Below are 110,287 nucleotides of genomic sequence, written 5' to 3' on the forward strand. Positions count from 1 at the left end.
ATAAATCGCTGCTGACCAGAAGGTGGTAAGTTTGAAGCCCAAGTCAGGTTTGAGTTCCCAACTGTTAATAGCCCAGCTTACTGTTCGCCTAAGCAGTTCGAAAACAGCTGAGCTGTGAGTAGAGAAATTAGGGACCGCTTAAAGTGGGGAGGTTAATTTATGACACCATAAAAATGCTGGAGATCAAAGAGCAAGGAGGAAATACTATGATCAAAGGCTCGGCATCATAGTGGATGAAGCGACAGCTCCCCCTGTGGCTGGAATCAAGCAACTTCCAGGAGCCAAAGTTGGAAAAAATTCTGAGTTACCTCTGTATGTCTGTATGTCTTGTATGTCTAAAAACGGCATTTAATGTTTGCCGTGTGTGTGTGCATTGTGATCCTCCCTGCGTCTCCTTCAGGGTGAGAAGGGCAGAATGTAAATACTGTAAATAAATAAATAAATTTGTGCTTGTCCACTCCAGCAATGAAAAAGGATAGGATTGAAATGAAACCAGGACCTTGTCACAGGATGGCACCAAAAATAAATAAATCCCAAGGAGAGAATCTAGAATCATAACATTCCACTCTTGCATCTACAGAACTAAAACTACCTAGACAAGGGCATGGGAAACTACAGGCAGTCTCCAAGTGATGAACAAGATAAGCTCTGTAGGTTTGTTCTTAAGTTGAATTTGTATGTTAGTTAGAACAAGTATGTTTTTAAAGTGTAGCTGCAGCCAAAATATATAGTTTTTCGGTTCTTGTGGGTTTTTTCGGGCTATAGAGCCATGTTCTAGAGGCATTTCTCCTGACGTTTCGCCTGCATCTATGGCAAGCATCCTCAGAGGATGCTTGCCATAGATGCAGGCGAAACATCAGGAGAAATGCCTCTAGAACATGGCTCTATAGCCCGAAAAAACCCACAAGAACTTAGTGATTCCAGCCATGAAAGCCTTCGACATTATATAGTTTTTAGCTTTGGATTGCATAAGGAAGGGTCAACACCCCTGTAGTGTTTGTTTTGTTGTCTGTGCTGTTCAGAAAATTTCAGCTCACTTTCTGATCTGGTGAATAATTAGATGTTGAAAAAATTGGCTTGATGTGGAAACAAGGATTGGTGATAAAGCTTCATTGGAGACATTTTTCCCCATGATAATGCTTTCAGGCATGAGTTCCCCTTTCAAGGGTTAAATTTGTCTCACTTCCTGTTGTCTCACCCCCGTTCTTAGCATTTTTAAGTCAGATGTTTGTAGCTCGGGGACTGCCTGTATATGCAAAAAGCAAGGGTGACAAATTATGGCCTTCTATTTTGCTGCTGCTCCTTTCAAACTAGAATTACTTAGCAATACATTTTGGACTGTGTCAGAAATGCAAAGCTTACACTTGTTTAAAAATAGATACATATTTTGCCAGGAAAGCAGATGTGTGTTCATTTGGCCTTAATTCACATATGCATTGTTTCATCTGCAGTCTTATCCAAACCTACCTGGAAATAAGCCCAAATTAACTCAGTGGGACTTATAGCTGAGTATATACCGTAAGTACCAGGCTTGGACAGGAATCCAAAACAGAAAACTGCTGAGGATGACTTATTTAAGAGCCTGTGAAAGAAATCAATATTAACGCAGTTGTCAGGAAACCAGCAGCCATAGGGGGTGATACATTAACACTGTGCAAATACTGTCTTTGGCTGCTGTCTGTGTTTATAATGTGTTCCAATTTTTTTAACACCCTGAGATACTAACAAGGAAGGCCCCAGGCGGTTTGGAATTATGTTGGATTTTTTCCCTCATACACGAGATGACCTGAATTTAGGTCCAAATTCTTGTAACTTTCATAAATTGTTTGCCAAGGCATCAGTGACAAAAATATCAGTTATAAGAGACAATCAAGACATGGATGGTTATCTTTCCCTGTGCCCACCAGCAGTCCTTGCAAAATCTTCATGTCCCAGCGCCCACCAACCACTTTCCCATTGCTATGTTTACATCCACTCTCTGAACTTAGATAGGGAACTTTGGGCTCAAGTGTCTTTGGGAATGTTTTCAGGAGGTAGTTGATAGGTTAAGCACCTGCTGTGATCCCACAATATGAATGAACAGGAATGTGAATCTACATCTTCTAATTTACTGATCCTGATAATCCTTTCCTGCTATAACTATCTTATTGTTCTATCCATGTTTGTGAACAAAAACAAACAAGCAAACTTCAGTGAAATTGGATGCTGCAAGCAAGTATGGCAGGAGCCCTGGGAAGTTGGAAATATGAGGGTTATACGGAAAGTAAGGTTACAAGATTTTTTTTAAATACAAAGAATTAATATATTTTAATAAAACTTACATGGATTGTAGCATAGGTATCACATTATTTTTCCACATAATCATCATTCACTTCAATACATTTTGTCATCCGTGGGACGCATTTTTGATGCTTGTGTCATAGAAGTCTCCACCTTTTTCAGCCAGTTTGTCACTCTGATTTTCACCTCATTGTCGTCAGAAAAGTGTATTCCACCAAGGTATTCCTTCAATTTAGTGAACAGACAATAATCACTGGGTGTGAGATCGGGGCTGTGAGAGGGGTGGCTTAAAACATCTCAGCCAAATGAAGTCAACAACTCTTGTGTTGTCTGAATGGTGTGCAGACACGCATTGTCATGAAGGAGACGGACTCCAGTCGTCAGCATCCCACAACATTTGTTTTGGATGACTCTGCGAAGTTACTTCATGGTCTCAGAATATATGCTGTACCCATTTTGTCACATGTTGTCTTGACATTACATCCTCTCCATAAACTGCAACGATTTCGCAATGAATCACTGCAGTGTTCATGACCCTAGCATTTAGGTAGCGTATCACAGCATGAACTTTGCACTTGGAGGGAAACGGAATGAGGACGCTCATCTCTAACCTTCACCACAACGCTGGTCGATGAGCTACTGACAACTGGCACTGCTCCTTCACTTCCACTGGCTTCCCACTACAGGAGGTACACAACTGATAAAATGTTTTTAATATCTTTGTATAATGCAAAGGAGCCCCCAGTGGCACAGTGGGTTAAACCACTGAGCTGCTGAACTTGCTGACCGAAAGATCGCAGGTTCAAATCCAGGGAGTGGCATGAGCTACTACTGTAAGCCTCAGCTTCTGCCAACCTAGAAGTTCAAAAACATGCAAATGTGAATAGATCAATAGGTACTGCTCCGGCGGGAAGGTAACAGTGCTCCATGCAGTCATGCCACATGACTTTGGAAGTGTCTACAGACAACACCAGCTCTTCGGCTTAGAAATGGAGATGAGCACCACCTCCCAGAGTCAGACACGACTGGACTTAGTGTCAGGGGAAAACCTTTACCTTCACCTATAATGCATTCACTTTAAATCAGCACATTTGAAACCTGAGTATAGCAGAGGCTTGCCTAACAACATAAAAGGTTGTTAGGCAAGATAAAAGAGGATAGCAGATAAAAGAGGAAATGAACAATAGGAGGATAAAGAAAGGCAAACAGTCTCGCACATTTAGGACTTGTTTGGCATTAAATTGCTACTTTATCACCTCAAAGTACCCCTTTTGTCATAAAAAGTAAATTGATTGATTACTAAGGTCAGAATGTAGGGTCAGTGTCAGTTGTCAGTGTCTTTGGCTGCACACCATTAAATAACTGACACAGCAATGAAGACATGATCAATTGGCCTTGCCCGGAAACTGCACTCTCTCCCCTTCCTCCACAGCAAAAGAGAACCAGCAATGCCGAGGCACATGCCTTGGTCTAGAGGTGGAACAAATCAGGACATTTCTTAAGACAGGCAGGAGGTCATGCCATTGTTCAATACAGATCCTGTGAAATCTGAGCCACAAACAGAGTGAAAAGAGAAATGTTTGATATCACCTTTTTGTTCTGTTCAACTATGATAGCAGATTGGGTTGGGTTGCAATTCCCATTATCCCCACTTCACATGAAGGATAAATAAAAGTGATGGGAGCTGTCATTTAATAACATTTTGGAATCCAGACTGTGAAAACTAGAGAGTGCTGACCATTATGTAAAAAAGTATATACTCGTAGTTGGCTCTCTGTATCCTCAGATTCTCCGTCCATGGATTCTACAGCCCATTGAAGGCAACCATGAGGCAGATGTAGCTGTCCATAAAAATGAATTTGACATCCCTGTTCTAGGTCCTCCAGGCAATTCTATGGAATGCTTTTGCTGGAAGATGTCATCAAGTTGCACAGGAAAATTTCTAAAAAGGAAACTTCTCTAGGAAATTTCTAGGTCCTTCAACATAGCTTAATAGGAACGTCCAGAGAAGTCATTCATTTTAATGGGGTTTGCTATTATTAATTTTGTGTGTGTGTAAGTTCTGAACCATATCCCCCATGGATATTGGAGCTGTACTTTACTTCCTATCAGACACAGCCATCTTAGGCAATGGGGACTTTTTTTTTCATGTCAGGAGAAATTTGAGAAACTGCAAGTCGCTTCTGGTGTGAGAGAATCGGCTGCCTACAGGGATGTTGCCCAGGGGATACCTGGATGTTTTACCATCCTGTGAGAGGCTTCTTGCATGAGAAGCTGGAGCTGACAGACGGGAGTTCACCCCGCTCCCCGGATTCGAACCTTTCGGTCAGCAGTCCTGCTGGCACAACAGCCATCTTAGCCAATGGGGATGAACACCCAAGAACATCGGAGCCAAAACCACCCACTCCAATCTGTGGTTTCCGCACTACAACCAATTGCACTGATTCATCCACTTGAACCGCCCATTTTTATTGTTACCAATCCAGGGAGGATTGTGTCAATAGGTGATATGGAAAACATTGCCCCAAGAAACTGGATCATATGTGTGTTTTACAGTTGCATCTGGCTCTTTTTTTATTTGCCGCAGCTGGTGAAGCGGAAGAAATAATCCTTACCCCACTTTACTAACATATGAAAATTATTGTGAACTGTAGAGCTACAAGAGATGGAAAGGAACGTCTCATCTACCTTTCCAGCAACACAGATATCCACAGCTAAAACAATCCAAGCAAATGGTCATATAACCTGTTTAAAAACCTCCAGGGAAGGAGCGTTTATTAAAAACTAGCCATCCCTTGCCATGCGTTGCTTTGGCCCAGTCTGTATATATGTATTTTGTGTGTATTTGTGTATATGTGTATATATGTGGTTTTGTGCATGTGTTGTAATGTATTTTTTTTTTGCTTTTAAGTCTCTTTTGCTGTGTTTTTCAGTGTTTTTATGAGTGGTGTTCACTTGTTGACGTGATAGGTGTATTGTGTCCAAATTCGGTGTCAATTTGTGCAGTAGTTTTTGAGTTATGATAATCCCACAAACGAACATTACATTGTTATTTATATAGATGTCTTATTGTCCATTACCTGAAAAACTTTACTTATTCTCTCTCACTGAACCTGCATTTTACATTCCAAATTGTGAATGTGTTGTCTCTTTCCATTTCCTCCTTTCTTGCCAATTTGTTGATTTAACCTTTACCTCTTCAAACAGAAGCAGTGCACACAAAGAAACAGCTGTATTTCACCGAGATGAATCTTTCCTGATTTTTTGACCAGACCTATTCTCCTCCTGTTAGGTATGATAAGGGCATGTCGTTTATTTCAATAAAAAATAAAAGCAGCCCCAGTAATAAATGGTACTGGATGTACAGCTAGCTACTCCATGTTTCTGTTACTCTATGTCCTCTGCAAGTAACGCTGGTGGGAAAAACATGTTAACATATTGATCTCTAGAACACAAAAAGGTCAGAGCTTCAGTATCCTGAAACCATCTGGAATCCATGTATTTCAGATCAAACTATTTTTGCTCAAATACAAGGTGGGCAGGTTAGCTTCTGATGTTAGTTATCCTAACACGACCGTTCACCCAAACTGGGTAAAGACAAAGAGTGTTGCAATGGAGTGAAAGCAAAGTGAAGGCAATTCTGCACAAATAAGAGTTCTGCCCCAAACATTGTGTGTGTGTGTGTGTGTGTGTGTTTTATTGTTTTATCTCACTCCCACACTCCCTTCCTTGTACATGCAATTTATGTGAGAATTTCAAAAGGGATGCCATGATGTAATGGGTTTGACTGGAAAGGGATGTGTCAGCTGAGCATTCCAGGAGTTCTGATTGGCAGTTGTCTCTGGCTTGCTGCTGAGACCAAGGGTTCTAACTGCCATTTCCACTTTCACTTTGGACAATGAAGAGTGTACTGGCTGCCAACTATCTTCAAGCCTGATAATTTTAAGGCATGAGGCATATTTTAAAGACTATTTAAAAGGACTATTTTATTCCTTGTGTTCTCTGTGTCAATTCAGAGAGACTGCTGTATATATTGTTGCCCTGTTTGAACTGAAGTAAAGATACTGTTACTTGTTACACAAGCCTGAGTGACATTTTATTATACTGCAGGGTATTGTTGGAGTTCAGCCTGTGATTGTGTCTAATGATCAGGGTACTCTGGATGTTGGGAATAACAATGAGATTCATGTACCTAATAATGATGTTTCTATTAATGAGGTTGCCCTAGATGCCGAGAATGACACTGGGATTCCTGTTCAAAGTGTCTTTTCTGATTACAATGTTCCTGAATGGTTTGGGGATGATGGTATCATCTCTGGAAAAGGGTCTGAATTGCTACTAGAGAATTCCCATGATTTTGAGCCTGTGAATAGCTCGGCACTTGGGCCAGCTGCAGAAATTAATGAGCAAGTAGATAGAAGGCATGTTTTTAATCAGTACAGGCAAACAACCCAATCTCTCAGGCGTTGTGCCAGACTCATAGACAGATTGATAACAGAGTCAAGGCTAAAACGAAACCCATTTCTGGCCGCTTGGGACAATGAGCAGATTAGGGGATAAAAGTGCCAAGTACAGAATCTGTAGTTCAGATGAAGCATCGTTGGAAATTGAGTCAAGACCTCTTTCCTGGTCCTTGGAAGCCTTGCCTTGGATACATTCATGTGTTAAGTGTTTTTTGATTCATGATTCAAGTTTTGGAGTATTACCTTGGAAGTTTCTGTACTTGTTTTTCGTGAACTCTAATGGACTAATTTCCTGGTCTATTTGTTCCTGCTTATTTTTCTATCTAATTGGATTTATCTATTTTATTAAGTGCTTTTTACTGCTACTGCTTTTAAACTATCTTCAATAAACTATTTGCATTTCTATTCAGCATTTCTATTGAAGTCTTAATTGTACAAATGCCCTTGGCCACTGCCGAAACCTGGGGTTCCAGACTTAGCAACAAGTCCAGGAGAATTCCCAAGCTGTGAAGCTGTGTCTTCAGGGGAAGTGTAACCCTGTCCAGCATGGTCTGTAACCCTATACCCAGTTTGGTCTTGCAACTGACCAGGAGTACCTCTGTTTTGTTTGGATTCAATATCAATTTGTTTGCTCTCATCCAGACTGGCACAGCTGCCAAGCACATGTTCAGGATGCATGAATGCATATAATTTGACACCACTTTAACTGCTCTGGTTGGTGGTGGTAGACCTGGCAGTTGGTGATGGAAGGGTTAATGTGAGTATTAGTTCTAGATGGTTTGGTAATCTGTAAGTGGGAGTTCATGGGTGAAGGCAATTAGGGGTGGAGATGTGCAGGAGATGGGTTGCAGCTGGGTGTTACTGGATTTAAGGAGCTAACTTTGAGACTTATCTTTGGGAGAAAAGTATTTGTTGTATTTTGGTGGTAGATGCTGCTGGTCCCCCCCCCCCCCCCCCCCCAGGTCTGTTGGATTTTTCAGTATCCTGACCTGTCTCCTGTAATCTTGGAATCCCGGAACCTTGAACTTTTGGACTGGCTTTTGATTACGGTATATACTCTGGATCCCTGAATTTTGTTTATTGAACTCTCAGCATTTGACTATTGGACAGGACCCTTTTGACTACGAAGTTATTTTTGCTATCAATTTTTGTTTATTCTGTAGCTGTGTGCTATCTTTGTGTTTTAATTAAACTGTTTGTTAAAACTGGGAGTTTTGATTCATCTCTACGTAAACAAGGCAGAGCCCTAGCAACGTGACAGTTGTCATTTTACAAGATTTTTAGGATACCATACATGTTAAATTTGGTAGTGACAGATTTAAACATTTTAAAACAATTTAAAACAATTTAAATAAATTAGCTAAGACCATATTAAAACCATTAACAAGGTAAATAGGTTTGAAAACAATTTAAAAATCATGTATAGCAACATTTAGAGATAAAAGACCTAATAAACAACCATGTGTTTGTAGTGCAAAAAAACTTTAAAACAATACAATAATTAAAATAAAGAACAATTTTAACAAATATAAACTTAATAGTATTTCAATGGGAAATGTGGACCTGCTTTTGGCTGATGAGATAGGACTGTTTTTGTTGTGTGCTTTTAAGTCGTTTCAGACTTAGGTTGAGTGAGGGCTGGGTAAATGACCTTGGAGGGCCATATCCGGCCCTCGGGCCTTCGTTTGAGGACCCCTACTCTAGATTACCATCAAATAAGAAACCCAGGTTGGAATATGGTAGGTTTTTGTTAAATCTGTAAATTCTGAATTATGATTTTGATTTGCACTTATAAGCAGGCGCCCAAATGCAGCTGACATTTGGGCTGAGTAAGCTCCATTGAAACAAATGGAAAAATAGCTGAGGTCACAAGCGGCAGAAACAGATGGTCCCTCAGACCTAAATATATTTCCAGCCGAGGGCTTCCCTTCCTCCTTCTACCAGCTGCCATTGCAAATAACTTCAATAGGGCACTACAGAAAAGAAAGGACATACCACAAAGGAGAAAGAGCAAGGGAACACGTATTAGCATCAAGTGTGCCAATGCTCATTTCTTTTGAAAAATGCACATTTACAAATATTGTCTTTTCACCAGAACTTGGTTTACTTTTACTCTTCCGTGGAATAACCAGCTTGTCTCATAAGCTACGGGTTTTAATGAACATCATAAAACATTATTTAATAAAAGGCTTCTCTTTATTTTATTTTATGACAGAGCAACATTAGTTTCTCCTGCTACTCACATGCATTTATGGAATGATATATTGTCATATGAAACTTGATACATATTTTTGTACAGATTTAATTCAACTGTGTGGTTGATTTAGATCCTCAGATGACTCACATGATTCTGTTCACAGTGCACCATTCTTCCATTTCCTCTTCATGTCAAAACCAATAAAAATTATCAAGAGAGCCCACGTGCTGTTATTTGCCACTGATGCAACAACAAAAAAATCCCACATCACATTATTTGCATTAGGATAAATTTATGTTTTCCTATACACCAGTGGCTCCCAACCTTTTTTTGACCGGGGACCACTCTCCAACATTAGTACCAAAAGGGTTACAAATTAGTTATTGGTCAACTTCAGATTCAGTTTGGTTATTTGGAGTGCTGATTCAGAAAATTGCATTGGATAGACCATATCAACTCTAGTTTGTGATACAGAACATATGCAATCCAGTAGTCACCATCTGCTTGTACACAGAAAACCATATTTAATAATCTAGAGTTGATGTGATCTATCCAATACAATTTTCTGAATCGGCACCCAAATAAGCACAGGAACATGCCTTAAAAACAATGACACTAAGAAAAAATGTTTTTTGGTTGGGCTGTGTTATTATCTGTGAATTTTGTTAATGCTTGTATAAAAAAAAGAAGGGGAGGGCACTGAGGTTGAAAATAATATAAAAAGTTGAGCGTGAAACCCAAGAAACTGTCCCTGATGGCTTTAATAATAATAATAATAATAATAATAATAATAATAATAACAACTACTACTACTACTACAACTAACTACACTACTTTGGGGGACTAAACAGGGTTTTACAAAGAACTGATTTCCTATTAGAACTCTTACGTCTGGTAATGGGAGCTAACAACAACAACAACAGCAACAACAACTTTGGGGGACTAAACAGGGCCTTAGAAAGGGCTGCTTACCCATGACAACTGATGTGTGGCAATGGTAGCTAACAATAACAACAATATTAATAATTACTTTGGGGGACTCTCCTTCTTTCTCTCGTTCTCCTCCAATTATGCCGGGGAAGCTGCAAGAGAGCATGGGCAATGGTGTTGGTCTCCGTTCCTTTTCTCCCTCTCCTTCTCTCTCTCCTTCTCCTCCAACGGCGGCACACACCCCTAGCCACGGACCTTATTTTAGGTTTCACAGTCCACCAGTGGGCTGTAGCCCAATATTTGGGAACCACTGCTATACACAAACTGTGAAACATGTACAAGGGAGTAGCTGCAGCTCAGGACTCTCCATGGAGAAAGCTTGGCTGCCTTTTGTCTACTTACAAATGTGGATAAAGGCCCCTGTTAACTGCACAATTGGACAATACGCATGTATTAATACCTTCAGGTATTTAAATATAAAGGAATAATTTGAGAATGAGAAAACAACATATCTAATGTAAGCTTTCATGGACTCCAGTCTACTTCATGAAATGGATAAATCTGATGGCTCAGGTGGATACCTCTCTGATAAAGTGGATTAGACTCCGTGGCAGCTTATGCTTGAAAGATATTTATTTCTATTAGACTTAAAGCTTTTCCAGGATCATAGTATCATAGAGTTGGAAGAGACCCCCAAGTACCATCCAGTCCAACCCCCATGCCATGCAGGAACACACAAGTAAAGCTTGTAAATTAGCAAGGGGAAATAATTAAAATATTGCATGTATTTTCCTCCCACGTTCTATCTTCGTCAGTTTTTTTTCTCATCTATTTAAAACGCCAGATGAAAGCTATCTGTTGGCAGGAGTCCCAATGACCCCACCGGCCAAGATGGAAGGAAAGATGAAGCCGGGGAAATCCAGGCATCTTTCTGGTCTTCATTGATCTTGAAAATGCTTGGCATTGTTTCCTCTTGCCTTTCAGTTTGGTTTGTTTCCTTTTGCGGTTCATTTGTAACCTTGACTGTGAGTTTCTTGGCAGAAGCATTCTGTTTTGCTTTCATTTCACCGAAACACGGGTTTCCTCTTTGCTAAGATCAAAATACTACTGTCCCAAGCAATTGTCTGCTTGCATTCAACTGCCAACAATTGGCTCTGCTTGCATGTCTGCCTTTATGGGGACCTTAAAGTGAACTTATGGAGACCTTAAAGTGAACTATCTATCTATCTATCTATCTATCTATCTATCTATTTGGAACATTTATATCCCATACTTCTCAACCTCTGAAGAGGGACTCAGGACGGCTACCCACAGGCACTATTCAATGCCAACACAAAATTAAACATAGCGTAAAATATAGTTAGCACAAATTAAGACAGTTATAAGTATACATTAAACAGTTCACTTATTCAAATAATCATCCTAAACAGTCCATTGCAGTCCATTAAAAACATTACATTTCCCAGAAAGTCAGTCTATTCTGCAAACGCTTGATCCCACATCCAGGATTTGAGTTTCTTCCAGAAGGTCAGGAGGGAGGGAGCATATCTAATCTAATTAGGGAGGGAGTTCCACAGCCGAGGGGCCACAACAGAGAAGGCCCTGTTTCTTGTCCCCACCAAATGCGACTGTGATGGCGGTGGGACCAAGAGCAGGGCCTCCTCAGACGATCTTAAGATCTTTAATAGAGGGAGATACTTTCAGACAGGTTAACTGGGCTAGAACCATTATCATTGGGTTTTCTTGGCAGAATTTCTTCTGAGATTTGTCCTTGCCTCCCCCTGAGGCTGAGAGAATGTGATTTAACCCACCCTTTCTCAACCTGGGGGTCAGGACCCCTGGGAGGTCCTGGGAGGGGTCACAAGGGTGTCAGATGGGTCACCAAAGACCATCAGAAAACACAGTATTTTCTGTTGGTCATGGGGGTTTTGGGTAGGAATTTGGCCCAATTCTATCATTGGTGGGGTTCAGAATGCTCTTTGATTGTAGGTAAACTATAAATTCCAGCAGCTACAACTCCCAAATGTCAAGGTCTATTTCCCCCAAACTCCACCAGTGTTCACATTTGGGAATATTTAGTATTTGTGCCAAGTTTGAGTCCACGGTGCTCTCTGGATCTAGGTGAGCTACAACTCCAAAACTCAAGGTCTGTGCCCATCAAACCCTTCCACTATTTTATGTTAGTCACGGGAGTTCTGTGTGCCAAGATTGGCTCAGTTCCATCACTGGTGGAGTTCAGAATGCTCTTTGATTGTAGGTAAACTATAAATCCCAGCAACTACAACTTCCAAATGACGAAATCAATCCCTCCCCTCCAACCCCACCAGTATTCAAATTTGGGTGTATCAGACATTTGTGCCAAATTTGGTCCAGTGAATGAATATATAGCCTGCATATCAGATATTTACATTACAATTAATAACAGGAGCAAAATTACAGTTATGAAGTAGCAACAAAAAATAATTTAATGGTTGGGGGTCACCACAACATGAGGAACTGTGTTAAGGGGTCATGGCATAGGAAGGTTGAGAACCACTGGTTTAACCCATTGTTCCACCGGTTGGATAAAACAATATTTATATCTAAAATACTTCTCCTTCCCCCTTTCTCCCCCCTTTTTTGCTGATAAAACCTTTTTATTCAGGCACGCTTTTAAAAGTTTTTAAGGTCATCAGGGTGTGCTGTGCTTTTGAATATATTTTTAATAAGTTGTAAGGAATTTTATTTATTTATTTATTTATTTACTTACAGTATTTATATTCTGCCCTTCTCACCTCGCAGGGGACTGAGGGCAGATTACAATGAGCATATACATGGCAAACATTCAGTGCCATTAGACATACAACATATATAGATAAACACAGAGGCAATTTAACATTCCAGCTTTTCCAGCTTCATGAGGGTATGCTCGGTTCCGGATACAGGGAGTTGCCGCTTCACCGTCCACTTATGACACCGAGTCCTTGATGGAGTACTCCCTCATTCTTCTGAATACTGCTGAAAGGTTTTATGGTGTCACACATTAGTTAAATTAGCCTCACCGCATAAAGCGGTACCTAAAATTCCTATTTGACAGATTCAACTGTCTTTTGGGCTGCATAGGTCAATAGCAAGCTAGATTATTAATGGTTGGGAGCGCACGCTAACCTGGGCTGGCTTCGAACTTATGACCTCTTGATCAGTAGTGATTTAATGCAGCTGTGTACTAATTAGCTGCGCCACAGCCCGGTCCATTTTAATTTTAATTTTTAATTAATATGATTAATGTTTAATTCTATTTTAATCTTTGTATATTTTTGGATTGAGATACTTTTAATGTAAGCCACTTTGAGTCTCTTTTGTGGAGACAAAAACTGGGGTATAAATAAACATAATAAACATAATAATAATAATGTTTAAATACAATAATAAAAATCCCGTGAATGTGTATCTTTTTAAGAAACCCTTTGGACAATAACCTTCTCTTCTCCAGAAATCCCAACTAGGCCAATGGTCAAGCTGATGGCGAGATCCTAGAAAATGTAGTCCAAACAGGACTTCTTCAAACCCTGTAAACTTATTTACCCACCCCTTTAAGTTGCTGACATTTCAGAAGACACTGCCCACACATTCTCCAGCAGAGTGTTGCAACCACACCAGCTGGCAACTCCTTTTGAGATTTTACTTTACTTTCTATTGAAAGATGCCAAATTCTGTTCTCATTAATTTGTACTTGGCCTTTGAAAAATAGTAGCATACAATATATATATGGCATTGCCACATGTGCCCCTCTCGTTGGAGAACAACAAAGCATAACTCCTCTCTCTTGACAAGCTACTAGCTCTTCTCACTCCCACGTGGAAGGCATTTGAGCTGAAATTCAGCTCAAATTCCCCTTAAATACTATATAGTTCCCTCCATAAAGAAGCTGGACCTTTGCTTGGCAATGAGTGAGCTCCATTGTTGCTCATGGACAATGAATTCGACATGGTACCATGCAACACTGGACATTTACAATCCCTGCAGTTTGTAACATGGCAATTGTTCTGGACCTGGGAGGCGGAAGAGCTATCAGAATAAAATACTTCATGTGTCAGTTCTCTCCTACTGAAGCAAAGTGAGACAGCAGACTTACTTTTTGGCAGGCATTTCTGGGACTTTAGGAAGTATACAAGCAGAGGTGGCCCTAGGTAATTTTCAATGGTAAGCAAACAGTATTTTGGTCCCCCGCCCCCCATTTAATCACTGATATATATTTTCTGTTCGTCGTGGGAGTTCTGTGTGCCATATTTGGTTCAATTCCATCATTGGTGGAGTTCAGAATGTTCTTTGATTTTAGATGAACTATACATCCCAGTAACTACAACTCGCATATGTCAAGGTCTATTTTCCCCCAAGAGCGCCTCAAGAGCGCCCCTGGGCAAAATCAACTATACTGCAAATGCTTACTTTGCGTAATGGGTTGAGCCGCCCCTGTATACAAGCTCCACACATAAACTTTAGATACTTGCCAAAAAGCACCAGAAAAGATTAAAAGGCACCTGACATTTTTTGGATGGGACTTCCTAAAAAGATTAATCAAGAGTGCTACCCCAGTTAAGATAAAGGTTTCCCTTGACATTAAGTCTAGTTGTGTCCGAGTCTGGAGGGTGGTGCTCATTTCCATTTCTAAGCCAAAGAGCCAGTGTTGACCATAGACACCTCCAAGGTTATGAGGTCAGCATGACTGCATGGAGCACTGTTACCTCCCCATCAGAGTGGTACCTATTGATCTACTCACATTTGCATGTTTTCAAATGCTAGGTTGGCAGAAGCTGGGGCTAATGATGGGAGCTCACCTGCTCCCCGGATTTGAACCATCAATCTTTCGGTCAGCAAGTTCAGCAGCTCAGTGGTTTAACCCGCTGCACCACCAAGGGGCCCTACCCAACTGGCAGTGAAAAGAATGCAGTGCTAAAACCACTCCATGAGGTTGTCCCAAGGAGAGATGGGAGGGCAGGGCTATGAAACCAGCTCTGCAGAACGATCTGCTCCATCCATTCCTGGAATCCACTTTGACGCAACTGGCAATCTGAAGAATTGCCTTTGTATCTGTAATAACTGGTACCATTGTCTCCACATTCCTCTTTTCTCCAACTTTAGTATAATATGTTTTAGATTAGGCATGGGCAAGCTTTGGCCGTCCAGGTGTTTTGGACTTCAACTCCCACAATTCCTAACAGCCAGTAGGTTGTTAGGAATTGTGGGAGTTGAAGTCCAAAACACCTGGAGGGCCAGTCTGCTAGTGCTTGTTTTCAATCAATTCTACTCAAAGTGGTGAACTGTGGATTGATGCCAGCTTCCGAGACATCTGCTGCCAATCCCTAAAGAGCTCTGAGGGGGGAAAAATGTAGCCAAAACTTGCCAGTTCCTCACTGTGTGTCAGGAGCGACTTGAGAAATGGGAAGTCACTTCTGGTGTGAGAGAATTGGCCATCTGCAAGGATGTTGCCCAGGGGACACCAGGATGTTTTGATGTTTTACCATCCTTGTGGGAGGCTTCTTTCACGTCCCTGCATGGGAAGCTGGAGCTGACAGAGGGAGCTCATCCACACTCTCCCAGAATTTGAACTTCTGACCTGTCAGGCTTCAGTCCTGCCAGCACAAGGGTTTAACCCTAGGCACCACCAGGGGCTTTATAAACCTAAACCTGATTATAAACCTGGAGTGGAGCCTTCAATTGTACAAAACCAGAGCATTCTGGACAGATTCTTTGCATAAGAACATTTTCTGTTTATTTTCTCTTTCTCTTTCTAAATTTCTAGAAACTCTTCTTCATATTTGTCTACTATAGAAGAAGAGAAAGCTGAGAGGAGAGATGATAGTCATGTATAAATATGTGAGGGGAAGTCATAGGGAGGAGGGAGCAAGCTTGTTTTCTGCTGCCCTGGAGACTAGGACACAATGGAACAATGGCTTCACACTCCAAGAAAGGAGATTCCATCTGAACATTAGAAAGAACTTCCTGACCATGAGAGCTGTTCAGCAGTGGAACTCTCTGCCCCGCAGTGTGGTGGAGGCTCCTTCTTTGGAGGCTTTTAAACAGCGGCTGGATGGCCATCTGTCGGGGATGCTTTGAATGCTGTTTTCATTCTTCTTGGCCGGGGGTTGGACTGGATGGCACACGAGGTCTCTTCCAACTCTATGATTCTATGAGATACAGGGGTTTTAACTACACCGAGCACAGATTTCACCAGTGAATTTTTATGGAGCTGCCTCACAAATGGGAATCACACATTCCAACTATTTCAAAAGATATAAAAGATGTATATTTGGGCTCTTTTCCTTTGTGCGGCCATCCACATTTTATTGGTGTCATTTGCATTGTTTGATTATCATACTTCAGTATGTATGTTTTGCTAGCCTGAGGACATTCACTCTTTCCAGTTTCTCTCATTTGGAATTTAAAAGTACTAGCGTAAGCAACCAATAAGGTTGTCTTCAAGCCTTTGTGCTTGTCTGAAGCTTGTGATTCTGTTTTAGTTCACAGAAGAGAGGATACAGTTATCTAACCAGTCTATCTGCTTTTCTAAATATATGAGGAAGCAGTCACATTGAATGGGAGGCAAAACACTTGACTATGATGAGATCACATTGCAGTGAGATTTAGAGTTGCATGACATCCCCTTTTCCCCATTTTTGTGGGAAAGGAGAAAAAAATAAGATTTTACACAATCACTGTTTCCTGTTTCACCAGAATACAAGAAATTGTGGTTTGTACAAACTGTAGTTGGAAACTACAGTGCTGAGCCTGAATCCAATCTCAATCTACACACTAAACTTCTCTTACGCAGAATTCCAAAGTGCTCCAAAATTAAAAATGGTCCACATGAGTGGATGAAACAAGGAGACCTTTGCTTTCTGATGGTTTATAAACAAGGAGACCTTTGCTTTCTGATTGTAAATAAATTTTGAACCATCAGAAAACAAAGTATCAAAAATATAATATATAAAATTACCTTCAGGCTATGTGTTCAAGGTGCATATGAAATATATATGAATTTTAAACTTGGGCCTTATTTCCAAAGTTAGGTAAGAGGTAAAGGTAAAGGTTATAGTTTAGTATCACTCACACCACTCCCCAGATTCAAACCTGCAAGCTTTCGGTTAGCAAGTTCAGCAGCTCAGCAGCTTTAGCAAGTTCAGCAGCTTTAACCCACTGCTACGCGAGGCACCTCTAAGATTATCCACACATTATCTATGCAAATACTAATATTCCAAAATAAAAAAATCCACCCCAAATTTGACATACTTCTGGTCCCAAGCATTGTGGATAATTGATAAGCAAACGTAAAGGTTTTCTCTTGACATTAAGTCTAGTTGTGTCTGACTCTGGGTGGTGATGCTCATCTCCATTTCTAAGCCAAAGAGACGGCATTGTCCATAGACACCTCCAAGCTCATGTGGCCGTCATGACTACATGGAGCGCTGTTACCTTCCCGCCGGAGCGGTACCTATTGATCTACTCACATTTGCATGTTTTTGAACTGCTAGGTTGGCAGAAGCTGGGCCTAACAGTGGGAGCTCACCCTGCTCCCCGAATTCAAATAGCCAACCTGTCACATTCCTTCAAATCACCTCAGTTTGTTGCATCTTTAACTGAGAATCTCACTGGATCTGAACAAAGCAATCCACAGGACATGCCCATTTGTTACTTGAAAGACCAAACTTAAAAAGAGTCCTGAGAGGTATAAATTTTATTGATTTATATCCGATCAGCATGTTATGATATGGTCACACCTGCTCATACAGCTGACATTCTTATAGCCAAAAGAGGGAATTTTTTTCCTTTTAAAAATACATTTTTCCCAGCAGGAAGAAACTTTACAAACAAACATTGTTTATATTAGGAATTAAAAACAATGGCTTTTATCAAATATGTGCAGAACAGGGTTGGTCAGCAGTGGATCTCTTAGCATTTTAAACATCAGCGTTCAGGTTTTCCCCCACTCTCTAGAAAAAAACAACTTTGGAACAAAAACCCCACTTTAATTGTGAGCACAAAAAACTCCCACAAATCGAAATCCAAACAAAATCCAGAAGAGAAATGAAGAGGTAGACATTAACCAACACACAGTTCTTGGGGCTGTTCCAGGTGCATCCGTCAGTTCCTAAGAGTACCAATAGTTTCTGTTTATCTATTTAGAGTCCCTTTGACTACGGTCCAGATGATGGGTGGCTCTATGTAAGCACCTTGAGAGGGTTCAGGGGCATCACCAGACTTGTGGCCTGGAAGGCCTCACCCTCAGGTGGCATTTCTGGGGATATCCATGGTCACTTGTTCACGGAACAGCTGTCAGTTTGCAGTATCATGGCAGCTCAAAATAAAAAGCCACACCACTGAGCAGCCATATTGGAAATGCCAAAACAGTACCTCCACACAAGTCTTGCGAGGTCACAAAAACACAATGACTGCTAATGAAGTGGCTGTTAGTCTGAACAAGGTCTTAGTGTCTCATCGGAACATCAAATGAATGTCACCTGTGGCAAACGCTTTCAAGCTAAAAGTTTCATTATTTTGGAGGCGTTGTGTAAGTTGCAACAAGTCAAAAGAAAGAAAACAGCATCCACTTGCTACATCAAAAGCTTTTGTAGTAATCTGTATCCTTAAGTATTACTGTAGTTTTCGTAACCCTAGATTGGTCTCTACATCTCTGCAAAAATATTTGTAGAGATGTTACAGCAACTTTGCATTAAAAGAGAAAGCAATCCAGTCCCTTCTTGCACAGAAAGATGAGTCTTGACGTTAGGCTTCGCCAACCAAGTGCCCTCCAGAGGTTTTGAACAATAGCCTTAGCCTACACAGCAAAGGTCAGGAATGATGTAGTCCCAAATATCTGGAAAGCACCAGGTGGGAGAAGGCAGCTTTTTGTGATTCCTGAGAGCCATAAATTGAACTACTGTATTTCACCGAATGTAAGGTGCACCCCATTTTTGATGACCCTTAAATGACGGTAAAAGTGTGCCTTAGAACTGGTGAAATGAGATATTTATAACCAAATCATATATTTATCCAATTAACACAAGGAAAAGTAGTCAATCTGATATTTTATCATATGCAAAAAACGGGCACAATTCTGTCATTCCCTATCAAACATTCTTTAACAATTACAACATGAAGCCTAAAGGATTGTCACAACGGATCAAACCTGCTAACGGTGCCATTTATTTGTCTGTGCTGAGGAAAGCATTTTTGAAATATGTATTTGTACTGAGATTTTTTTTAAAGTCTGTTAACTGTTTATGGGAAGGGAATCTAAGAAAGACATAAACTTGATTGCAAATCCAAATAGGACCAATCCTTGAACAGAACCATCCATTTTCATTCTGATCATGGCATAAAACAAAAGATGTGGAATTGAAAAGGGAGGAAAAGAACAGCTACAGAATCATACAATAGCAATGAAAATAATTCACAACCAAAATGATGGTTTCTCTCTCAACTTCATCATGTGAATAAATGCAGTTTCATACCACATCTCCACCAAATTGCAAGACATTACAATTACTATACTTTAGCAGGACAATCCTTTATCACACCTTGGTGTGGTTGAAAATGAAAACCATGATTAATCATGGAGCATCTCTCTTGAGTATCTTTTCTTTCATATTCCGTAACATTTCATGGACTTTGATTGGAATAATGTGCAATATTTTGTCTAGAGGTAAGTTGCAAATTCTGTTTGAATCCACATGCTCATTCGTTGTAATCATGCTTATTCATTATAATCATGTATTTCTGCTCACAGATGGAGTGAGCCACCGCACTGAACAATTAAGGAGGAAATGGGCAACACTGGGCCACAAACATTAAATGGGATCCTGTTCAGTCCAAAAAGAAACAAGAACAGAATGGCAACACAATACTGTGGCTGGTGGATTATGAATCCTACTTCCCACATTTGCATATTATTATTAGACTGGCCCAGGTCAACCATGCATTTTGATAATAGTGAAGAGCCACCACAGATAGGCTGTATGTTATCTTAAAAATTCAACATTTTTTCATGTAGGTATTCATATTGTACTGAGAGCTAATGAACACATATAACTTTGACAACCAGCTTTAATCCTCCTTTAATGCTTGAAATTTTGTATTTTTAAGCAATACCAAATCATTCCATATTCTATGTGTATTTTTACCATTATAGTGCTTCATCACCAAACTACTTTAATGTACAAAGCTGTTAGGAGTCTGAGCTACCCCAGTAGAAATGAATGGGAAAGTGAAGCTACTAAACACTTAAGCTCACTATGATCCCTTCTCAAAAGAGAATACAGAAGCAGTCTAGCACATTCTCCGCAGAAGGTACAGCTTTCACTTTTGCAGAATTGATTATTTGCAGATTTCATTAATATGCTCTGTCTCAGAATCTCTAGGTCCTCTAGTGAAATACTTATCTATGCATTTGTAGGTCCTGCAAAAGTTGACTATAGACTTCCACTGGAGGACCTAGAGTTTCCTACAGAGTTGTCATTTGAATGTATTAAAAGTAACAAATGGGTTTTTCTTAATAAACTTGGAGCCCATTTGAAATAATTTCCACCTATGACTTTAAAGCAATGGTTCCCAACCTTTTTTTGACCACAGACCACTTGACCATGGACTACTTTGACCAGGGCTCACTCTCCAACATTAGTACCAAAAGGGTTACAAATCAGGTTTTGGTTAACTTTAGATTTAGTTTGGTTATCTGGGGTGCTGACTCGGAAAATGGCATTGGACAGACCACATCAGTTCTAGTTTCTGGTACAGAACATATCCCATCCAGTAGTTGCCATCTGCTTGCCCACAGTAAACCATATTTAATAATCTAGAGCTGATGTGGTAGTATTAATCTTTCTTGGCTAGTCAGCCTTTTCCCTCCTGGCACCCCTGTTGCCATGGAACTATAAGAGGGTTTTGCGAGACCAGTTGCTCTCTTTGCTGCTTGGTTTTGAGGCAACGGTGAAGTAATGGTGAGGCCGTGGACCATATTTTCGTTCTTGGGGGCCACTGGTGGTCCATAGACCACTGGTTGGGAAACACTGCTTTAATGGGTCTACTGGAACATAACAGCAGTTTAAAATTGTAAAAAAACAAAACAAAGGGATAAGTTCCCTGATTATTTTTTTTTATTTCTGATGGATTTCAAAGGACTAAATACCTTGAAGAATACAAAACCTATGGCTCTATAAAGGATGACTTACTCTTGTAGTGCAAAATCCTTACTAATAGTACAAACTGTTAATGTTACAAGGAAACCTGCAGAAAAAGGAAACCTGCAGAGATGGTCAGAACAAGAAGGGGGGGGGGAAGCGGATTTGTGTGAATGATGTGCATTAATTGAATTGTATGAAGTCTAAACTAAATACCAGGGTCTTGTTTGTTAATGCTCTAAAAAAAACCACTGTACTGTATTTGCTAAAATGCTATTTATTGGGTATCTTATTTTCTTCGTATAATGTTCTTGATAGGAAGTCAAAATGCAGATTGTGACAAAATGAGCTGCATGACTAGTTTGTCACTACTAACCATTGTAAAAGGATACCCAATATCAGGTATCCAAGGGCCAATACTGACTCTACAGGTCTGAAATTGATATTACTTAAAATGCTTCTTTGTCTTCATATGATTATGTAGTTGGAAGGGACTTGGGTGTTAATCTTCTCCAAGGGCTTGCTCAAAAAAGCATCTACAATGTAGGGTGTTACCTACCATATTCCATCTCCAGTGAAGACAAGTCTACTCACCCCCACCCCCAAGGCAATATTTTCTTGTCCTTGGTAAGTTTTTCCTAATAATCTATATTGGAAATGGACAGTGCAAAATAGTCCTGTCCTGTGGAACAACATAGCAGTCCTATCTGCATCAATGTTGCATCTGTGGAGTTATCTGCATTAGCCCCACAGATATTTGAAGACTGTTGGTTGACCCAAGAATTCATGTGCAGATTTTCCATAATGACTCTGTATAAATCAAGAAATGCTCATGGTGTAAAGTAAGGATGACAAAGGTGATACCAAGTTAATATTAACTCACAAAAGTTCTGGTTGCGTCAAGACCTAGATGAACACGCTGCATAGTTAGAGGTACACATTCAATTAATTAAGAGAACACTGAAAGGATTAACTTATAATTAGTTGTGTTTCTAAGATTGCATTTTTGCTGATGAATTTCGTAGGAATACTGCATAATAAGTACATAAATTTGAAATCACAACTGAAGTTGAAAACAAATAAGTGCTTTTATTTAAGAGTTCCTAAAAACACTATCTTCTCATGGTTGCTGTGAGTTTTCTGGGCTATATGGCTATGTTCCAGGGGCATTCTACTGATATTAATGCCCACATCTATGGTAGGCAACCTCCGAGGATGCTTGCCATAGATGTGGTTGAATCATCAGGAGAGAATGCCTCTGGAACATGGTCATGCAGCTTGGAAAACTCACAGCAACCAAGTGATTCTGGCCAAGAAAGCCTCTGACAACACGGTATCTTCACAATTTTTCCTGATTCAAACATACAGAAGACACTGTGACTGAACATTTTTTCACATTTCCCAGGGCAGATATGAGAGGGAAAAATCCATCTAATGTAATGTACATCCAAACACACTGTTTGGAATTGGGTCGAACTGAAATTAATGGGACATAACCTTATACAATCCACAAAAGGTCTGTAAATCACCGCCAGTCCCTAGAAATTGAGATTTCTGCCACGTGAACAGAAACAAATTGAAATACGTGGTCCAGTTAAATTAAGTCTTATGGTAGTTCACTGCTAATTCATAAGAAAGCAAATCAATATTTACAACACTGTCTTGGACATCTTCAGGGGACTGGAGGAATATTCTTGTTATTATTTGTTAAGATGGATTCTATTTTTATGTTAGTTTTTAGCTATGTGCCAAAAAAACAGGTTTTGAAACCTGCATTAATGCTGCACTTTCTGCTCTATAATTGTAGTGATATAATACAAATGAAATGTAACTGCAAATCATCTAGAATCAATTAGAGATATTATCATCTACATGGACATTTGTTTTACGTTTAAAAATAGTATTTGACACATTTAATTTTTGTGTACATAATACAGGAAAATGCATCTATTCCCCCATCCCTCTTTCCCAGAGGAAACCAAAAGGAAAAAGGTATACTGTTTGTGGTTTTATATTTTTATTTTGTATACTACTCACCAAAACTGGTTCTCATGTGATTTGGAAAAAAAACCCAGGAGAATATAGGTCTCAAACTCAGCACAGACAACTACTGTTGGCTTGGCTCTTAGAAAAAAATTTACAGTTCATAAACAGCAACATTCTGTAATTGAAATGTAGTCTACAGGTCTGTATGTGTAAATTAGAAAACTGTTTTCAAGGAATGTTTTTAATAGATATCTTATGTAGCCATAGAGACATGATGCAAAACATTCCAAGATAAATAACAAACACAGAAACCTTTCCTTCAAAACCAACAGAAAACTGTTAACATACTTCAAATTCTGATTTAATGCCAGTCTGCCTCTTAAATTCCCTTTCTATGGCAGTGACATTTTGCAGTAAGATGACAGATTTAATAATGCCCTTCATGGTTCAGAGAATTTTTTACAATACCTCTGGATGGTAAAGCAAAAATCTTCCTATTTGTTTTATCCAATGACTAGATACACTGTTCTGTGACTATCCTAACTTCCTCGTATTTTTCATATAAAGCAAAACATTGAGGTTCTTGGCATTTTGTGTACACAAACTCTCTCACAGATGTTTTGAGTGCTATTGTGTCAAGTGGAAATAAAGGCCTTTAAGAAGTTTTAACAAGAAAATAGATCAACTTGGCGAGACTGTGGCAACCCAATACATTTTAGTGCTGGAAATCCACAGACCTTTCTGAACAAACAGTTCTCAAGAAGCAAATCTGTTAAGAACAGCACTGACACTTCGTTCAAGCTAAGCTCCTTTTCACGTTGTATTGCATTTTCAAAAGTGCATTTTGCAAAACAAAACAAAACAAAAAACCCCAGAGATACTTATAAGTTTGGGAAATGCGTTCTAAAACCAAAATAGGAAGCAGATTGAGAGATGGGCCATTTTTAAATACTCTTACAAGAGGCCTACAGACTGAAAATTTGGTAAGAATAATTGGGTCTATGAGGTATAGACAAATCTTTCAATACTTCATGACACAATAATGCCTTCTTGCAGAATAGTTTTCCACTTCTAGGTTTCCAATACAAGATCTCACTGAGATTTTTTTTAAATGTCTCTACTAAACAGGTTACATGGGGCAGTCACGATACCATAACCAAGTTTGCAGAGTACATTAAACAGATCCAGCATGATTAATTACAATACAACTCAAGTTTGTGTAGCTGAGGGATCTCTACTACAAGACTTGCAGTACAGACTACTGGAGAAAAAGTTGCTGAAGATTCCAAGGTTTAACTACAAGGCTGAATACTACCTGTGGTGAAAGCATTCTTGCTGCAGATGTTCACCGGTGGTGGCTGTATACTTGTGTCTCCTTTTCAAATTCTGAATCCGCTGACGTAAACGTATGGGGAGACACACCTTTAAAAAATATCGAGTTTGTAAAATACATCATCAGGTCTCTATATTACTGATCCTCTCTTCTAGTGGAGTTTAAAACCCTTCAAAATGAGAAAATGTCCATCCAGCATGTTCCTTTCTCCTGGCATATTCACATTTGCGCACATAACACGATGCACTCTGTAAAGTACCGCCTCTCTTGCTGTGTACTCAGGTCCCTCTCATTCACCTTTTAAAACAGGCATTGATAAAAATACTGAAGAATGCAGTACCACATACCACCTGACAAAAATGCAAAGGACTGTACAAGAACTAGCCACAAATTACTAAGGGTCATCTCCCGGGAAACAACTTCTGTCTGTCCCTGAATGGGAGGGAATGCTCCTGAAAGAGAATGGAAAAGTGTGTTAGTCAGGTGTCTGGGCAACCTTTGGTGGGTTTTGTCTGATCTGGTTGTATAAGAATACAGAGCAGATGTAGCACTAGCGCTTTATGTACTATACAAAATAATTCAAGCTATTTATCCATTGCATATAGCATGAGATTTCTTGGCATGAAGAAAATGTTTATTATGTTACTTTTGAAGAACAAATTGATTAAACCAATTGAGAGTCTCAAAATGAATTGTATTGTCAAAGGCAATAATTTAAAAGAATTGTAGCTGGAAAGAATGACAAAATAACACATGTATTTTAACCATAACCTAGGCAAATGAAGCATTTTAGCACTTTGGAGTCATGTTTGTTGGATAATTCATAGACAATTATACCTACAAGGTAGGCATTTTATGAAATTGTCAACTGAAGAGTGCAAATAATGTTTCTGGAGTTTTAGCTACCAGCCATATACAAGTGGTGATTGTTGAAGATACAAAGCTACCACCTCTGTATTGGTTATATATATTTTTCTAGCAAGGATGGTTTCTAAACAAGGAGCAACTCAAACATTTCCCCCCACGTGAGTCTGCGGTTTATAGTATTGTGGAATGTATTTGTTTCTGAACCCAACAAATTGAAATATCCTGTGAGTATTGAGCATTTTATACAGCACAAAAGATTGGAATTCCTATTGGGATCAAAAAACGTACCAGATTTAGGCATTCAATGATTTTTTAAAAAAATCTGATGGGATGAGGATTAATATACTTCAATGACCACTGGAGCATCTCCCCTCATTTCTGTGTTTCTATTTTGCACCAATCATTCTTTCAGTTAAAAAAAAAATCTGGAGCAGAAATATTGGTACATTTCCCTGCTCACACTTTTCTTTTTTTTGTTTTTGTGGATTGGTAACTGAGATGTTTTATTCAACTTTCAGTCCTTTAGATTTAAATTCAGAGTGAAGAATCTGTGATAAGCATCTCTCAAATTCTTATACAATTGATTGGTTCATTCTGCTAAACAAACAGAAGAAGCTTCTTTTTCTGCCTCTTCAGCTTGTGTCAGGAGACAGGCACATGTTGCCTCCATCCCATGATATACATGTATTAGATTGCCTACTGTCTTTTCTAGAGTTTGACCATATTTCTAAGTCAGAAAATGATACAGCATCATTTTCTTCATGACTTTTAATCTCCATATTATTTGGCATATTGATTAGTGTTTTACGCTCTGTGCTTTCTTCATAATTTTTGCAGTCAACACATTTACAGATAGATGAACACATAATTTTAGTCTCAAAGCATTCACAGTCATTCTTTAAGCACCAAGAATGCTTATAATTACATCCTTTGTTATGTCTGGGTTTGATATCTCCACTTTTCAAATGATATGAAAGAAGATGCTCCATAGGCAAGCCTTGTAAAGATTCATATACAATCCATACCAGGTCACAATTTTATTTTCCACATTTCCTCCATGTTTTACCCCCATTGTTTTCTTCATAATACAGAGATATTTGGTCTATGTTTTTCTAAGTTTACCCCTGTACCCCTCACTTATAACAAATCCTATTGAACAGAACAATAAATTGACTGAGTCACTGAATCACAGAAATTGACAACATTGAGACTGACTGTTGGGGACGAAAGCCTCACCCAGTCCACTGATGTCAGGTTTTAAAACTGACCAGTGTGATGGGCATTAGTGGTGGCACACAGTCATGTTCTCTTGATGAACGGCAGCAAAAATAAACTTCAAAGATAACCAAAAACAAGGCAAAATTTAAATTATAAATCCACCATTTTGCATGGTTGCCAATTTAAACGTATTTAAAGCACATTTAAATCATATGTATGATGGCTAAAGGAACTTTCAGATTATAAGCTTATACTCACTCACTTGTGAATAACTCCCATTTAGCTTGTGAGAAGTAAGTGCTATATCAATTTCTGTCTGACTGTGCTTTGATAAAAGATTTCTGTAAGTTTTGATTATCCTAGTGTCAACATTCGAGATATTGTTAGTAGTCTTTGAGCTAGTTTACTGCTTGGTAGCTGCTTGATAGGAATAAGATAGTGTTGTTTTTAATATTTGATACACAGGATCTGGGGTAGATTAATTCATTTTAACTGGTGTGGTAAACACCAGGCTTTAATTATCTCTGTGTTCAAACCAGTGGAGAAAAAGGCATTTATTAAGTATTTGGAAAAAGGACAGCTGGAAGAGTTAACAAGTGTGGAGAGAACATTAGTTGGTGATGTAAGGTGGATAATTGACACCAGAGTGTGAAAGTATTCCTGCACTGTACTGCTATATATACTAAGCTAGTGAAGATCAGAAGATGGGAACAGATGGTTCCACCATGCCAGGAGGCTGCCATGTAGATGATTTAACATTTTATTATTTCAAGCAGAGCTTAAAAATGAGGCAAACAATTCAAGCACAGCAGGAGGTACAAATGGAAGAGATGTGGTATCTGAGAAGGTCTATGTCCACTAGAATGACTGGCTGGGGTGGAACTTTAAGAAATTTGGCTTATGAAAGAAGTTGCCTAGAGACTTCTCAATCCTTCACAAACTACCATGAAGTACCTTTAAAGTACCATGTAAAATATTTTCTTAATTAACAGTTATTATATAATAGCTCATATTAAAACCAATATTGGTGCTCATCTCATATTCAAATCCAGTAAGAGATTTCAGGTACTCCAAGGAAATTGAAATTGTCAGATTGGGATACCCTTGAGTGACTGTGGTAAGACACTTCATTGGCCAGGGTGGATAATGTAATCCATTTCATCCATCATTTCTAGCTATGGCTATCTATACCCGGCAGCAACTGCAGTCCAAAATCATATTTAGAACCATGCATCTTTGAGCCCTGTCACATGCACCAAAATATAAATACCTGAAAAGCACAAATATTGAAAGAAATAGGATCAGAGGAAGGATTTCTCCATAAAATGTACCAGATTGTGCAGTGAGTGGCAGATCTCAGGCCGGAAGTGCAAGTTCATAGCTCAGGTTGGATTTGTGGATTACTAAATCTTAAGAATACATGCTTGAAATGAGTGATTACATTTTTATCTGAAAGAAATTTTTACCTGTTTTATAAAAGTGTGACAAGAGATCCTCCTTTTCAATGAACCTTTGATATAACCAAACAGTGAGGGCTTCGGGTTCAAGAGGTACATCTTTAATTGGAAAAATCCTGCATTTTAAAGAGAATAGAACAGTAATTAGGCCTATGATTCGAAACCTGTAGGTAAGGTAAAGGTTTCCCATGACATTAAGTCTAGTTGTGTCTGACTCTAGAAGGTGGCGCTTATCTCAATTTCTAAGCTGAAGAGCCAGCATTGTCCGTAGACGCCTCCAAAGTCATGTGGCCAGTATGACTGTATAAAGCGCCGTTACCGTCCCACCGTTACCGTCCTACCTATTGATCTACTCATATTTGCATGTTTTTGAACTGCTTGGTTGGCAGAAGTTGGGGCAAACAGCGGGAGCTCACCCCGCGCCCCAGATTCAAACTGCCAATCTTTCAATCAGCAAGTTCAGCAGCTCACCGATTTAACCCACTGTGCCACCAAGGGGCGCTTTTGAAACCTGGCATATAATAATAATAATAATAATAATAATAATAATAATATATAATCAATATATAGTTTTCTAAAATCTACAGAGACACTTGCTGGAACACCTCAGCAAGCAAGAGTCCAAAAGTGGCAGGCTCAAACCCAGAATCTCAACCAATGGCTGATACCAAATGAGAGACTCCCCCCTGGGCACACAGAAAACTGGGCGACTTGGAAGGCGCTGAACAGACTGCGCTATGGTACCATAAGATGCAGAGCCAACCTTAAGAAATGGGGCTACAAAGTGGAATCCACGATATGCGAGTGTGGAGAAGAGCAAACTACAGACCATCTGCTGCAAATCAACCTGAGCCCTGCTACATGCACAATGGAGGACTTTCTTATAGTAACACCAGAGGCACTCCAAGTGGCCAGGTACTGGTCAAAGGACATTTAATCAACTACCAAGCTTGCAAACTTTGTGTTTTGTTTGTTTAAAAATGCAATACAACTGTTTGGCTTGCTCCTGACACGATAAATAAATATTATTTATTCTATTTTTAGAAGAACTGTTTTAATTACACATGAGCACAAAGTCTTCATTGAGTCCTTATTTTTTCACCTCTTGTAAGAGTATTTCAGAGATACACGCTATATACCCTAATTATGCCACAACTCTCTTGATCATCTACCTTGATCTACTTCATAGCCTGATAATCTCTTGACACTTATCAAGAACTTGTAGAGAAAAACATTATACATTGTCTTTACACTACAACTACATACTTCAGTTAATATATTAAAACAATCATGATTAATCCCAATACTATCTTATTAACTTATTGCAAAGTTATGAACTGTGGTAGGTAACAACAGTTAAGAGATGATAAATGCAAAGCAATAAAATATACTGGTTATTAGAAACATGGAATGACCGACCAAAAAAAAAAGAAGGTACAGATAAAGACAAGCACAGCTGATAGTAGCAACCCCTCTTCCTTGTTACTAGGCATGTGTGTGTCCATTTATGTGCACTGCATCTTAAACTGAATTCCCACCATGGTTTCTCAGATGCACTTTTCTTATCTAAAAATATAGCACTAATCCACAGCATGAACACACTGTCATAGTATTAATTTCCTTCTCCCAATGAAAATACTTTTTAACATTTTCAGAATGTTATACTTGCGCCACAATGCACAGGATCATTCTTTTTGACTGGCTAGTTTTAAATGCATCTCCTTACACAATACCATAATATAATGACTAGAGGAGTGTAACTTTACTGTAGTCTAAAAAACAGCCAACTTCCTCAATACTAACCTTCCCACTCACTCTAATGACTTATTTTACTAATCCCACCAACACATTTCCTTTCATACCAGTGCTATCTTGTTTTTTTCCAGGAACTTGCAATGTCATTTCAGCTTCAACAAGCCTGGAAGATATTGAAAGGTCAAAAAATGTAGCTACTCTCCACTCTCATTAGTGAACTCTCCAATTTAAGTGCCTTTTGGCTTTTCTTATGTAAGACTGCTGTGCATTGGCCTTCCAGTTAAAGGGATGGAGAAAGTAGCTGTGGTTAACCTTTCAAAGGCAGTCTGAAGCAAACATTTTTCAAGATGTTTGCCAATGTGCCTCTTATCTGCCCATCTCATGCTGTTGTGTTGCTATTGCCTTCAGGGGATTTCTTAAGTGCTGCTTAGCTACAATTCACTCTGCTGAAAAACTTTCCAGGTAACAGGAACAATTATGACTGAGCGTGCTACGTTTAATACACAAAAAAATCCCAAGGGGACTACAGAAGATATCCAAACCACATTAAGATGTGCCAGGTACCCATTTTGCTAAAATGGCTACTTTGTCATGTGCCCTTGTGATTAATATGTTAGAGTGTTCCCAGCTTCCTCCAAAATTCAGTGCAGTAGCAGCCATGCACTGAATCAAACAGCATTTCAACCACTGATTTATCTACTTTGATTTGGGTGGGAAGAACTCCATTTTGATGGTTAAAAGTGCTGCAGTATACATGTTTGAATTGTCACTTTATTAATGAAACCGAAAAAGGTGTTGCATGGATGGCGGCCAGAAATGTGGAGACAAGTGCACTAAGTCTGAAGGTTTATACCATCTTGAATATGTACGCACTAAACTAAAGTATAGCAACTTTTTGATAAGATAGCTTGTGTTGTAAGCTGCATTGTAGGTAAAAGTGAAAATGCAAGACAGATATTTTTAGGGAAAATGCAAGACAGATATTTTTAGGGAAAATGCAAGACAGATTTTTTTAGGGAGGGAGTTCCAGAATCGAGGGGCAGCCACTGAGAAGGCCCTCTTTCTTGTACCCACCAACTGAGCTTGAGATGGAGGTGGGGCCGAAAGACAGGCCTCTCCTGAAGATCTTAGGGCCTGGGTCTGAGAGGTGATCAGGCAAATAGCTTGGGCCTGAACCATCAGGTGCCTTTCGCCAAACCTGATTTTACATGTCTATATCCTTCTTAAAATGAGGTACCTAGAACTGAGTGCAGGACTCCAGATGAAGCTTGGCCACCATAGAATATAATGGGATTATTACTTTCCTTACACTGCTGGCTCATGTTCATGTTATATCCAACAATGGTCCCCAGGTTCTTTTTGCATGAAGTACTACTGAGCCTTGTATCCCCTATCCTATATTCTTGTGATCTAAAATGTGAAATTTTGCATTAGTCTCTACCTAATTTCATTTTATTAATATTTGTCCAATTTTTGGTTTATCTAGATCCTTTTGGATTCTGTTCCTATCTTCCGAAGTGACAATCACCTTCCCAGTTTTGTGTCATCTGCAAACCTCATAAGAAATTCCTCTACCACATTTACATCATTGATTAAAAATGAAGAATCACCATGCAAGATCTTCTTCCAGTTTGAAGTACATCCATTGATGAATTATAGAATCATAGAGTTTGAAGAGACCTTGTTGGCCATCCAGTCCAACCCCCTGCCAAGATGCAGAAAAATCTCATTCAAAGCACCCCTGACAGATGGCTATCCAGCCTCTGTTTAAAAGCCTCCAAAAAAGAAGTCTCCACAACAGTCCAGGCAGAGAGTTCCACTGCTGAACAGCTCTCATAGTCAGGAAGTTCTTCCTAATGTTCGGGTGAAATCTCCTGTCCTGTAATTTTCTTTCCGCCTCCTAGTCCCCAGGGCAGCAGAAAACAAGCTTGCTCCCTTCTCCCTATGACTTCCCCTCACATATTATACATGGCCATCATGACAACTCTTTGACCACAGTTTTCCAACTAGTTATGGATCTATCTGACCGTGTTCTCATACATTCCACTTTCAATCAGTTTGCTAATCAAAACACTATGTGGGACCTGATAAGTAACATCCACAACATTCCTATCACCGTATAAACAAATTACCTGATCAAAAAAGATAGAAGATTAGTTTGGCAGGATTTGTTCTTTATAAACCCATGTCTACTCCTACTAATCATTGCATTGTCACCTGCAGACTCCTGTATAATCCGCTCTAATATTTTTTTCCTAGTATTGAGCTGAGGCCGACTGGTTTATAGTTTCCTTTTTGTCTTTTTTTGTTTGAAGAAATGTACATTTTCTGTCCTTCTCCAGTCCTTTGACAGCTCATTTTTTTCTCAAAATGATGGTAAAGGGATTGAGAAAGTACAGCAGCAAGTTTCTTTAGTACTTTGGGAGGCAGGCCATCTGGTCCTGCAGATCTGAACTTGTTGCCATAAAATAAAAGTTAAAAATTCAGCTGGTTTGATGCTGATTAACTCCATTTTGACAATAGCTGACACCTCACCTATGACATCAAACTCATTTAGGCTAGTTAGACCATTGTGTAGTTGCACAGTAGTATCAAGAAAATGATTTTTTTGTATGGATTGCTCCAGGCTCAGATTTATGGTAATTTTCAATTTCTTGAAATTCTGGTAGAACTTTCCAAATGATTGCTTTCCATGTAGCAAAATTACAAAGACGCCATCAAAAAATTGTTCCAGGTCAGTCATGAAGATCTTTGCATACTCTGGAGGCTTGCAGGTGTCCATAACAGCACCAGACTTGGAGGTGTAGATTACTCCCAAAAGTAAAGTAATTATGAGTAAGTACACAAGTTTGGTGGATAGTGACTTCATCACACTAGAGCATCTATCCACCTTAAATCTGGTTGCTGCCTCCTGCAGAATTCTGGGGTTTGTAGTTTAGTGAGGCCTAGGACCTCTCTGGCTGTGCAATTTAAAGGCACCTCCCTAAACTATAAACCCCAGAATTCTGTAGGCAGCAGCAACCGGATTTAAAGTGGATAGATGCTCTAGTGTGATGAGGTGGCAGGTCTACTGTAACTTCATTCAGGACAGCATTCTTGATGGCTGGTAATCCATCCTGATGTGGGATGTTGGTGTACAGGTATTCCACATCTACAGTGGCTAGGGTGGTGATCAATAGTGGCTAGGATGTCTTAATACCACTTAGTACTACATTTGAAGATATAAGTTTATATCCCCCCCAAAATAACATGAAAACAAAAACCAGCGAGTCTTAACAATTCTACTGCATTCTTTTTCTCCCTTCCCACTTTCTCCCTCCAGATTAATGAAAATTAACTGTACTGAAATATTCAGGTTGCAATCCTAAAGTCATTCATAAAGCACTAAGTTCTGTTGAGAACAATCTCTGATTTTATTAAGATTTACAATGCAGGGCTATATACTTAGTTGAGAATAAGCACAATTAAAGCTAATAAATAGTTCTGCATAGATCTTAACAGTTATACAGTTGTGAATGTGAATTATGTCCCAAAACATTTGAAAAAATTCTGATCTATGAATATAAATCACTGCATACTTTAAACCTCTCTGCAATAACTATACTTCTTGTAAGATGAAGTCTTGTCGCCCAGAGGAATAAAAAATTTCTGATCAGTGTCATGTAATATTTCCACATGAATTCCACTGCTGCTAAACTGCATGCTAGATATATCTTACAGAGCTGGATTAGAATGAAGAACTCTTTATTCTTGTATTCCCTTCAGAGAAGAATAACCATGTTGGCCCAACAAAGTTGTCATCATGGATTGTGAGTACGTGAACATGAGCCTGCGTTTATGAAGAGATTTTTGGCAGAAAACATAGGCAGTTTCTGCTTGTCTTTTTAAAATATGCATTTAAACCACTGGATAACATGTGTACCAGTGTGCTAAAGAAGAACCATTATACCTGCCAAGACAGGACTTGTACACAAAGCTGGCTATTTATTTATTTATTTATTTATTTATTTCAATAGACAATAGATGTCAATAGACATCCACCATTTTCTATATTTATTACATTTCTAGTTCAAGGCCCAGTAGAAAACCTAAATACATGCTGCTAAAACTCATTTTGCCTTGAGATTGCCCAGTTTCTCCTTTAGAGCCAAGTTTTCCTTCACATCACATTGGCTGAACTTCTCGTATGCTTCTGCGAAGGTGTTTAGAGTGGCTTGTAGGTCTTCTTCTGAATGAGCACAGACGATGTTGTCATCAGCATACTGCATTTCTATAATAGATGTTGTTGTAACCTTGGTTTTGGTTTTCAGTCTGCTGAGGTTAAATAGCTTGCCATCTGTCCGATAGATGATTTCCACTCCGGTGGGAAGCTTCCCGTCAACAATATGAAGTATCGTAGCGATGAAGATGGAAAATAAGGTTGGGGCAATAATACATCCCTGTTTGACACCTGATTCCACCTTAAATGGGTCACTTTGGGAGCCACTGCTGTCCAAGACTGTTGCCATCATGTCACATGGAGGATCTGCAGGATGTTCAGGAATTTGCTAGGGCACCCGATTTTTTTGGAGGATGGTCCAGACAGCGATTCACTGTGTTGGATGTCTTTGCAAGGTCAATGAATGCCACGTACAGAGGTTGATTTTATTCCCTGCATTTTTCTTGGAGCTGTCGGGCAGTGAAGATCATGTCCACTGTTCCTCTGAAGGGGTGGAAGCCGTTCTGGAATTCTGGGTGTCTTCTGAAAGGGGTAGAAAGCAGTTTGCAAGGATTCTTGCGAGGATTTTCCCAGCGGAGGTTAGAAGGGAGTTACCTCGACAGTTTCCGCAGTCTATTCTTTCCCCTTTTTTTGAAGAGGATGATGATGGTGGCATCCTTGAAATCTGCTGGGTTTTTCTCGGTCACCCACACTTTTTCTATGAGCTGGTGGAGTTGTTGTGTCAGCTCAGGTCTAACATAGAGTTGAAGCTGGGAAGGGGAGAAGCTATGTTGTTCCTCATTATGGATACCACAGACATCTTTAACAAACACTCATTTTATTTTTATTTATTTTTAAGCTTTTATCCTGTCTTTTTCTACTAGGTAGATTAAAAGCAGCCCACAACAACTTTAAAATAACATTAACAATTTATCACATCACACAATATTAAAACAATATTATAGAAGAAACCTATGGAAACAACCAATCGAACAATCAGTACAGTTGGCCCCTCATATCCACGGATCTTGTATCCATGGATTCAACCATCCATTGTTTGAAAATATTTTTAAAAATCCTAAACAAACAAACAAACTCTGATTTTGTCATTTTATATAAGGGATATCATTTTACTACCATATTGTATGTAATAGGATAGCTAGATTTCAGTATCCACAGAGGCCTTGGAACAAAACTTAAGCGGATAGCAAGGACCCACTATATGCAGAAAACATAAAGGAATTGCAATGTCTCATACTATAGCCAGTAAGCCAAAGACTGCTTTGAAAAGTAAGATTTGAGTTAAACAGCTTAAAGAGTACATCAGGACATGACAGATCTCACTTGAAAGTGTTCCCTGCAAACACTAGCAAGAAGCTCCCAGTAGCCATATGACTGCCTCTGATGATTGAGGAATTTCATCACAGTTTGAAGGGAAGAACCAGAGTCTGGAGCTTTGAGATTAATACCCTTACTCAGTTCAGAAGCAACCAATATCAAAGAATTATAAAATATTCAAAGTAGCTTGCACCAAACAACAACTTAGCTACAGTATTTTGTACAAACTCAAATGTTTCCATTTGTTTTTCAAGGGCAGTCTCATGGGTAGCATTTGCAAGAATCAGAATAAACACCACAGTCTTGCAACCTGAGGTCGATAGATATACTGAAGCTTCTGGCAGCACACTGGCAGCTAAAGAATATCCACCCACAAGTCATGTTGTGCATGTGGGTATGTTCTTTCATAAGCAATTTGTTCCCAATAATTCAGTCTTTAAAAATAAGACAGCTATCCAGCAGAGTTCAGACATTAAGGGTGTAGACTGGCATGACAACTTAGAATTAGAACCAAGTTCAGAATAGGGAACTAATGTGCACCCACAAGCCTGCAATGCAGTCAAAAACTGTGGACATTCCAGAATCCAAGTTTAACAATGAGGAAATACTACATGGCTTCCACCTGGATGTCCATCCTCCCTGCCCCCTGCCTCAAATAGGTACTGATGGTTAGAAACTCTATGTCCAATCCTTAACCAAACCAGGACAACTTCTTTCCACTAGGTCTTAAGTACCACATTTGACCACAACTAAAGCACTAGTTTTAATTCTCAAAGCTGGTCTGGGTTTTCCACTAGTCTGTTGGATTGAAAATACCTGTCTTTCTAGCAAGAAAGATTTTCAAACAACCGTTTTCACATTTTCCACATTCAAAATGATGTGCCTTCCAGAAAGTAAAAACACTTTTTAAATGTAAAATCACCAAAATATTTTATTTCATGTTTTGTTATTTTCTATGATATATTACAAAGTCCATTTTATAGGCTGAATCGACAATTAAAGACAACAAATGCATTTCCTACCTGTAATGTACATGGGTAATTGTTGGTCGTCTGTAGCCCAGAATCCAGGTCTGGATGTCTATGGGTTCAGCTTTGGGATATGCAATCGTTGTATCTATTACCCACTGAAGACCTTTTGGTTTGCTTTCTAAAAAAAAGGCAATGTGTAAAGAAAGGAAGAAAATACTAAACATTTCAATCACAAATATTCTACTTCTGTTTTAACATTTTATCTCATTAATTCTTACTAACAGTTCACATACTATGAGCATACGTATAGCATGAGATGCAGAAGTACTAAATATTACTATATGATAGGAAAGTATGCAAGCAGATTTTCAGTGTTCGTATTTTTCTAACTACAGAATTCCCTTGTCTATCTTTGATCTGAATTACATATACAGGTTAAGTCTCCTTTATCCAAAAACCCAAATGCCTTCTGCTGCCTGTTTCTGTCTTTAAGGCAGCAACTCTGGCGCTACTGCTCATCTTTCAGATCCTCAGTCTCTCTGCAGCCTCACATCTCATACACAACACAAGTAGTGACTATACAAGTCATGAGGCTGGAGAGATACTGAAAATTGAAAGATGGTGCGAAACAGCAGCCTCAAAGGCAGAAATGAGCAGCTGACAGCTTTATTGACAATATCAATAAAGTAGGATTTTAAAAATCAAACAGGCATTAAGAGACATATATTGGGAATTCTGTCAATAAATGGAATATTAATTAAGTCATAGTTTAAGTGAGTATTTAAAAGTCCAAGTAATTGCAATGTTCTGTAAGGGGAGGGGGGTAGTGTCTCTTTTAGACTGACATAAAGCCCAATGTTTGCAAACTTTCACCTTACCAGATCTGGTTCCAATAACAAGATCAACCCAAGAATAAACAAAACCGTATTCAAGAAAATACTAAAAGTCCTGTGACACACCATTAATATATTTATTTTAGTGGAAGATTTCAGTGCAAAGACTTGCCTGTCCCAATTCACTGAGTTTCAATCTTTCCCAATAAATAAATAAATAAAACCCTTCTTTCTTCATACTTTCTAAATAAAAGACTTGCCTGCTCCCAATTCATTGAATGTCAATCTTTCAACAACAAAAAAAAACCTTCTTCATGCTTTCTATATAAAAAGGGACTTCTACTAAGGATTTAGCACACAGAAAAGCAGCTATATTTAATAATGCTTGAATTAAAAATGCATTTATTAAAACATATTAAATTAAAATGCATTCGCTCAATGACATTGATATATTTTAATTTGCAACAATTCAGTTATCTATACAGAAAAAATGAAATTAAAGGATAACAACAACTCTTCTTCCACTCCATACAAGCAAGGTAATATTTTCATCAGAAAACTACCACATCAACATCATTGCTGATAAGAAATAGGATGAAATCCTAAGTTCAGAAATAACTTTGTTACTTAGGTTATCTTAGTGCAATGAAAGTACCCAACAACTCAGAAAAAGAGCTCAACTTAAGCAAGTTTGATAGCCACTCAGACTAAACAAATACAAATGAACTAAAGGTTTATTTATTTTAAAGATTTATACACCTCTCTACTATTTTCTCTGCAGGTGCCATTTGTCTTGACATTATTGTCTGCAATAAATGGGAAAGAGGGTGAAATTTCCAATACAAAACCCTGGCCAAATGCTATTTAGGATGATGTTTTAAAACTTTAAAAGTTCTAAATCCTTAATAGTGACAAAGTCCAGTTTTAACACATATTTATTTATTTATTTATTTCGGGCATTTCTATCCCGCCCTTCTCACCCTCAAAGAGGGACTCAGGACGGCTTATAGCAGGCAGACATTAGATGCCAAAAAACAATACATTAAAACGCACAGTTACAATCAACACAATTAAAACAATTATAAGCGTTCAATTAAAAGCAGTTCGCTGGTTCAAAACAGTCTACTTATCTTATACATATTTTGGTTCAATGTGCTACACACAATGAACTAAGATCCATTTAGTACCCTTGCTTTCTAAGGTGAGGTTTTGCTCTTTTTTTCCTTAATGTGATTTTCATTTTCAGTTTGTGGCATTTTTGTATGTATTGTATTATCCATCATAAACATACTCCATCTTGATTTGCACTCATTTGCCATTTTTTTTTCAAAAAAATGTCTATGAATATTCATATTTAGATACTAATTTAGCTGTATTTTCTCATACATTCATTTTCTAAATTGATTTTTATCCAAACCCAAAACATATTTGGAATGTTTTTTATATCAAAAACTGGAGCAAAAAAAAATATTGAGATAAGTGCAAAATCCAGTGAGTAGACATTTTAATATGTACATGAGTTCAAGAGATACAAATCAAGGAAGTTAACATCAGAATTCACAAAGACTGAACTCCCAAGCATTCTTGCCTTCAGCACTGTGAATTCTGGCCACTCCTCTCTGCCACAGAAGCTAGGTTACAGCCATTGTCTACTTTGTTCTTTCTGCAGTCATATCTACAAGAACACTCTGTGCTATAACATGAGCTCAAGTGATCACAATAAGATGCTTCACAACTGAAAGTGTAAATCAAGGGTAGCCAGTTCTGCAGTGGGCCTGCAGGACAATCCTATCCCTGGGACTTGCCACAGGCTATTAGTACCACAGAAGTGATCACAGAGCCTTGTTTTATAAGAAAACTGTATCCCCTAGAGCTCAGCTACCTTTTACTTTCTGTTCAAAAATTGTTGGAAGTGTTGCACAGGTGCTTCTGGGAGCTATAAAACAGGTGGAGGTTGTTATTATTATTAATGCCTGCCTTCAAGTCAACTTTCATTTATGTGAGACCTCCAAGTTCCCCTGTCCTCAACAGCCTTACTCAGGTCCTGCAGACTCAGGACCGTGGCTTATTTAATTGAGTCTATTCTGCTGGAAGGCGACCTTCCTCTTTCCTACCTTGCTATAACATGAGCTCAAGTGATCACAATAAGATGCTTCACAACTGAAAGTGTAAGGTCGCCTTCCAGCAGAATAGACTCAATTAAATAAGCCACGGTCCTGAGTCTGCAGGACCTGAGTAAGGCTGTTGAGGACAGGGGAACTTGGAGGTCTCACATAAATGAAAGTTGACTTGAAGGCAGGCATTAATAATAATAACAACCTCCACCTGTTTTATAGCTCCCAGAAGCACCTGTGCAACACTTCCAACAATTTTTGAACAGAAAGTAAAAGGTAGCTGAGCTCTAGGGGATACAGTTTTCTTATAAAACAAGGCTCTGTGATCACTTCTGTGGTACTAATAGCCTGTGGCAAGTCCCAGGGATAGGATTGTCCTGCAGGCCCACTGCAGAACTGGCTACCCTTGATTTCCTCTTTTCCTACCTTCCAAAGTGTTATCATGTGCTAGTGAGTCATGTCTTACACACACCGCACAGCAAGCTATATCTTGTTCACTCCAATGTGGATACACCACACACTAAAATAAATGGGTGATAAAATCACATTCACAAGACCCATTAATAATATAAAGTTTCTGAAAATTATTTTAATGCCTTAGCCAGGTTACCTAATTTTTCATTTCAGTACAGATATATTACTCATGTTTTGGTCTATTTGCAACAAATGGAACAACCCTGGATTATGATTTGGATGGTGTGGTTTTAATTGATGATTGATAATTTATGTTTTAACTGTTTGGTATTTAATTGTAATTGTTTATTTTAATATATGTTTCTATGGCATCAAATTGCTGCCTGTTGTAATGCCATCTTGAGTCCCTTCCAGGGTGAGAAGGGCAAGGTATAAAAATGGTAAATATTAGCAGTAGATGGCCTGTATGTGCTACTAGACAGGAAATATAGTGCTTTCTGCCTTAGAACACTGTTTACATTTTACTGAAGATGGCACATGCATAAATGATGAGAACATTCTGGTTCATTCCCACTTTTTGAAGATCTGAATCAGTCTACCAAAGTTGCCTGATTATTTCTAAATCCGAAACTCAAATTGTTAGTACTGAAGTCCACCAAACCATTGGAAAGCTCTCACATGAGAAACTTCTCATCTGATCTGTGATGGTTTTATCTGGTTGTCTCCCACATGCATCAGCTAGGTGACCCCAACAGCAGATATTAAGAAATGGATCCTTATCTATACAAGGCCAACTTCCTCAGGGAGCTGTAAATAACTGCACAAAGTAGTTTCAAGTACCAATTCTGCAGTTTTAAAACTGTTCGCTCTGATGCTCTCCTGTTGTCTGTACTTTGTATTAATTTATTACTTTAAATACTATAACTCTCACCAGAGACATTTGAAAAGCAAGATTTGAAGTGAAAAGGGTTTTTAAAATGCTCTTTGACTTCACATAAGTGGCTTCCCTGCTATAACCATGGGTGGGTCTTTGCAGATCAGATTATATAAATAGAACAATGCTTATCAGCATTAGTGCCATTCCCTCAGAGAACATAATCTGTATCTTGAAAGAAATGTAGTAGGCTGAAAGAATTACCATCATCTACCTGGCTTGGCTCCCAACAGCAGCAATTACCACAGCTCCAGGAGATGCCAGAACTACCATAAAACATTTTAAGCACATTAGAAAGCACATTAAGGAGTTTTCACAAGAGGAGATTTTGTGAAAGTGGTTGAAAGAGCAAAAGGAAGTGAGCTTGATAGGTGGATGTCAGAAATAGTTCCAGGCAGAGGAGACAAAATAGTAGAAAGAAAGCCAGCAGAAGTCAGGATATAAATACATTAAAGTAAGAAAGGCAGAAATGAAACAGCAAAAGCCTGAACCTAAGAAAAATACTGTGACTGGCTACGTAACATAAAAAAGAAAACAGGCCATTTTAAAGTAGTCCGATCCATTTTGTAACGTTTTCTCTTGTTGAACTGGAAGTCTCCACATGACAGAAATCGGACCTATGTTTTGTATCTAAACTCCTATGCAAATATAAACATCATATGTTGCCTCTAGGTTTAATGATGGTAAAATGTGGTCTGATTGTCTAAATCAGTGTTTCCCAAACTGTGCTCCTCCAGGTGTTTTGGACTTCAGGTCCAAAACACCTAGAGGAGCAGACTTTGAGAAACACTGGTCTTAAAAAACACTCAGCTAGATGATGGCACAGGCAGGCTTCAAGAATACTAAGTGAACCCTGAACTTATGAAGTATTACTGAGCATCTTAATTCAGCTTGGCATAGCAGTGGGACTGCAGCCAGAAGATATGATGTGGAAAATGAAGAGGAAGGGTTCCAAAGCCTCTCCTTGCATGCTTGGCTTATCTAATGTAACCAAAGACACTTCAGTAGCCAAGCTATTTTTATTCTTTTTCCTATGAAAAGACATTGGGGTTTTCTCTTTAGCAAGTGTTCAATTGCCAAAAAATCACTGATTCAACAGCAAGCCAGATCAATTTTTCAAAGGACTATCTCCAAAGAACTGTTTGTTTTGCATCTGTTCATCTCAACTATCCCATCTCTTCCCCCCCCCCCCCCCACACTACTATATCTATATCCAGCCTTCTCTACTCAATGTGTGGGTGTGTGTACATTCAAGTTACCTATTAACTTATGGAGACCCCATAAATTTTATATGGGTTTGTCAGGCAAGGAATTGTCAGATGTGGTTTTGCCAGTTCCTTCCTCTGAAATATATCTTACAGCACCTAGTATTTGTTGTCAGTCTCAATCCAAGTATCAACTAGGGCTAACCTTGACCCTGCTTAGCTTCCAAATTTAAAATCATAAATTTCAAGAGTCAGGCATGAACACTGGAGCTCACAGTAAAACAAACCTCACCACAGGGAACCTTGCATCACAGAAAAAAGTTTAGAACAAAGGAAGTAGTTGTTACTCTGTATCCACTTAAGAAACAAGCTGCACTGGAGCATGTTGAATCAAATCAAAAGCCCCTTTAGCTCAGTACTCTGTTCAGTGGCCAACCAATTGCCATTAGCAAGATAAACAACAGGACATGTGCAACAGTACCATCCAGCTCATTTGCCCAGGCAAGGAATACTCAGGGACATACAGTAGAACCTTGACTTAAGAGCATCTCACCTTAAGTGCACTTTTAGTTAGATACTGTTGCTCATCTCTTGTTTTGCTTTGATATACAAGCAGCACTTTGAGTTAAGAGCTAGTGCCATAGGGAGTGCTAGTGTAAGAGTATAGGGCTTTAGAGCTTCAAGGGAGCAGCCTCCGTACCTTGTGCCTCCATGCCTCATGCGCTTATCTATATTGGGAGATTGCTATCGCTTTGCTCTGTCTGCTTTGAGGAACTATGGGTTAGTTGATTTTGTGTGGTTTTTATTCCTGGTATGTTTGGCACCATGAAGAGAGAGAGGGAGAGAGAGCAAGAGAGGGAGGGAGGGAGGCAGGAATGAGTACAGTATGAAGAAAATGATGCTTCTGCCTCTTCATTTGTGCTTCCTTGCCACAACTTTGTGCTTCTACCACTGTGTCACAACTTTGTGCTTCTACCATTTTAAAGTTGGTCTTTCTTTTTTTATTGTTCAATGTGAATGTGTGGGTTTTGCCTTGCAGTTACACTGGCCAACTCACATTTTGTTGCCTCAAATGTGCTTCCTTGCCACAACTTTGTGCTTCTAGCATTTTAAAGTTTATCTTTCTTTTTACTGTTCCACGTGAATGTACATTTATACATTATTTATTATTTATAAAGTACATTTTCTTATTTAAAATCACAGAACAAAAAACATTGGGGGGGGGGGCTGTTTGGGTGGCCGGAACAGATTAATAGCATTTCAATAGGAAATTTCGCTTTCAGATAGCAGCGATTTTAGTTAAGAGCTCGGTCATGGAATGAATTAAACTCTGAAAAGTTATCACTGTACTACTTGTGAAAATGAAGGTAATAAATAAACTTTAAATTGCAGGCAATGATTGCCTTATGCTCCATATATTTTTCCTTTCTAAAGCCATACAAAAGTAATGTCCATCATATTTTGTGGAAAACAAATTCCATAGTTTAACTATATGATTCCTGAGGTACTTTCTCATATCCTGTCATTATTCTTCAGTCCTAGTTTCTATTCTTATGAGCATCTGAAAAAGTGGACCCTTATCCATGAAAATAAATTAGCTTCAATGATGTTGTTCAGATTCCATCATCACCCATTTTCATTCTATTACGATAGGAGGAACATTTCTCCATATCCCCATTTTCTCCAAACCAGCAGCCTCCCCCCTTTTACCTTTTTTTTAAGAAAAAGAAAAACTAAGAAGTCATATTAATAACCTTTATTCATAAGTAGTCATAGAATAACTAATGATGTGGATTGTGGATTTGTTTCAGAGTATACTATGAATACTGTTTTAAATTGTTCATAACTTTTCTAAACTATTTCAAATTGTGGTTTGAAATTTTAAAAATTATCTGGTGCTTCTATTGTTTGTATCATGCAATGAGCTACTGATAAAATAAATATATTTCAATAAAGAAAAAAAATATGGATTTCCCTAAGCCACTTGGTCATTCTGGTTGCCACCTTCTGCATTTTTACCAGCTCTACAATAATCTTTGTGAGGTACAGTAAGCAGAAGTGTGCATAATGTTAAAATACTCATCACATTATAGCCTTATAAATGAGTGATTGTAGTTTTATTTTAGCCCCTTTAATAATGATAGTCAACTTGGAATTTGTTTCTTTTATAATAGCTGCCCAACAGCAGTTTCAGAGCAGCAGAATGTTTTATTGAGCTATTCACCACAATCTTCAGATTGATGTCTTGATTGCCAGCTTGGGATCTAGCAGGATATATGTAAAAGGATTTTTTTTTTTTTGCCCCAAGGCACATCACTTTATACATGATGACATTACATCAGTATAAAGTTTGGCATTCGCGTGGGAGAAGGTAGCTTTAGCAACATGTTTGGAGCTCTGAAACATGCTTAGCTCTTAGCTGATAAACGAAGATCTCATTTATATTCTAATCCATATTGCTCCTTGCCAGACTGTGAAGCCTTGCACCAGGCAAATGTTATACACAAGATTAATTTCTTTTGGATATTGTAGAACTACCTAATGTGAGTCTCTAGTGGGCCCAAGCAAACCATCTTGGTGCTATGGGGATGATACTTGAGGTCTTCTTTGCAGTAGAAATTGTAGGTTTTGGGAAGTAATCCCTGTCTATGCAGGGCCTCTACCTTTGGGTATTCATCTAATGATATTTCAGGACAACTAAAAAGACAAGAGGGGATACTGAAATAGGGTGCGCAAAATAGTAAGACAGATGTCCACCTCCTATTATAACCCAAATTGATCAGAATAGCTCCTAGCCTACCTCATTAAAAAAAACTGGCCAGACAAAAGTAAAGCATGCATCAGGCAATTTTGATAAATGTTGAATGGGTGATTAGAATATATGGGCCGTTGCACCCTTCACATCAGACCAGTGCAAACATTAACTATGAAAGAATTTGGTACTAAAGGAAGTACATACAGGGTTGCCAAATCTAATATAGAACCTTACGGCTTAAGAGTGTAAATTCACCTGCTATCTTTGGAAACCCATCCCATTGTGGAGGAAATAGTCTATGAACAAGTCTGGTGCAGCATTACAAGTGTTTCTGGCTTGGAGTTATATCTGTATAGAGCTGTCCCTCGACATCTGTGGTTTTTACTTTTGAAATTTTGATTATTCACGGATTTCATTAAAATATTATCACTTGGAATCTTTAGATCCTCCAGTGTGACTCTATGGTCAACTTCCTCCAGTCATACTGCAAGTATCAGAGATTTCTAGAAAGAAGAAGTTGACCACAGAGTCATGCTGGAAGACTAAAACATTCCAAGAGAAGTTTGCTCTTAGATAAAGAAATAGCAATTTCTTTATTCACAGTCATTCAAAAGTTCCTATGCTCCAAACCCCAGCAAATGTGAAGGGCTAACTATACATTATACGTTTTTCTTTGAAAGAGCTCAGGATGACGTAAGTGGGTGTTATCCCATTCTAATACCTCCGAGGGAGCTTAAACAATAGGAATGACTGGCCTTATGACACCCATCAAGCTTCATAGAGAGGGAGATATATCTTCTTCATATAACTCACACACTATCCAGATGTTACATTGGTTCTCAGTAAGTATTACATCTTTTCAGACAAATGTGTAAAAGTAAATACTAGTAACGAGGAGGCTAACACCTCTAATCAGCTACTTAAATATACTCAGATAAGCTCAGAAATACAATATTGTAAATACTTCAGATATGGCACCTTAGACGTTTATTACGGCTTTCAATGCTGCATCTCTGGAGAACTCCTAATTTTTGATCTTCTGAAATCAAGTAAATGAGCCCACAGAGAATTGAATGGAAGCCCTGCAGACTGCAGAATGCATGTATCTATCAATCTCCACAGGCCCTTCCTTTCCTCTGGCTCTCTTGCAGCCAGAAGCTGCCAAGTACAATAGCTTGGTCAAACAGTTCTGAATGTACTCTTTAGGAGGGATGCTTTCATCCAGTGCCAGTACAAATTCTTACAACTCCTAGAACAATAAAAGGAGGGGAACCTTTTAATCATACGAACCATTCAATTGTACACAAATTCTATGGAAGAAAAAGCAGAAAATGAAGAGACAGATGTAATTTCCTTGAACCCTTTCTGTATCACTACCACTATCTATATTGTCTTAGAATTTTTGCAGCCTGAACACTAAAAAAGTGAGTAGTTATTGAACCCAACAATAGAACTATTGTTTTCTCCATCAAACTGATCTGACATATGATAAGTTAGTCACTTCTTAATAAAGTATTTGATTCAACTCAAATTCCAGCTTCTTAATACTAAAAAGTACTTTAAAACATTGTGAGATAAAACCCGGAATAAATAACTTTTGTAAGTATGTTTACAATCTTGCCTGCTTTGTTTATGGACTATTAGACAAAATTTTATTGACCTACATGGCAAAGAGGCTGCTGTCACAATGGAAGCCAAAACCTTTGCTGCTCGTCTTTCAGGGGAAAGGGAGGAACTTGTCAGAAACTAATAAATAAAAATTGTTGTCAGAGTTTGAGCTAAAGCCAACAGGATTCTTTATATCTTCCAAAACTGTGAATATCTGGCTTAATGACAAGAATCTGGAAATTTTTAAAACTTTTTTAATTTTAAATTTTAAAATTTTAAATGGCCATATTAAGAGGTACAATCTCACTTTCAGCCACATTTCCTGATCTATAGGATCAGTACCTTACTAAGACATATCATGTAGGCCCTTAAAAAAACATAGGCTTCATATAATGACCAGAATTATAACTATAACAATATATCTTGACACACCAGGAAGCACAACAATTTAAAATAAGTAGATTCATCCTTCTATGCAAACCTAACATAACATCTCCTGAGAGGTGTACTGTAATTAAAATTACAAAAGGCATTTTAGAGCACTGGCAGGCAATGCATAAACATCAAATTAATGCATATAAATGTGTTCATACATTATCCAATGTTTATTCGCCATTAAATACAAGAAATACCATTAAACCCCAAGTTGTAGCAGACTTGAATTTCAAAAAGGAAATTCACCCTGAACAGACAAGCTACATAATACATCTAGGTTCTAAAGTCTAGAAAACACTCTGGTGGTAAGTTGTTGTTACCTACAGTCCAAAATATGTAAAGGAAGAGTTTAGGTTGGACATCCAATTTATTTTCTCTGTAGGTGACCTAAGAACGAACCAGAATGCTTCTCATGTTGATCTTTTAAAAGACAGGTATTAATGCTTTAACATAACCCTACTCATGACTATTCAGAAGTAAGTCCATCTGAGTTCAGTTGATCTTAATTCATCCTTACTAGATTTTCGAGATCTTCTTAATAACCTAAATATTGTATTAGAAATAGTACTGTAAAGGTTCACATTAATCATTATCTGTGACAATACCACTTGGAAGGGTATTGGTGATATCAGGTCCAGCACTGGATCCACTTTTTGTATGTTTACATATATGGCTTTTTTAAAGGTCTTAGACTCTAACACTGGACATAATGATCAGGTGGTAAGTGTAATGGTGGTGGATAATAAATATTATTTTAGTTAATAGTCACTCTCATTTTCTGTAGAGAAAAAAGGCGGTTTATAAATAAACATAACAACAACAACATACCTTAAGAGGTTACATTAATATTATTTTTCAAGTCTCCAGCACACAAAAACATACAATTGCAGTTTCTTTTATTTTAATGAACTACCTATACAGATGCAAGTTGCATCACACATTCAGTGACTACTGTGGACAAAGAAGAATGGAGAGATACAGCTGATAGCAGAATTTCACATGCAAAACCATTACAAATGTGCAACAATGTGCATAGAATAGCAAGTCAATGTGCACTGCATAACTGACTCTATATACCGCACATTATACAGAATAATCAGGTAAGAGCTATGCACATTCACTGTTTATTATATGATGCACTATGACAGAATTCAGTAACAGGATTATGCAGTGCTAGCACAGGATAACTACCATAGAATCATAGAGTTGGAAGAGACCTCATGGGCCATCCAGTCCAACCCCCTGCCTAGAAGCAGGAATACCCTGGCAGATATGTAGACCACGGCCTATGTCTTAGCTTTTTTTTTTTTACTACTTCATATGCTATCTTTCTAAGAGAATCCCCAAGTCAGCATCTAAAAGCAGATAAAAGACCTGGAAGAATTGAAGCAAACTGAAGTCTATCCCAGTAAAATAAAAACATGCTAGTTAATGGATGAGTTGATCCTGGGTTAAGAATACAGCCTACACTACATGTGTACAATCTGATCTCTTCCCCCTTAAATAACAGGTTAATCGTTTGGACAGTTTCTTAAAAGATGTTGCTTCTTCCATGCTCAAGCAGTAGCACTGATGAACGAGCTACTTGTGTGATTCCAGTTCATGGTGCTATTTCCGAAAATTTAAAGGCCTAAAATAGTTTGGTATTTGGGACACCTTAAGGCGGGAGTGGGCAACTGGCAGGGGGCTGGTCCTTTGAAGAACCTCTGAGGATCTGGAAGGCTGAACCCTTCCTCTCTTTGAATGGAATTTGTACCCTTTTCCTTGAAATTCTAGGAGGAGATGACCTACCAAAATCTCTGGAACAATGCATTTAGTTTTTGAAAATACTTGCAAGATTTAAGTATCGTAGAAGACTTACATAAATAACATAAACAATTCAAGATAGCATCATTTTAATCATGTTTTCTTACAGCACAAACTCATCTTTAAATCCAACCACTTCTCTAAATCCTGTGCAATATCTTTTATCGTCTTATTTATAATAAAATTAATCATCTGAAATAAATTCCTAGGGATAATTATGCACATAGAAGTACCATATATATTCATGTATAAATCAATCTCATACATAAGTCAAGGGCAGATTTGGAGTTAAAATGAACACTTATTTTATCCATTCTCTATTTCTTTCACTATAAAAGGTTCAGCTTAAAATGGTGAATCTTCAGCATAATTGTAGAGCAGAATACTATAAACGTACAAGTGACCTTGAAGTTGTGTTACTATGCAAATGCACAGCAAACAGAGTAACATTCTTAAGTTAAGTGTCACCTGGATTTAGATTTCATTTGTCGTGGTATGACTGTATGAGGAAAATATCAATTGACGGTGAATGAACAGGGACCAAGGTCACCCTCCCCTTTAACTGTCTCAACTACAAGTCTATGAAACAGCAGTAAACTGTTGAGTGGGTAGTATTATCCTTTGTGACTGAGAATCCAAAACATCATTTTTGGACAGTTCTATAATAATAGACCACTGTAATTCACTTCCCTACCAACAAAGTCTTGCCTTTTGTTTTGCAGAAAAAAACCTAGTGGGAAAAACTGAGAGAGATTAATTTTTCCCACCCTCATATAACCTGGTATGTATAATACATATCGGGTCAGCACATTCATCTAGGATCTTGTTCAAAATGGCAGCTATTTTAGCATTCACCAAACTGGCATTAAGCAGCAGCATTTTCAAACCAGGACTATTGCTGTATTATTTATTAATTGGAATGGTATTTTTCAAAGTACTTCAAAAGTGACACGTTAGTAATACATTACTAAGGTGTTGTCATTCTTTTTTTAACTATTTAAAAATAAAAAGCCCTTCTGAAACCAATGTTGCTCATTAACCCAAAGCAACTCTGTTACATTTTAAGAATGGTAAAAACAAAAATCCTTGTCCCCAATGTAATGCAGTGTAACAATAAAATGCAATGTAACAAGGTAATGTGATTACTTTTAATGCATTACTTTCAAACTGCTACAGGAGAAAGAATGAAAAATAAAATCATAGAAAATAAAATAACTCAAAATGCTCAATAAATCAACAAAAACTGAATAAAATAAAGTGCTTTGTAAGCCTATGAAGACTGAATAAAATGTTCCCTAACAAAGGAGGCTCCAAGTGCTACTGAAGCAGACAAAGGGGATTTGGGGAGAACAGAAGCCATAACTTTTTGTAAGTGTAGTAGCAGGAAGGTTTAGAACCAGTATAGGTGAATCAGAGAGACCACAAATACGTAACATCAAGCTACCAAAATGGTTGCAGTGCCTAAAGACCTTGGCCTGCACTTAAACACAATCGGCGCTGACAAAATTACCATCTGCCAGCTACAGAAGGCCACCTTACTGGGATCTGCACACATTATTTACCGATACATCACATAGTCCTAGACTGTGTGGGAAGTGTCTGACGTGTGATCCAATACAACAGCCAGCAGAGTGATCTTGTCTGCTGTGGATTCATCTTGTTATGTTTCAAATAACAACAACAACAACAACAACAACAACAACGAGACAGTACAGCAGGGGTCCTCAAACTTTTTAAACAGAGGGCCAGATCACAGTCCCTCAAACTATTGGAGGGCCAGATTATAATTTGAAAAAAGCATGAATGTATTTCAATGAGAAGCGTGTGCCTGCTTTTGGTTGATGAGATAGGATTGTTGTTGTTGTTGTTGTTGTGTACTTTCAAGTCATTTCAGACTTAGGTTGACCCTGAGTGAGGGCTGGGTAAATGACCTTGGAGGGCCGTATTCGGCCCCTGGGCCTTAGTTTGAGGACCCCTGCAGTACAGTTTAATAAAAAGTTCTCCCTCAAAAAAACCTAGCAAGAAAAACACGGCTAGGAAGATCTTGTAACACAGAGAAATCAGCATGGAGATTATCAGAAATTGTAGGTGAAAAAAATGATAAGGACCGTGCTTTAGAACTATATCCTACACCTAATAAAACTGAGAAAAACAAAGACTATAAGGACTAAAACAGGGGGAAAAAACCCAGAACAACAAAGAAAGCAGACCCACACTATGATCCAGTTGGTGTCCGGAGATTTCAGCCAGTGGACCAGAAAGATGATTCAGTGCAACTCCACCTCTTCATATAGCCCCAAGCACAAGAACTACCCTAGAGGGTTGCTTCCTCTAAATCAGAGGTTCCCAACATTTTTTGAGTCGTGATCCCATTTTACAGAGACAAAGTGACCCACAACTCCAATACATTAAAAACAGACTTTTAAATAGAGTAAATGAAAACACATCAAAAATATATTTTTCAATATAATATATGCAAACAAATCTCTGTGCAGGATGTGATGACATGATTTTTTTTTCTTTCCTTTTTGACATTTTCATAGCTCACCACTGCCTGGCAACCTCAGAGAAAACTCATGGGTTGGGAACCACTGCTCTAAATCAAATACCTTTTCCTGCAGCAGAGACACAAAAAAGTATGTCTAAAGCAGGAGGACCAGCCTGAAATATACAACTGTCCAATACCAAAACCAAAATAGGATTTTGTAATTAATCAAACTTTGAACTACATTACAAAGTCTTTGCTGTCCCACTTTCTCAGAAGCTTTGCTCTTTCTGCTTTCAGGAGTTTGCTTTGACTGTACAGGGCGCAGGAAAGGGCAACAGGAAAACCCCTGAAAGTACTATATGATGTTCTTGTGTGCCTTCAAGTCATTTCCAACTTATGCAACCTTAAGGTGACCCAATCTTGTTTTTTTGCAAGATTTGTTCAGAGTCATTTGACTTAGCTTTCCTCTAAGAGAGTGATAATGTGATTTGCTCAAAGTCACCCAGTGGGTTTCCAAACCCACCTGGGAATTCAAACCCTGATGTCCAGATAGAATCATAGAATCATAAAATCATAGAATCATAGAGTTGGAAGAGACCTCATGGGCCATCCAGTCCAACCCCCTGCCAAGAAGCAGGAACATTGCATTCAAATCACCCCCGACAAATGGCCATCCAGCCTCTGCTTAAAAGCTTCCAAAGAAGGCGCCTCCACCACACTCCGGGGCAGAGAGTTCCACTGCTGAACGGCTCTCACAGTCAGGAAGTTCTTCCTAATGTTCAGATGGAATCTCCTCTCTTGTAGTTTGAAGCCATTGTTCCGTGTCCTAGTCTCCAAGGAAGCAGAAAACAAGCTTGCTCCCTCCTCCCTGTGGCTTCCTCTCACATATTTATACATGGCTATCATATCTCCTCTCAGCCTTCTCTTCTTCAGGCTAAACATGCCCAGTTCCCTAAGCCGCTCCTCATAGGGCTTGTTCTCCAGACCCTTGATCATTTTAGTCACCCTCCTCTGGACACTTTCCAGCTTGTCAACATCTCTCTTGAATTGTGGTGCCCAGAATTGGACACAATATTCCAGATGTGGTCTAACCAAAGCAGAATAGAGGGGTAGCATTACTTCCTTAGATCTAGACACTATGCTCCTATTGATGCAGGCCAAAATCCCATTGGCTTTTTTTGCCGCCACATCACATTGTTGGCTCATGTTTAACTTGTTGTCCACGAGGACTCCAAGATCTTTTTCACACGTACTGCTCTCGAGCCAGGCGTCCCCCATTCTGTATCTTTGCATTTCATTTGCAATCCAACACTCAAAACACGGGCTCTTGCTCTCAAAAGCACTTTCTACGTGCCTAGCAGGGAGGAGACTGAGCTTGGGAAGAGACTTGTCATTCCTAGTCAGAAGCAGAAACCATACTTGCAACCCTTTTGGAGTAGAACAGCCTGTGCATCTACACTTTTCATGTAAGAAAAAGAAACAGCAAAGGTGGAAAACTCAGGTGAAAAGCATGCAGAACTGCAGTTGTTCACCTCTTACTATCATTGTTTTCTGGGTACTCTCTTTGCGTATCTTTCAGCAAGGAAAAAAATATGTCTCCTCTGATTAAAATTAAAAATCAAACAAGTGAACTGTGAGAAGGTAGAACATACATTCAGGTCACATTGAGGAATAGTCAACACCCCCCCCCCCCCCCGGTCCAGTCCAGTCCTGTGCATCTGCTAAACTTCCATTATGCTCTTAACATTTGAGATTTCCAGTAAAATGACATCTTTCATTACTATGACTAGCTACATTTCTGAATGCTGTTAATCTGAGCAATGTCTGCCTCTCAGAAGGCAGCCTCCACTTTTCAGAACTGCTTGGAAATCATTGATTCATATGAAGAACCACCCAAAAATACAGATAGTACAACTGCAATTAAATAGACCTGCATACACACAAATAAACAGAGTAAAGACCTTTTCTTCTAAAAGAAGTAATGGGTACACATTATTTTAGAACTTATTTCCATGACATCAAGCCAGCAGTTTTTAAACTTTCCAGCCCACAGAGACCATAGTGGTGACGAGTGCTCTAAATGAGGAGGAGGAGGAGATGATTCCATTAGAACTGTTTTAAAAGCTATAATGCTTTCACACAGTAAGTGAGAAAGCTATATATTCTTGTTCTGGTGATGAAAGTCTAATAGATGCACAACTGGAAAATAAGTCAAAGATACAGAACTAATCATCACTGTCTCCTGCAAACTCACCATATCCCTCTTATGGAAATACATGTATGTTATGCTCTGTGATCCCAAGAACAGCTAAACAGAAGCAATTAAATGATCAAAGATCAACCACTTATTTTCAGCCATTTGAAAGAAAAAGAATCTATAAGTATTGGTTAATTATTAAAAGTGCTGCATAAGTTTGCATGAGGAACAAATTGATAAAGACATCAAATTTGTGAGTAAATTGGCCTGTGCAATACGGTCTATGGGTTATGCTATATACAAAAGCTGACACTCACTGAAATTCTGATAAGAGGACAATTAAATATACAAACATTTGATGATGAGCTCTACCTGCTTCTGCAGCATCTCCTCCTGCCAGAGTTCCATTTTCTTGCTGAGCTACCAGCTTTTTCAATATAACCTGTGTAGCCCCAAGTCTTGGCAATGTAACATGTGTGAGAAATGGCAAATTGTTTTTCTTGGCAAATGCCTGGCTGGTTTCTCTTCTTTTTCGAAGAAAACCACCCTCTGGAAACAATACAATCCACTTGCGATCACGACTCCTATAATATTTTTCTAGATGTTCTTGAAGAAGCACAAGCTGCTGGTCACGGTAAGCTTTTCCCTAAAATAGAAAAAGATACCCAAGTAAAATAAAGAAAATTATTTTTCTTAAGAAATCAACTACATTTCTTTGGGAGGTTTTTTTCCAAGAAAAATTTCCAAAGGATTCCCCCCCCCCCCCCCCCCAGTAAATACCAAATTTAGTGGGTTGAGGAAAGAAAAATTAAATCATTGTTTTTTTTTCATTTCTATAAACTGAGGTTAAGTTTGCTTCCAAAACTTTCCTCTTTTTCATCTTATACACCAAAATAAGCAATTTTCAAAATCTGTTTGGAGTAAACTCCATTTTTCCATATTTCCAAATGCATCAAACCATAATTTATAACTTATCTGAATATCAGGAAAACAATGATACCACTAATATTTTAACTTGTTACCTGTCTTATAAAGAAGTCTCCATGAATTAAAGATACTATTCCAAAGTTTGTATATTTAAAAATATGATCCATCAGCCACATCATCTGACGAACAACCTGAAAAAGATCAGATGAGAACTTGTCAGTACATAAAAAGAAAAAGGATTTCAGAGACAGGTTGCTGCAATAACATGATCATATATGTTCTACATGCATTTCATAACAAGTACAGTATAGAAGCATATAAAGAAATTGGCAGAAATCTGTTTTTCTTACTAAAAAAATGTTTAAATATAAATGTGGTTCTTTGAGAATGTTAATGTGCTGTTAGGTTTCAACAAGTGCTTATCTATAACAGCATGATCTCTTGGAAGTCAATTTCCACCTTAACCCGATATTTTCAAAGTTTTTATTTTACAGAAAAAAATAATTTGTTTGTGTTAAACATTTTGAGATAAATCCTTTTTAAAAAATTCTTGAAATGAGTTTGCAATTTTAATGGTGTTTTCTTTCAAATAGAGCAAAGCTAGTATATACGATTTTGTATTTTTATACTGAGAAGTAATAAGGTTAAATACTAAAACATATTTAGTATTTAACCTTAATCTATCTTATGCTAAAATCAGCCTCAGATCATAACCTTCTCCAAACAAATATTGTTTGCAGACCAGACCTCACAATTAATACTGGAGATACTGGGATGTATACAATTCCCATTCCACTGCCTCTTACACAGAAGTCAGACTTAAGAATGTGTTACATTAAGTGACTACATTGATATATGTATTGTCGAAGGCTTTCATGGCCGGAATCACTCAGTTCTTGTGGGTTTTTTCGGGCTATATGGCCATGTTCTAGAGGCATTTCTCCTGACGTTTCGCCTGCATCTATGGCAAGCATCTTCAGAGGTCTGCTGGAGCTGGGAAAAAGGGGTTTATATATCTGTGGAATTATTTGAGAACACAAAAATGCTGGACCACTCTCACAACCACCATGTCAGACTACACAGAGAAGCCATTGAAATCCACAAACATGTGGACAATTTCAACAGAAAGGAAGAAACCATGAAAATGAACAAAATCTGGCTACCAGTATTAAAAAACTCTAAAATTAAAACAGCAGAGAGAAAAACAGGCAGGGACATCTAATCACCTTTCAAGAAGAGTTTGCTCCAGGCACTGTCAGCCCATTGTATGCTAATCAAGGTGGTCAGTTGAAAAGATTCACACCTAGCCCAACTTACAAAAGCCTTTTGTCTCACCCTGGTCATTCCACAGATATATAAACCCCTTTTTCCCAGCTCCAGCAGACCTCTGAAGATGCTTGCCATAGATGCAGGCGAAACGTCAGGAGAAATGCCTCTAGAACATGGCCATATAGCCCGAAAAAACCCACAAGAACTACATTGATATAGTATTTTCATTTGGCAACCACTGTTTCCAGTACATAAAAGCAAAAATAAGTGTTGATTGTGTTTAAATGCCCACTGTTTTTCTTTCTGTTACTGCATAACATTTGCTCCATAAACAAGAGCTTGTCTAGCAGGACACTGGCATTAGGAAGTAAATCTTTCTTTGTGCCTTCCCCTAAGACATATATCTTGGTTTTCTTTCCTGGGCCACTCATTTTAAATTATTCCTGGCCTGCAAATACCTCACTTGTTTGTGCGCCTTGCTTCTAAGAAACTGCCATCTAGGGCATTGCTTCTCAAACTGCTGGTTCTGATCCCAAATAAGGTCCCCTTAGCTCAATGTTGGGGTCACAAAATTTTTGATAACAATAAAAGGTTTCTGAATGGCACCCATTTGCACAAATCTGTTAGCAAAAACATGCAGAGTTTACAATGGACTCTGCAGAAAATACTTCGGCTATACTCCACAAAAGGAAAATTAGCCTGTTTAGAAAGTCTTGCAAATGCTGATTTATTACCAGAAATGTTTTATTTTGATACCTGTTTCATATACAGTATCTATATAACTGGAGTCAAGTAAAAATTTCTCAGTGGAAAGGGGTCACCAGTGGAAAAAAGTTTAACAAGCCCTGGCCTGGGGGACATTAGTTCATCTGCAGGAGAGGAAAGTGGGGAAAAGGCTCAACGAATATACATTTGTGCCTTGGGGCTGGATATGAAATACCTTCTTTCTTCCAGTGTTGCAGTTTTCAGGAAGTACTCATGGAGGCTTACCCAGTACATAACAATTGTATATAAAGAAAACAGCATACCGTGCCTTTGTCCTGAAGGCACATCATTAGAGTGCAAATATCTCCTGTTGCTTGATGGTTCACCAACATCACAGCTTCATCTTCTGAGATTGTTTTAACATCATCTCCCCATTCCATGACTTTTTTCCGGGGTGGGGGTGGGGAAAGGGGGGGGGGGGAGAAAATGTATTTAAATTAAATATTTTTAATCAGCATCTACAAACCAATTCCAAGTAGTATATAAGCTACTCTAGCTGGTAGTTTCAAGTAGAATAAATCTACTGAGGCAACTGAGAAATGTTTAAGTTGGATCCTATACAAGTTCCATTTCTTTGCTAGATATTGTAGGTGAGACTGGCAATTTGATTTTGAGTGTATTTTTACTCACTGCATAATAATAATAATAATAATAATAATAATAATAATAATAATGCATAAGGTAAAGGAAAAGATCTCCCCTAACATTAAGTCTAGTTGTGCCCGGCTCTGGATGGTGGTGCTCATCTCCATTTCTAAGCTGAAGAGCCGGTGTTGTCTGTAGACACCTCCAAGGTCATGTGGCCAGCATGACTGCATGGAGCACCGTTACTTTCCCCAAAAGCGGTATCTCTTTATTTATTTACATGTGTATGTTTTTGAACTGCTTGGTTGACAGAAGCTGGGCCTAACAGCGGGAGCTCACCCTGCTCCCCAGATTCGAACCACCAACCTTTCATTCAGCAGCTCAACGGTTTAACTCGCTATGACACCTAAGGGCCCTAATAATACATACTTATTATTAAACAACACACACTCAGTATCAACATACCCTCAATAGCGCTATTACTAGTAGACCACACTAATTTGTATTTAGAAGAAGAAGAAGAAACCTGTTAGAACAGGAAAAGGTGAAATGAAACACTCCCACATTCTCTTAGTTCAACTTTCCTTAATATATTTACATTTGATTCTCTCTCAACAATTGATTTTAAAAGTAAAGATATCAGAAAGAATACACAAAAAACTACTGAATTTCTTCATTTGATACATAAATGAGCTGGAAATTAAAATGTCAAAGGGAGTGGTGACAAGCAAATGTAAATAGATGTATATGAACAAATTAATACTTTTAGGTGCTTGATTTACTGAAATGTTGCCAAAGTAAAAAAATTTAAAAGACTTCCCAGAACAAGACGGCTATGAAAAATAATTTGAAAAATAGAGAAGATGCACAACTGTAAGTGCTATGAGATAAATCTCTAAACTTAAACAAGATCAAGGGGGAAAGAAGGTATCCAAGAGACCAAGAACAATTGATGATAGTAGAACTAATTCTTTAATAAAGAACGGTAAACATTTAGTTATTATGTTTCAACCCACTTAAGAAAAAATGTATCTAAACACATTACAAAAAAGCAAACAATCCCCACCACCAATAATCAAATTTAGTATCAGTAGAACAAACCCATAAGAAAATGCATAAACAGAACTATTAAATATAAAAGCCCGATGAAAAAAGAAAAGGCTCTTCCACATGAAATTTGTTATCTAAAAAGAGGTGTAATCTTCATTTGAGAGGGCAACCAAAGAGCATACCGACTTTGGGGAAAAAACTTAAAAATGAGATGAGTATTTAAAATTTTAACATATGAACTGACTCTGAAAAGATCAGGGACATTAAGGTTCTTGGGTGAATTGAGTTATTAAAAGAACACACATTTCAATCTAGTAGAAAATTTGAGAATTCAATATGTATGTCAGTTCTGATTGTTCATCATATCACAGAGTTCATACTGCCCTTCTGATCACAGTTCAATAACTGTTTGAAGTTTGCACTTTTTTGGCATTTGAATTAAGATAACCTTTTGTCTCAATCTGAACTTGTATTACTTGTAGCACATACAACTTTTTTTGAAACTCATTTACAACAGTCCAAAGTCTAGTCACAGAGATGAGTGAATGAAAAACTACAGTTTTCTTAAACATATAAACACACATATATGTGCTATAGAGATATGTGCAGTACTATGTTTGTTTGTTTGTATTTTGGAGTTACATGTAATTAGAGTAGAGATGTACACTGGTAAGAGAAATTGTAGTTGGGTACATAATTGTCGTCCAAGATGTGTATGTATGCATGTGTAAGTTTTTTTCCTGTTAAAAACTGAATTAAAAAATGGGAAGAAATAGGACCACTCAGAAAGCACTCATAGAATCATTAAGTTGGAAGAGACCCCATGGGCCATCCACTCCAACCCCTGCCAAGAAGCAGGAAAATTGCATTCAAAGCACCCCTGACAGATGACCATCCAGCCTCTGCTTAAAATGCTCCAAAGAAGGAACCTCCACCACACCCCAGAGCCAAAAGTTACCCTCCCTGCTTCTTACAACAAACTTCTGAAACCATTACCTGTCCTGCAGAACAGCCTTTTTATGTTCACAACTATTATGTTCTTGTGATTGTGAGGATCAACTCAAATGTTTTGAATTAATAAATAAGGTTGTCACATGATCTGTCTCTTATGATACTGCAGCCACATATAGATGACTTCTATTCCCATCTCAAAGCACCCTTCACTGCCTATAGTCATGCATATGAGTGAAGCAATATGAAGTCGAGAGCAGGACCATCAAATGTTCGCCTAGAAGTTATAAAAACATGCTCTATCAAGAGTTCTAACTTTATGTCTCACTTTCTGATAGTTTGTTACTTATGTAAACATTGTATGTCTTTTTCATTAACCAGCAAGAGTACACAGATGACCATTTTGAGTAGCAATTGACTAGTTTATCAGAGGAAAGGGGATCTTTATCAGTAATAGTATTCTAGGCAATGGGAAGAAAACACAGTGCTAACATGCTATCTGGAAAAATATGAACTATGCTTAATTTGTCTGGATTCCGTATATCAAAGAGAGAAGATTCTTGCTAGCCGAAAAAGAAAAAAAATCTTTGTGCATGTGAAAGTGTCACAAAAGATTTTGGAGGTTACTTAATCCACCCACCCTAACAATCTGCAATGCAGGATCCAACTATAGCCAGGATGGACCACCCAGGAGTATCTGGATCCGGTTTTGTTTCTCATATCCAGACCTAAAGTAAACTGTATCAGCCTTTCTCCTATTGTAACTACCAATAGCCAGAAGTTCATTTTAGATTTTCTATAAACAAAAATGTCATCTTTTTTAAAAAAAATAATAAAAAGGCACAATTTACCAATCTGCAAAATCTCAGTTGAGGAAACTCTGTATTCTGTATCAGTCACAATGATACCAGAAAGCTTACAGATGCTATAAATGGGACTGATTTCTGCCTTAGACGATTTCTGTGCTATTTCAGCCTGCTTGGACTTTCATCTTCCATCACACCTACAGGCTCCATGAGTCAAACCTCACTGTTTTATTACAAACGTAGGCTAAGAGTTTCAGAGAAATTTCCTTTGAGTGTTAGCTGCCTGGAAACATATGACATCTATAATCTTTTTGCTTTAATTCAGAAGAAATAAAAACACAGCATGCAGCTAACTTCTGCAACCCTCCCTGGCTCTTGAGTTTGATTTCTATGCATGAAGCAACACTCTTAAAAGGAACTGGCTTAATCACATCTTTACTCCTACAAATAATGTCTTCAATCAACATGATGTTATTCTTGTACAGTATTTCAAAGCAGGTTTATGGAAGAGGAACAAAAATGTTGGCTCCTTTGCAAAGAAGGAGAAAAGATGGAAGAGGAAGTTTGAAAGAATGAAGCTAAGCAATATGAACGGGCTATGAGGACAACAGTCAAAATAAAATTTAAAGGAGTAATAAACATATAGAAAGGCCTTAATACCTCTGTTGCTCAGAGCAGTCACAGCATATTTAAAATTCGAAGTGTGAATGTACAACCCAATGCAAGGATAGGTAATGTATGGCTCCCTTAATGTTGTTAAATTGCAACTCTCATCATCCTTACTGGTCAGGGATGATGCCAGGTGCAAATTCATCCCTGATCTAAGAATACAGCTTGGCAAAAAAAGCAAAATAATCTTCTTGCATCTTCAACATTAACAAATGCAGGTAATTCCCGAGTTACAAGCATTCAACTTACAAATAACTATAGTTAAAAACAGTGGTGAGACAACAGGATGTGAGAGAAATCTCCCCCTAGGAAGGGAAATTAACTCCTGAAAGAGTTATCTTGGGGAAAAGGTGTCTCCACTGAAGTTTTCTCACCAATCCTTGTTTCCAGAACAAGCCACATTTTTCAAAATCCAATTATCATAAAGACAGAAAGTGAGGTGAAATCTTCTGAACAGGAGCACAGACATAGAATCAAACACCACAGAGGCGTTAGCCCTTCCCTATGTTATCCAAAGCTTGTGGAGTTACACTAAAAATGTACCTGTTCTGATTTACATACAAATTCAACTTAAGAACAAACCTAGGGGACCTTCCTTATGTGTAACTTGGGAACTACCTGTACACTGTTCAGTATTCATAAATAACTACCAACCCACACACACACACAACTGATTTTAAAACAGTCAAACATATGCTAAATATTATAATGATACACAAGAAACATCAATGCGGAGAAACACAAGACGAGAAAGTAGTGATTTTTAAAAGCTCCCAAAAAAGAAGGCCTTGTGAGGCTTTGTAGAGGTAATAGGAAAAAAAACCCACCATTTTAAATAAACTGTAAATAAGGTATTTTATCAAGTGTCAGATATTTCCAGCATTAGGAAAGATCGTCTTGTTCTCTCTCTTGTACTTCAATAAAACTCTGGCCTTCTGGCCTTTTCCTCCATGTGATCCATAAAATAAAAAGCTAGCACAGGAGAGAAACTGAACTGAAGGGAGAAAAGGGGGTTGAAGATAGTAATGCCTACAAGAGCATACAAAATTAGCAGTAAACAGCCAGTCACAGGTTATTTGGAATCTCATCACAGATTACAACTAAAAAAGAAAATAAATGAAATGGGTCTGAAGAAGGTCAAAAACAAAACAAGAGGATTGTGGCCATGGTACACATTTAATTATGTGCATTGTAAAGCAATCCAAAGCATCAATTCTACAACAAAATGCATGTCTCTTGTGATTATAGATTCATATACAAGACCACTTCTAAAACTACACTTAACAATAAATTATTACCAGAATAGTGTCTGTTCCGAAATAGAAACCATAGTGAAAATGGTTTCTATATACAGTATATTAAAGAAATATTTCTTACTGAGTATTAAGTACAGGAAGTCCCTGAGAGACAAACATCCAACTTACAAATGATTAATAGTTAAGTAAGGGAGTCAGGCAATAGGATGTGAGACAAATCTACCCCTAGGAAGGGAAATTAACTCCTGAAAGAATCATCATGGGGAAAAAGTGTCTCTACTGAAGCTTTATTACCAATTCTTGTTTCTACAACAAGTCTTTTTTTCCTTTAAATCCAATTTTCACAGGGAGAGAAAGTGAGGTGAAATCTTCTGAACAGATAGCAAACACACACCACAGGTATCAACCCTTCCCTACGCTACCCAAAAACGACTGACTATAGATAGATGGATGGACGGACGGACGGACAGACATCTGGAATTACATTGAAAAAATGTATCTGTTACATTTTACAAACAAATTCAACTTAAGAAAAAACCTACAGAACCTATCTTGTTCTTAACTTGGAGACTGCCTGTACAGTAATATTAATGTTAGCCTGTAATCAGCCCAGGACCATTATTTGGATTGGAAAACACCAATGAATAACAGGTGCTGTTATTCATTGAAGGCGCACGCATGTACTGGTTTTTGGTCTAGTTGAGCCACTGGGAGAGACAGATAATACATTTTTATAATAATTATTAGTCATCTTTATTATTTTTACAAAAGGTCAGAGCTTGGACATGTGTATATGTGCATGTGTATTTGGATTATGGCTCCTGAATCTCAGATTCCAGGAGTTATAGTTTGAAAAAGTGTACCAAGAAAATCAAAAACCTTTCTTGTTCACTGAAGAGTATTGAGTTAGTTTGGAAGTTTACAAGCCTACTACTTATTGAAAAGCTCAATTGCAAAACAAAGTTTATTAGATTTGAATTTGGCATGCTGAACATTTTCTATTAACTGAGTTTTAGAATAACAAAATTCCAGCAGTGCATTCATACTTGGGTTGCTCATCAAAATCTTGAAAGAAGTTACAAATTGGTTTTAAATCTACATAGATTACTTACTTTTTAATTTAATGTCAATGTTTTATGAGAGGCTTTAGTATGGCTTACATATATTTTTGAAAACATACATTGCAATAATGCTAATAATAATTTGTAACCTGCCTTTCCTTGCAGCTCAAACATAGGGAAGGATAAGCTGCTATATCAAGCTTATCTACAAAGCTGCATGGCTCTACCTATCCACCTGGAGGTTAATTTCGTTTATGACCTCATGCTGCTTCAATAACCTTACATATATATTCATAAGGTGAAGTGATTCTGTAATTAAAGCATGCACAAAAACTTGGCCTGGTCTAGGATATTTTCACATCTGTTGAAATGATTAATTTGCCAAAAGAGATCACAACCAAGTAGACTGTAATCTATTGGTTGGGAAGCTGGTTATATACTGGCCATAATGCTCCATTTTCTATTGCTCTAGGAGTCAGCATGGTGTAATGGTTTGAGTGTGGGGCTCTGATATGGGAAACCAAGGATCAGCTCCTTGCTTGGCCATGGAAATCCACTGGGTAACCATTGCCAAATCATATTCCCTCAGATTCAGAGGAAAGCAAAGACAAATACACTCTCTGAACAAATTCTGCCCTAGAAGAATTTCAACATTTAAATAAAGCAGGTGGGCTGGTCCATGAGGTCACGAACAGTGGGAAGCAACTGAACGAATGAACAACAACAACAAAGGCTCTTTCACTGTTGTGTAGATACAACTATGAAGTTATTAAATCCTTTCTTCTAAATGGACACTCTTTTAAAATGGCCTAGTGCACACCTGTCAAACGCAAGGGCTGCACACTGAATCCAGCCATCATGTTATTTATGTGGCCTGCGAGGCTTTCAATGCCAGGGCAACATAGTTACATTTATACAGTCTTACAATTACAAATGGCCATTTGAAGGCAACCATAAGGCTGATGTCACCCTTGGTGAAAATGAGTATGACACCCTTGATCTGGTACATGCAGATGTGTGACTAACATTAGGCGATCCTCATAAAAAAAGATTGACAGCACTACTGACAATCTCTAATTATTTAAAATAGCACGGTGCATCATTAAAATTAGGCCACGGTGAAACGATGAAATAACACTGGGGACTATGAAACCTTATTAGCCAAACTATACCATTATGTTCTAGATAATTTCTGCCAAATCACTAAGGGGCTGGTCATACTATAAATGAAAAAAAAATCATACTGTAGTATTGTCCTGAAACTCTCAAAGAGTCTTACCTAGCTGTAGTCTGTGCCATTTTAATTGACTATATCTTTAAGATCATGACTATAAATTCTCAAGAACAGTACTTCACCTTTTCAGGTTCTGTTTTCTCATTTAAACTTAGATTAAAACTTCAATTTTTAATCAGTTATGTTAGCACTTCAACTACAAATATATCCCAAATTAATCGGATACCATACTTTCCTCTTTAATATTATTTTTAATACAAATATATGAAAAGATCTATAGTAAGTACTGAAAGCAATGTTTTCCAATGTATTCATCCAGGAAGGAATTGTTCCTCTAAGATTATACATGTATGTTAGAGCAAAGTATGCTTCAGGCTCAGAACTATTCTTTTGCCCATATAGAAAAGCGTATACAGTAGACTCTCAGTTAACTAGAACTCAAACAACCAGAACTCAAGAAAACTGTCAACAAATTGAAGAAATAATAATTTAAATAAAAAATTAAAATGCATGTATAATACAGTAAAACTATGTTAGATTAAGTTAAGTTTCTCTTTGTTTTTAATTACTTTATTTCAATATTAATATCAAATAAATACAGAAATTATTGTATGGTATAGTATGAAGTACAATATTAGGCCTATTTTTAATAATAATTCTCAAGCAACCAGAAATTACATTGATTTGCCATCGATCAATCCCGATGGTTTGTTTGTTTGTTTGTTTGTTTGTTTCAAATATTTATATCCCGTCCTTCTCACACACACACACCCGGGGGGCGCGGCTTAGGGCAGCTCACAATCGGCAGCCATTAGATGCCAACACCAAAACAAATAAAAGCAATATAACAATGAGTTAAACATTAGTTAAAACATTAAATTATAAAACATCAAATAAAACATAAACCAACAATACAACCAAGTCCAAATCCAATTCAACGTCCAGAGTCACAGTCCAAGGCCTGTCCATTGTCAATTCTCATGAGTCATTATGATTATTATTGCTAAGCCTGCTACCTGAATGCCTGGTCCCACATCCATGATTTGAGCTTTTTTTCTAAAGGAGAGGAGAGAGGGGGTTGACCTGATTTCACTGGGGAGTGTGTTCCACAGACGGGGGGCCACCACTGAAAAGGCCCTGTCTCTCATCCCCACCATTGCGCTTGCAAGGTGGCAGGATAGAGAGAAGGGCCTCCTCTGATGATCTTAAGCTCTGTGGTGGATCATAAAGGGAGATACATTCGGACAAGTAAGCTGGCCCAGAACCATACAGGACTTTATAGGACAAAGCCAGCACTCTGAATTATGTTTAGAAGTGTACCGGTAGCCAGTAGAGATGACGTAACATGGGGGGTGGTTTGCTCCCTGTATGTCGCTCCAGTGAGTAATCTGGCTGTGTCCATTGGACTAGTCGAAGTTTCTGAAGAGTCTTCAAAGGCAACTCCACATAGAATGTGTTGCAGTAATCTATTCAGGATGTAACAAGAGCAAGGACCACTGTGGCCAGATCAGACTTCCCAGCTGGCGCACAAGTTTCAATTGTGCAAAAGCTCCCCTGGCCACTGCTGAGACCTAGGGTTCTAGGCTTAGCGATGAATCCAGGATCACTCCCAAGCTGCGAACCTGAATCTTCAGGGGAAGTTTAACCCCATCCAACACAGGCTGTAACCTTATGCCCTGTTCAGACTTTCAACTGACCAGGAGGACTTCTGTCTTGTCTGGATTCAATTTCAATCTGTTAGCCCTCATCCAGTCCGATACAGCTGTTAAGCACCGGTTTAAGGTCTGAACAGCCTCCTCAGTAACAGGTGAGAAGGAGTGACAGAGCTGAACATCGTCTGTGTACAGGTCACACCGTACTCCAAAACTCGGGATGATCTCTCCCAGCAGCTTCATGTAGATATTAAACAGCATGGGGGACAGTACTGAACCCTGTGGGACTCCACACAGCAAAGGCTGTGGGGTTGAACAGATGCCTCCCAATAACACCTTCTGAGACCATCCATCCAGGAAGGACTGGAGTCATTGCAAAACAGTATCTCCAGTTCCCATGCCTGCGAGGTGTCCTGGAAGGATACCGTGGTTGACAGTATCGAAGACCGCTGAGAGATCCAGGAAAACAGGGACACATTCCCCCATCTAGTTCCCGGCATAGATCATCTACTAAGGCAACCAAGGCTGTTTCAGTTCCATGTCTCAGTCTAAACCCAGACTGTGCCGGATCTAGATAATTAGTGTTTTCCAAGAACACCTGGAGTTGTGAGACCACCACATGTTCCATGACCTTGCCCAAATAGGGGAGATTGGAAACTGGCCGATAGTTGACTAATTGAATGGGGTCCAGTGATGGTTTCTTCAACAGCGGTTTTATAACAGATTCTTTTAAGCTGGCTGGAATCCTGCCTTCTTGTAAGGCGGCATCAACCACCACCTTTACCCACTCTGCCAAACCCCCTCTGGCCTCTTTTACCAGCCGGGATGGGCAGGGGTCTAGGATGCATGTAGTAGTCCTCACTTCTCCAAGGATCTTGTCCATGTCCTCAAGCTGAACCAATAGAAATGAATTAATCAAAACTGGACAAGCAGGTGCTCGTGTTACATCCTCAGAAAGTCGGAACGAATCAGAGCAACTTTGTCCACAAAGAACCAAGCAAATGCTTCACAGCGGGCGGATGAGGTGGGATTCAACAGCCCTCTGACTAACTGGAACAACTTCGGTGGACGGTTCTTTACAGACGCAATATTGGCTGCAAAGAAAGATTTTTGAGCGGCTTCTATCACTACAGCATATGTCCTTAAAAAGGCGCATAGCCGTGTTCGGGCTGACTTGCTACACTTTCAATGCCATATGCACTCTAGTCTCCTCTTCTTTCACTTCATCGCTGCCAGCTCCTTGTTGAACCAAGGAGCAGGTTTAGCTTGGTTACTCGAGACGACGTTCCGAAGCAATCGTGTCTACTGCCCTAGTCATCTCCCTATTCCAGAGTTGCTTTACATTTCTACTGTACATTTAAAGAAAAGTCAATCAGTTAAACTCTCATGATACACTGGGTATGATTTCTTAAATTATGTGATTGCCTTAACCTCTCTAAAGTGTAACTGGGTATATTAATAAACATCCAATCTCTAGCAAGGGTGTGGCAGAAGGTACAGAAATTATAAGTGTTTTCCAGTTTTTATGGCTCTTTTTCACCTCCAAGTTCATGAACTACAGCTCATAGGCAGCTCATTGTGTTTCAACTCTTCTTCCTCATCTAATATTCTATTTTGCAACTAAGGCAGACCACTTCTCTTAGAGTGGGTGGCAATGTCTGAAATAAGGTGCCTCTGTTTCTGTCCAGTATTAAATGCAGAATGATAAAGTGTAATAATTATCAGACAAAGTATATTTGCATAAGGTGTATAATTTGTAAATATGGCTTTCTAATTCAAGAATGCCCAATCTGCAGAAGCAGAATGAAAAATAAATCTTAGAATAAGATTTATGGGTTATTTTAAGCACTCCTGCTATAAGACTTAGACACTGCTGGACTTTCTACTTCTCAGTTTATCTGGCATATAAAGTATTAAAATAATTTATTTTCCCAATATTCTTACCCCTAATTCTAAATTTCCTGGGGTAAAACTAGACATAAGCAGCATACCTGTTTGTCTGAATCTTGCTCAGACTATATAATCCTTATGGGTAAAGAACAGCCTTGGGGCTATGGAATTCCAGCAACTCTGAGTTGACATGCATCAAAGACTGGTTTTGTGGGGTTCTAGGACTGCTCCTGTTCTGGCTAAAATGAGTTCCAATCTGGAAGATTCCAAGACTGGTCATTCACCCTTTAAATGTACAGAGATAGGCCTGCATGTTCAACAACCATTTTCAGCCACACCAGATAATCCCTTTGTTTGTTTGTTTTTTGGCAATCTGTGTGGCACTGGACTCACCTAGTTGCCCACCACTGATCTAAACTGGGACCAACCTGAATTTTAGAGCAAATGCTCCCTTTTGCCCCACTCTACCCATTCAATTCCAGCTTATTTTGCATATGCTGAACCATGAAACTGGAAGTGATCTTGAATTAGAGAAAAGCACCGGGGAGCAAAGCTCTAGGGAAGGAAGCACAGGTGCAGGAATTATCCAGTTTTGCTCATCTAAAAATTAGACCTTCCCAGCTCCTGCTTCAAGTGTGGTTGTAGGACAGCCAATTTAAACAGAAGGTTTTGGCACTGTCACACATAGCCCAGTTACTGAATGTTACTATTCTCAGCTATTTTCAGATCTGAAATGTACCATCAAGTAATATTTGTTCTGCACTGCTGTGTTATCCAACATCTTAAAAGACAACCTGAAAGAGATGATTACTTTCTCTGTGTGGTATGAAGAAGAAGAAGAAAATGATCACAAGTCCAGGTCACAATAATGCTCAATTGTCATTGTCAATGGTTAATAAAATGATCAGAAATTGAAAATCAAAGGAAAATAACTGAGATTGATTGCAGTTACATAATAAAGAAAGCAACTAGTTTATTTACCTACAATCTTACTAGAAGATTTATTCAAAGGATTCGCTTTCAATGCTCAAATTCAAAATCGTGTATTGAACAAAAATATTAATTACAATTACAATCGATGCTTCGAAGTCAGAATATAAAGACCACTCTTGAATTTTTTCTAGAAGTGAAGCATGACATCTCCAGTAATACTGCCCCTGGTGGTGCAATGGGTTAAACTTTTGTGGCGGTCAGCAGTTCGAATCTGGGGACAGTGGGTTGAGCTCCCTCTGTCAGTTCCAGCTCCCTGTATGGGGATATGAGAGAAGCCTCCCACAAGATGGTAAAACATCAAACATCCGGGCGTCCCCTGGGCAATGTCCTTGTAAACAGCTGATTCTCTCATACCAGAAGTGACTTTCTGTTTCTGACACACACACACACACACACACACACACACAAACTACTGTTATTGATGATGATGATAATGATAACAGAAATGTGTCTCTCCACCTAAACTCCAAGACTATGAAAGTTAAGATATTTGAGAGACAGTGTGTAGTGGGAGTCCTCCTTCATTCCAACCCAGCAGCCTAGGGAAAAGATAGGAAAAAACTGAAGGAAACAGGTCATAAGAGAGAAAATGTTTTTTTAAAAGAGTTGTCTTTTTGGTTTTTTTTTTTTTTACAGATCCTAGCTGGCCACCTAGATCCTATTTACACGATCAACTACGAATCTTTAATTCAGAAAAGTTTTGTCCCTCGCCATTGTACAATGTGAACTATAAGGTGAAACATGCATTTTTCCCTCTGGCTAACAATTTTTCAAGAAGTGAGTTTACTGCTGATTTTCAGTGCAATGAGCAATATCACAGCTGGAACTGATGTCACATTTTAGTCATTTGAATTTTACAACTGGAGAGTGCTCCATTAATCTTTGTATTGTGTGCATGTGTACACACAGGTACAATGGCAATCCACACTAAATGGCACTGCTATTAAAGTACTGAAGCAACAAACCTCAACTATAAATATCAGAAAAGCAGAGGAATATGTTAAGGGAAAGGCTAGTTTTGGTCTTCTCTTTCTTGAATGGATAGCAGGTTTTTTTGTATTTTAAACATGCCAACTAACACTAGGTACTCTATGCTGTATTTCAGAAGCAGTAACTGGCAATATCATCTGAGTATTCCTTGCCTAAGAAAACCCTATCAAATTCATGACATTGCCCTAAGTAGACAAGTGTCTTGAAGGCATCATATATGTCTCCTAGAAGCAATCCCTGAAAAAAGAATATTGTACCAGGTGGTTCCTTGGGTTAATCAATTAAGTTAATTCTTAAATTGTATCTTACAACTGATCCTAAAGGCAATTCAGATAAGGCTGCAACAGGGAATGGATAAGTCTGAGCTGTGTTCTCCTTTCTGCTCAACCTTCCACAGTTGTCACTTTACTTTCCCAAGGCTAGTGCTGTCATTGCTCATTTCTTTCTGCTTGAAAGTTAGGTTATCAAACAAAATGGCATGAACACATGCCCTGGGTAAACCTAGTGAGAGTAGGATGGGGAAATAGGCAAAGCATGTCCCAACTAACTAGTTCACCTTCAACTATTCTCACTCCTGCCCCATATTCAACAACAGCAGTATTACCCACAGAGGACATACCAAGCAACAAAAGAGAAAGATTGGGCATAGAAGAGGAAGCCAAGCATTTCATTTTCAAATGTTAAACATCTGGAATCTGAAATCTGGGTAAAATTTTTGGGTGAAATTTGGGTAAAAATAAACAGGTGGCAATTCTGATAAAGTGTAATAAAATATTCAGATATGATCAGATAAGTCTACATTGGTATTTTAATAAAGAAAATGTCAAGTTTCATTAATTTATTATCCTTCCCTATTTTGAAGTTTATGAACAAAACACAGAAGCTGAGAAATACTTTAAAGTTAAAATAATATAGTTCCCATCTTACAGATGGAAACTTCAGGACTGAGAGACAATGGTTTGCCAAGATAGTTCGGTGACTGGGCAAATGATCCATCTACAACAGACGTGGGCAAACTTCAGTCCTCCAGGTGTTTCGACTTCAACTCCCACAATTCCTAACATCCTTGTTTACCCATGTCTGATTTACAGCATTAAACAATATTAAAATATTTAAAAATATTCTCTCAAGATTTAACACGCACACTCATACACACAAACACAAAATTAAAGCATTGGTTTTGCCCAAGACATTATTCATACTAATATTCTTCTATGAGAACCACAGCATAGATTTCCTTGAGTTTCATAAAAAGATGAACACTCTTACAAGAACTACAATGGAAGAGTGTTTTCAAATGTACCCTAGAATCCTATTTATTTTCATATGTACAACAAAACAGTATCTTCTATAAAATGATACAAATCATAAATCAATGTGTGCAGAAATATACAACTGCATATTCAGAAGAAAAAGCCATTTGAATGAAGTCTGAAAGTGGAGCAAAACTATCAAGATACATCTGCCAAAGGTGTTCAGGAATATTTATTTATTTGCCATATTTGTACCCCGCCCTTCTCAACTTGGAGGGGGATTCAGAGCAGCCTATTTCTTAGCAAAACAAGAGATTTAGCCTGTGTTAGATGGGCTTACAACTCCTCCTGAAGATATAGGTTCGCAGTTGGATGCACTCCTGGACTCAGCTTTGAATCTGCAGGCCCAGGTTTCTATAGTGGCCAGGATTGCTTTTGAGAATTTAAAGCTTGTGTGCCAACTATGCCCGTCCCTTGAGATGCTGAATTTAGTGATGGTGGGATTTGCCTTCATTATATCCGATTTAGATAACTATACTGAACTCTACTTGGGGTGTTTGGAAACTTCAGATGCTCCAAAAAGCAGCAGCAAGCCTGTTAACTGGGGATCACACAACTCCCTTGTTGCAACAACTCTATTGGCTTCAGTTTGTTTCTGGGCACAATGCAAAGTTCTGGTTATGGCCTATAAATGTATGGCTCAGAAACAGGCTATCTAGCAGATCATATCTACCTGTATGAGCCAGCCTGAGTGACGAAATCCTCAGGAGAGGTACTTCTCTCAGTGCCATTGCAAGCACAGTTGGTGGGCATGCAAGAGAAAGCCTTCTCAGCTACTCCTAGGCTCTGAACTCCCTTTCCATGGCGATCGGAATGTCCTCCTCCCTGCTGTCCTTTCACTGCCAGGTTAAACCCTTTTTATTCAGACAGGCTTTTAAAATAGAATATTTTTAAAGGACAGAGTAAAGTACATTGTTTTAATTAAACCTGGAATTAAGAGCTTTTTATCTTTTTAATTGCATTTTACTTGTATTCAGAGCTGAATAGTTTTAATGTTGTGTGCAGTTTATTTCTATTTTAATATTGACTTTTTGTATGTTCTTTTAAATTGTGGTCCCATCTTGAGAGAAACATGTGGCGATGACAATAATAACAGCAACAATGATGAACTCTGGTGCATGTAAACATGACAACAAAACAATGTAGCTTCAGTGTTCAACTGTCTAGTGTGGACAAGAGAAGCAAATGAAATGCTGCTTCACAACAGGGAACTTCAAAATGTGTTGCACAGAGTATGAAATATGGCTTAATCACGGTAGGAAAAACCATGCTGAAGACACATAAAACATCGTACATACTATAAAAGATGATGTTGACATGGTACATCTGAAGACTGGAGACCAAACTATATAAGATGTCAAATGATTTCTGCCCAATATCTCAAGAGTCCATGTGTTTTTAATAGGGAAAAAAGATATGACATTGTGCTGGTGGAAATATGCTTTCCCTGTAGGCTATTTTTATATTCAAAATGCCTGCAATGTTTTCCAACAAATGCATGGAAACAACAATAAACAGCACAATTCTGACCACAAAAGCATTTTTACCTACAAAGCAGCTATGGAAATTAAATTTTCATACTGGGATTTGTGCTACTCAAAACACAAACATGCTTTATTATCCAACAGTAATAGTAATGGCTAATCATAAACCTCTGCTCTAAGAAATCAACTAAAAGGAAATAACCTCTGCAGTCTCTATTATTGCCCCTTGTTTATAACAGGGAAAGCACTGTCCATATAGTCTCTCTCCTAAATTTTGTCCCAGTGAAATAGTTTTAACAGAGGAGCCCTTCAAGTTTTCAACAGACTGGAATTCAGGACATAATAACTAAGAAGAATTATTCTTTATCAAATTGGAAGCATTTAACACATCAATAACAACAAAAATCAAAACTATACTAACCAAATATGCACATGACACAAATCAATGAGTGACAGACTTCACAGAAGGTGACTTGGATAAACTGGAGCAATTAGCTAACAATAAGTGAATCTACACTTGTAAGCAGAACAGACAAATTCATAACATGTAAGAGTATCTATAGAAAGTAATATTAATGGTTATATTTAAGCTCCAGCAACAGAGGGAATATACCTCTGTATACCTGTTGTTGGGGAATGTGAGGCAGGGGGTGCTGTTGCACTGTTATCCTGTGTAACAGCTTTTCCTAGGCATCAAGCTGACTGAATGCTGGAACTGTACAGGTCTTTGGTCTTATTTATTTATTTATTTCCTTCCTTACTATATTTATATCCCGCCTTTCTCAAACCTGAGAGGACTCAAGGCAGCTTATAGAATAGGTAATAATTCAATGCCTTAAAAACAATATACATTCAATATACAATTAAATAAACGTTTGAATTAAAAATTTAAAAAAACAAGATTAAAAAACATTAAAACATTTAAAGCATTATAATTACTACTATAAACCATGATCTCCGCAATCATATAAAAGTGAATGAGCGTGAGGAACCATAGAGATATAGGCTTTTCTACCAGGCAGCTGGGACAACAAGCTGGCATTTGACAGCCACGTTTGGAAACCTGCTTCAAAGGAGACCACAGCTTGATCCCAACCATGGCTAGAGTCAAGACTATAAAGTTCCTTGAACTCACCATGAAGCGTCTATAAAGCCTTTGTATAATTGTTTTGTGCCACCACTGTACCACCATCACAAGTCCAGTTTCCAATAGTTATTGAGGAATTTGGAGGAGGGAACTGCTCACAGTCTAAGCCCAGAGAAACTACCAGCTTCCCCTGAAGTCCACAAATACAAACACAAGAACAAGCCATTGGATGTCAACACCAGTAAACAGAAAGAGAACTTGACTTTAAGAAGAGTATTTTCCTCTCCACAAAAAGCAAGATGCTAATCACATTGTTTGGCCACTTTTCCAATGGCCTGTAATCTCCCATCCAACTAAAAGCCAGGACAAATCATGCAAGATCAGGTATGTTTAGTGTAGTATCCGATATAACCCATGACCCAGAAATTGCAATTATACCCTTAGAAGTTCTCAGTTGTGAACTTCCCAGTGCCTAGCTACCTTTCGAGAAGCTGACTTTTCCAAAATTATGTTTATCAAGGACTTTTACATTTGACCCTAACACCTCACAATATATGACCCGAATATATAAGGGAAGTCGAGGGGAGCAACAAGCAATTAAAATCAAAAAGTAACATCATACTCTGAAGATCCAAGTAATTTTTAAAGCACACGCACACATACACACACACACACGAAGTTCTAATAGCCAATAGAAAAAGGAGGAGGGGGCCCTCCTGGGAGAGATAATCTATGATTTTGGTGCTGCGCTACTGTGACAACCCTGTTCCACATCACTTTTTATAAGTCTAACCGAAAACAGAGGAAACAAAGGAAAACACGGAAGGATCTCCATAAATAATTTATGTTCAAGTAGATTCACAAAGCAGTGATCCATAAAGTTAACATGCTATACAAAGATGGCAAAGACTGCTTCTATGATAGACGTGACCTGAACAACAAATTTTAGTTGATGCTTCATTGTATTAGACATACTAATTTTAAGCATTATAGAAGATATCTGATCCCAGGTTTTCTGTTTATCCCAGATTACGTGACAGTGCGGATTAATATAATTTAGTTCAAAGCAGAAAACCTAGGATTAGATCCTGGGATATAGGGCCTGTCTGGAAGGGCCCTTAGAATTATACTTGGGGGGGGGGACCCCTATGGACAATCTATCCACAAAGGGTGCTGTTTTCCTTTCAACATCATCTAGCTGGTCAACACCCAATTGGAAGATGGGGAATAAATTTCTATTTCCCTGCAGCTGACGAGCAATGCTGAAAAAGGACAATCTGTATCAAAGTCACTTCCACAGTGATTCATACAGATCACCCCCCGCTCACCCTGCATTAAGAATGATTTCTATTAGGATCACTGTGTGCATGTGTGTCTTTTGAGGCCAGCATCAAATGCAGCCCTCAGAGTCAAAAAGGTTACCCATCCCACTTCACATACTGGTTTATCATCTGACATTATTTAACCAGGTCACAATATGTATATCATGTTCAGGTTTAAAATAAAGTTGAACTTTTGTAGTAATTGCCTTTAACAACATTTCCTTACAATGGCTATATATTATCACATCTGTTTCACTATACTGAAAGGAATATGTTCACCTGAAGAAAATGTTGCAAGCAAGAGTCATAGACATCTTGAAACCAGGCAAAGATAGAAAAGATCCAAAAAGCTATAGACCGATCTCTTTGTTGTGCCATCTTTACAAATATCTGGAGAGAATTATTTTGAATAGAATTACAGAGAAAATAGACCCATGCATGATTCCACAGCAAGCTGGCTTCAGAAAAAGAAAAAGCTGCGCATCACAAGCATTGAACCTGACTCAGAACATAGAAGATGGTTTTGAAAGGCACCAGATTACAGGAGCTGGCTTCACAGACCTGTCAGCACTTATGACACTGTAAATCAACACCTTCTCCTGAGAAAAAACTTAATATCACAAAGGACTACCATGTCACTCGCATCATAGAAAATCTGCTACAAAACAGGAGCTTTTTTGTTCAGTTCCAGGGCCAGAGAAGCACATGGCGAAAACAGAAGAAAGGCCTGCCTCAGGGGAGCATGCTCGCTCCATCAATGTTTAACATTTACACAAATGATCAGCCACTGCCAGAAGGGACGGAGTTTCATCTATGCTGACGTCTGTGCCATTACCACCCAAACAGGGAGCTTTGAAATGGTTGAACAGAAGCTCTCAGAAGCTTTAGGTGCTCTTACTGCCTATTCCAGGGAAAACCAGCTGATTCCTAATCCATTTAAAGCACAGACATGTACTTTTCAAGCATCTTGAGCTCTGAGGATTATCTGGGAAAGAATCCCACTGAAGCAGTGCAGCACACCCAAATACCTGGGAATTACCCTGGACTGTGCCACATTATCACAAGATGTCTACGCCCTACACCACTGGAGAAATTATACTGTTTAGCCAATATTGCACCACCTGACATACACCAGAAGACTGGGTGACTTGGAAGGCACTGAACAGACTGCGCTCTGGTACCATGAGATGCAGAGCCAACCTTGAGAAATGAGGCCACAAAGCAGAATCCACAACATGTGAATGTGGAGAAGAGCAAAACACCTATTACAATGCAGTCTGAGTCCTGCCATGTGCTCAATGGAGGACCTTTTTATAGCAATACCATAGGCACCATGGCCAGCTACTGATCAAAGGACATTTAGTATAATGCCAAGTTTTGTAAATGTGTTTTTAAAATACATTCCAACTGTACCCTTGGTTCACTTTCGACACGATAAATAAATAAATAAATAGAAATAAACCTGAAGAAAAGCTGAAGAACCCTAAAGAAAGAGGGGGAAAGTTATAGTTTGTAGAAAGATATCCTATGAGTTTGAACCTGATTCTCTGCAAATATTAATCCACAGACTACTGTACTTGTAACCCAGGGACTGCTTGTACATGGATATCCTATTCATTTTTATCATCATAACAGCCCTCCAAGGAAAATCATACTGAGAAAATGACTGAGCAAAGCTGAGCTTTGTGTTTCAGGAGTAAGGACATTTAAATTCCAGTCAAATACTCTAAACACAACATCACATTAGCTCTATTATAACATGGGGACCTCTTTAATATTATAGTTCTGAAGATACACAAGGGAAATACACAAGGGAAATACACAAGTGGTTTATTCTTCAATAATTTTATTAAAGGAAATGGTCTCTCTCTCTCACTGAACAGATATTATGAAATACTACAGCATATCATACATATGTTCCAACTCCTAGCTATAAATATCAGAAGCAAAAGCTGGTTGACGCCAGCACTGCAACAAACAAACAATTCTTTTCTAAAGTTTTCTCTGTATCCTTTTTCTTTCTAGCTAGCCCAATTATAGGCTTCATCTAATAGCGTGTAGGATGTTAACAGGCAGAGGAAGGGGGAACAGATCTGAGAAAAGGCTCAGTTTACCATGATGACATACTTTGAATAGACTATAACTATAGAAATGCCTTTCCTTCTTTTATGAACTGGTCGAAGACTGAAAGAAAAGAATCATATGAAAGTACATATAAGCTACACTTTTCCCAACTGTGACATTTTCCACCCAGTTACCAGAAACCATGCAGATGACAGGAAAAATCTGCAGAAAGACAGACAGGGTGCCTTGTGTGTACAATCACACTTTCTCTATGTTAGTTCCTGAATCCCAGCTCCTACACATTATGTCAATAATGGAATGTTCCTTCCAGTTCTCTTCAACACTAGAAGAATTCAGCATATTCCCTCAAGCACTTTTGCTAACCATGGTATACAGGTTGTTCTTCAGAAACCCAAGTCTAATCATTTTATTAAAGAAAAAAGAGTGTTTTTGCCCTACATAATGACAGCTAATTTTAAAAAATATATACAAATAAAACTAGGACTAAAAAAAGAAGCCCGCTGTGTTTATTAAACTACTATTCTGTGGTCATTTCAAAATACAATGACTGTATTATGGGCCCATTCACTCTCATAGAATCATAGAATCAAAGAGTTGGAAGAGACCTCATGGGCCATCCAGTCCAACCCCCTGCCAAGAAGCAGGAATATTGCATTCAAATCACCCCTGACAGATGGCCATCCAGCCTCTGCTTAAAAGCCTCCAAAGAAGGAGCCTCCACCACACTCCGGGGCAGAGAGTTCCACTGCTGAATGGCTCTCACAGTCAGGAAGTTCTTCCTCATGTTCAGATGGAATCTCCTCTCTTGTAGTTTGAAGCCATTGTTCCGCGTCCTAGTCTCCAGGGAAGCAGAAAACAAGCTTGCTCCCTCCTCCCTGTGGCTTCCTCTCACATATTTATACATGGCTATCATATCCCCTCTCAGCCTTCTCTTCTTAAGGCTAAACATGCCCAGCTCCTTAAGCCGCTCCTCATAGGGCTTGTTCTCCAGACCTTTTATCATTTTAGTCGCTCTCCTCTGGACACATTCCAGCTCTCAATAAATGTTATTCCACAACTGCAAAACAAATAATTGAAATAAAATACCAAAAGATCCCCATCTCCTACAAAGCAATACAGTACATACTCACCTCACATCAAACACCATCCACCTGGAAATTCTAATCAGTTCCTATCTTACCAGTTTTGGTAAAACAATAATTAGTCATGAACTCCTAACTGCCAAGTAAAATCAAGGTTAGTCCTGTTAAAAAAAATATGTCTGGCTTTTGAACTTGCAGCTTAATGCTCATGTTTGTATCCTAAACTCAGTAGACTACCCTATATAGCAGGCACCTATAAGTTGTGTATAAGTTTAGAAATTTTAGTCAAAATATCAATCCAAAAAACGACAACGTAAGTATTCTACCTCAACTCTTATTTTTAAAAAGAACCATTCCCTTCTCTGAATAGAATGGCAAAAGCCAGGTGCTTAGTCCATCCTGGGAGAACCTAAAAGTAGAACAGGCTCCTTATACTGTCTTCTGGCCTTTTCAAATAGTTCAGCAGGAAAATGCCAACAGTAGTCAGGGATAGCTGGCTCCCTGAGGCAGCACTGGTGCTTTCACCTCGTGAAATGGCCTTTTCGCTTATTCATGGGACATTTCAGAATCCATTATTTTGGCCCCAAAATCTGCCCTTGATTTATACACGATGTCAATTTAGACATGAGTATGTACAGCACTTCCCTATATAGATTAAGAGGATTCTTATTAGTTACTACATTGACAAAAACCTAATCTGTGACCAGAAGATCTTGGCCAAGATCCCACTACATCTCTGGTTTCAGACTGATGCATCTGAGGAAAGTGCTCCAGCAAGCAGATGCTGTGCACAACCACTTCTAACAACTTGTTTGGTGCCTATTTGCAATTGTATGGCTCATTATCTTCCTAAGTAAAACTGCTCCAATTATTGTTGGACTAAGTTCCATCCTTCTTTCCATGTATGTTTTATTTCTTCTTCTTTCAAGTATTATCATATAGTCATCTTTGGTTTGCTATTGTCTTTTTCTGCTTCTACCAACCTGAGACAGCCTTTGTGCATAATTCACCTTTTATTTTACTGGAGCTTTAGCCACCTTTTCTGAAAAAGCTTTACCTCATTTAAAGGCATTTCACTTTCTAGATCAAAGTTTCTAAGGTTACTAATGCTATGCTCCTGTATGGTTGGTAAAATGTGATCATATTCAGCCAGTTCTACTGGACTGACAGGAATCTGGCATAGGAGGCTAAAGGACAGAGAGGAACATGGTGATCACAGTATAATGATGAAAATCAATCATATGATTTGTTTTCCAGATGAACTATTTCTCTGAATACCAAAAAAGTGTGTTTGTGACATCTAATGTATAAAGCAATTATGTGATGCTCAGTCATACAAAGACAATACCCCAGCAGTAGTGGAATTATTCCCCATTATAAAATGACCACTGTCCTCTCATTCACTTTGTTTTCATTTTTTTAATGCAAACATTCACAAAAACATCACTGCAAAACGTTTTTTTTTTCCTTTTTAAGAAAATGCAAACTATACAAGTAACGATCCTAAAAATACTTTTATAAAAAATAAATACAAGTTTGTGCTACAGAAAAATTCTGTAAAGGGAAAATTGTCAATACAAGCCATTGAAGGGGTGGTAAAGGTAAAGCAAAGATGCAGCTAAAAAATGAAAGGTAGAACAGTTAGGAGTAGCAGAATCAACTCTTTTGCTGGCTGTGTGATTTAACACTACTCTACAGATGGCAGAACAATAGCACTAAGCCAATTTAGGACTGGAGCAATTTCACTGCAACTCTGTCTGAAGCTTAAGGAGAAATATCTAACCATAAGTAAACTGCTGGGAAAAAAGAAACAACAATTGATTCGGGAACAGTTTGTCTTTTTGGTTGCTTTGGATGCAGTATTGTAAAAAGCACCTTGAATTATGAAATGCAACACATTCCACTTTGTTCATTAGATATTATACATAAGAACCCACATATAATTTATTAATTTATCATTTACACTAAATCAAATGGAGTCTTGAATGTCCCTCAAGTTACAGAGTTCTTCTAATTGTCTTTGAACATTACAGGACTATAGTTATATTTAACTCAGCCCAGTCTGACACTGTTTTCTAGAATTTGCGAACATTAATAAAACAAATAGGTTTCAACATTATTTGCAAAGGCCTTCAACACTGTGAATCGTAATATTTTCTGGATCATCCTCTTGGAAATTGGATGTCCTGATAAATTTGTGAACATTCCACAGCTCCTCCATGATGACATGACTGCAGCAGTCTTGGAGAGCAACGGCTCCCAAAGTGATCGGGTGTCAATGGTCCCAAACTTATTTTTTATTTTCATCACTATGATTCTACACCTTGTTGATGGGAAGCTTTCCAATGGTGTGGAAATCATATATCCAACAGATGGCAAGCTCTTTAACCTTAGTAGGCTGAAAGCCAAAAGTAAGGTAACAACTTACAAGTATGGTGCTTTATACAACTCCAATATGCAGATGATAATATAGTCTGTGCTCGTTCAGAGGAAAACCTATAAGCCACTTTAAACATGTTTGCAGAAACATATGAAAAAACTTGGCTTTTTACTTAACATCGAAAATTCCAAAGTGCTCTTCCAGCAGGCACAAACTAATTTCTTTGCAATTCCAGCAATACCGCTTAATGGTGTAATGCTAGAAAATGTCAACCATTTCCACTACCTAAGCAGCCACTTCTCCACAAAAGTTGACATCAATGCTGAAATACAACATCATCTGAGCTCTGTGAGTGCAGCATTTCTTTGAATGTAGCAGAGAGTGTTTGGGACATTCGTAAAGATACCAAAATGCTTATTTATAAAATGATTGTCCTTCCAACTGTACTTTATGCCTATGAAACATGACCCATCTACAAATGTTACTCTCAGCTTCTGGAAAAATTCCATCAGCTTTGCCTTTGAAAAATCCTGCAAATCTCTTGGGAAGAGAGATGAACAAACGTCATCCTTTACTGGACTGACCATGTTGTCTGAATGTCCATTCACCATCTCCCAAAACAGTTAATTTGTTTTCAACTTAAGAACAGAAAACAGAATGTCAGTGAACAACCAAAGAGATTTTAAATTAAACAGTGTGGAAAAAACATATTGAGTAGTTTTGCTGCCTCTCATAATGCTACTTTCAGTCGTCTACTGAATCAGCACAGCAGAAAATTCAGGGCAGATAAAAGTAAGCACTTCACTATACAGTGCAGATAACTATAGAAATCACCATCACAATTCATAGAAATGGATGCCAAAGTGGACATCTTTAAATGAGAGAACATAAATTCATGGAGGTTAGAACCACCCATGGTTTCTAGCCAGGACAGCTACATAGTGTGTCCACCATCAAAGATGTCATGTCTCTATATATCAGCTGCAGAAGAATGTGAGAAGGAGCACTTTTTGGTGAGTACCTCACAAGCAACTGGTTGGCCATGATGTGAAAGCATGCTGATAAAAGACTACACCAGGATGTGGGCTGAGTAACACTTCAAATTCTATTGAAATGCAGCCCACAGTCCTTCTAGCTGACATCAACAGTGAGGGATAGTGGGAGTTGCAATTCAACAAGGAACACACAATTCAGCATGACTTTCCCTACAATTACTAACCTATCAACCAGCATTTTGAGCCCGCCAAACATGCTTAGGCCTTACAGAATTACTGGAAAGGGAAATACCCTTCTAGAGTAATTACTGAGTTTTGATGAAGATTTTTTTGAATCTTCAGAATTCCTCTATTGCAGGAATATTTTCCTAAAGTTACATTGTCACACAGAGCACTTAGTATACATGATTTATGATGCTTCAAAAGTAATATTTTAACATAAGCAATTACTTTACTGCATTGAAATTAATCCGAAAAGCAAGTTTAGAAGAAGCCCCAGAAAAAAATCTCTTTATACAGAAAATCTATCTTAGTCTATCCCAACTGCCACTGCCCTGGCCTTGGAGGGAGAGAAAAGCAGGATATAAATGCTCTATTAATAAATAAACATTGCCACTTTCACACAAAGTATATCATTCAGTTACAGAATTATAACATTATTAATTTTAACACACATATAACCACAAGGATCTTCCTAGTAAAGCGTAAGAAACACTGATGTTTGTCAACTGAAATGTCTCCCACCTCATATTTTTTCCCTGAAGCTATTTCTTTGCATATGTATATGCCTTCAAGTAACATATAAAAGCCTGTCAAATCCGCGAATGTCATTGTTTTAATGGCAAAGAAAATACAGAAATGGTTTTGCCCGTTCTTCTTATGAAATTTAGCCCACTTGGTATTTGTTGATATTCTGCCATCCAAGTCTTAACTAGAGTTGACCCCTTGCTTAGTTATCTTAAAGTAAATTAAAGGTTTCCCCTAACATGAAGTCTAGTTGTGCCTGACAGTGGGGTGGTGCTCATCTCCATTTCTAAGCCAAAGAGCCGGCATTTTCTGTAGACGCCTCCAAGGCCATGTGGACGGCAAAACTGTATGGAGTGCCGTTACCTTCCCGCCAGAGAGGTACCTATTGATCTACTCACATTTGCATGTTTTTGAACTGCTAGGTTGACAGAAGCTGGGGCTAACAGTGGAGGCTCACCCTGCTCCTTGGATTTGAACTGCGAAACTTTTGGATAGCAAGTTCAGCAGCGCAGCGATTTCCCCTCTGCGCCACCACCTGCCCAAATTCTCTTTTTTACCCCTTTGTCCTTCTCAACCTAGCTACAGCATCAGAAATACCCATAGTATAGCCATACCCATAGCCTGTGGCAATAAAAGGGAGATTCACCCAAAAAGCATTTGCTGACATTGCTTGTCCCTGACATTGTTGTCTCTTATATTTGGTTTAAAAATATGAAAACAAAGAAAAAATGAATAATCTGATATCTAACAGAATAATTATATTGGCAATACACATAAGAATGTCTTTTCTCCATTAGTAGAAAATATCCAATAATGAAACAAATATTAACTGGCAAGTAGTCATTCTCTACTACATTTCCAGTAATAATGGAACCAACTAACGATTGTATCATACACCCCCCATCAGTTGGAAATCATTTTGTCACTGACAGAAAATACTGATTTTTTCATTACAGCCTCAACCTGTTTTAACACACAGCTGTGAATATTGCCACCTGAGGAACTGAAGTCAAATGCTTCATAAATTGTTAGCACATAACATAGCTGCAAAGCACATGATATAATTGTAAAGTAGAAAAGTCCATTTACATATTAAGGCCTCTTTTTAAAATTACAGAAAGTATGGAGCCTTTCATTTAGGAAAAGGTAACGGGTTTCCCCTCGTGTCCGACTCTGGGGATTGGTGCTCATCTCCAAGGTCATGTGGCCGGCATGACTGCATGGAGCACCACTACCTTCCCACCGGAGTGGTACCTATTGATCTACCCACATTTGCATGTTTTCGAACTGTTAGGTTGACAGAAGCTGGAGCTAACCGCATTGAGTCGCCTGACTGGGCTGAAAAATGCGGTATAGAAGTAAACCAAGCAAATAAATAAATAACAGCGAGAGCTCACGCAGCTCCCCAGATTCGAATTTGCAACCTTTCGATCAACAAGTTCAGCTGCTCAGCAGTTCAACCCACTGTGCCACCAGGGGCTTCTCATTTAGGAAAAAGGGGATGGGATTTCTAGACCATACAACCTTAATTTAATAAACCCTCTTTACATTAAGGAGAATGTTAATTCTTTTCAGCAGAAATTTACCTATTACAATTATGTATTTTAGGCAATATCAATATCCAAGGCAATGACTACTGTAAGAAGAATGCTGCCATATACCTTTCTTTGGAAAAAGCTCTATACAAAAATTGCACTGATGATACCTGTTGTAACTTCTTATACTCATGTTTTTGTGCAGATTGTACGACTGCGTTGGCATTATTTTTTCTGACTTAATTCTGTTATTAAGATAAATTGTTCTCTATGTTCTCTAATGAATTTCTAGCAGTAAAACATTCAAGATTGACACAGTGCTATGTCCATATCTGTCACAATTTCAAAGGACACAGTAAATACAAATTGTCACAAGAAGACCTTTCAAGCAATAGATGAGGAAAATGCATTAGCCAGCAGTGAGAAGAAATGGATTCTAAATAGCAACAATCTCTCATCACTCATCAGTGGTAGCTTTAAATATCTTTCCAAGATACTACTCCAAAAGCAGGTTTAGGTCCTTTAAATTTCAGACTAAAACCTAAATCAGAATCACCCAACAATAATATGAGAGCCACAAGCTGCCACTCTAAGTCATTATAAGCAGGTAGCTTGAGTTTTAGTGCTTTTGATAAATACATTAATTCTCATGTATGTATAAAAAAGTATATTCAGCTCTACTGTTTTGTTGATATGCTTCAAATGTCTAAAAGTGCAAGAGTTCTTATTTTCTTACTGGAATAACTTTCCTTTGTTATCTACACACATATCCAATATAAGACCCAAACTATTAATACGGTGTAAGCACCTTTTAAATTACAATTTGAAAACATACATGGTTTGAATAATCCAGACTGCAACAATGACAGCACCTCTGAAAGATTGCAATACTTGAGAAGTCAAATAGACTGTGGGTGTTCTGTCATGCTAGGGGCACCTGTGAGCCACTCTCAAGCTGTTTGACTTTTGTTGATGTTACTCATGAGGAACAGACGGCAGAAGCAAAACTGAAATCACATTGCAATTTAAATTTTACATCCGCTTAAGAGACCATACACAGCTTGCAATAAGAACATCCTACAGGCAAGACAAAAACTAGAGTGATTTCATATTCAAGAGCCATCAAAATTTCTTCTTAAAAGAATCCAGTTAAATATGTTCATTTCAGAGAGCACATGAAAATGTACCAAATGTGATTTTAAAGAGTAACTACTCTTGAAATGTACTTCACCAAGAAACATGACATTCTGTCTAGAATTTAGGCCTATACTGATAACTGGATTAAATGTATATTGGTGAGGAAATAAACTTAACCAGAATAAATAGCAGATTCCATTGTAAATATTCTGAGAACGGGTTTTTCCTATGACTTTTCCTATCACTGAATCTGATTTTTTTTTTGGGAGGGAGGGGGGAATTGAGAATTTAAAAGCTTTTCTCTCGCGAACCAGCACAGCTACCTTTTTCACATGCCTCAGAAAATACCATAAAATACCAGAAGAGGGGACTTGTATTTTCAGTCACTAAGTAAAACTACACAATCTGTCTTCTACTACTTTCAAACTACTGCACAATTAAAAATAAATCCCTTTCTATCACTGTCATGTTCCTTTTTTACTTCTGCTTCCCTGTGTCCACAATGTCAAGAGACAGCCTAACCTTTGTGTTAAATCTCCCCACAACACCATTATTTTTGTATCATCTGGCCAGATAAGGAGTTTGGAAAGTGAGATCTTATACATTCTCCTGTGACAATTTGGTTGATCTTAATTCTATTTTAATATTTATATCATGTAGGTTTTTCATTGTATTGTTTTTAGGATTGTGAGCAGCTTTGGGCCTTAATCAAGAATATCCTTAGAGAGAGAAAAAGTGGGGTATAAATAAACATAAAAAGAAGGAGGAGGAGGAGGGGAGGGTAACAACAACAACGGCATTCCACAACTATGGATTTGGGACTATATATATATATTCCAGCTGGGTTCTCCTTGCCGTATGATTTTATTTGCATAAGATCCGCCTAGTCAAAGCCATGGTATTCCCTGGAGTCACCTACGGATGTGAGAGCTGGACCTTAGGGAAGGCTGAGCGAAGGAAGATCGATGCTTTTGAGCTGTGGTGTTGGAGGAAAGTTCTGAGAGTGCCTTGGACTGCGAGAAGATCCAACCAGTCCATCCTCCAGGAAATAAAGCCCGACTGCTCACTGGAGGGAAAGATACTAGAGACAAAGCTGAAGTACTTTGGCCACATCATGAGGAGACAGGAAAGCCTAGAGAAGACAATTATGCTGGGGAAAGTGGAAGGCAAAAGGAAGAGGGGCCGACCAAGGGCAAGATGGATGGATGGCATCCTTGAAGTGACTGGACTGACCTTGAGGGAGCTGGGGGTGGTAACGGCCGACAGGGAGCTCTGGCGTAGGCTGGTCCATGAGGTCACGAAGAGTCGGAGACGACTGAACGAATGAACAACAACAACATTCAATAGATGAACATAAAGATTAGCAAGAAACATAATTTAATACTGGCATATTAACCTATATAGACAAAATTACTATTCCTCTTTTCAAATTGTGAACATATAAAAGTTTGATGGGTGCAACACACTGCATTACCCTCCTGATTCCTGCAAAAAAAGTCAATATGGAAGGCAATAGCAGTCATTCAAATTTACAGGTTGGAAGTTCAATTGTCTAACAAACGTTACTTATTAAGAAGGGGGATCATGAAAAATCTAATAAAAGACCAATGTCTACCATCAAACCAGTGAATATTTTAAAAATGTATGACCAAGAGATATAAATCTGAACAAACCATTTCATGAAGTCTAACATGGTATTTTGATTTGCAAATTGATGAAATGTGGGATAGATAGAAATAAGGTCATATGGAGCTATAACCGATTACGAAAACAATGCTTAAAGAGTTGCTATCACTGGCTGCCCTTCAAACTGGAGGGAAATCTACAGCAGAGTGCCAAAGGGTTCTGTCTTGAGCACAAGAGTAATATTTTTATTAATGATTGAATAGAGAGACTCATCAAATTTGTGGATAATACAAAACTGGGAGAAGTAGCTAACACGTAAGAAAACAGAAACAGAATTCAAAAAGACATTGATAAACCAGAAAATTAAGATGAAAATAAAAAAATGAAATTAAGCAAAGACAAATGCAAAATTCTACATTTACATTATAAAACCAAATATAGAGGTATAGAATGGGAGATTCATGTCTTAGCAGTAATACATGTAAAAAGAACTTTGATATTACTGTTAATCAAAAGTTGAATATAATCTAGCAAAATTCCTTTGTAGCGGATTTTAAAAGTCTGCAAGATGAGCGGGGGACATCCGGCAGAAGTTTTTTTTAATGCTCTCTGAGATGCACTGGATCTCATATATGCTCATACAGAGATCTACATGTACACACAAGCAGATTTCTTATTCACCCAACTGTAAATTCAAGCTCTGTTTAATATTATAGAGGCCAGAACAAAGGAATCATTCCTGAGAGTTCTAATTGTAATTGTTTTCCAACTGTGCTTCCATTGAGGCACCTGGGTGTCCACGGCTCCATGTTTTGACAGCCCGATCAATTGTTTCGAGTTTTTAAAATGTGCACATGTGCTGGAGCAGTCCACACCAGGGAACTGGAAGGAAGCCACGTGACAGGAACTTTTTTGGGCCAGAATTGGGTTTTAAGTGAACCTTTTAAGGACATGCATTTCCAGCTGTTAACCCAATTCCATGCACACTTTCCTGAAATGTCATTTAGCCACTCACACACACCCCTTTTAATTCTGGCTTCTTTCGGGTTTTTAGGCATGTATAGAAGGGCCCCTCGGTAAGGGACTCAATAGTATAAAAAGCCCCTTCTAATTCTATGATTCTATTTGATTATATACATGGTCTTTACATTATGCCCTTAAATAAGTCTCTTTTTTGACACAGAACAAGGGAAGTCAGCTCCCAACTCGGAGAAAAATGTTGTGAAGCCTTCAATCCAAAAAGAGCTTATATAATAATCATCATCATCTTTATTTTTAACCCGCCCTCTCTCCCCAAAGGGACTCAGGGCGGCTTCCAAAAACAAAAAAGCAAACATTCAATGTCATGTAATATCTTCTCGATATAGGTTATATCTTCTCGATATAGGTCAATTCAGCCCAATCCACACTACTTGGGTACGAGAGATACAAGAAAGGTGGTAAAGAGAAGGTGACCTATCCTTCTACTTCCATCTTCCTGTGCAAGGAGGTTGAAGCTCAAACAATCAGTGTAAAAGATCATTACACTAGCATAATGCTATAGTAGGATCCCAGCTACTGTTTAAAATCGAGTAAATGTTGACTTTCACAGGAAGACATATAGTTATTCATACATTGGAATCTTGTTGGCACACTAGGCTAACAGCATTTTGGCTAGGGTCATTCAGCAGGAAAAAAATGCCACCTCGTTTCTCCCATTCCTAACGCTTTACATGGTTGCTGTGCCCACAAGCTTTTTCTTTTTGCTGCTACTATTTATGCCCACACAGTATATCAGCAGAATCGTAACAATATTTATCCATGAATGTTAGGAATCATAACTAAAAGGCATTTATCATATTTTATACATACACACATTTAAGAATCAGTTCTCAGTATTTCACCACAGTGCAACAATCACCAAAAACAACTAGGATAGAGCAATTGCAAGAAGCAGGTACAAAATCTTGAATGCTAACATTCATCCTGAGTTTTAAAAATGGCTTTAGAAACCTCTCTGATTATTCATATTTCTGTAATCTGTTTCACTAACAAAATAATGTTGCATACATTTATCTTTTTACATATCTCTGGTGGTTTGATAATTCATTATTTTGAATAGATTTTGTTAGCTGCCCTAAAATGTTTTAATATTATTTTAAATAATGTAAAAATGTTCATGTTCTTGGAGTCTTTGGTTGTGTTATTCTATTAAATAAACATAACTACAAAGGAGCACACAAAATATCTACTCCTATCCGTATTTTAAAATACATAATTCTGGTGAACTACAAACATGCATATTTTGTGGGATTTTGACTGCTCCCAATAAAGCCTTTGCCCAACTCTGCGGTTTATTTATTTATTTATTTATATCTACATATATATTTCATTATAAGAGTAAATATAGTTCTTACCTGTATATTCTGCCCACCAGCCCCAGGACGCCACCATAGCTAAAAGCCATTTAAATAATACTCCTTCAATATACCAGAATCGTTTACTATCCAACAATCGGAGAGGTTGCAGTACTATTAAATATAGGACGTAGGATGGAATAGCGACAAGGTTATTAGCAACCATAAAGCCAAATCTTAAGAGTGCCTTCAGAAATATATAGCCCGCCCTTTGGGCCTGTTCTAAAGTCACAGCCATTCTCTTCACACAGGAGTCGATAGTCTTTTCCTACAGGATAAGAAGGAGAAAAATTACTCAATACAAAGACCACAATTTTCTGATGACCAATAGGCAACAAGGCTTTACTAAAATCAAATGGTTGTGTACTTTGCAAATGTTAAGTGGCCTTAGCATAGATTCCCTTGCTTCTAAATGCCAGAGTTGCACACATATCTTACATGGAATCTTATCTGTCTTTTCCCTCCTGATATGAGGGATTAATTTGGGCATGTCTATCTAGACAAGTTACACAGAATACATAATGACAGTTTTCCTTTTTAGAAAAAAAAATGACAAAAAATCACCACAGGCTGTAGAGAATCACTTGCATTAATTACAAGCATATGTTTATGCGGGCTAGAGACAAATCTCAGAAAACCCTTATCTATGATTTAAGCACAAAAAGAATCACAGCACATTGAGTAAGTCATCATTGTCTTAAAAGGTCATAGCAAAGAGAAGGTACCTTCTGCATGATTAAAAACACTAAAGAGTATTTGAGGAACAGAATTCCCCTCACTTTTACCCACAAATAAATAACACTATGTGACATTATTCCTGGTTTGGTTCTATCATAAAAACATGGAAAAGGTTTATTAAACTGCAAAAACTTTGGGTTGCTGTGAGTTTTCCGGGTTGTATAGCCATGTTCCAGAAACATTCTCTCCTGACGTTTCACCCACATCTATGGCAGGCATCCTCAGAGGTTGTGAGGTCTGTTGGGAAGTAGGCAAGTGAGGTTTATATATCTGTGGAATGTCCAGGGTGGGAGAAAGAACCCAGTGATTCCGGCCATTTAAGCCTTTGACAACACACTGCAAAAACTTTGTTTTTGAGGGACATCCTTCAGAACATTTTGCTATAGCTTTTCAATGCATATTTCACTGAGTGTCAACCAACTGAGTTTCTGGATTATAACAACTACTTTCAAAGTAAGTATCACACAAACAGGAATAACATTTCCAACCCCCGAACAGAACGTTTTTCAAATTTTGTTGCTTAGTATAATTTAAGCATGATTTACTCGTAAAAGTAGGGAAATATTTAACTACTCTGTAGTTAGCAAGAATGAGTGACTGAGGGGGGAAAGCAGTTCTACATTGGCTATTTTTCTTAGCAACAGCAAGTGATAAATCTAAAAAAAATAACACAATAAGATAAACTGGCTTTCTAACAATTTACATGAGGGAAAAAGTGGAATAAAATATATTAGATGACCTCTAGTAGGAAGAACAGGGATAAATGAAGAGAGAGAAATAAAGGCAGTAAAGAAATTCTGATGGGAAATGTTAAGCAAAGAAGAAGCATCTAAAGAAGACACAAATCTACAGAAACATTCATCCACAGAAGACGTTCCACTGAACACAGTGGGAAAAGGCTGGATTAGTAATGAAGTCTGACTCCAATCTAACTCCTTTGGCTCAATGCTATGGAATCCCACAATTTGTAATTTGGGGAGGCTCCAGCACTCTTTGGCAGAGAAGGCTTGTAAAACTACAACTCCCATGATTCCATGGCATTGAGCCATGGCAGTTAAATTGGAGTCAAGCTGTATTAATTCTGTGTTACAGACCAGGGGTTCTTAACCTTTCTTGTTTCACGTACGCTTTGACAGCCATATACTGGCAAACCATATACCCCTTGGGTTGTTGTAGGGTTTTTGGAATGTATGGCCATGTTCCAGAAACATTCTCTCCTGACATTTCACCTGTATTATGGCAGCTCCCTGAGGAGAAGAGAAAGACCAGCGACATCCTCTACAACCCGAAAAACCTACAACTGAGCCATGAAGGCCTTAGACAATACATATACCCTTTTTCAGAACAGAGTAACAGATAGTTTTATGACACTTAACATGGGTGTGCCTTTAAATTAAATTTTAGTTTGAACACTTATGATCATGTTATTTAACATCCATTCTAACAGTTAATGTAATTTCAAAGTATGGATGAATGCAAATCATTTTTCGAAATATGCAACAATTGTGATGTGACTGTACTTTACTGCACAATTCATAAGTGAAGGAAATACTAGATTTCAGTTAGAGGTCAGAGGAAAATATAGTAAATTGATTTTCCCTTCAATTCAAGCTCACAGAACCTCTTCGGGCATGGGCAAACTTCGGCCCTCCAGATGTTTTGGGCTTTAAGTCCCACAATTCCTAACAGTCACGTAAAACTACATCTCCCAGGGTTCAATAGCATTGAGCCATGGTGTTTTAAAGCAGTGTCACACTGGATCCATTCCCCAGTGTAGATGCACCCATGGTGGCTCCCGCTCAGCCAGCAGGCCTTGCCTAAATCATTCATTCACCTTCTGCTCCGCAGAGGGAAGGAAGCAAGGGGGCCGAAGAAGGAACTGGGCCCGGCGGAGGCGTGTGCCTTGCTTGGTGGCTGCTGGCGAAGGCGGCGGCGGCAGCAGCAGCAGCAGCTCTGACGGGAAGACGGCGGTCTCATGGACACGAGGTGGCTGGCCCGGCCCCAGTCGTTGTGGGCTGGGAAGACTTGGCGCCGGCGGCTCCCTATTCCCTTCGCAGCCGCTCCCTGAGGAGGGGAGAAAGACCAGCGACAGGGAGTCAGCCCCAAGGCAGGCAGGCAGGCGAGCAAGAGAAGCAGCAACAGCAATAGCAGCAGCAGCACGCCACAGAGAGGATTTTCCCTGGCTAAATCTATCCCCGCCTCCAGAGGCGGCTTTCGGGGCCTACCCTTCCCTCTTGGCCCTGGGAGAAGGAGGGGACTTTCACAGCTAACCCCAACTTCTCTATTCACACCTACACACAAGGCAGGCAGAGGACTGTGTGCTTTGGGTGGTTCTACGCTGCAGAATGCATGGAGGTTGATTCCACTTTAACTGATGCCACTCAAGGCTATGGGGGTTGTAGTTTGGTGAGGCACCAGCACCCTGGCTAAGAAGTGCTTATAAAACTATAACTCCCACAATTCTATAGCACTGAGCCATGGCAGTTAGAGTGGTGTCAAACTGCACTTATTCTGCACCCTGGGAGACAGACCTTTGCTTTTGATGGTTCCACCTACACAAACTTAGTCCATGCACAAAAATATTTAAAATACAGTGTATAAAATTACATGCAGGGAATGAGTATAAAGCATGCATGAAACACAAAAGAGTTTCTATGTTTACTTCCATCTCGGACATACCTTAATATATAGATCACACATGGACAAACTTTGGCCCCTCAGGTGTTTTGGACTTCAACACCCACAATTGTGGGAGTTGAAGTCCAAAACACCTGGATGGCCAAAGTTTGCCCATGCCAGATATAGATGTAAGTATTCCAAAAATCCAAAACTCTTTAAGCATTTTGGATAACAGATACTCAATCTAGAATCATAGAGTTGGAAGAGATCTCGTGAGCCATCCAGTCCAGCCCCCTGCCAAGAAGCAGGAAAATCACATTCAAAGCACCACCAACAGATGGCTATCCAGCCTCTGTTTAAAAGCCTCCAAAGAAGGAGCCTGTTCCATAACTCCATGGATGTGCTACACCGTGAAAAGATGGGATTCTCAGGACTAAGAATGCAATTTGACAGCACATTAACAGCCATGACTCAATGTTATGAGATCATGGGAACTGTAGTTTGGTTGAAGATCCAGCACTCTGGCGTAGAAGGCTAAAAACCTTGTGACACCACAACTCCTAGGATTCAATAGCATTGAGGCATGACAGTTCAAGCGTCGACAAGCTGCATTCATTCTATGGGGTAGTTAGTAGCACCCTAGGACCAAAGATCTAATGACTCCAAAACCCATTTTTCTCCCATGAGAAGAGAGAATCCTAAACACCTCCGAGGTCACCTCAAGAACAGAGAACCCCTGAAGGGTACTGAAAAAGGGACATCTATTCAAAGACAAAAAAATCTCTGTGTCCTTTCAGACCTATAACGGGAGCATTCACTTGAACAGAACATAAAATGAAAAATGAAGATCTCAGGCCAATAAATCAGATTACCACCCCACAACCAGAGTGGGGGGAAATGGCATATATCCTCTTTATCCTTCCATCTTCCAATTCAGAGCTTCTCTCTCAAGGGCACCAGCAGGGGGGTCACTGCAGCCCCAAAACAGGGAGCTCTCAAAAGGAGCCCCATAAGGTTGCCAAGACACTTACGGGGGGGGGGGGGGGGAGGTGACAATCTCTCCACACCCCAAACTCAATCCAGGATGAAAACCATTGCGCCTCTATGTTTCCCAAGGACACTTATAGGCAGCGGGGTGACTATCTCACATCCATGAGTTCCCAACTCAATCCAGAATCGAAACCATGATGCCTAGACAGTTCCTAAAGTCACTTGGAGGGTGATTATTATCTTCCCACATCTCAAACTCAATCCAAAACGGAAACCATACTGTTCCCAAGGATACACTTAAGGGAGGACGACTGTGTTCCCACATCCCAACTGAATCTAGTAATAAAACACCATGTCTATCTAGTTCCTAAGGACATGTATTGGGGGTGGGGGACACTATCCCCCCACATCCAAAACTCAATCCAGAATGGAAAACAATATGTCTAAATGGCTACCAAGTACACTTTATAGAACCAGAGAGTTGGAAGAAACATCATGGGCCATCTAGTCTAACCCCCTGCCATGAAGCAGGCAAATTACATTCAAAGCACCCCCCAACAGATCCATGCAGCCTCTGCTTCAAAGCTTCCAAAGAAGGAGCCTCCACCACACCCCGGGGCAGAGAGTTCCACTGCTGAACAGCTCTCACTGTCAGGAAGTTCTTCCTAATGTTCAGGTGGAATCTCCTTTCCTGTAGTTTGAAGCCATTGTCCCGCATCCTAATCTCCAGGGCAGCAGAAAACAAGCTTGCTCCCTCTTCCCTTATGGAGGCGACTCTCTCCCCATATCTATGAATCCCAACTCAACCCAGAACGAAAACCATGGTGCCTATAAGGTTCCTAAGGACACTTATTGAGGGTGGTGGTGACTATCTCCCCACATCCTGAATGAAAACCTATAAGCTTCCTGGGGACATTTATTGTGGGGGGGGGGGGGTAACTATCTCCCCACATCCAGAATGAAAACCTGTAAGGTTCCTAGGGACACTTATGGGGAGTGACTATCTCCACACATCCAGATGGAAACCTGTAAGGCTCCTAGGGACACTTATGGGGAGTGACTACCACCACACATCCAGAATGAAAACCTGTAAGGTTCCTAGGGACACTTATGGGGAGTGACCACACATCCAGATAAAAACCTGTAAGGTTCCTAGGGACACTTATGGGGAGTGACTATCTCCACACATCCAGATGAAAATCTGTAAGGTTCCTAGGGACACTTGGGGGGGGGGGGGGGTGACTATCACCACACATCCAGAATGAAAACCTGTAAGGTTTCTAGGGACACTTGGGGGGGGGGGTGACTATCTCCACACATCCAGAATGAAAACCTGTAAGGTTCCTAGGGACACTTATGGGTGGGTGACTATCTCCACACATCCAGAATGAAAACTTGTAAGTTTCCTAGGGACACTTATGGGGGGGGGGGTGACTATCTCCATAGTTCCAGATGAAAACCTGTAAGGTTCCTAGGGACACTTATGGGGGGTGACTATCTCCATAGATCCAGATGAAACCTGTAAGGTTCCTAGGGACACTTATGGGGGGTGACTATCTCCACACATCCAGAATGAAAACCTGTAAGGTTCCTAAGGACACTTATGGGTGGGTGGCTATCTCCACACATCCAGATGAAAACCTGTAAGGTTCCTAGGGACACTTATGGGGGTTGACTATCTCCACACATCCAGATGAACACCATCATGTTTTTAATGTTCCTAGGGACACTTATAGGGGTCACTCACTGTTTTCCCACATCCAGAATGAAAATAATGGTTCCTATAAGGCTCCTAGGGACACATATGGGGGAAAGCTGACAATCTCCCCATGTCCAAAATGAAAAACTATAGGATTCCTAATGGGACATTTATGGGAGGTGACTATTTCCCCATATCCATGGTGCCTATAAGCTTCCTAGTAACATGTGTGTGTGTGTGTGTGTGTGTGGAGGGGGGGTGTTAATTATCTCCCCACATCCAGAACAAAAACCTATAAGGTTCCTAAGGATACTTATGGGTGGGTGACTATCACCACACATCCAGATGAAAACCTGTAAGGTTCCTAGGGACACTTATGAGGGGTTGACTATCTCCACACATCCTGATGAAAACCATAGTGCTTTTAATGTTCCTAGGGACACTTATAGGGGTCACTGACTGTTTTCCCAAATCCAGAATGAAAATAATGGCGCCTATAAGGCTCCTAGGGACACATATGGGGGAAAGCTGAAAAATCTCCCCACGTCCAAAATGAAAAACTATAGGATTCCTAATGGGACACTTATGGGAGGTGACTATTTCCCCATATCCATGGTGCCTATAAGCTTCCTAGTAACACTTATGTATGTGTGTGTGTGTGGGGGGGGGGGGGTGTTAATTATCTCCCCACATCCAGAACGAAAACCTATAAGGTTCCTAAGGACACTTATGGGTTGGGTGACCATCTCTGCACCTCCCAACTCAAACCAGAATGGAAACCATGACACCTACACAATTCCTGGAGACATTGATGAGTCGAGGTGATCCATCACCCCATATCTATGAGACCAATTCAATCCTAAGGAAGGTCACTTTTGGGGTCGGCGACTAGGAAACCATGAGGGTGCCTATCTATAGGGTTTCCAAGGCCAATGGGGAGAGAAGGAGTCGACTATCTCTTTCTCCAAACAGAGAGCCAGAGAATAAAAACACAGAGCGGGAAAAAGAAAAGGACCCTTTCCCCCCAAAATTGTGCCTTCTCCATCTTCCTCAAAGGAGAGGCCAAGGAGAAAGGGGTCTGGAGGGAAGGGGGACCCTCTCAAGGGCGTCCTTCCTGCCTTCCTTCCCTCCCTCCTCCATCTCTTCCTTCCCTCCCATCCCCTCCATCTCTCTCTCCTTTCCCTCCATACCTCGGCCCGGCCGGCGTCCTCCCCGAGGCCGGTGCTAAGGAGCTGGCGGCGGGATTCATGGCGGAGGCGAGGACCGTGGCTTACTCCGGGCCCGGGAGGAATCAAGGAGGACGCCTTGTCTTCTCCTCCTCTTCGTCGAGAAGCGGGTCTCTCTCACTGCAGCAAGCGCCGCTCCCTCCGGCCCGAGGAGACCAGCTAGACACGGAGGAGGAGGAGGCTAGAGGAGAAGGAGGAGGCAGGCAGAGGAGGGCTTCGTCCGTCACACGCCGCCGCCGCCGCCGCCGCCGCCGCCCGCGGAGTCAGCCAAGCCCCCGGCGGGCAGGGCCTCCGCCTCCTCCGCCTCCTCCGCCTCCTCCGCCTCCGCCTCCTCCTTCAGCAGCGCCAGGCCGCCTCCCTCTCTCCCCGCCGGAAGGGGCAGTCTGAGCAGGGAGGCAGCCTCTTCCCTTGGGAAAGGGGGCATCAGTCTCTTCAGCAGGCCTAAGCCAACTTGGGCCCTCCTTCCCTCCCTCCAAGGCTTGGGGCCTCAACTCCCACCATTCCTAACGGCCTCAGGCCCCTTCCTTTTCCCCCTCAGCCGCTTAAGCGGAAGGGACCTGAGACCGTTAGGAATGGTGGGAGTTGAGGCCCCAAGCCTTGGAGGGAGGGAAGGAGGGCCCAAGTTGGCCTAGGCCTCATCTTGAGGGAATATCTCCTCCCCTAAATAAAGTGAACAGCCCCATTCCCTCAGAAAAGGGAGCCTTATTATCTTGAGGGAATATCTCTCTTCCTCCCTAAGTAAAGTTAAGGGTCCCATTCCCTCAGAAAAGGGAGCATTGTTATCTTGAGGGAATATATTCCCCTCCTAAATAAAGTGAATTGCCCCATTCCCTCAGGAAAGGGAGCATTAGGTTCTTGTAGGTTTTTTCAGGCTATAGGGCCATGTTCTAGAGGCATTTCTCCTGACGTTTCGCCTGCATCTATGGCAAGCATCCTCAGAGGTAGTGAGGTCTGTTGGAAATAGGAAAATGGGTTTATATATCTGTGGAATGACGGGTGGAGCAAAGAGCTCTCTGCTGAAGCTAGGTGTGAATGTTTCAGCTGACCACCTTCATTAGCATTTGAAGGCCTGCCTGAGCCTGGGAAAATGTTCTGTTGAGAGGTGTCCAACAACCACCATGTCAGACTACACAGAGAAGCCATCGAAATCCACAAGCATGTGGACAATTTCAACAGAAAGGAGGAGACCATGAAAATGAACAAAATCTGGCTACCAGTATTAAAAAACTCTAAAATTACAACTACAAAACAGCAGAGAGGAAACAACCAGGCACATCTTAGCACCTCTCAACAGAACATTTTCCCAGGCTCAGGCAGGCCTTCAAATGCTAATGAAGGTGGTCAGCTGAAACATTCACACCTAGCTTCAGCAGAGAGCTCTTTGCCCCACCCCAGTCATTCCACAGATATATAAACCCATTTTCCTATTTCCAACAGACCTCACTACCTCTGAGGATGCTTGCCATAGATGCAGGCGAAACATCAGGAGAAATGCCTCTAGAACATGGCCCTATAGCCCGAAAAAACCTACAAGAACCTAGTGATTCCAGCCATGAAAGCCTTCGACAATACAAAGGGAGCATTATTATCTTGAGGGAATATATCCCCTCCCACCTTAAATAAAGTGAACTTCCACGTTCCCTCACAAAAGGGAGCGTTATAATTTTGAGGGAATATCCCCCCCCCCAATAAATAAAGTGAACTGCCCCATTCCCTCAGAAAAGGGAGCATTGTTAGCTTGAAGGAATATCTTTCTCCGCCCTAAGTAAAGTTAACGGCCCCATTCCCTCATAAAAGGGAGCATTGTTATCTTGGGGGAATATCTCTCATCCTTCCTAAATAAAGTTAATGGTCCCATTCCCTCAGAAAAAGGCATATGGTTATCTTGAGGAAACACATCCCCCTCTTTAAAAACTGAACTTCCCCATTCCCTCAGAAAAGGGAACATTATAATATTGAGGGAATATCTCCCCCCCCCCCCCAATAAATAAAATGAACTGCCCCGTTCCCTCAGAAAAGGTAGCATTGATATCTTGAGGGAATATCTTTCTCCGTCCTAAATAAAGTGAACTGCCCCATTCCCTCAGAAAAGGGAGCATTGTTAGCTTGAGGGAATATCTCTCTTCCTTCCTAAATAAAGTTAACGGCCCCATTCCCTCAGAAAAGGGCGTATGGTTATCTTGAGGAAACACATCCCCCTCTTTAAAAACTGAACTTCCCCATTCCCTCAGAAAAGGGAACATTATTGTTTTGAGGGAATATATTTCTCCACCCTAAATAAAGTGAACTGCCCCATTCCCTCAGAAAAGGGAGTATTGATATCTTGAGGGAATATCTTTCTCCGTCCTAAATAAAGTAAACTGCCCCATTCCCTCAGAAAAGGGAGCATTGTTAGCTTGAGGGAATATCTTTCTCCGTCCTAAATAAAGTGAGCGGCCCCATTCCCTCAGAAAAAGGAGCATTATTATCTTGAGGGAATATCTTTCTCCACCCTAAATAAAGTTAACGGCCCCATTCCCTCAGAAAAGGGAGCATTGTTAACTTGAGGGAATATCTCTCTTCCTTCCTAAATAAAGTTAACGGCCCCGTTCCCTCAGAAAAAGGCGTATGGTTATCTTGAGGAAACACATCCCCTCTTTAAAAACTGAACTTCCCCATTCCCTCAGAAAAGGGAGCATTATAATATTGAGGGAATATCTCCCCCCCCCCCAAATAAAGTAAACTGCCCCATTCCCTCATAAAAGGGAGCATTGTGATCTTGAGGGAATATCTCTCTTCCTTCCTAAATTTAATGGCTCCATTCCCTCAGAAAAAGGGCATATGTTTATCCTGAGGAAACATCCTCCGCCCCCCTCCCCGGTTTTAAAAACTGAACTTCCTCATTCCCTCAGAAAAGGGAGCATTATAATTTTGTGGGAATATATATCTCTCCCCCCCCCCCCAATAAATAAAGTGAACTACCCCATTCCCTCAAAAAAAAAAGGGGGGGGAGCATTATTGATTTTGAGGGAATATCTTTCTCCACCCTAAATAAATTTAACGGCCACATTCTCTCAGAAAAGGGAGTATTGTTAGCTTGGGGAAATATCTCTCTTCCTCCCTAAATAAAGTGACATGCCCCATTCCCTCAGAAAAGGGAGCATTGTTAGCTTGAGGGAATATCTCTCTTCCTCTCTAAATAAAGTAAACAGCCCCATTCCCTCTGAAAAGGGAGCATTATTATCTTGAGGGAATATTTTTCTCTGTCGTAAATAAAGTTAAAGGCCCCATTCCCTTAAAAAGGAGAGCATTGTTATCTTGAGGGAACATCTCTCTTCCTCCCTAAATAAAGTGAACTGCTCCATTCCCTCAGAAAAGCATGCATTAATATGTAGGAAACATATCTCCCCCACTAAAAGTGAACTGCCTATTCCCTCAGGAAAGGGCGCAAGATTATGTTGAGGGAATATGTTTTCCCCCACCCCCCATGAAGTGAATTGCCACATTCCCTCAAAAATAGGCATATGATTATCTCATGGGAATATGTATCTCCCCCCTAAATAAAGTGAGCTGCCCCATTCCCTCAGAAATGGAAATATAATTACCTTGTGGGAATATGTCTCCCTCCCCTCTAAATTAAGTGAGTTGCCCCATTTCCTCAGAAATGGCACATGATTTTGTGGAGGAAAATTTCTTCTTCCACTAAATGAAGTGAACTGCCCCATTCCCATTATTCTTATTATGGGGTAAGTGGATTATCTCCCCACATCCACAGGTCCTGATGCAATCCAGAAAGAAAACCATTGTGCCTGTATAGTATTATTATTGACCCATTGCAGGAAAAAATATATGGAAAACGAGTCTTCAACCTTCACAGCAAATGGGCTCTGGGGTTGTGCTCTGCCGTTAGTATTGCCCCGTGGTTGATATTTGTCTGGGGAAGAACTCTGTAGTACATTTTTGAGCCAGTCTTATATTGGTTTCAGTTCGAGTCTAAAACTCTGGGAGCCCAGAGTTAAACCTCTGCTCAGCCATGGAAATAGAAATGCACAGGGCAAGATGGGACCAGTCACACTCTTTCATCCTCAGAGGAAGGCCATGACAGCTCTCCTCTGAACAAATCTTTCCAAGAAAACCCCATATAGAAAGAAGAGGAAGACCCCATTTCATTGTTGTTGTGGGTCTTCAAGTCATTTCCAATTTATGGTGAACCTACTGCAGGTTTTTCCTGGCAAGATTTATTCAGAAGGAATTTGCCTTTGCCTCCCTTTGAAATTGAGAAAGTGTGGCTTGCCAAAGGTCATCCATGGAGATTTCACAGTTGAGCAGGGAGCCAAAGCCTGGTCTGCAGAGTCTTAGGCTGGATCTACACTGCCATATAATCCAGTTTCTGAATCCAGATTATCTGCTTTGAACAGGATTATGTGAGTCTAAGCTACTATCTTGGGTTATATGGTGGTGTAGATGGGGCCTTAAGCTGGAGCTACACTACCTTATAATCCAGTTTCAGAATGCAGAGTACCATAACACTTAACTGGATTATACAGGCAATCCCCAAATTACGAACAAGATATATAGGTTTGTTCTTAAATTGAATTTGTATGTAAGCCAAAACAGGTACATGTTAAAGTGTAATTCCAGCTATGTATATATTTAGCTTTGGATAGCAGAGGGAAGAGTTAACACCCCTGTGATGTTTGTTTTGCTGTATATGTCCCTGTTCAGAAATTTCACCTCACTTTCTGTCCCTGTGCAGAGAAGCAGAGAGAGACCGTTTTTAAGTGTGTTCTTGCTTCATGAGCTGCTGGAGGAAGATTTTCCACAGGGACAAAGAAAGACCATTTTTAATCTCTCTAGGGAAGGACATTATGTGAGTTAATGCGACTGATCACATAATTGTACATATGTTGTTCTGAATTACGGAGAGTAAACTACTTGTTCTTCATTGTTCATCTACGTGGCATATTTTCTTTCTCTAGCAAGACAGTGTTTGAACTGATCAAACGTGAACTACACGTGGTTTATTTTACATTACGCCACAAGTCAGATGTTTGTTACTCGGATATTGCCTGTACTATAATCCAGATCAACGTATTCTGAAACTAGATGATAGGGCCTTAGTCCAACACTCAAACCACTACATATGCTGGCTCTGAAAATCTAATACAGGTGAATTAATTCAATTAAGGAAGCCAGGCCCCTTAATTTATAAGATCTGAGAAGGTAGTTGAGCATCAAGGATATTGAAGGTTTCTCATTCCGGCAGTTCCAATAAATCAAAGCCACCTTGAAGCAAATAATAGCAACTAAAATGGCTGCCATAAGTGAACTGCTCCAGTGTCTAATGTTCTATGTTTTGTGTTGTCTGTGTTCGATGTTTTCTAGTTTCTGGTTTAAATCTTTTGTTATATGCTACTTTAATTGTTTGTTAAATTTTATACTCTGTGAGGCATTGAATTTTGTCATTTACCTTGCTGTGAATTGCTTTGAGTCCCCACAGGGGTTGAGAAAAATGGTATATAAATGAAATAAACAAATAACAAATATGTATTACTGAAAGCTTTCATGGCTGGAATTACTGGGTTGTTGTGAGTTTTCTGGGCCGTATGGCCATGTTCCAGAAGCATTCTCTCCTGACGTTTTGCCTGCATCCATGGCAGGCATCCTCAAAGGTTGTGAGGTCTCAGAGGATGTGAGGTTAGACCACAACCTCTGAGGATGCCTGCCATAGATGCAGGTGAAAAGTCAGGAGAGAATGCTTCTGGAACATGGGCATACAGCTCGGAAAACTCACAACAACCCAAATAACTAATAAATTCCCTCAGAAAGTAGCCCATTGATTTTAATCGGCGTTGACTCCAGAAGTACATCTTATTTCACCCCAATTTACATTGTTTAATTGTATGCATATTTCATATATTTCCTTGTCCTGAAATTTCAAAATGAACTTCAGGTTAGAAACCGTCATCATATATGGTAAGAGCAAGCTTGTATTCTGAAAGCTTATCTTTATATTTGCAGACCCACACAAAACAGAGATATTTGCCAGGCCTGGAGGACTCAAAGGTTAGTAGAAATACGCAAACTAAAAACCTGAGTACCTACCCACACCCAAGAACCGGACTGGACATATACAGAGGTCACAAAGTGTTGACTGACTGTTAAGTGCACCAAAAATGTTTTCAGGAAAAATTGAGGGCTTTCCACACAGCCATATAAACCAGAATATCAAGGCAGAAAATCCCACAATATCTGCTTTGAACTGATTTTGGCTGGACCTCTGAAATACACCATATGGTCAAAACAACCAAATATTTGAGCAGTACAATGTTGCAATTTTAAGGCACTGTAGAAGCCTTCATGTAAACATTTGATAATAGTTGTTAGGTTTATAAACACAAATATAGGCCTTTATCTGTGTATTGTACAAATAGAGACCATTTTAATTGTAAGTTTTAATTCTAAGTTTATTTGCCAGAGGTAGTATAAAATTAATCTGAACTACAAATCTCTTTTGAGCTAATAATGATACAGTTCAAAAGAGATTTGTGGTCTGGAACAATTTGCTATCTGAAGTGTTATCTAAAAACAGTTACCATTTAATTACATATATCTTTAACTAGTTCATTTCACAACCGAGATACGAGACTTGCTCATTGTGTACTTTTAAGATAAGAATCTAAAAGGTAAATGGTTAGTAGAAGCCTATTTATATTTATTTCATCTGTATCCTACCTTTCTAACAAAAAGTATTCAAAGCTGCTCACAATATTAAATTATAATGATAAATATACAACAACAACAACAACTTCATTTATATTCTTCCCTATCTCCCCAAGGGGACTCAGGGCATATTCCAACATACAATGGTAAAGTATTGTCAAAGGCTTTCATGACAGGAATCACTGGATTGTTGTGAGTTTTCTGGGCTTTATGGCCATGTTCCGGAAGCATTCTCTCCTGACGTTTCACCTGCATCTATGGCAGGCATCCTCAGAGGTTGTGAGGTCTGTTGGAAACCTGTGAGGATGCCTGCCATAGATGCAGAGGAAATGTCAGGAAATAATGCTTCTGGAACATGGTCATACAGCCCAGAAAACTCACATCCAACGGCAAACATTCAATGAGTCCATAAACAGACAAATATCAACATAATAATCCCTGAGGGAACCCCACATATGAAAAAACATAAAAACTTAACATCAATAAATTAAACCCAACATAATCAAACAAAAAATGTATAATAGCATAAAATCTAAACATAAAACATTCACCTTGAATCCAACTATCGTTCACCAAGTGCAGGTTGGTTGTGTGGCCAGTGATGGTAACTGGGCTAGCATAAACTAGATTGAGTACAGGTACTTGACCAGAGGTCTGGTAGTGATGATAGATTTTTTGTTCTCCTCCAATTAAAAGAACTTTGGAATGTGTTCCACAACAATAATGATTTTACTACTGCACCATGATCCTGTTATTCTATGTTTTTTAAAATTTTGCCTTGACTCTTGCATAGCTGTATTTTTATTTATTATTCCATTTCCCTAAGCTAAAAATCACCAAATTAAAAGAAACAACGAGCCAAATAGGAGAGTAAGAGCATGGTATTCCTTCCCTATCCATCCAGTTTGTAGTACTTTATTACATATATGTGCATCTTGATTTCTTGCCTTAATTCATTTTCCTTCTCTTGTGGATGCAATCAGCTATGAAACACATGGATATAGGAGCGCGCATATGCATCTGTTTAAAACATTCCCGAAATATATGGTTATACAAACATGTACACATAACGAAAGTAAGTCCCGTTGAACTCTTTATGACATTTTTAGTGGAAATGAATGGAATTACACTATATGACTCACACGTTTCCTCTTTAAATGTCAGTATGCGTGTTTCAAAAGCTAAAAAACATTGCATCAGATCATTACCAGAAGACAGATTTACAGAACAGAAACAAGAGTGGCACGTACAAGTTAAATGTGGTTAACCAGTACAAACTGTATAAGAAGTTTCCACTCATTCTAACAAGTTTCAAATATTTAGCATCTAAAGTGAGATTGCAATAATAATCAATACTTTTGCTCGAGGACTGAGCTCAGGGGACATCAAAATAAAAAAAATGCTTACGGCTGCATTGTTAGCGGTTAATTAAAAGTTGAAATTGGATTTTAAAAATGTATCACATGAATACCAATCATTATTCCCTTCTATTCCGATTCCCTCCACTTTATTCTTTCTCCATTGCCACCTCTTTGTATAATCATAACCAATAATGATTCTGCAACATATAATTCAACCACAATAAAAATGCAAAATATAAAAACAAATGGAAAACAGGAGAACAAAATGAGAAAGGTATGAGAGGAGATTTACTTTGTCTAAAAGTTTACATACTCCTTCATAGATATAGTTTCATCAGTCAACATTTACAAAAAATTGGACTGCAGTTTCTGGCTCCTGCCGCCCCCGCCACCTCTCAAATGTGCCTTTCTTTTTTTAATCAGGTCTACAAAATCCTTTGTACAGCATTGTATATGTAGCAGAACAAGGAACTTCCAGCTCTGTAAGCCTATTTCCCCTTGGCCGCTCTGGCAACCAGTAGAATCCAAAGTCTGTATCCACTCCTAATGTCTGATTCCACTAGTGAATATTGTTGGAGCATGCAAACAAATAGTTAATGTGTGTGTCGACTGTAAAATAAGATGCCTGAAGCTGATTGATTGGGCAATGCCTGGGGAGCAGACTGAGCCTGGGACTTTTGATCACTGTTACATTTCTGTTCAGGCTTGAGCTATGCAGGTGCAGAGAGAAGAGAGAAACAGAGAGAGAGAGAGAGAGAGAGAGAGAGAGTTAGTTTAGAGTGTGCTCTTGCTTCATAAGCTGCTGAAGGAGTTTATCCAAATGGACAATGATAAGACTATTTTAAACTTCTCATAAAAGGACATTAAGTGAGTTGCAACTGATCACCTTGTACATATGTTGTTCTGAACTATGAAGAGTAAACTATTTGTTCTTTGTATTGTCGAAGGCTTTCATGGCCAGAATCACTCAGTTCTTGTGGGGTTTTTTCGGGCTATATGGCCATGTTCTAGAGGCATTTCTCCTGACGTTTCGCCTGCATCTATGGCAAGCTTCCTCAGAGGTGAGGTCTATTTGTTCTTTACTGTTCATCGGCATGGCATATTTTCTTTCTCTGGCAAGGCAATGTGTGGGCTGATCAAACATGAACCACGCGTGGTTTATTTTACATTACGCCACAAATATCCCTCTCATACTACACAGTTATAGCACGATGATGATGATGATGATGATGATGATGATGATGATGATGATGAATTGATTACGCACCTCTCCCTGTGGCTTGAGACGGGATACAACATCATTGAAACAAGAGTTGAAACACTATTAAAAGATATACAAGATACAGAGTTAAAATACAAGGTAAAATCCACTGATAAAATGCAAATTAAAATTCATAACTTAAAATTGAGCCGATAGGCCTGCTGGAAGAGATGAGTCTCCAATTGTGTCTTACATTCCAGCAGCTGATTTAGCTGTAAAGAGTTCTTCCAGCAATTCTTTCCAATTTTAGCACTATGACTCCACTTTGACTGCCGTGGAATCCTGGGATCCTATGGAATCCTGGGTGTTGTACATAGTTTGGAGAGACATCACAATTCTCTGGCTGAGGAATCTAAATATAATTCCCTAATATCTAAGCATAATGGTATAATATGCAGGTCTAAAACATACTGTGCAGACAGTATGTGATGCAGACATACTATGAAATTAGATTCTGTATTATTTCAAAACGTATAGACTAATTTATCCATGAGTGACTTTTGTGTAACAAAGACACACAAATAGACACACATTTGCTGGGGTTAGAGGAATGGGTTCTGTGTTCTAAGAAATCTGCATTTCCTGAGAACCTCAGTAAGATATGAAGTGCCAGACAAAACAAGAAAACGAGCTTTTCAAGCACAATTTCTCAATGATATGCAGATTAGAAGAATACTGAGTATGTGTTCCATGTTATTCACTGTCCAAAATAGAAACAGAGACCCCTTTTATACAGCTGTATAAAATCCAGATCATCTGCTTTGGACTGGATTATCTAAGTCCACACTGCCATATAGTCCAGTTCAATGTTGGTTTTGTACAAGTGTGTGGAAGGGGCCTCAGATAATCCAGTTCAAAGCAGATAATGTGTATTATCTGCCTTGATACTGTATTCTGGATTATAATGGCAGTGTAGAAGGGCCCTGAAACTCATGAACTGTGTTTAGCCCAGAATCCTCTTTTGAGAAAGTAAGATTTCTGCCTTCTGTTAATGTAGATAATTATAATAGTTATTGATCTAACTCTACATGGTCTATAGACATTGATGATGACTGCTTTCAACCAACTATTTTTTCACATTTGAGATTTGTTATGTACTTATTACAATAGTTTTACATGCTTTTTCGAAAGGATCTCAGGATGGCTTATGAATAGTATTAATACAGTACATTAAACAGTTTAGAACAAGAGGCAGGGTTTGGAGAGCACCATAAACCATGTGTATCATTTAGATAACTCAAGTATAATCCAAGTCATATAGGAAATGTGATACTTTAGCAATAGTAATACATTTTAGGGAATTGACTGTGTGCTGATATACACACAAACTAGATGTATTGCTTTACAATCACTGTTTGAGTATCTATGGAGCTGTACTAAAATTGCAGTGCAACTTGTCCTTTATCACATAGACCTTGAGATGAGACCTATGAAATACCTTTCAATTTTTCTTCTACTTACTGTCTCGGAACAGGACAAGAAGATATAAAAGCCATTCATCATTTCCAAGAGGCATCCATTGTGTTTGATGTCAGGTTTTCCATATACCAGTGGTGCTAGCTGAATTATTTAGGAGATCTTCTGGGCATTAAATTTCTCATTAAAACTAACAATCGCACACTTTGTTATGCTCTGTTTACTGCAGGCTGACGAAGGCTGCATCACTGCATAATCCAGATGGGCATTTACAGATGCATTTAAACAGACATGACACTGAAGTGTTTATTAGCACACAGTGCTTGCCAAAATATTAAGCAGAGCAATTCATTATGATAAAGGACCAACCACTCCTGTCACATAATGCAATAAAACAAAAAAGAACCACCGTTACATATGCTGGATTTCTGCTATTTGAGTTCAGGGGGACATTGTGTGGATCACTTGGTTATAAACTTCAAAATTATATGAGCTGATCATAGATGGCAGTCATTAAGCCGGACATCTGCCTATGGTAGCAACATAGTATTTGCAACTTCAGAGCAACAAGTCCCTGGGGTTCATGGGATCAGTCTGACATTTGGATTGGGGAGAAATAGCATTGGATGCAGCCAAGAAAAATGAGCAGAATTAAGAAGAAATGGAAGAAGGGAAAGAATTGCTATGGATATTTATTTATTTACAGTATTTATACCCCGCCCTTCTCACCCTGGAGGGGACTCAGAGCGACTTTACAGAATACACATATGGCAAACATTCAATGCCGATTGTACAATTAACAAGGACGGATGACACAAACAGAGGTAAAGGTAGTTTTTCCCATCTTATTTCCAGCATCTTGGAGGCTGTGCTCGACTCTGGCCATGGTGGGGTGGGGGTGCTGTCGTTTCCATGCCGAGGAGCTTTTCCTCCAATCAGTGTTCTTAAGGGCGCCTTTATTATTACCTCCCCACTAAAAGCGGTACCTATTTTACCTACTCACATTCCTGCTTTTGACCTGTTAGGTAGGCAGGTGAACTGGGGCTAATGGCGAGTGCTCACCCCAACCTGGGCTCGAACTGCTGACCTTCTGATCTGCAGGATTTTTTGCAGCACAGCAGTTTAGCCTGCTGTGCTAAGCCCATATTATGAGGGAAATCAGAGAGAAGTCATGATTGTCTGTCCCCCACATGAAGATTTGTTTGCATTGTTTTAGTATTCATAATGTGTATTACTCTTAGAATACAGAAATGGCAGCACAAAAATGAGTATCCTCACTTTGAAGTTGGGCTAGTCTGAATCTGATTTAAAAATGACTTAGAAACAACTTTTGAAGTAATCATATCTAAATTTGCATATAATTTAAAAATTATCATATACAAAATTTATGCACACCCTCATTTTCTTTTGATTTTAGATATAAGTGGCTAGGTGATCAGGTGGGACAGAGCCAGGAAGTCTAGCACCAAACATGGCAAAAATGGATAAGCCATACTTGAGGTGCATCTACATTGCAGAATGTAGTTTGACACCAGTTTACCTGCTATGGCTAAATACTGGCATTGAATTTTTGTCAGAATTGTAAGTTGCCTTGAGTCCCTTTCAGGTGAGAAAGGCGGGGTAGAAATGAAGTAAATAAATACATAAAATCATGGGAGCTGTAGTTTTCCAAGGTCTTCAGCCTTCTCTGACAAAGAGTGCTTGTGCCTCACCAAACTACAAATCCTAGTATGCCAGATCATTAAGCCATGGCAGTTTAAGTGGTGCATTAATTCTGCAATGTAGGTGTACCATTTCTATAAGGCAGCTTCCTAAGAAGCAGGTGAATAAGTTGAAACTGCTGTCAAGTAAAATTTCAAATAAAGCTTCAGATGAACATATGGTTAGTTAAGGGCCTTTTCACACAGCCATATAACCCAGAATATCAAGGCAGGGAATCCACAATATCTGCTTTGAACTGGGTCATCTGAGTTCATACTGCCGTATAATCCAGTTCAGTGTGGATTTTATACAGCTGTGTTTCTTGCATGTAAATGATTATTTTGGAGTATATCCTGAGACTTCTGTATTATCTTACAATACTGATATTAATAAGACATTTGTGTTTATATTTATGTACCTATTCTCTGTATGTATTCATGCTGCACATTTTACATTCTATAATGAGGTCTAGACCCAAAGGAAAAGATTCCCACATTCTTACCATACAGCCTGACTTATCAGTGTTGACTGGATATTTCTTCCCATGTTTCAGCACTCACTTATAATAAAGACTATTTACATTTAACTTATATTACAGCATCTAATTGCTGCTAGAACATTGGAGATTTTTTAAAAAACTGGATATCTTTTTTGTTAAGGTTTTTTTAAGGTCAGTGTTTGAGCTGGTTTTTTGGTTTTTTTTAGTGCTTTGTGGTCAAAAGCTAATGATAATTGTGATGTAATCTTTCTCTCTTAAGTATTTTCCCAATCAAAATAATACCCCCAGATTTCTGTTCCCCTCAGGTGGGACAATCTTGTATAGAAATACTTGTACAAATGCCACTGTTGTTGATCTCAGTAATGGATAACAATATAGCATGAAAGTATGGAAAGGACCGTAACACTCCTCAATTCCCTGTCCCTGAATTTGATAAGATGTTGACTAATACTGGTTGAGTATTTCTTATCTGAAATGCTTGGGAACAAAACTGTTTTGGATTTTGAATTTTGAAATACTTGTATTTGCTATATGTAATTAACAAGTTATCTTGGAAATGGGACACAAGTCCATCTGCGGAATTTATGTATGTTTCAAATACCCAGTAAATATACATAGCCTGATGGTAATTTCAAACAATATTTTTAATATGTTGATGCATGAAGCAAAGTTTGTGGACACTGAGCCATTGGAAAGCAAAGTTGTCACCAATATTTTGGATTTTAGAATAGTTTGGATTTCAGAATTCTGGGTAAAAGATGCTCAACATGTGTAATATGAACATTTTTATTACAGGATGGCCTTGAAATTTGTTTAAAATATTAATTTTCTCAAGTCAGTTCTGCTATACTTTATTCTAAGTATATCTTTCTTTAAATTGATGTTTAAAATGCTTGCTACCATATTGCCTTTAGGCACCAACTCTCTAAAGCAACCTTGGAAAACTAGGGCTTTATTTCACCGTAAACACTAGACACCAACACCCAGAATGACTCAATGAAGAGGGATTAGGATGTGGAAGAGCAGAGTCCAAATCCTGACCTAGTTCATGATTACATGAAATAATTCCCTGACCTTGGCCAGGCTTCTCTCTTTCTCAATCACAGGTCTCTGTCTGTAAAATGAATAACTAAACATGACCCAAAACTGGATTGCTGTGTTTTCCTGGCTGTATGGCCATGTTCCAGAAGGATTCTCTCCTGATGTTTTGCCCACATCTATGACAGGCATCCTCAGAGGTTGCGAGGTCTGTTGAAAACAAGGCAAGTGAGGTTTATATATCTGTGTAATGTCCAAGGTGGGAGAAAGAACTCTTGTCTGCTTGAGGCAAGTGTGAATGTTGCAGTTGCCCACCTTGATTAGCACTGAATGGCCTTGCAGCTCAAAGGTTGACTGCTTCCTGCCTGGGGGAATCCTTTGTTGGAAAACACCTCCTGGCCACGACTGTTTCCTGTCTGGAATTCCCCTGTTTTTGAGTATTGCTCTTTTTTTACTGTCCTAATTTTAGAGTTTTTTTAATACTGGTAGTCAGATTTTGTTCATTTTCATGGTTTCCTCCTTTCTGTTGAAATTGTCCAAATGCTTGTGGATTTCAGTGGCTTCTCTCTGTAGTCTAACATGGTAGTTGTTAGAGTGGTCCAGCATTTCTGTGTTCTCAAATAATATGCTGTGTCCAGGTTGCTTCATCAGGTGCTCTGCTATGTCTGACTTCTCTGGTTGAAATAGTCTGCAGTGCCTTTCATGTTCCTTGATTCGTGTTTGGGCAATGCTGCATTTGGTGGTCCCTATGTAGACTTGTCCACAGCTGCATGGTACACTGTAGACTCCTGCAGAAGTGAGAGGATCTCTCT

General features: G+C 39.0%; 1 protein-coding gene across 2 annotated transcripts; it reads right to left on the reverse strand.

Annotated features, from left to right (window-relative positions):
• Positions 1-17,569: 17,569 nt before the first annotated feature.
• Positions 17,570-95,796, reverse strand: LPGAT1 (lysophosphatidylglycerol acyltransferase 1). 2 transcript variants are annotated; one of them, XM_060754317.2, is made up of 9 exons: positions 95,462-95,795; positions 90,798-91,027; positions 88,226-88,493; positions 56,163-56,281; positions 53,961-54,056; positions 53,311-53,584; positions 36,201-36,327; positions 27,897-28,003; positions 17,570-24,797 (listed from the first exon to the last, which is right to left on the reverse strand). In XM_060754317.2, the coding sequence occupies exons 3-9, from the start codon at positions 88,461-88,463 to the stop codon at positions 24,646-24,648; spliced, it is 1,113 nt and encodes a 370-aa protein (XP_060610300.1). In that variant the 5' UTR covers positions 88,464-88,493; positions 90,798-91,027; positions 95,462-95,795; the 3' UTR covers positions 17,570-24,645. The 2 variants fall into 2 exon arrangements, with proteins under 2 accessions (XP_060610300.1, XP_060610301.1); XM_060754318.2 differs by lacking the exon at positions 90,798-91,027 and having other exon boundaries at positions 95,462-95,796.
• Between the last annotated feature and the right edge of the window lie 14,491 nt (positions 95,797-110,287).

This window comes from Anolis sagrei, chromosome 1 (genome assembly GCF_037176765.1).
Source record: "Anolis sagrei isolate rAnoSag1 chromosome 1, rAnoSag1.mat, whole genome shotgun sequence".
In the NCBI taxonomy this organism is placed as follows: domain Eukaryota; kingdom Metazoa; phylum Chordata; class Lepidosauria; order Squamata; family Dactyloidae; genus Anolis; species Anolis sagrei.

What these genes read in the sequence shown, in the direction of transcription:
- LPGAT1 (XM_060754318.2), bottom strand. Translation starts at nt 88,463, where the DNA reads ATGGCTGTGACTTTAGAACAGGCCCAAAGGGCGGGCTATATATTTCTG. An exon ending in CTGGTGGGCAGAATATACAG is followed by an intron (nt 56,282 to 88,225) that starts GTAAGAACTATA and finishes CCCGGAAAAAAG; the next exon opens with TCATGGAATGGGGAGATGAT. An exon ending in GTCACACTTTTATAAAACAG is followed by an intron (nt 24,798 to 27,896) that starts GTAAAAATTTCT and finishes ATTCTCTTTCAG; the next exon opens with GAGCATTCCCTCCCATTCAG.